Here is a 144,179-nt window from a genome sequence, read left to right on the forward strand (position 1 = left end):
TTATTGAATTAATATTTCATAAATCTCACCATTGGATTACATGCTCTCTATATTATTAACACTCACACAAAGTTTTGTGCCAATCGGATGCAATTTACTATCTAGAAACTTATCTTTTATGTATAATTTTAAATACAAAAAATTTGAAATTTAAACACTTGATACTTTTTTCTTTTTTTTTTGAAAGTGGTATAATTTTTTTTTTTAATTCTCTATTAACAAATGTTATAAGAATAACTATGACAGACCCCTTTTTTCTTTCAAGGGACGTTATGAATACAAAATTTTTCACTTTTTAGCTGTTGATAGATTGGATAGTTGAGTTACAACATCATCCTACTTTTTTAACACACCAATCACAAGATTCATATAAAAAGATGACACATTCCTAAATCCTAATAACAAAAACACTATCAATCCGACCCTAATAATTTGTCATCATTTCCAATGTTCAATGGCATGATAAGTCCACAATTGAGAGTTGAGACATCATAATCAACCTCTCCATACACCAACAGAACAAACTGGACCCTTAGATATTTCCAGTCCAAAATGCTACAATTCCCTCCCACAATTTGTACAGCTGCCGTACACACCCTCAAACTTCAATATTTAAATACAGTAATGTTCCGGACACAATTTTTTTTTTTCTTCAACAAATTTCACAATTATACAAAAATCGTTGAATGGTAGAGAAAAAATGATAAATCCACAGATATTATGAAATTCGTTATAAAAAGTTGCATATGAGCATTACGGATATGAGTGGTGAGATACAGCTCAAAACATTATTTCATAATTATAATTAAAATTATATCTTCAAAACACAATTTTAGCTGGACAGCATAATATAATATCATATCATATAATATAATTGCCCCGACATAAAAAATTGTACCTTCCTTCCTAACGCTTAGCTTTCCATTTGGTTATTATTCTAATTGCATGGCTGCCATAAAAAGTCTTTTACGTTGTTGTTGGTCGTAATTTTTGTTTCCTTGGGACGGCTTGTGTTTGCTATTTAGTATATGTTTTGCCAGCCAAAACCGTGGATAGGATTTTATAACAGTGGAAAACAGACTCATAGTTGATCACATTCACATATAGTGCGGACTGGGTCCTCCAATGTGGTCACGTGTTTTTTAATTTTTCAATATTTCATGTCATGGACCATTTTTGTACAATTTAGTATATAATATTACTTTGTTACTATTATAATATATTATACAGTTAGATAGTGGTCAATATTTTTTTAAAACAAAACAAATAAAGGTCTACCGACCTACCAATTAGTCTACAGCTGTGATTTAGCATAATTATTTTTTAATTTATTTTTTTTAGTTACCCAATTGACTTGGGTTCTATTTTTTAGTGTCAACCCCTTTATTTTGTCTAATTATTTTATTCTATGTTGCGGGTCACTGCAAATCTTGGCTGTGACTGTGAATGACTGACACGAATGGTTTGTTATCATGTTTCATATAATTGTTGTGTTTATTATTAGGATATATAGGTCTATAGTTGCTAGTGTTAAATCACTGTTTGTTATTGGCAGATACATTGTGGATTTGGTTTCTGAATTGAATCTAAGTGTGTGTGTGTCGGGTGAGATTAGCTTACTGTTGTTGGATCATTGTGATTTGCAGATTAAGGTGTGTGGATGAGTCAGCAATTTGCATTGTTATGAGCACCCAGTTGGATTTTTTTAATGCTTATGTGTAGTTAGCTTTTGGGTTCATTAAATTGTTGGCAATTATTGATTATATGATTTCTTCTTAATGGGGTTTCTTTGATTATATTATACTTTTCTCTCTCTGTCAATGGCTTATTTTTCCCACCACCTTGCTGAAAGAAATAGCTGTAGCATCAACGGATTTTTAGGACTGCACATTGGTTGTCATGAAAATGACATTTTTGCTTTTATTGAACTTTTTGGTCTGCTATTGAATTTTCAACTATATCTTTCTTATTATGTTATTCATTTGAAAATTGCAACGTAAGGAAGGACCATTGAGTATTCTTTTTTTGCAACTTGAGGTTGAAGATGTCTGTTAGATATGTCCAGATTTTTTCTGTCCTTTCTATTTGGTCCTCGCATGAGTGCTCCTTTTATTGGCATTAAATAAGCCTACCCATAGACTGTCTCATATAGTTATGTCTAGGAAAATTCTTAGTTGATTATTTATCTGCTAGAACAGTGACAATTGCATGCTTGTGCTTGTTTCAAGATTCAAGAACCTGTGGCTTGAAAGTCTAGTACATAAGTGTTTCTGGCTTTTAGTGTAAAGTTTTTGATCTTAAGAGAATGAGAACCAGGCGAGGGAAGCATTCTGAGGTATGTTTTGAAGTCATCAAGGACTTCTTTTACCAGTTTTTGTGTATTAAGATTGTATATAAATATAGATATGATTTCTTGATGATTTATTTGGCCAATTACATTTGATTGCAGGCCTTTTGGCCTTCCATTGTGATGAAGAAATGGTTAAATATACAGCCTAAGGTGTATGATTTTAGCGAAGATGAGGTTGACACTGAAACTGAGAGTGAAGATGATGGTATGGTTTTAGCATGTTTACCACTGCAAGTCATTTGTTTTGCCTTCTGTGCTTGATTATGATTTCTGAAACTTTTTTCCAGCTTGCTCTCTTAAAGATGCAAATATGCAAGCGGATGAGGAGCATGCCCATAGGACACAAAGGAACCAATCCATTTTCCCCTGTCAAACTTCAGGCAATACTTTGCTTTCTGTTTAATTGATTGGTCCTATTAGGATGAAACTGCTTTCTCAATATCTATTCATGTTTAATTAAAAGTATGCATATTTTCTGTCTTCTTTACTATTACTGGAATGTTTTACCATTTACCAGTGCTTATTTTTTCTAAGAACATCTGTGTTTAAGGCGTTAAGCTCCTTTTGGTTTAAATTCTAAAAACTGTGGAAGTCTCATCTCTGTGATCTTCCTTGTTTTGTTTCTATATAGTTTTGCTGTTATTTCTTTGTTGAACATTTCTAATTGTTTATTCTTAGCTGAAGGCTACCATGGTCAGAATTTGTTTTGCTTTTTTATGTGACCTTGGATTTGAAGCATGGTATGGATCATGCAAATTATATTAGCATTTTTCTTTAGTTCCATCTTAGTCCCTTAAATCTGAATGGAGCCAAAGAAACCTTTTGGTCAATCAGCTTAATAATATGTGAAATAGTTTCCTAATATTTTAATGATTTTGTCATCTGATAACTATCATCTTTGGTTTTGATTTCCATTCATGCAGATACACCTTCCAAGGGGTATCAGTTACGACACAGAAGAGGAAAATCAGAAACTCTGCGTGCGCAGTACATAAATACAAAGGATGTGAGGTTCGACGGTGACCTGCCTACGCTATCTATAGGTATTACTATTTTCTTTCTCACTGGATTCTTATAATGACATTTATTTACTGTAGGGTGACAATTGGTACTTGGAATGTTGCTGGAAGACTTCCATGTGAAGATCTTGAGATTGATGACTGGCTTTGTACAGAAGAGCCAGCAGATATTTACATTCTTGGGTGAGTACTTCATCATTCCTGTGACTTGTGCTTCATTAGATAACGGTCAATTTGTGTCTTGTATAAACTTCAGTGTTTGACTAAGATACATTTGATTGTCAAAGCTAATAGTGCCTATCAATGTTTTTGAACACTTTATAGTCAAAAAAGAAATATTATATTAAAAACCATCTCATTAATAAGTTCAGGTAGAATATGTTGAAAATAGTAGAATGCTGACCTTAAAAAATGACCAACTTTGTAGTCAGATGCTGGGATGTCCTATGAAAATTGAATGAATCAGTACTGTATTGCACAGAACTGGGTATTTCTTTCTTCTTTTGATAAAATTTATTGAGCTTTATTCTTTATCTTATGTGAATATGGTGATCTCTTCCTTGGGTTTTGTTCGACTTCATGATTATTTGTACACACTACTAGCTTGTATGTTGAGTCTCTTACCATGTAAAAGAGACTAGATTGATTTAGTATGCAAGGGATATCTCAACAAGCCAAAGTTATACAATTTGATTTTCTTTTAAATCCTAAATGAATATTATATTTGTGAATTTTTGGATTACTTATAAGCATGGAGAGAACAAAGTTTAGGCATATGATATTAGAGGAGACAGTACATTTAACTAAATTGAACTTGAGTTTCCAAATCTTTGAAGTATAACCTGGGATCCCAGGTCCATGGTGCACTAGATCTAATGAAGAATTATCAAAATTCTTTTCATAGCTTTAAGGTTATATGGATTAATTATCTAAAGGATGAATCATTAAATCTCCAATCAAACATTGTGGTTGCACATTCATACTCAGACATGATTCTTATTTAGGTTTTTATCACCTTTCATGACTAGATTACTAGTAAGTCAAGTATATGCTGGTTGCATTTCAAGTATAGATCAACACCTTTTCTTCTTTTAATCTTGACTTCATCAATATGCCTATTTGCTTTTAGGTTCCTAAGTTTTGTGGTCTAGTCAAAGGCTTCATTTTAGATTTAACAAGAATTTGTATGTATCTAGCCATGCAGAAGATGATTCTGTGAATCTTTTACCATGGGACATCCATGTCTAATCTACATAATTATCCTTTTATATGTTCTAGTCTAGGGATATTTTGGAGGGCTTTTGGTTGAATGAGTTTGTACTGCATAGCCAATATGGTAGATTTCCTTGCCTGACATTTGTTCTTGGCAAAGATTCTGCTACCAACTGGATTTTGGCAATTGACTCATTACTGTTCAGTGTTCACCTTGGGTCCCAGAGCCTTTTTTTTTGGGTCTGAGGGCATGTTGATTCGTAATGTATTACACTTAAAAAGCAAACCTAAATTCACATGTATACACATTAAAATCAAATAATATACATCCATCTACGCTTTCCTCCAACATTCAGACCCAGAATGTTTCAAGTTCATTGAACTGGAATAAATTCTGCTCATATTTCAGTTGCTGCAGATTTCTTAAGTACTCTGGAAACAAACATATACCTAATATTTTTCCACATTTCAAGAAGCAACATGTTGAATGGTCTCATGTTCTTGTTTGTTTAAGCTGCAATGTTTCTCCCTTTACATATATAATCTTTTTGATTCTTTTATATCTAAATCTAAAACTAAAAGTGCATGCGGCTGTCCTTCATGATTTTGGGACTGTTGACATTGCGTGTTAAAGTGTTCTCTCTCTCTTCTATACAATGGTCATTTATTAGGAAAAACTTTTGGCTGCTGATCGAGAAGGTTTAATAGTCTATCAACTGATTTTAATATAATCTATTTGCTTTTTCCAGTTTCCAAGAGGTAGTCCCTTTGAATGCAGGGAATGTACTGGGGGCTGAGGATAGTAGCACCATACCAAAATGGGAGGCGATCATACGAAAAACCCTCAACAAATCTTTGGAACCTGAAAGCAAACACAAATGCTATAGTGCCCCACCCTCCCCAGTGATGAGGACTTCTTCTGTTGCTGATGTACTTGAAGCTGAGGTTGATACATTAGAGATGATGAGCGATGAATACGTCATGACAACAAATAATTATGACATGGAACAGGAGGCATTGGATAAAGTAATTGGTTTTGGAATGAATTTACCATTGAAGAGAATATATGGTATTGATTGCAATAATGGATTAGACTGGCCTGAACGTTCATTAGATGCAACCCCTCAAGTGATCTCCTCCAATTCAAAATTGCGGAGAGTATTCAGTAGTTCTGCAAGAATTGGATTTAACACGACAGACAATTCTCTACCAGCAAGTCCTAAAAGTTTTGCATTAGAATGTAGTAGATTGAAACGTTCGCACCATAGTTCAGATGACTTAGGCTTGTTGTGGATGGAGCAGCAAGAGAAGCCTGAAGTTCTTGATTCTCTATCTAATGTATCCGGAACTTTTTCTGATGAGGAAGATGATGAATTTCTTGAACTTCCACAGGCTCAGCAAACTAATGAAGTTACCAAAAATTGTTTGAAGTCACGTCATAGGTATGTGAGGATTGTCAGCAAGCAGATGGTAGGGATATACGTATCAGTTTGGGTGCGAAAGAGCTTCAGAAGACATATCAACAATTTGAAAGTTTCTCCTGTTGGAGTTGGTCTAATGGGCTACATGGGAAATAAGGTAGTGCCTTTAATTCATTATTGAAAGGCAACAACCTTAATAGCAAATGTGTTCCCCTTCCTCACATGCACACACACTAAAAAGAATGGTGGTGGGGGTTGATCTCTTTCCTGGATGCAACCTTGTGAAATTTGAAAATTACATTGATAATGGCTGAGACTAAAATAGAACCTTCATAATTGGGTTCTTAACCTCTACAACTACTTGTTATTACATTATTGCTACAGTCTGGAGAGAAATACATCACACTGCATCATGCTATGAAGGGTTGTTGCTTCCATGCCACTAAATAGTAAGCAATATTTGGTTAGTTCACTTGAATTTTTTTACTTCTATGACAAGAAAACAGTGCCCTCCATATTATGATGCATTGCAATGTGATTGGTGGCAGGCTGGAGATTGCATCAATTGTAGAGGGGAGATGACATTTCACTATATGTGTATGATGATTACTTGTTTCGATTTGACTGGATGTCTTAACCAAATTGTGGTTGCTGATGTAGGGATCGGTTTCTGTTAGCATGTCTTTGTTTCAATCCCGGATGTGCTTTGTTTGTTCTCATCTGACTTCTGGTCAGAAGGATGGGGCTGAACAGAGGCGTAATTCTGATGTTAATGAAATTATACGGCGGACCCATTTCTCATCTATCTTCGATACAGATCAACCACAAACAATTCCTTCTCATGAGTAAGCATTATTTTCGCATTTGAAATTCCATTTATGTAGCACAAAATCTTCATGTGAGCTTTGTTTTGTAAGGAAACTTGTTGCAGCATGGAATTTCAATTTGGTCATAGGTCTACTATGTTTAGACTGGTTCAGATACTGTTGTTTTATTCAATAGTTGATCAAAATATGTTGTTATTTAATCTCTAATATTTTTTTACCTGGAATGTAAATTTATGATTGGATCCCTTTGTAAGCAGTCAGATATTTTGGTTTGGGGATTTGAATTATCGCATCAATATGTTGGATGAGGAAGTGAGGAAATTGGTAGCTTTAAGAAGGTTGGCTGAACTTCTCAACAACGATCAGGTGAGACCTGTAATGCTTTAAGTTTGCATTATTGGAAATTTGATGGATGGAAATAAATTTGCATCATTGGAAATTTGATGTTCAATGATATCCTTTTATGTGGCAGCTAAGCAAGGAACTCCATAGTGGGCACGTATTTGATGGATGGAAAGAGGGGAAGATAGAGTTTCTACCCACTTACAAGTATGAAATCAACTCTAATAGATATGTTGGTGAAAACCCAAAAGAATGTGAGAAGAAGAGATCTCCAGCTTGGTAAGCACTACTTTCTTGGGACTATCAAGATTGTGAACCTGGTGTTGAGGAAAAGGGATTGATGGGGGAAAACTCAAAAATTATCTCTTAGCTGTGTTTTTTGTTAAATTACCGATTCTCTTAAAAGAAAAAATCATTAGAAAATGATAAATTTAATCACTTAACCATAATTCTAATACTTTTTACTGAAGACATGGTTTTTTTTGAGGAAAATTATGTTGCACACATGTGCATTTACACACTGCCAAAATACAATTGAATACATGATTTTAAGTCACATTTTCTAGTCTGTTTGTCTTGGGCAGTGTGTAAATGCACACAATGTATGCAACAAACAGTGCCCTGTTGTCTCTCTCCCCCCCCCCCCCCCCCCCAAAAAAAAATGTATCATTTAAAGTTTTTACTTTCCATGGTATCATTTAGGGATGGACATAAGGTTGGGCTGGTTTGATTTTGGAGGTCTTTTCAAACCAAAAATCACGGTTTGGATAGTAGCCAAACCGACCAAACTGAACCAATCCAAATGTGATCATTTTGGATCGATTTAGGTTGTCAATTTAGACTAGTAGTATCAGGTCGATTTGGGCCTTTTGTCTTTAATGATTATTTTAGTAACTCTGAAAAGCATTTCAATTATTTGAATCATTCCAATAATTCATCTAACCATTTAAGATCTTATTATAAAAATAATTTTTTCTTGCTGCACAATTTGGCCAAAACATCTGAAGACCCATTCTAGATGTAAAAGTATGGTTAAATTTTTAACTAAGATGGATCATTGCTAACAATGCCCATCTAGGCCCCATTGCGTTGTTGTTTACATATTTTATTAAGAAATAAATAATATAAAATAGGTTCTAATAAAAAATCAGTATTGAACAAATGGCAATAATACTATACTATATATATATATATATTTTTTGGTAACATAATTGTTGTATTTGATTGGGTTCACCTGTTTGTCAAAACTTTTGAACCTGATACCAAACCTTTCTAGTTGGTTTTTCTAGTTTTGAAACCATTCTAACCCATTAGCCTGGAAAAAAGTAGTCCAAACACATTGGTATGGGTCAGGTTGGTAGAATTAACAGTTTTTCTCTGCACATCCTGAGCTCCATTGCTTTGATACTCAACAAGTGGACTCAAAACTTGAGTGGAGTGCATTGGATTAGCTATTTTTTCAGATCAAGTGATAGAGCTTGATCCCTTAGAACTTAAGACTGTATGAGTCAACTTGAGTATGTTCAATGAAATATTGATCAAGTATTGACAAAATGTAGCTTTCTTTAGACAAATGCTCAGGAATTTAGCTAACTGAGCAGTTGATATATTATGCAGGTGTGATCGTATACTTTGGTTAGGAAAAGGCATAAAACAAGTTTCCTACAAGCGGGCAGAGATAAGGCTCTCAGATCATCGACCAGTTAGTTCAGATTTCTTGGTTGAAGTTGAAGTCCTAGACCATCGGAAACTGAAAAGGGCTCTCAATGTCAACAGTGCAGCTGTACATCCTGAAATTTTCCTTGATGAAGAGAATTAGAATCTTAGCAGAGGTAACTGTCCCAATTCATTATTGAAAATTACGAAAAGATGAAAGACAAGTTTTAACAAATGCTTTTAACCAGTATCATAATTAGTCTCAAATAATCTTTCACAATGTGCTGTGTTCTAAGGTTTTAAAGTGACAGGGAGGAAATCAATAGCAAGTGCCTGTAAATGTTACATGGATTAAACTTGACATTAACTGAATCCACCTAAGAGATCTATTCACGAAAATAGTTTGTTTAAACAGCCATAATTATCTAGAGTCAAATCTTTTGCTTCATTTTTCATATATGTGAAACTCAGCAAAATAATATCATAGGCCATCATATTTGAGATTGTTAGTAGATCTAAAAGATTACTCTGGATTGATGTAAAGTTAAACTAAATACATAGCACAATAGCTATAAATTTTCAAGATTATCTGTTATGTTGTCCATAAGTCAAGTCAATTTTGTTTCTGGAAATTTATTTTTAATTTCTTCAAATATGTCCGAGTAATCACATCATCTTTCTGAAAAAGAACAGTATATGTATTAGATTCTTACCACTGCTGATTCTGAAGGATAGTTCAAACTCTGAATACATTGTTCCTTCCTTTTGCACATGTCGGTATTACTTATGTGTGGCAGACTGTGATAATTGATAACGTTAGATGTTCTATACCAAATAGTATGCAACCCACTTTTTGTTGTTGTTGATACATTGATAGTTGAGGGTGGGAGGATTTGAACCCTTGATGTTTTCATTGGAAACACTAGAAGGTGCTAATTGAGCTAAAAGGCTCTTGGCAGTATGCAACTCACTTTTAAGTGGACCTTTCTAGTTGATCCTTTTTAGTCATTTACTTAAACCTGGTCAGATAATCAGACAACCATCTTAGAGTGAATCTTTTGTGTTTTGGAAATTTATGCCTCATTGGAGTGATTCTTTGCAAGAGGCTCCTGAAAAGTATCTTAAAGATGGCTAGATGAAGTTACTTGCTTATCTATGATTTGAAGAATATAACGAGATCGATGTTCCATGCATATACTAACATAATTAAACTCTCAAACAGGGTTGCAAATCATTATGGCATGTTGCAAGGCGGTACCTTGTCTGATTAGTGGGTGTCAAGATGCCATCAACCAACACCATCAATGTCTGACTATAGCTTACAAGAAGTGATTGTCACAGTCAAGTATTTCAGCTGGGATCACAAGTCTGATTTAGGTCATACAAGCTAATAAGTTAAGAGGAATAAGGAATGAATGTATATAGCAAAAGCCAACCTATTTGCTTCTATTTCTAGAGGACCTCCAAACATTTGTGTTATCGGTGGGTTTACTGGTTTTGTAGTGTTGCGGGTCTGTATGGTTCTGTTTTCAAATTTTGTGATGGGTTTGTGGAGCTACCATAAATTTAAGATATACTAGCCTGTAACTTGAGTTAGTTGCTTTTTTATCAATTTCTTTTTTAGAAGTAATTAAAAGCCTAGTTGATTCCAATGATAAAGTGTGCAATATGTTTTTGTTTAACTGTAATTTCAATGTTCTTTTAGCAGTTTAAATTACACAGAAAAATAACAATATATATATATATATTGTTTTATTTATAAATGAGATCAATACTATTACCCAAAGAGAGATAGAACAATGAGCACAAACTAAAGTGACAAGCAGATAAATGCTGCAGAACCCAAAACTGCAGTTCCATAGATTGCCACTCAAACTCCCCTGCAGCTGCAATTAAAACACAAAAGAGAAGCACCTTAAATCTAAAAGTACAACAATGCCAATCCCAGAAAATAAGCAAACTAGAGATCTTACAGTAAATTCTCCTAATGGAGAGTACATATCTAAACTCAACATAGAGGACATCAATTTCCTGTGGTTGTCATAGCAGCTTCAATGCAACAGTAAACCCTCTTGTGCTCTCACCTCAAGCTGAATCCTTATCCTCCCCTACACAAGCATATAAAGTCTCTGACATAGGACAACCACACTATTTCAATGGAACAAATAAACAACAATAGGAGTCAGCACCTAAAGGTTGCTTAGAGTCAGCACCAAGCAAAACTGGAGTCGGCACCAGTGTAAAAAGAAACACATGTTTTTTTTATAATTCTCAAAACTGTCTTACAATAATCAGAAAAAGTGCTTAAATAGCTAACAATAAAAATGTATAAAGAAACCCTAATTATTAAATGCTCAGGCTTACTTAATCTCAAGCCCAATTACTAGCAGACTCCATTCATAAGGCCACAGGTTGGGCCGTCTTCTTTTTGCTCTTCCTCCCGTACATGCATATAATTGGGGGCTTGTACCTTGTGTCCGCACTAGTCTCCTCCCTTTTGCATTTGATAATTTCCTTCCACTTTCCAACATCCCTTTTCAACTACGCTTCTAGTTTCTCACCTCCTAGATTTGCTTTGGGTAGTTGTGAGAATTGCAACTTGAGGGGGCGAGATATTTAGCATCCCTCAATAAAGGAGTTTCATAATGGAGGCTCAACTACATATATACTTCCTCTTAAATTAAGGGATTTACAATGAAATTGCAACTTACTTTAATTTGAAATAGAGAAAACTAAGAAAAACCTCGAGAATTTATTAAATTATAAAATGGTATATCAATTCCAAAATCAATGTTACAAGGGCTTAGTCATATGTTATTGAGGGAAATGAAAATTACATGGATCAGATACTCTAGCCTATATCCCAACATATAAAATTTGGAGGTTAAGCTACAAGGTGGGAAAGTATTACATGCCCTCCTTGCCTAGTCTAAGAATCTTTGCCGAGAGTTTGAATGGCCAATACTTGGGCCAATACAAACAAGCCTTGAGGGCTTCTTCATTTCCAACAAAGCTTTGAAAATCCAAACCCAAAGTTCTAAGACAAAAAGCCCACAATACATTGATCTACTTCATGTCTCCATGTATCTAGGGCCTACCTCAAGGCCCAGTCTTGCACCCAATGAGGCCCATCAGCGAATGAGGGTATGCCACACAGCCCACAATGAGACTCAGGGTCCGTTTGGATACAACTTATTTTTGCTGAAACTGAAAACTGAAAACTGAAACACTGAAACACTGTAGCAAAATAATTTTTAAATGTGTGAATAGTGTCGTGGGACTCTTTTTTTTTTTTTTTTTTTTGAATAAAGTGGTTGTGGGTCCCATGAACAGTGCGTGAACAGTGCTACTATAGTGATAATTGTCTACCTGAAATGCGTGAAAAGAAAAAAAAAAAAAAAAAAAAAAAAAAAGGAAAACGCTGAAATCTGAAACGCAGACGCCCGCAACGTGAATCCAAACACATACTCATAATGGTCAAATTATTAACTAAAATGGGCAACAGTAGGGCTAATATGAAAATGGAATCAAACCTAAAAAGGCAAAATGAAAATTTGAAAAAAAAAATGCCAAAATGAAAATAACTCCAAATTTTAATAGCCAAAATTTTACTTTAGTCTTTTTATATTATTATAATGGTTTGTATTTTTAAATAAAAAATCCATGGTTTTTTATAATCAAAATGGAATATTCTTTGGATGAGGATGAGGGTTGTAGAGTCCCGATTTGTGGCCCAAACCCAAAGTATAGGGAATCTCGGCCCAATGAGCCCAATAGAATAAATTTGTAGAGAGTGGGTCAAAGAATTAGGCCCTAATGAATTGAACAACGGCTAATATGGAATTAAATAACAATCAGGCACAAACAAGATGTATTGACATCAATAGACTTTCGGTCCAAGGAGGTTATAATCATATATATTGATCATAGTTAAATACAGAGACAATTTTGATTACTACAATGTTCTCCTTTTCCTTTTTTCGATCCCTTATCCATGAAGAGTCTTTCACCTTATATATCCTCCTTTGGATCATCTTCACCCTCCATCTGTTGATCATCTGAACCCTTACTTGAGTACCTGTCTCATCAAACACTCTCTCTAGTTTTCTATGAGTTGTGGTAGCCAAGGTAGTACTATTTAGAGGTCTTCTCCACATAAATGCGGCCAAAAAAGTAGTTGCAGTGCATTTAATGCGATGGTGGCAGCTTTCCCTTGGATATTTTTGGGTTTCCTTCCTTCTCGTATGTTCATGAAGTATGTCTCTTTTATTGGAGCTTTCTGGAGGATTAGGCTGACAGATGGAGTACATATTGTGAACTATTTTCATCACGTCCGAGGAGGATTTCCTCCTCAGATTACCTCCCACTTGTTCCCTATCTTTGAGACTTTAATTGGGAACGTTTAATAATTACTTGCTCTTCGTCGGACTTATCAATGTCCTCGGAAATCCTCCTCGGACATGATGAAAATAGTTCACAATATGTACTCCATCTATCAGCTTAATCCTCCAGAAAAAGCTCCAATAAAAGAGACATACTTCATGAACATACGAGAAGGAAGGAAACCTAAAAATATTCAAGGGAAAGCTGCCACCATCGCATTAAATGCACTACAGCTACTTTTTTGGCCGCATTTATGTGGAGAAGACCTTTGAACAGTACTACCTTGGCTACCACAACTCACAGAAAATCAGAGAGGGTGTCTGATGGGACAGATACTCAAGTAAGGGTTCGAATAATCAACAGGTGGAGGGTGAAGATGATCCAAATGAGGATATATAAGGTGAAAGACTCTTCTTGGATAAGGGATCGAAAAAAGGAAAAGGAGAACACTGTAGTAACCAAAATTGTCTCTGTATTTAACTGTAATCAATATATATGATTATAGCCTCCTCGAACCGAAAGTCTATTGATGTCAATACATCTTGTTTGTGCCTAATTGTCATTTAATTCCATATTAGCCGTAGTTCAATTCATTAGAGTCTAATTCTTTGACCCACTCTCTACAAATTTATTGTATTGGGCTCATTGGACCGAGATCCTTTATACTTTAGGTTTGGGCCACAAATCGGGACTCTACAATTGGCACCGTCTGTTGGAAATAACTTGTGTGATAGTGAAAACAACGGTAAAAAATGGCAAATTTAGGCTCACATCAGGCAGAATTCATGGCATCTCAACGTGAAAACCCTTTCGCCAATCTTGAACGTAGGACAGATAGGGAAGACAGTGTGCACGTTACGCACACAAGCAAAAGCCACTCTCAAGTTGGGAGTCACGTCTCTCAAGAACAACACAATAAAGCCATGCAAACTAGGGCCCAAAATAGTGTATTGGGCCTTGGGCCTTGTTCGAGGACATTGATAAGTTCGAGGAGAAGCAAGTAATTGTTAAACGTTCCCAATTAAAGTCTCAAATATGGGGAACAAGTGGGAGGTAATCCGAGGAGGAAATCCTCCTTGGACATGATGAAAATAGTTCACAATATGTACTCCATCTGTCAACCTAATTCTCCAGAAAGCTCCAATAAAAGAGACATACTTCATGAACATACGAGAAGAAAGGAAAGTCAAAAATATCCAAGGGAAAGCTGCCACCACCGCATTAAATGCACTGCAGCTACTTTTCTGGCCGCATTTATGTGGAGAAAACTTCTGAACAGTACTACCTTGGCTATCACAACTCACAGAAAACCAGAAAAGGTGTCTAATGGGACAGGTACTCAAGTAAGGGTTCGGATGATCAATAGGTGGAGGGTGAAGACGATCCAAAGGAGGATATATAAGGTGAAAGATTCTTCAGGGATAAGGGATCGAAAAAAGAAAAAGGAGAACATTGTAGTAATCAAAATTGTCTATATTTAACTGTGATCAATATATATGATTATAGCCTCCTCGGACCGAAAGTCTATTGATGTCAATACATCTTGTTTATGCCTAATTGTCATTTAATTCCATATTAGCCGTTGTTCAATTCACTAGGGCCTAGTTCTTTGATCCACTCTCTACAAATTTATTGTATTGGGCTCATTGGGTCGAGATCCCCTATACTTTGGGTTTGGGCCACAAATCGGGACTCTACAAGGGTGATTCCAATCGGAATGTAATCTTCCAAATTATCAATTCAATTATTTATTTTAAAAAATAGATAATTAATTTTGATGTTTAGAAATTTCACAATTATCTTTAGTTTCTTCCATTGCATGATGATTATTTCAATTGAACCAATGAGAATCAAAATTTCATTGTCCCATATTGTTTAAGGGTTCGTTTGGTTAGAGGGGTGGAAAAGTGGGAGGATAGAAAGTATTTTAATTTCTCACCTTTTTGTTTGGTTGGGAGTGGAAAAGTGGAGAGATGGAAAAAAGTGAGTTTATATAAATTTACTCATACACCCTTGTTAAAAATTGATTGCTAATTAAAACAAAAAAGTGACAAAAAAAAAAAAAAAGCAATCACCCAATTTATTAAAAAATAAAAATCATGTCTCAAAAAAAAATCATGTCTAGTTAAAAAAAAAAAAAGGAAAAAGAAAAAAGAAGAAAAACAAATCAACTATTACACCCACAGCCCAGGATATATAATAATAATAATAATAATAATAATAATAATAATAATAATAATAATAACAATAAAGCAACGTCTAGGAAATAAAAAAGGAATTGGACGAATTGGGTGCACATGGGCATTTTTGTCCATTAAGCAGCCTTATTTTCTCTCTTCAGTTTTCTCTCTATTTTGGGGAAAAACTTTTTGGTGGGCCTGGAGAGAAAACACCTGGGCCTCACCATTTATTTTCCTTTCTCACCCACCGAACCAAACATACTCTAAAAAAGTTTTCCTTCTCATTTTCTCTCCAAAGTTTTCCATCTACCATATTTCACCTTCAAATAAACACACCCTAAGAGAATGTGTTTGTGTAAAGTATAACTTGCCACACCATCTTTTCAAAGTTAATATGGCTTTTGAGTGAAGTTTTTGGTATGCCTTTGTGTTAAAATTACGTCTTCTTTCCTATGTGTGTATGTGTGCGTCTGTTTCTATATATAAAAAAAGAAAAAAGAAAAAAAAGAAGGTAATTATCACATATTGTTTAAGGGAGAGAGTTCTGTGTAGTATAACTTGTCTCGTTTTCCCTTCAAAGTTATTTGAGTGCAGTTACTCCACTCTCCCTTAAAAGTTAATATAGTTTTTGAGTGGAGTTTGTGGTGTGTTTTTGTAATTGAACATCATCCCCTCTCCCTTGTGTGTGTTTGTCTCTCAAATTTTTATTTCATGCATTCATGCTCAATTAAAATCATTTTCAACAAATAAAGATTATTCTTTTGCATGAACTGATCAAAAACTAAAAATTTCATTTTGAAAATATCATTTTTACCGTTGAATCCATTATGACCCATTAGGATATAAATTTTTACCCTTGAATCTGTAAAATTCCCCAATCCATATCTTTGAACCAAAGCTTTTGGGCTAATACTCCAAATATCTCCAGGCCATATCTTCCTTGCATAGTTGGATTTATTTTGACTCTTAATCTTGACCCAAATCTAAAACCGGGAATGAAACTACTAAAACTATTACAAATTTTACTAGCAAAAAACATACAAATTAATGTGGCAAGAATAAAATTAATACCCAAGGTCGAAAAATATACAAACTAACGGTTGCAAAAATACGATCGCTGCCCAAAGCCGAAACTATGTTGTTAAGTGGGGGGCCTTGACCACCCCCAAATTGTTTAAAAATGGTCTAAAGCAGGTAAATTTGAAGACCTAAGTCATTTTTGTAAGAATTGGCCCCCCACCAAAAAACAATTGCCCCACGCCGCACCCCCCAACCACCACCCCCCCCCCAACTGTTCTTAGTTGTCTATGTAGTGTCTTTCACTCATTTACTAGCTATTACTTTTTTTGTCTTTATCATTCAAACTCCCCCACCACACGTCAAACCATTAGCTTGGTATTAAAGTTCAACTTTTTCAATTCCCAAGCTTCCATATGTTGCCCTAAATTTCCACCCTTTCATGTTGCTCTCCCACTAATAGCTATTCAAGCTTTCACCGGTACTATATGCTCACAGCTCACTCTCACTCAGTATTTAGGTTCTCCATTTTCCTTGAAAAAGTCTTGAGCTTATTTGAAACTTAGCAAAAATGACTTAAAATCTTGGGAGGTGTTAAATTCTTATTCCTTCTTCTTCTTAATTTTTTTTTTCTTTTTTTATGTATTTATTTACTCCATGGTTTATGATTTTATTTTCCTTTAATTTATTAAAGTAATTGGTAGGTTTTGTTCAGAATTTCATTTTGACTTCTATTCTACCCCAACAACCAGATGTGAAAGTCATCTTAGCTTTTTATATATAATTTCATATTGGCTTATAATGATTTTGTTATATTTAATTTCTATTAATATTATGTCTTCATGTAAATGTAGTCAAGTGTAATCTAGTTTGTTGATAAGTTCAACCTCGGCTCGTGTTCAAATAAAATTAAATAAATAATGCAGAACTTGTAATACTTAGATCGGCTCATCTTCAGCCATATTTAGGAGCAAATGCTACTTTTTAGGCCAAAGAGGAAATCAGATTTGTTTTCCAGAGTAAACTAAAGGACTGAACCACTAAAGGAACAATTTTTTGAATAAGCACTGGAGGAAGAATTAGGTTGAGTTGGTTGCATCAAACTTTGACAAAAGAGTAATAGGAAATTTTCAACACAGACAAGTTGGTAAGAAAACATAAAAAATAATAATAATTGCTGAAACCTGAAAGGTAGAACATCGTTGTTAGACCTCTGGCAAGTAAATATATATAGAGATGTAACTGCATCATTCCTCTCATGTTCCCATGCATCTCATTCAACCTTACAAGGCAATATACTCTTGCATGTTACACTCAAATCTGTCACTTTCATTTTCTGCGATGGACCTCATGAGACTATTGACGGTTGCACTTATTTTGATTTTGTGTGGCACTGAAACCTTGAGTGGTGATGGGACACTTGTTCTTGACTACTACAAAGAAACGTGCCCATTGGTGGAAGAGATTGTGAGACTCAATGTCGAGATTGCAGTGGCTAAAGAACCTCGAATGGCTGCCTCGCTGCTTCGCTTACATTTCCATGATTGTTTTGTCTTGGTTAGGCCTCTCTCTCTCTCTTTGTTTCCATGAATCACAATTACAACACACACTACAATTGTTTTACAACAGAGAACCCAGATAGAGCTGACAAGCTCCACCATCATTATGAGCCAATCAGAACTTTCAAGACCTTGTTGCCTCTCACTGAGATCGAAAACCATGCAGACATGCAAGTCCTCCAAAACAAGAAGCTAGCTTGTGAGAAATAGGGAAACAGTTAACCAAATAAATCGAGAGATCTAAACCGAGAAGAGAGAGTAAGAGAGGTGTCGGGTGATGATGATGGCGATGCTTGATCGCAATCTTTTCATAACCCCATTAAAATCCTTAAGATCTCATAGGTCTCCCTTACCATCAATCCACCATCTTGTCATGTCAACAATTTTGGTCAGTTAGGTTACAATAAGGATGACAATGAAACATGTTTCAAAAGAGTAACGACTAAAATGATACAGAATATTTATAGAGACCAAAATAAAATCATCATTATAAATTGACTACCAAAAGCATATTTAAACTTATATTTATTTATTAATTTTAAGGGAAGGGAAACCATACACCATAGATATGGAAACGGTTTCTATTATTGCTACAATTTTATTTAACAAATAGTCTATAGCCAAGCCATAAGTCTAATGAGTGGTAATATAAGTTTTACAATTTCTTCGTAATATTTGACGTAACAATTTGTGTTTGATATACCATAAAAGTAACATGTACAGTGATACATATAAAAGTAATGTTACACCTCAACAAATTGTAAAATTTATTTTGTCTATTCTTGTACTCTATGAATAAAGTTTGACTACAAATTTAGTTAATATTTTTGGCTTTAACCCACAATTAAAAAAAATGACATGTACATTATTGAAACATTTGTTACCTTTCGTCTATTGTGAGCTTTATTATTAGCAAAATTTGTTTTACTTGCGAGTCGGTATATGATATCTCCTGCCCCCTTTCGCTTTTACCTGAGGCTGAGGTACTTGAACAGTTGAACTGCCAACCTTTAGAATATACGTGAAAGACCTTTGAATAGAACTAAACGATCCAGTCATATTCATCATTAATTGGATTTATTGGGCTTTCACTTTTCATTCCCATGACCTATATTTAAATTCAAATGTTGAACCTACTTTTGATGCAACTCTAGGTAAACCTAACCCCCACCAATTATCTTTTTTCATATATTGAATGGTGAAATCTTTTTCTTTCCTGTCCTCAAATGTGGAAGAATTTCCTTACCAAAACGGTGATGTACATATATCATTTAGTATGGTGTTCCACTTCTCATCTCTATGACTTTATTTTTTTTATTTTACTCATTTTTTTTCTTTTCTTTTTTTGGGTTTTACTAGGGGTGCGATGCTTCAGTTCTATTGGACACTAATGGGGACATGATCAGTGAAAAGCAAGCTGTGCCTAACCTAAACTCACTTCGGGGATTTGAGGTTATTGATGAGATAAAGTACATTTTGGAAAAGGCTTGTCCTTATACAGTTTCTTGCGCTGATATTATAGCCATTGTTGCTCGTGATGCTGTAGTATCGGTACGTCTTACTTTTTCTCTTAAGTTTCCATTTTGTATAAGGTAGACTAGATTCACTAGAAGATGATAAGCATGAGAAGAAAAAAAAAAGGGAACTTTACCTGCAAATCAATTTGGAGGAAACTTTCTCCAACCTACTACTACGTAATAGTAAAAAAAAACTGTTCACATATATTTTTATTCATATAATGTAATAGTAAAAAAAATTATTCACGTATATTTTTAGTCATATAATCTTTTTAATGAATAATATAACTTACTTAAATAATATATAAAAATAATCTAATAAATTGCCATGGGTGGATTAGAGGAAATTCTTCTAAGAAAATCTTGTCCAAAAAAAAAAAAATTATTTTTAGACAAGTCAGAAAGCTTGATAGGAATCAATTCTCATTTAAAAAGGTATCTTTCGAAATGGTATATGATATGGCTCCTACATAGTACATACTACAAAAGTAGATAATGTGTGTCCGAGTTCAATCAATGATTAAGATGGCTGATGCATCCTTCAGTAAATGATGCAACTGCAAACTTTAAACAGACTGGATTTTCGTGATAATTGTTACAGGTAAATGAATGGCTTAACAAAATTTCTACTGGCCAGTGGATTTGATTTTCCCACATCCACTATTTTCACACCTCTTTTTTCGAGTACATTTGTATATGTTAAAATATAGACATTATCACATCAAAGTTATAGATATATTTGTGAAATAGAGAATGTAAATTGAGCATAAAAGAATATATATATATATATATATATATTTTTAGCCTCTTTTGTTTTGGTGGTAGAGGAACACACTGGTAGGCAGACCTTTTATTTTTATTTTTGCTCCATTATCTATTTCATTGCATTTTCATACATCAGACTCTATTACATTCATCATATATAAGACTATCCCTTAATTAGCTAATCTGAATTCTTGTTCTTTTATGCTTCCCGAATGTATACAAGAGAATTATACTTGATTTTAGATTCCTTGAGAAGGCCTAGAATTTGATGGAGGAGGTCAATTTGGAATTTTCCTCAAGGATATAGCCAGCACAACTTCGATCAATTTGAATTTTGCTTCTTCATGTTACTGTCACACACACACACACACACACATATATATATATATATATATATATATATGTTTCTTACAATTACAAATATTTTTTGTAAATTTAACAATTTTAATTTGCTTATCTAAATAGAGAGGTGGGCTAGGATGGGATGCATTGCTAGGCAGGAGAGATTCACTGAAAGCAAGCTTCAGTGGCGCCAACCAATTAATCCCTGCTCCAAATTCCTCTCTAGAGACTCTTATTTCCAATTTTAAACAACATGGCCTTGACGTGGGGGACTTGGTTGCTTTATCAGGTAATTTATGACCATCCACTTTCATAATGAAGAACAAATTGTTTGGGCAAATTAAGAGACAATGAAAATTTTACAATCAACTAGAAAATCACATTTTTCTTTCAATGGAAAGTTAAGGATTTGGAGCCATATCAGTTGGTATGATGCTCATATAAAAAACAAAAAAAAAAATTATAAGTCTAGCAATAATTGTTGATATGGTTTATCGTAATTTATAGATATTAAAAATATATCAGTAGTGAAGCCAAATAAAAGAGATGTTGTTCTAATCATAACAAATCATATCAACCAATGCAACTTTCACCAAATCTTTTATGTCATGTTACTTTCTTGGAAATCAAGCAAATCTTTCTCAAGTATTTAAATTACATTCCTTTTGTGTGAAACAACTGTAACACCTTGCAATCTACAAGGGCATTTCAACAGGTAGCCATACGGTGGGAAAGGCAAGGTGTGTAAGCTTCAGGCAAAGGGTGTATGATGTTAGTGCCGAAGAACACTATGATCCTTTCAATAGATATACAACCTTCCGAAGAATCCTACGGTCCATATGCCCGAAATCAGGAAGGGACAATGAGCTTGCACCACTTGATTTCACAACCCCAGCTAGATTTGATAACCACTACTACATTAACCTCCTCCAAGGAAATGGTTTGTTGGGTTCAGATAATGTGTTGGTCACTGAAGATCATGAGGGTTTGATAATAGAGCAGGTGTGGGCTTATGCCTCTAATCAAGAGCTTTTCTTTAAGGCATTTGCGAATTCTATGGTCAAGATGGGGAACATCAACGTACTCACTGGAAATGAAGGAGAAATTAGGAGGAAGTGTAGGTTTGTCAACACCTAACTCATGGATATGACCTTCTTAGAACTTTTTACTCCATAGATCTCACTTATAGCGCTAAAATTGCAATCGGAATACATAGTTAACATGTAATATATGCGTACGAAACTTGTCAGAAATATTATGACACAACTACGTGCGTGTTCTTAGTGTGCTGAGAAGACATATTTTTATTTTATTTTTAGAATAAATCCTTTGATTTTAGATATGCTTTTAAAGATTTTAATAACTTTTATTTACTTCGAAAACATAAAATTAAAATAAATAGTAAATAACTAAAGAAATCTAATTTTCATGGGCCAGATTTCTTGGCACTTAATAGGGTCCAACTTTATAATTACATTTTTAGTATGGGCAACAATAACTGATTTTTCGAGCTTAGAGGAGTTGGTGACTTGCTGAATAATTAGTGGAAACACAAAAGCATGACACATCCATGATCCATTAGTTACTACAAACATCTTACAAAAGCTTGCAACCCCTCCAGATCCAATAGGGAAAATAAGTCGTACTCCACATGAACCTTCAACGCTGAAAGGAGGCCATGCATAACTTGGAACCGACCGCTCTTTTTGCATTAGTACTAAAAAAAATATATATATATATATATATATGTTAATTAATTAATTAGCCAATTAAATGTCAGTTTCTCTTTATGTTCTGTGTGTCATCCATGTATCCATCCTTTTTTTTAAGGATTTAAAGTACAATAGCTTCCATGTACCACTTTACAACTTATTTTCAAACATTAAAAATAAATTTTCTTTAATACCATTTTTTTTTTGAAAGACCATTTCACTTTGTGATTATTTGGTAGTGTGCCTAATCGACTCTCTTTATCTCTTGGACTTATAGATTTGCAGCCACACATCTCTTCATTAAACCCTACTCTTCTCCTTCCCTCTACTCCACTCTCTTACCCCTCCATCCAAACAAGCTATTAAGGTTCCCGTTATTTACCTAAGCAAGCTCAAAGGAAACCAAGTTCAGGTCTACAAGATTTGCCCAAAAATTCACAACTCGTTCCTTTTAACCCAAGTTAAACTTGCTAGAAACTCTCTCAACAAAAACCTTCCACAAACTCTATCTACATCATATTTTAAATCCATGGTGAAGCAACGATAAAACACGCAAAAATTGATCCTTTGATGAACCCGAATTTCTCTTTCCTTCGGTCTATCTTCTACAAACTCTTTCCTTCCAATTTTCCTCAAAAAAGAAATTCCTTTCAATTTGTTGCATTGCATTTTACCTTTTTTCAAAACAACAATACCACAAAATTGCTTTCAGTTAAATTATTTTTTTGCTAAGAATCTATAAAAATCTATGAGTTCCAGTAGCTATTGAACCGTGCAATTATACCACATGTATATGAGATGTAAAACTTAATAGCACGATATTTAATATAGTGCTAGCTATTGCATAACTCAAATCCAAAATTTAAATCATAAAACATACACCAGTTGTAGGACCTCCATTCAAAATTCAGCATGGTCTATAAATTTAACAGACCATCCTAAATTTTGAATGGATGTCCTACCATCAATGCATGTTAATCTATAAGAAAATGAGCTTACAAATGTATACTGGACAAATGATATCAAGTAACTCAAGATTGTAGACCTTCATTTTGGTTACTAAAATACACTAGACATAATCACGTATGGGCATACTGCATCTCAAATTACTAAAAACATAATTTGTTTTATACTTAAGATCAACATCAAACCCAACATCATGACAATAGAACTTCATTTTGGTTTCTAAAATACACAACACATAATCACGTATGGGCATATTGCATCTCAAATTACTAAAAACATCATTTGTTTTAGACTTGAGATCAACATCAAACCCAACATCATGACATGGTGCGTGATTTAGAAACCTAAACCACAAAGGTACTAACTAAAAATATGGTGAATAATGAAAAACTAATTACAAACGTTTGAATAATTATGTATCAAGCAAAAAGGGGCATCAGTTCTCCAAAGTGAAATAGCATCAATTGAAACATCAGACGCAAATTACCCATTTAAAACATTGAGATTCATCACTTGCCCAAAGGGAAATAACAGTATAAAAACAATCCAATCCAAGACCAACATTAAAACGCACAAAAATTTTCACTCAAATGGACTTGCCACTAACATCAAAAGAAAAAGAAAGTGAGAAATTCAATAAAAATTTGATGCCATGTAAATTTGACACAAATTTTCACCGAATTTTTCAGTCACTCTTTTTCTTTTTCATTTATGATTCAAAAAGTTTAGGGACAAACTCTTTGGCACACACTTTGCCACAACTTGCTTGGGCGTCACACACCCAAGTAAGTTATGGCAATGTGTGTGCCAAAAATGTGTATACCTAGCAGAACTTTGTGATTTGGTAAGACCAAGTAAGATGCCATGAATTAGGATGACAGAATCGTGAGATGATTCCTAAGAAACACTCCTAATAAACAGTAACAGCAATTTCCATGAAATCAAATTCCAACCTTTCTCCCATGAACGCCTTTACCACCATGCTATGATAGTTCAAAAAGAACCAACATACGCTGATGATGATGACATCCAATGGGTTTGGGTAGGATCTGATTCAATTTCAATTACTGGAATTACACAACAACACCACCCAATCCCATAATATTTCACTTACCAAGCTACAATGTGTAACAATCAGCTATGTAAATTCTGATCATAGACATCTCAATAAACAGAACACCACAAACAAACTTTAAGCAAAATATAACAGAAATATAACAGGGCATCAGTTCTCCAAGGTGATATAGCATCAATAAAAAAAATTTCAGCCGCAAATTACCCATTTGTTACAATGAGATTCATCACATGCCCATCCAAACAAAATCATAAATTTTTACTTTAAAAACAAACAAAGAAAGAAACCCAGTTTCCAGAATTTAATAATAAGAGTGAGAGAGAGAAGAAAGCGATCAGAACCTGTCGGGATTCACGAGGTCATCACACTATGACAGTCAGTGGATTGACAGACATGAATTTCTATCATCACCTCGCCTTTCAACTCTCCCATACCTTATATAACAAATGATAATATGTAAAAACATAGTAGAGAGAAGGAATAAATGTAAAGGAAAGGAAAGCTCAGAACTTCTTAGAGGGTTGTGTTTGCCGTCAAAGACAGAGCTCCTGAGAGACCGTCTCTGGTACACAGATAGTTCTTCATCATAGCTTCTCAAAACAACAACAACAACACAAATCTGCGTTGAAAAACCAAAATAAACAGAACTAGAGAATTCTAGCGAGAGACAGAGAAAGAGAGACAGAGGCTGCTTGGTGTCTATGTGAGAATGAAAGGGGTGTCAAAGAGGCAATTTATATAGACGAAGGCTGTGTTTGCGTCACTCTGAAACCCTAATCTTATTCCATACCAAGCATACGGGCCGATCGGTTTTGGGTTTCCATTTGGGTTTTCACACTTTTGGGTTTTGGGTTTAGAATGTTCTTTCTGCAACCAGGCCCGTTTAAAATATTAGATTCTTTTTCTTTTTTTAATTTTTGGTTAGGGAGAGAGATAAATCATCTGCATTATCTATATATCTATATATATATATATAACCGAATCCTTTGAAACTTTCAATATTTTTCATATCATCATTTTAATTTTAAAAAATTTTAATTTTTAAAACTAAATAGTAAGAGAGTCCTAACAGGAGTCTCTTTTATATATATATATATATCATATTATATATAATAAAAGTTGGGTTTAGACGTCGTGATTGCGCCACGTGGCTTCACCAAATTGCAGAAATTTTAATAAATTTTTAGATTTTAAGAATAGATATATACATATTTTTTGGATAAATATGACGAATCAAGTAATGAAAGGAAGTAGTATTTGATTTGCAACTATAACAGTTGTGTCTATCTAAAATGTTATCAACAAACCCTAAAATCAATAGAATAGAATTAGCTAAGGATAGAATTTAAATAAAAAAGAGATTCTTTCATCTTGATGCTTTTTAAATATATATTATTTTTCTTCTCCTATAATTTCTAAATTGATAAAAATCATAATTTGATTACAATCCAAATTTGATCCTTTTCTTATTATAATATATAAGTTGATAAGAATCTTAATTAAAAAAATCAATGTAGTACATGTAAAAAAAGGTCCATCTAATCCTTCTTCTTTTTTTATTTAAATTATATTACTACATGTAAAATCTTCAAAAAAAAAAAAAAAAAAAAAACCTTACTACACATAAAAATTGCAGAAAAGTTTTTAAATTTTTAAAAAAATAGATATAATTTTTATTCTCCGATAATTTCTAAGTTGATAAAAATCTCAATTTCATTATAATCCAAATTCTTCATCTAATCATTTCCTAAAGTACACGTTAAAGTCCATCTAATTTCAGCTTCATACACCTCTATAAATTAGACTGACATTAGACCTTTTGTTCATATCAACTTCTTCAATGTAGAGTGTATATATATAAGATAATTCATAATAAACACCTACCATACAGTTTTTTTCCTCTATTATTCCCTTCTTCTCCCTACAACCTTACACATATGTATTTGTTTACTCTAATTTTTTTTAATGTATTTGTTTTTTTTTTTTTTCCCATCAAATTGAATAGGTTTTGTGTATTTTTTGTCTTTTTTTAAACCTAATTTCCCAAAATTTTATCCTATTTATTTGGTTATTGTTTGAGCATCAATCATTGAATAGAGTTAGACATGAATTTTTTTTATTTATTTTGTATATCATATATGAATTACACTCAACAATAGCACACTTCTATTTTTGTTTAGTACAGTTTCATTTGAAGTTCTGCATATTGGACAAACTGCTTCAACATAAACACCACGCCTAGATAAATTGTCCATTGCAAGTAAAGAATTACTCAATGATATCCAAAGAAAAAGTAAGACATTTTTCCCCTTCACTTATTTTATTCTATTTATGCCTCAATAATTTTTATTTTGTTGGTCTTTTTGCTTCTTCTTTATTTATTTTTATTTATCCATGTTGCTCACATTGTTAATTGGGAAACTACTGTTTACCATTCTCTTTGTAGTTTAAGCCTTATTTGGAAAATCTTAATTAGGTGAACTAGATAGGAAATATCATGCTAAGCAGGTTTTTTTTTTTTTTTTTTGTGTGCTACTTATTTTGGTTTGTTAATAATAGAAAGAGAGGTTGAGATCAAATAATAGAGATTATTGTTCACAACTAAAGGTCAAAATGGATGCTACTATTGAAAGGTATCACTTCTCAATTCTCATCATATCTCAATACTAATGAATTTATTTATTTTATTTATTTTTTTGGTTGGGTGAAAATCACTCAAGTTTTAGTGTCTTCTCCCATGCTTCCAAGGACAAAAATTATATTTTCATGTATGTCTCTCTACTTTATATTTTTAAATGTTTAGTTATTTAGATTATTCTTAATTACTGAATTGAGGTTTCCACTTAAATATGCTTTCAATCATTTTTTTAATAGCTTTTAATGATTAAATTCAAGGTTTTTCCATTTAGATATTACTTGAGCCCTAAATCTCAATATATTATGAAAAATCCTTTTATATTTCTTTTATGTATCTCATTTTATATTAGTTACTTAGTTATCTACCATCTTCCATTCGATTATTTTAGACATATATATATATATATATATATGCTTTTAAAACATTTTAGTATCACACAATATGCATTTATTATATAACTTAAAAGTAAAATATTCATTTATTTTTATTTTATTATTTAATTTTAAGGAAATTAATAAAAAAAATTGTTTACATTTGAATTTTAATTAAGTTGTTGGGCTTAGAAGCTGTGGTTGCGTCATGTAACTTCACCAAATTGCAAAAATTTTATTAAATTTTTAGATTTTTAAAGGAATAGTATACTACCAGGACTTTAATTCATTCTTATCATTAAATAAAATTATATTAACATTATTTTTTTATTTGTTAGGATATATTTTGTAAATTAAGGGATGATATTTAACATACAAAAAAATAATTTAGATCATATTTATCATCTAATTAACATTATTTTTTAGGATATATTTCTTAAATTAGGGGATAATATTTAACATACAAAAATTTAATTTAGATAATATTTATCATCTAAATTTTCAAAATTTTAATATTATTAAATTAATATTATTTTATCTAAATATCAAGCTACAAAACTTGATTATTAAGGGATAAGCACAATCCAAATTCTTCAAGAGGTGATTATTATAAATCTATCCCAAGAAATAGTATATATCTCTAATAATTTAATAATCTCTATCTATCGCAAAAAAAAATATATATCTCCATTAATTTTATAATTTTTGAGTTGATGACATTTTATATATATATATATATATATATATAAATTCCTTATAGCTATCAACCACGTTCTCTTTCTCTTTTTTTTTTTTAAAAAAAAAATTATTATTATTATTATTTTCATTTTGTTTATTTTCTTTAGTGTTATTATTGGTTTTTTGTCTTCATGTAATTTTAATTAATGAATTCAAAATATTCGAAAATATTGTCAAGTTTCTAAAGGCTCCTTCTTTGTACGTTTTTGTATTTTGTTTTTATCAAATTGATTAGGCTTTGTGTATTGGTTGCCTTTTGTTTAAACTAATTTTCTTAGTTTTGATATAATTTATATGCTTAGGGTTAGGGTCTTAGAATTAATGATTAAATATTATTAAAATTATTAGATTAATTTTGAAAATTTTTTTATTTGATTTTTATGTTACATCAAATTATCAATATGATCTATACATGTATTCTTGAATTATCAACTTTAATTTTAATTTATAATATTATCAAAATGATATTAATTTTAGATTTATCAATTGTTTAGTATGTTTTTTTTTAAAATAATTATCAATTTAAAATTCAATTTTGGTATTATCAATTTAATTTAGTTTTAGGAAGAAATCTTACCCCTTATTTTAGTGAGATAATTATTTACACTTGATAGTTTTTTTCTTTTATCTTTATTGAATCTATTAAAATATATAATTATTTATACATTTATTTTATAAGTTTTTTCATAAAACCGTGCAACGCACGGGCCTATAACTAGTATATATATAAAAGACAAAATCTTTGAAAAACCCTAAAGCAATCTCCTCTACCCGTCTCCATTAAGAGAGAAAACCCTAAGTTTCAATTTCTTTGGTATGCTTGCTATTGCTTTTTCTCTTTTTTGTGAATAAGTTTTTTTTGCTTTTGTTTTGTGTCTGGTGGAGGTGATCTTGCGACTGTCTGTTCTTCTAGGCCCCATGAGATTTTATGCACTATATGTTATCTTATATTTTCTCTTATGGTGTCATGCTTCTTTGTTTATTAATTAAATATTATGTTGGAAGCCTATATTATTTGCACCTTCAAAGTGTTTGACAATGTTTGAACCAAATTTTTCATCAATTAGGAAGAACTGGATAAAAAAAATTTAGAAAAGCTTTCCATCCTTACAAAAATTGTCTCGCACTAATGACTTTTTTTTTATATATAATAATTTGTAGGTTCTGAATCTTTTGATTTTTAATTTTATTGTCTTTTGAAAGTTTGAGCATCTAAATTTTTGGGTTCAATTTTTTACAATATTTGAAACAGTTTAGCAAATTTCAACTGTTATAACTATGGATTATTCTCTTGAATGCAACCTATCTTTCTCTTATATTTCTCTATTTGGTAGTCATATATATTTTGTTTTGTTTCAATAATTTCTAGGCAGTGCCAGTAAATTTTCTATTTTTTTTTTTTTTTTCCTTTTGAACATTTTAACATCAGAATTTTTTAGTTATTTTTTTTTTCAATATCTAAATTTGTTAGCTAGATTTTTTGCAACCCATTGCATGTTCAAGCAATGACTTATTCATCAAATTGTAACTCAAAAAGATAGGAGCAATTCACGCAATAGTATAGTTTATAATCAATTTAAAATTTTATAAAATTATTTTAGTCTATTAAAAATAGGTAAGTTCTCGTGCGTTGCACGGATTTCCGACTAGTTATTATCATAACCAAACTTCTTGTTTTAAAACAAGCTAGAGGAGACTTCTTCATATCATATATCACCTCTTTTACCTCCAAACTCTTCCTTCCTTTCTTTCTTCATCGAAAGCTTGAAACCCAACCAATAACTCATATAAAATCAATTTGTTTAGGAGTCTTTAATGGCCCGTTTGGATTAAAAGGGTGGAGAGGGAATAGAGTAGAGTTGGCTTAAAATTAGTCTATTTTCAACCAATTTTACTCTACTCCCCTCCACTGCACCTCTCTCTCCTCTTAATCCAAATAAATCTTAACTCTCTGGAGAGAAATAAACTTTTTTTTTTTTTTTTTTTTACATCAAGTTATATGGGAGTGCATTTGATGCACTATATTAGTATATCCTTGTTTCACATAAATAGTGAGCCCCGTATATATGGAGTCATCCATGATGAGAGAAATGTGTGATATACAAGATGTAAAAAATAGGTTCTCCTATTATGGTTGCTAAGATATGCTAACTAAAAATGACATAATAAGTGGTAAGGAATTCACTTTCATTATGTCTTGAATTATTTTTATTGCTATTAAATAAACGACAATTAATTTTTTATAGTTTATGACCTTATTTACAATTTACACCCTCCACTATTATGGTTTGTCACATTTTTGCTACTAACCCACTAAAAAGCAATGTCATTTTTTTATTATATATTTTCTATTTAAAACGATGACAATTTTTGGATGGTTAAATTTTAACATATGCTGATGAAAGAACCCCTGAACTCCCAAAAAAAAAAAAAAAAAAAAACCATACATCTAGATTCTTATATTTAAGAAAATGTACATATGCACTATAGTAGACCTTTACATTTAGAGCATATTGTAGCAGTTCTTTTTCTTTTTTCTATTTTTTTTTGTAAATTTGTTTCTCTCTCCTCATGCACACACTCTCACATGTCTCTACCTCTCTTCTATCTCACTCTCTCTTCATTGGACCACCAAATTGAAGCACCACCATCAGATCACCACCAATTTCAAACCAAGAGATTGAACCACCTTCGTTGAATCACGAGAGAGAGAGAGAGAGAGAGAGAGAGAGAGAGAGAGAGAGATAGATAAATTAATAAATAAATGAATAGTGTTGGTTGTAATATGAAAAATAAGAGATGAGATGCAAGTGAGTTGTGAAATGGTATATTAAAATAGATAAAATAGCTTTTTAGGGTGTAAAATAAGTATTTTTTTTAGAACCCTAGATGCTTATTCTTATTAGTTGATAAAACTCTTCATCCACCCAACTCAAAAGAGATTAAATGGTTGAGTCGAGAATGTTCAACATGATGCCAAGGATGATGATACTTATTATTAAGCTAAAATGCAAAACCCACCCTCTAAGTTTTACCATTTTTTTTTTCAATTATCTAATGTTGCTTTCAATCAATTTAGTCCTAAGAATTATAAAAAATTAAAAATTATTTTTTGAAGAAACAAAAATTTTAAAAATAGCAATCCTAATCTCTAATCTCTCACTCTCTTCTTCTCCTTTCTCTTTTCTTTCTATAATCTCTCATACTCTCTCTCTCTTTAGGCCTGACCCAAGCAGCTCCTTTTCAAGCTTTGTTCATGGCCAACCGCTCCTCGCTCCTCACTGTTCATTGTCGTTACTTAGCGGTGGTCGTCTTTCTCTTAGCTTGGTTCAATTGGGTAAATTTCCCCCTCTCTGCATTTTCTCGTTAAACCCTCAATGGAGTTCCAAACCATGACTAGGCTATTGTGTTTGGATTTTTTTTTGGTTGGTTTCAAAGACTGGTGATGATGAACAACCCAAATGAGCTCTCTTCAATCTGATCTAGGTCTCTTTGGATTCTCTCTCTCCAATCTAATCTAGTTTTCCTTGGATTCTCTCTCCGATCTAATTTGGACTTTTAAGTTTGGTTTTTAGCCAAATATGTTATTCTTCTGATTTTGTTAGCAAAAATCAAATGAACCCTAAAATTAAAAAGCCTGAATAAATATTGTTTGTGGGTAGCAAATTTGTAAATTGTATGTGGATGTGATAGTGAATGTTGGAACAAGATCCTCTTGTCTTTGTTCGTTGTGCTCTGATCTAAATTTGTGCCTTGGAATTTTGTATTTGGATGCTGTAGGGATGAAGGGCCTAGGTAGAAGTATTGGGCCGTGGGCTGCGCCCAAGGATGTCAAAGCGCCCGAGGATGTCAAATAGCCCAAGGACAGATAAATATTAGCAAAGGCATACAGATTGATGGACCGTGGAAGAAGTATGGTCACAATGAGCAAGAGACGTTGTCCGAGGAGAAATGCCTTCTCAGTTAAGTAGAGTAGAGGTCAAAGGTCCAACCATCCATTAAGAACAGGGCAACAGGTAATCGTGCTTGGAATTATAAGCATCAGAGAAGGATAAGACAAATGAGAATTGAGAAATATCTAAGAAAAAAGCTGCTACCATCGCATTGAATGCTCTGCATCTAACCCCCTAGCAGTATTAATGTGGAATTGATACCTGAACAGTAACTTTCAGCCTTATCTACCCCCAAAGACTTCAAGAAAGTGCTGATGGGACAAGTATCAAGAAGATTAGCAATCTAACCTATACGTGGAGGGTTAAGATGAAAGAAGGGGAGGGAATATAAAGGAGAACCCCATTACAAAGGGGATCATTAGAAAATCTAGAGAGAAATCACTACACACTCAAGAATTGTAATTTGGTATAAGTCTAACAGAAATATATAAGAACAGACCTTCTTTGAACTTGGCTGAGGAGAACTTTTCTTATTTAAAACTATTTGCTTTATTCATTCCAATAATAACTATCCTACTGTGATTATTGTCCATCTAACTCATTGAAAGTTCAGTTTCAAGCCCACTCTATAACAAATTTATTGTTTTGGACTCTTTAGGCCATTGACCATATATTTGGGCTTTGGAATTAAATCGTGCCTTCACAAATGACATTTTTGGTTTTGATCAATATAAAGAAAATTTTTGTTATTTGTGTTCTTGGTTTGTCGAATTCATGTACCACGTTTTTGGAATTTTTTAATTTTTAATTTTTTTTTAAAATAAGTATTTTGCATTTTTTAATTTAAAAAACTGGGGAAAAAAGAAAAAGAAAAAAAAGAGGCAAAATAGTAGAGCATTATCTGAAGTTAGTGGAAGCCTTGAATTGAACACTTGAAATTTAGAGTACTGTATTGACCGAAAGCAAAGTTTGAAGACTGAAATGAATTTTGGTGAGTTTTGCATCTTAGCATTATTATTCTCCATAGATGGGAATTGCCTTTATGTGGGAGGAGGATAAATATACACCAGTAGAGAATAATTTAACCAGTCGGTCAGAGTGTGAGCTAACCAGCTGAGGAACCAGTTCTGGGTTTTAAGTTCAAGCAGCTGTATGGTCTATAAGTCTGAAGACACTGGTTGTCTGGTTCTAAATTTCTACTACAGAAGCAAGCTCCACTAAATTCGTACAACATACCCTTTGAAACAGGGGATAGACCCAATAAAATGACAATGGAAGGTAACAAGAACCAAATTGGAGAACATTGGAACTAGAATTATACCAAAAAATGGTAGAAAACAAGAGAGCAGCTATGAATCCATGTGCAAAATGAAAGGAGAGGCTCACATTGACTATTCCAATCTATTTTCTTTTCCTTTTTTTTTTTTTTTTTTTTTTTTTTTGTGTTGTTGTTGCTCTTTTGCTTTTTCTTTTTTCAGCCCATTGTAAGAACAGGGCTTATGGGCGACAGAAAATAAGTAATAATTTCTTATCCTTCAAATCCTTCTTATCATTGGTGCAAGCAGGACTTGATCTAGCTATCTGGTACAGCTCAAAAGATTTTACCGGCTAAGCTAATTGACTCCTTTGGCAATTCCAATTCAGATCTATTGGAAAATGCTACTCACTGAACAATCATCATGAACACGCCAAATAGTTTCACCCAACAGGTTTGCTACTGAAAGAACAGTCAACTGGGGGAAGTAGTTCTTCTCTGCAATTGGGATTGTGTTTGTAATAATCACCTCTTGAAATAGGCCGCTTGACAACCTCTCAATTGCAGGAGGGCTGTAAAAGAAAAAGTAAAAAGTCATATGATTTGAAACATGGTTAAAATATGTACAACTAAAACTCCAGATTCTCCCACTTTTAAAAGAAAAGGTCTAACAGTGAGATGTTTCAATCACAATAATCTCCACTTAATAGTCGAGGAAAGAAACTAATGTTCAAAAACAAAACTTCTTGGCATCTCTAATGAAACAAAATTAGCAACTACAAGTATTCCATTCACAGAAATGTTCTTGACATCTATGATCTTCAAATAAAAAATACCGTCAGATGCTGGGGGGAGAGTCCTCTCTCTTTTTGTCATTATGTACCAAATTTTTTGGGTTTGGCAGCCTTTTGAATACTCAGTGCAACTTCTGTTCTCTTTTTTTCCCAACCTTAAAATAACAATTAAAAAAAAGATGGAAGTATGAAACATCACGAGGCCCAATTAGAACTGCCAGACTCAATTATTTAGTGTCTGGAATTCTTAGCAAAAAGGAGTTAATTGGCTTCTTTTTATTTATTTATTATGGAGAGCTGACTTAATAATTGTGTTCTCCAAGTTGATCAAAATATTGAAAATCATCTCATAGAGCAGTTAACAAATGCTAAGCATCTAGAGAAATTTAAATGTAAACAAAATTTATGCCAAGGCCTAAGCGTCAAGAGAAATGAGAAAATATCAATTGCTACAAATGAAGTCAAAAGACCCAATACCTAAAAACAGCATGAGTGCAGCATGCATAGACCTCCCTGGCCCCCTCTTCATGTAACAGAGCTGCACCTTTAGCAATAGTCCCTACAGCACACAGAAAATTCACTAGTTATGAATTGATTAAATTTTATAGGAAACTGATACTACCAATTATATCTCTTCATAAGCTTCAAAATAAAAATCGCTCTATGCTTTCTTTAAAGGAATAATTTTCCAGGGTACAGCCATATCTATGATAGGAAACATCAGAACCCTTGAGAAACCTAATATTGGAGAAAAACACAATCTGCAAGAATTAACTAATTGTTTGAAAATTAAATGAATTTGATCCATGACTTCAATCATAAGGACATAATTGGAGGCCAGCATCATCATTTAAACTGTGGAGGATGGAGGAAATGTAAAAGTTAATCAGTCATGCCTTTGTTAAAAGCATTTTTTTTCTTATTTTATAAGTACCTTCATAAAAGATTAAGAAAACTTTATGAAAAAACCTAGTGACAAACTTTTCAAGAGATAAAATGGGGCTAAAATTCACAGCCAACTGACCCACAGGAAAAAAGTCAAACCAAACAAGAAAATGAAGGAGAAAATCATTAGCCATTGAGATTTTTTTCAACCATCAACTGACCATTAAAGATGTATTAAGAATATAATTCATTTGTGTTTTTTTTTCTTCTTATATTTTCCACTTTTTCAATCTTCCATGAGCAAAAAGGCTTAGGATTGGAGTTTGGCATCAATACTACTTGACTCACCAGCAGTGTCAATCATGTCATCCATCATAACTGCAACTTTTCCTTTTACATCTCCAATCAGGTTCATCACCTGGAAGGTAAATGTTAAACATGGTTTTTAGGATGTGAAAAGACATAGCACATTAAAGAGAGAGTCTTCCCAGACATCTAGCTTTAGAGAATCAAGAGTTTGATCAAGGCCACCGCACATGTAATCTAAAAAGAGATAATGGCATGGAGTATTGGTAAAGAAATTACCTCAGCAACATTGTGTCCTTGACGCCTTTTGTCTACAATGGCTAAAGGTGCATCAGACAATTTTTTTGCAAAAGCACGTGCCCTTGCTACCCCACCAACATCAGGGGAAACCACTACTAAATCTTTAGAACTAACTGTCTTACTGGCAAGATAATCAAGAATCACAGGCTAGAGTGCACATGAAAACAATCGTATCAGAGACCATTAAATCAATGGATGTCAACAATCACAACTACAAACTGATTTACCTGAGCATATACATGATCCACTGGAATATCAAAGTAACCCATGGACTGCCCAGAATGAAGGTCACAAGCGAGAACACGGTGTGCACCTGCTTCTGTGATAAGGTTTGCAACTAGTTTAGCCGCAATGGATTCACGCCCTTGTGTCTGGAAAAATGAAGGGGAAAAAAGGGGCAAAATTACAGATGGAGAAGACAATTTAAAAGCATAAATAGAACACAATATGATGCAAATGCTTATATGAAATGATTGATCTTCTTAAGATGGATTGGTGGAACCAACCATGTCAGTTCATCATGTTCAATCAATTCAAATTCTAAAGCAATATAGCATAGGGACGAAACCAGATTTGAGGTTGTATCCCCCTTTTATTGAAAATTTGGTGAGTTATACATGCACCCAATAGGTCTTGACCTTACACTCCACCTTACACCTTTTATTGAAAACTTGGTGAGTAAAACATGCACCCAGTAGCATTTGAGCTAGAGATCATTTGCAAACATCCTCTGCTAGATCTCCATCGTCTGTCTGTAGTATGCAATTTCTCTATATATGCTCCAAGCACAAATTTATCTAAGATGAGTTACTCAAAGTGCACCACAATTTAAAATTTACCTTCCTGTCAGCTCTTGCATATCCAAAATATGGAATCACAGCAGTAATAGTTTTGGCTGATGCTCTACGACAAGCATCTATCATTATTAAAAGCTCCATGAGATTCTCATTTGCAGGAGGGCAGGTAGGCTGTATTAGGTATACATCAGACCCTCTGACACTCTCTTGCAACTGAACATAAATTTCACCATCAGCAAATCGCTTTATTTTTATCTTTCCAAGTTCCAGGCCCATGTACCAAGCAATTTCCTAGGGGTAAACATTAAAAAGTCAGCAACATAAGCACAAAATTCCAATAATCACAATATATATTGCTTGAAATAAATCAAAAGAGAAGAATAACAAAAAAAAAAAAAGCATACTTCAAGACAGTATATAAAAAATTTACATTCAACATCTTTTTGGGTGTATAGCATCCATTCAAAAGCAAAGTTAAAATTGTTGGAAATTTGGACTTGATGCAGAAGAATGCAAATCCAACAAAGCCCTGAAAATTTAAGGAGCCAAGATACTTATTCTGATGCACTGGAATTTCTTTGAATATCTATCACAGATAACTCCTTTACCTAATAAAAGTTTAGATCAATTCCATCATAGACATTGAGATTTTAAGAAGATCATAACCACATTACTCACAGACATCTAGGCATATGGCACTTCAAAAATCCTGACCATCCAAGCCAATTCTCATCTGTCAGGAAGTTTCAATTCTTAATTTGATAAGAATTATGTAAGATTCCTTTTTATGAAAGCCTCTTTGAATATTTCTAGCAGGGAAAAATCTGACTTCTGTTTCTAAGGAATATATTGGTTTAAAACTCCATATTTAATGGGATTTCCAGCGTTAAATCCAAAGTTGAGAGAGTTCCAAGTGCCTCTTTTGGTGATTGGGATATAAAAAATCAGGGAGTGAATTGTCAGGAAAAAAAAAAAAAAAACTTCTGATTATTTTGTGGTCTTAAAAAATCACCAATAATCTTCCATTTTTGTGCCAAAAGCCTTATAGTTCAATGAAAATTATCTAGTTTTTCCATGAAGGAGAACCTAGGTTCAAATCCCCCCTCCCCCACTTTTTGTAAGCCAAAAAAAAAAGTTCATATTTGCCAAGGCAAGTGACCTTGACTGGGGAACAACAGTAAATTCTAATGCTTTCTGTACCATTTACTAGATTTATTATTTTTAGGAAAAAAAAAAATTTACTTACATTTGCCAACTATTTTCTTAAATTTCAAATAGAACTTCAGAAATCCACATAACCGAGTGATTATAGAACTAAAGTTTCAGGTTTGCAATTCAGAGCATAACATAAACTTGAGTAGATGATGTAAACTAAAAAAAAAAAAAAAATCTATGCAAAGAAAAACTCAGCTCATAACAAAGGCTTGTGAAGAACAAACATATTAACCTCTAATAAAATAGAATATATATATATATATTAAAAATAATAATTTAAATAAATAAATAAATAAATAAAAAGGAAAGGAAATCTCCATGGTATGTCATGAGATACAAATAAGTCATCCAATGATTACCAAAAATAATTTAAAAACCTTGAGGACCATGGGCACACCCCAACACTAATCTTTAGATAATTTTCTGTCAAAGAGAATTCTGGCAACAACATACACCACTGTCCACTCTTCCACTCAAATGGCAAAATTACAATAGAGCAAAACCAAAATACTACTAATAAAAAAAATCCAGGCATTTAAATGACTCGTAAATAGACTTATTTGTTAAATGACAATTTAGAATATGATGACAAAGCCCTTACCCCCCACCCCCCCCCCCCCCCCCCCAATAACCCCTCCATTAATTAAAATTACTTTATTTCTTTTACATAAGTATTTATTAAAAATTACTTGATTAACAAAAAAAAAAAAAGGCATCTTTACCTGAGAAAGTGCAGGGTTTGCAGTGCCAGAAAACAATTTGAGCCTGGTACTATTCCGGTTAACTGTTTTCTCCATGCGTGCCGTTTCCAAGAACTTGGGAAGCGTCCGCTCGTTAAGGATGGGAACAATTGGCTTCCCATTTACATTTTTTAATGGTTCTGATAGATCACATTTCTACCACAATACACAACACAAAACACCCATATCAATAATCAATTATAATTCCATCTATATCTTTCCAAAATATCTATTTAAGAAAAAAAATTGCAGCTATAGCCTATAGCCATATCAATTAACACCCATATATTTCAACCCCCCCACCCCAAAATAAAAATAAAAATAAAAATTGCAGCTATAACAAAGTTTCACCGTGCCAAATATTTATATAATTGTTCACAAGTGAAAATTAAAAACGCTTTGCAGCTATGTAATATAGCTTCAGCTCCCATTCTCAAAATTCAAAACTTGACAATGTTATCCCAAACTCCAATACTATGAGGAAGAAAATCCTTTGATATTGCAGATATATACATATAAAAATTCATAATTTATTATCATTTCCGATTAGATATGAAATGAAATTTAATAAAGCCAAAATCAAAAAAAAAAAAAAACCAACAATTCACATTTTGAATACATTTAAAATCAAAACAAAATCAGAGTGTGAGAGAGGAGGCTTACGGCGGTGTTAAAGGCGTGAACTCTGGAGCGAGAGTCGAAGCGTCTGTGGGCGAAAGAGCAGCGAGAGAACAGGGACGAAGCCGAAGAAGAAGAAGAAGCCGAAGCAGCCGAAGAAGAAGAAGGATAAGGCAGAGTGAGTGAAGCAGCAGCCATGGCGGTTGTCTATCAACCTTTAGGGTTAGGGTTTCGCTTACCCTTAGACAATTCGCCTCTGTAATGAAAAATGAGAGAAACAAAAGAGAGAGAGAGAGAGAGAGAGAGAGAGAGAGAGAGAGCTTTGAGAGATTTCGAAGCTTTTGCTCTTTCTGTGTGTGTGCGTGTGTTTTTATATATTTTTTTATTTAATCAATGGCGGGTCTTTGTTTTCACACAAACTTTCGGATTATACCCCAACAAACGGCGCCGCTTTGGATCTCTTGGGGTTAGGTGACCTTTTTGAGTTAATTGGTATGCCCTTTTTGGCCGTATCAATAATATTTCCATATTTTCTTTAAAATTAATTCGACTATCGTATTAAATGTTACAATTTTTGTTATAATTATTTTACATAATATAAACTCATTTTCATAAATACAAATAGTTTGTACCAATTTTTGTTTTCTACTTTATATTCCACCAATCACAACTTATCATATATTTGTTTAATTTTCTTTATAAAATAATTAAAGTTTAAAATGAAAAAATATAAATAAATACATGATAAGTTGTGATTGATTGAAAATAAAGTAAAACACAAATGCTTGTATTCCATTTTCACAAGCATCTATGTTTTTTTTTTTTTTTTTTGAAAAAATATTTATATGCCATATAAACAATTATAATAAAATTTGTAATTTTTATATGGTACTAGAATTTTTTTTTTTTATTCTTTTTGATTTATGTACCTTTTATTCCTCTTTTTCCCATGTGGCACATCAAAATGCAAGTTGAGCCGCAAATGGCTTCCTCTTCCTGGCCATCAATTATTATATTATTATTTTTATTATAATATGTACTTTTTAATTACATCCACCTATTTTTTTGCCCCCCACTCCAAATAAATAGTAGTATAATTAGTACTATAAAAACCAATCCAATTCGAATATCATTTTCATTATGATAAACGAAGTTCAAACACGGAGAAAAATCACCGTGGAATTTAGATTTGTTTTTAACTTTTTATGAACCTTTCCTTTATTTTCTTTACTTTTTGGTATGCTTATGTTTGATCTTTGTCTCGATTCTCTTCTTTTTATTTGTCTTTTACTTCTCTCGGTCCAAATATGTTTCCTTTTCAACAATTTTGACTAGGTTGTTTTTTTTTTGAGAAAATAAAATTTGACTTGTTGCCTTGCCTAGTTTGGGGTCAATGTTCTTTGGACCATTTACGAAAAGAATCATCATCCAAATTCCAAAGTGTTTTTTCCCCGTAAATCACGATTCAAAGTATTTGTGTTTTTCTTTTTTAATAAATTAAAAAAAAAAAACACTTTCTTTTTAAAGTCTAGATAAGGTTGAAGCATATGTTCTACTTTCACATTCGACTAGCAATAGCTTTTTACTTTTTTTTTTTTAATGTCTAGATAATGGAGTGACAATTCTGGCTCTGCAAACAAATAAAATAATAATAAAATAAAAGACACAATCTAAGTTAGATAATGCAATTATTTATGAACAGGTCGAAATGTCTTGGCATAATAAAAAATTACCAAGATATATTGAATCAAAGTATTGGATATTGCTTGCTGAATATGATTTGTTGTATCTGAACTGCATAGAGGTTTGTATATAAGAGCACCATAATATGTTAACAAATAACAATAGTATCTGTAAAAGTGTAACTATACTTAAAAATAAATAAATATATATATATATATATATAACATTTAAGTAGTTATGATCTACCAATAAACATTCCCAAAAAGAAATTTTCTTGTATTATATTACTTTGTCATTATTGAGAAATATAGCATGCACCAACTAGTTAAGAGTATTGGAGTTTAACTGGTATTTCCTATATATTCCTAATATCTTTAATGAATTTTTTTTTTTTGATAAGTTTAATGAAAACCTTAAAAATTCAAATTCTCTCTCTCCAACTATCGAATTACTAAAAAAGTAGCATGCACCAACCACAAACATGCCACCTTTGTCTTGTGAATTGTGAAGTTGGTTGTGGCAAATATTAAGAGAAACATTTAATGCAATCAAATTTTATAGATACATCATACATTGTTATCCATAATGATTATTATTATAAAAGATTTATTAGTATTAAGTTATGAGTCATGCTAACGAATGCTCTTAGGATATTGGTTAATAATAAATTTTAGGAAAGTTCTGACGTCACTTTTATGAGAAATGAAAAAAAAAATGTCAATATATTAATTTTTTTTTCTTTTCTCATAAAAACTTTTCTTAAATGGATAATTAACCAATATCCTAAGAGCATTCGTTAGCATTTTCTTTAAGTTATTATACAAATTTTCAGGAGTACAATAATCTCACAATTCAAAAGCAATTTTTTCTTGGGTTTTAAGTCCAATGGCACTACCCAAAAAAAAAAAATGCTGCCATATTCCTATATATGCATTGTCCAGGTGTAGATAATTAGTTTGGAGATAATATTGAAATGTGAGTGTTTGATAAATAACCAAGAATTATGGTCCAATTTGGTTTTGAATTAATTTTAAAAAGTACTCAACTTGATTTTGAACTAGTTTAGTAGTATTATATATACTGAACTCTATTTCAAAATAATTTTGTTAACGGAATGTCTTAAGGAAACGTGTTATATATGCGTCAGTGTGTATGTGCATTCCCGAGAGTGCATTTATAAATTACATTTAGTTTGGACAACGAGATTGTATTTTTCTTTTACTACTTTCTTACCTTTTGGCATGCATATGTTTGATCTTTGTATCGATTCCCATCTTTTTTTTCTTTTTTTTTTCTTTTTTTTTTGTCTTTTAATTCTCTCCGTCCAAATTACTTTTCAAAAATTTGACTGCGCGTGTTGCCTTGACTAGTTTCGGGTCAATGATCTTTGGACTATTTATGAAAAAAAATCATAATCCGAAGTGTTTTTTTCCCCGTAAATCATGATCCAACGTATAATGTTTATAAATAAAAAAAATAAAAAATAAAAAATCTTTTTAAAGTCTATTCTTCTTCTCAAAAGAAAAATTTTTAAAGTCTATTCTACTTTCACATTCAACCAGCAATAGCGTTTTACTTTTCTGGCAAGTAATGGAATGACAATTTTTGGCTCTGCGAAAAAAAGAAAAAAACAACAACAACAACAAACACAAACACAATCTAAGTTAGACAAGATACATTCAATCAAAGTATTGGATATTGCTTCCTGCATATGATTAGTTGTATAATTGTATCTGTACTGCATAAATGGTAACAATATTATCTGTAACATTTAAAGAGTCATAGCTCACAAAGAAAGATTCTTAAAAGGAAGTTGTCTTGTATTATATTAGTTTGTTTATAAATTATAATTGAGAAATGTAGTATGCAACACTAATCGAAAAGTGTCCAAGGTTCAAACCCCCATTCCCAACTACCAAATCCAAAAGCAGTAGCGTGCACCAACCACAAATATGCCAAACTTGTCTTGTAAATTAATTGTGAAACTAATTGTGGCAAATATTAAGAGAAACATTTAATGCAATCAAATTTATGGATAGTTGGATACGTTGTTATCCATAATAATTATTCTTATAAAATATTTCACTCCAGAGTTTAAATGTAATTTTTCTTTGAGTTTTAAGTTCAATGGCATTATTTTTGTTTGTTTTTAGACCCCTTAAAACACAATTGAATTAACCTAGTAAATTAGCCAAGTGATTACTTAGTCCAAGTTTCAGATCTAGGTTAACACAATCATATAATCATATCATGCAAAGCAGCAGAAATATAAATAACACAATGATATGATGACCCTAGAAACCACATTGGTAAAAACCTGGGGAGGATTTAACCTAACAATCCTCAAGATAAACCTAAATCTACTATGAAAGAATCGAAATTTTACAATAGCGACTTAGATCACTAACATCCTATTGCTACCCATCAGTAGAAACTTACTGACACGACCACGTGCAAACTCTGAGACAACAGACTCCTTCTTTCTTGGATTCTCCAGCAAGTACAAGCATACCTGCTTGTGTTTTTGTAAACTCTTTAGTGCAGCAACTGAATGATCATCAAGCTCTCAATCAAATCACCTTCTTGATAATCCTAAGCATGTGTGAAAGCAACCACCTCTAGATCTTACAAGAGATTCACACACAGAGCAAAATAGAGCAACTTCAAAAATGTGGCTAGGGTTTGCCTTTTATACTTAGGGTAAAACATAAAACCTTACACATTTTAATAGGCTAGGGTTGAGTTGAAAAAATTCTGCAGAAAAAACATTATGCCCGAGATTCGATCGATCGAGTCTAAGTTTCGATCGATCGAGCCAGGCCGAAATGCATACTTAATTCTGCAACAACTCGATTCCAACTTTAAATAAAAGACACAACTTTGAGCAAGTCTAAACAAAACTAAATAACCTGTTTTGATCATGGTTTGCCAACAATATACATTAGAGTTCTAATACATTAGTTTTTAAGTACTTAGAACCTAACAATTTTTTTTAATTAGCTATATATATACAGAACAGGAAAAAAAAAAAAACACCTACAATATTCGGGTTTAGATTTTAGTTTGGGAGGTAAGATTGAAAGGTAAGTGTTTGATATATAAACAAGAATTATAGTCCAATTTGGTTTTGAAGCAATTTTGAACATTACTCAACTTTATTTTGAACTAGTTTTGGGTTATATATACTTTGCGTAGAAGAATTACGTTGTAATTGGCTTCTAAAATATCTAAATATATAAACTAGAGACAACTTGAATTAATTAGTAATTAATAAGAACAAAGATGCTAAATATACGTGCATGCATGTGTGCCGGAGGGTGCATTTATAAATTACTTTTACTTTGGTATAAGGAAGGCGTGAGTAGAGTAGAGTTAGCTGAAAGTATGTTAAATTTTCGGTTAATTCTACTCTATTCTACCTTCTTCTCCCTCAATCCAAATGGGAGTGCGTTAAACACCAATTTATTTGATTTTTTGTTAATAATTTTTTTGCTGAAAGTCAATTAACGCATAAAGACGCTTAGAAAAAAAAATATAAAATTTTAAAAATCAATATATAAACAAATAAGTTAAAAAAACTAAATTAAAAAAAAAAAAAACTAGTGCAACAAAAAAAGAAAGACTTGAGACAAATCTGGTTTGGAGAGAAACCTTTTAAACTTATTCTACATATTTTTTTTATTATATATGAATTTTGAAAAATTAACAGTTGGATTGCATGTTCTTTTTATATTCTCCATGCTTGCTAAATTTCAAGAGGATCAAAGATCAATAATTGTGTCATCAATAACATGTTTAAATTTGAAGCTTTTATAATAAAAAATTATACATAAAAAAAAAAAACTTATTGATTGATTAGTAAATAATATATAATTTGAACAAAATTTGACATGCATATTAAGAATATAAAGAATATAAATAACATAACATATTAAGAATATAAAGAATATAAATAACATGTAATCCAATAGTTTAATTTTCACAATTTACATTTAATAAAAAAATATCTAATATATGACAAGTTTAGATAGTTATTCTCCAACTTGTCCCTTCAACGTGCCATCCCAACATTTGTTGTGGGTAGCATTTTGTCATTGTTTGTTTTATATGATAAGAAGTATGCATTTGGATACCGCTTATTTTGCTGAAAACTGAAAATAATAAAAATTCATTTTTAGGTTACTGTTTACATGCCTATTTACACTGTTCATGTTCCTTGAACAGTGCAATAGGTGTAGATTAAAAAAGAAAATAAGTCAAAACAAAACAAAACACCTGAAACACGGACGTCCAAAACGCAGACGCACAAACCAAACAAACACTTCTCAAAGAGTCGAACTGTCAATTTTACAAAGGCGTGCCTGTGTAGTGTACAGTATATTATGTGTGTAAAACGCATTGGCACCTTTGAATGCAAGGGTAGAACAAACACGTATTAGGCATGATATTCATGATTACAAATTTACACAATGCTTCCATTTCCAGCAGATAAACGTGTTTCAAATGCTTGGAGAAATTACTATGGGACAAGTTTGAGGTTACATTCAAGGCCGACTGAATAGTGGAGCCAAATATGCAATCGCTTAAGGCCTTAAGCAAAAAAAAAAAGACCCCCAAATTTTAACCAATAGGGTTATTTATAATCAATAAATAAAATAAAATTTTTTACTTGATGAAAAACAAATAAAAAAAAGAGAAAAATGCAATGTTCATAATAATTTTCACAACACTTTTACAACTAATGTTAAGTAGCAAATTGTTACAGCCTATTATTGATGGCAAAAAAATAATTATAGTGATATTTTCAAATAGAAAACAAAAAGCAACTTAAAACCTAGGATTTGTTGTAAAAAATATTGTAAATGTTACACTTCTAAAAAAAAAAAAATAATAATAATAAGAGTTTAGTTAGCAAAATTTTAGTAGTTCTCATTTAAGTTTACCACTACACCACTCTTTTACTTATCACTATCAATTTACCCCATCAACAAGTATGAAAAATTTTATCAAATTTTTTCTGTCTATAAAATTTCTAAAAAATAAAAAAATTATACGTAATTCATGTTAATTAGTGGTAATTTTACATCTAAAACAAGATAATCAATTTTCGCCTTAGACCCCAAATACATCAAGCCGTCCCTGGTTACATTCATCGTAGATCAATATCACTAGATCGGGACATTTACAGAACAGACATTACAAGATGGAACATACTCTTATGTTCAAACAAATGATTTCTGGTTAGGTTCAATGTTACAGTGAGAACACATATAAATCAATGTGACCATCAAAGGTGTCGATCATCCGAGGTAGATTAGACAGTCTGCCATCACATCAGTTACTGCATTGAACTGATATTTCAGTCAGCAAACTGTGCATCAAAGTTCAGTCAACTACGGCACCTCAGAAGGTCTTGCCAATTCATGTTCCTGAAGATTAACCATTAAAGAGAGAGGAAATTGAAACAGGGAAAAGTTACAAATTCTGGGTAAATTTTTTTTTAAGCAAAAGCTGAAAAAATAAACTGTACCAAACAGGCAACAACTTTCATTTTTGGCCATCTATTGAGACAGCTTTCAATGTCGAGAAAAATTGTGCGTTGTGTGACATTTTTTTTATTGGTAAGTGACATACGCACCAAATGGGTTTTGAACCCACAACCTCAACCTCCACATAACGTGCAAGGGGGAGCAGGTGTCAGTTGAGCTAAAGCTTATTGGTGTGTGACATGATTTGTAGTTAGTACTCATTAGTCACAGAGTGAGAGAGAGAGAGAGTACCTCCTGAGAAAGATGAGCTTGAGAGAGAGAATTAAGCTGGAAGCTTTTGATATTTTCAAGTAACTGGATTACGGTTTGTAGATGAGGAACACTGCAGGAAATTATTGCTCAAATAAGCCATGAGAACCAGAAATGAAATGTTGTGAACTTAAATACCAGGAGGAAATTAAAAGATATTCCTTCTTTTCTTGCAGTGAAATATTGTGGTTTATGTCCCCATGCAGAATCCAGACATGCAACTAATTCAGTGCATTGTAGATACTTTTTCCCTCCTCAATAAGAAAGTGTTGGGGGGGGGGGGGGGGGATGGTGTAAGGGTATTTGAACCCAGATTTTAAACATGTTTCCATTTGATCCATACAACAATGGCTGGAGGGTAAAACTGAAAGACCAAGAAGAAATATGCGGCAAGGATCATCATGGATCCTCAAAATAATACTTCTTTATGAAAGACCAAGTCTGGAGGGTAAAGCTGAAAGACCAAATTATTCTTCTTTCTATGAGGATCATCATGGATCCTCAAAATACTGTTTCCATATTAAAAGTTGGTAAAAATTAACGGATGTCTTAAGAGCATTGATTTAAGAAATATTTTTAGAAACTTTTTATGGGAAAAGAAATAAGTAATTGATTTTTTGACAGCTTTTTATAATTCTTATAAAAGTAGTATCAAAACTTTTTTAAAATGACCTATTAACAAATGCCCTGAGGGAGACCACAACACATACTTACATGTTTCTAGTAAAGTGAGAGTGACTTAAGAGTTATTGATGTATTAAAGGCCAGTTAAGACTAATAATAATCTGAAATAACAAGGTCATACTACATGAACACAACCTTTGTAATCCTTTCTCCATATGTGCATCCAAGGATGAAATTACTCGAGGCATCTGCTCTAAAACCTGCAGCAAAAGAGGAGAGAAATGAAAAGATCAGAACTACAGGTATTTTTTAAAGAAATCCTACACTTGTAAAAAATGATATCCTACATTTGTGCAGCAGATCTACATACTTGCCCAGTATTCTTGATTGTAGAGGTTTTTGCCAAAAGGTTCTTTGGAAGCTTTATCAGTTGGGCCTGCAGATGTGATCATAGATAATTTGAGTAACCATGAAGATAGACCATGAAGGAATATCAATTGGTTTTTGACAATCTAAGAAGCTGCAAGAAGCATCAATCTCATTTACATGGCTCATGAAAGAAATATAGTAATTTGTGTGTCATGTATCATTATATTGAAAGGAAATATTACACCAGACTGATATGAATTTATCAACCGAAATGCGGATCCTTCTTATTTTTTTCCATGGTACTAGTAGATCATAGTTTTTCTTTTATTTAACCAATGTTGCATGAGTTTTATAAGTTTCATACCATACTTTACTATAAATAACCACCTTTCCCATCATTCCAAGAACTCTAAATCTAAATTGCAAAAAATCTTGAATTGGTTGTTCAAGTTAACATGAAAAGCAGTTTGTTTTCACACATGATAAAAATTAGACCCACCAGAACAGCTCGTGTGGCATTATTCCTTCTGTTTAAAAATATCAACTAAGAAAGGATTCTAACATAGGCTATTATGTGCAAGATAACAGAGTACAAGAGGATTCAACCATTTTAAGTCTGAATTGAGCTACAAAAGTAGCAACAAGCACTAACAGGTGATAATTCAACTTGTACCACCAATGTATAGGGATAACAATGCATACAATGAAGGTTCTTCAAAGAAAAGTTATTAACTTAAGAGTATTTATGTGTGGAAGCAAAACATAAAAAATTATCTCTCTCTCTCTCTCTCCTTATAATTTTTATTTAATGAATCAGAAAAATATTATTGAAAAACTCAGTTCAAACACCAACACGCAGCTTCAATGCTGCATATGAAGCAGAGGACAAGAAAGCATAAAAAAACAAACAACTTTGCTAAGATCCTCCACCCCAAACCCTTTGCAAACCAGACTCAAAATTAATTGTAAACAAACAAGGGAATACTGAAGACCCCAATTGCAACCAACACTAACTGCCTGGATTATACTTTCCTCTGTTTGATCTGGCCAGCATGCATTCTTTCCCAAGTCTACACAGAACTACTTGGAAGCTTTTACCATTAGGGTCCATTTGGTTGGGGAGAAAAATGGAGGGATTTGTGGGGAGAAGAGAAAATGGTGGGGATGTGCATTTGGTTGAAGGGAGTGATTTTTTTGGGGGGGGGAGGGGGACGAACTGTTTTCTCCCTGGGCCCACTTTTTGTGAAGAGAGTTTTCTCCCCAAATTGAGGAGAAAATGGGCTTAAGATAGGAAATTACCCATATGCCCTTCTCCCCTCTTCATGTTTGGTATTTATTTTTGTAAACTTTTTTTTTTCCGTATAAACTTTTTTTTTTTTTTAAATGTAATAGGGACATAAGAGTAAATTACTCAAACAATATTTTCTATCCTCTCATTTTTCTTCTTAACAAAACCAAAAAAAGGCACTCCTCCACTTTTCCACCTCCAATCAAACAAGTATGAGGGAAAACTAAAATTTTTTCTATCCCTCCAATTTTTCATCCCCATCATTTTCTATCCTCCCACTTTTCCATTCCCCAACCAACCCTTAAGATTCTGTAGGCCCCAATTAACAACACCATCTTAGCAATATTTAGGACTAGTGACCTGACAACATCACATAATCTCTTTCCAAATTCTCCTTTTAAACAAACACTGAAAAAAATGGGATTCCTGCTCTCCAAGAAGGCACTACAAAATACACAATTTATGTCTCCATTGTATCCCCATCAAAGGAGCCTATCTCTAGGGCCAACCTGTTTCTAAGTGCTAAACACCCGATAAAGGGCATGCTAAGGGATGGCTAAAGGGAACCAAACCAACCTCCACCAATTAACCACAGGAGGCTTGGATAGAAATCCTTCTGGGTTTCAGTATGACTAAAATCTAGCATAATTAAAAACAACCCAAATAGATTCTCCACAAAAAAAAGAGAGAGAAACCACCCAAATAGGCTGATCCACATCTTCTAGCTTAATTAGATATAATTTTCTTTGGATGGAGACTAAGTCATCTGGCCTTGCATGATTTCAACACCAGTCAGAACCCTTCAACACACAGCAACCTTAGCATCCATGTTGCTAGCAGAACCATATATTGCTCTGTATCCATATTTTTCACATGCCCCCCATCAGCATGCCACCAATCATGCGTAAGGAAAATAAGGATCCCATCCCCAACTGAAACTTCAGATAAGGTCTAGCAAGGCTCCTCAAGCTTAGGATCTTCCTCCAGCCCCAGGTACACTATTGAGGGACCCTAACAACTTAAAAGCTCTTCCCCTTTAGGATGTTATAGTGCACCCAGGTCACACATAAAGAACCTGCTTGTACAAACAAATTCTAATTATGCTTTAGAACGGCTGCCTTATTCCATTCCTCTATCCTTTTCAACCCCAAACCTCCTTTCATTGGCACACAATCCAAGCCCAAAACAACTGTAGCACCCCAACATACTTCTCTCAAATTTTCTACAAAAAGCTACTGAATTCTTGCTCAATAGCTTTTACAAACTTCTAGGCAGTTCAAACAACTAGCCAAATAAACTTGGATTCTATAGAATACTAATTGAAGGAGCTGAGGTCTTCCTGATGAGAGATTTTTAGCTGTCCACCATAATTTTATCAATCAGAGGTGATCATGAAAGCTCAATCTCCCTGATATTAATGGGTACCGAAAAAGCAACCTGCTTTCCTTGTACTCCTTGACACTTAGCTGCATAATCATAGTAAAAGCCTCTATTGCAATTGCAAATAGGTAAGCGCACAAAGAGTCACCATGCCTAAGCTATTTCCTCCCTTTAAAGTAGCCTACTAGACTCCAATTGAGAGCAACATAAAATTTTGGTGTGGTAATGGATTTCTTAACCATGCAGAAGGAGAACCTTTGGTGATATCACATCTTCTGATCGCTGACGATATTCTCATCTTTTGTAATGCCAATGTTGATCAAATCTAGAGCTTAAGTTGTTTTCTAATTTCCTTTGAAGTAGTTTCAGCTCTTAGAGAGAATTTGTGAGAGATGGTACCAGGAGGAGGAGTAGAAGACCATGAGATATTTGGCATAATCTTCTGGGCGCAAACTTGGACGACTTTTTTTTTTTTTGATAAGTAAGACTTCATTGAAAAAACTGAAAGAGTGCAATGAATCCAAGTACACAGGCAGTGTACAAAGGATAAAGAGAAATCAAACAAAACGATGCTTGAAAAATTCAACTATCAAGTAACTCAGACAAAGAGGCAAAAGTAAAAGCACCTAAATCATTTATCCACTCAAACAAAGTATCACGACTTCCAAAAAAATACGTAGGATTACATTTGTGAGCTCATTTTAAGGCAAAGGAGATATGGGATGGTATTCAAGAAAGAATGGAAAAATCATTAGCACGTTGAAGAAAATGTACCTATCAAAAGGAGGGCGGCCCACTCTGATTAAATATACATTTTCTAGTTTACCAACTTTTTTTTCTATCACTCTTTCATTTGCCAGTGGGAGTGGCTAATAAGATGGAAAAAATTCTAAGGGGGTTTTAATGGGGTGGTATTGATGAAGATCACAAATTATACTTGGTGAATTGGTAGATTGTGTGCACTCTTTAACAATTAGGGGGATCTAAGGATTAAAAAAGCTAATGGTTGCAGCTATACATGGAGGCATTCCTTTAACCCGGTCTTCCCTTGGAGAAGTTTGTAGAAGCCTAAAGTCCCTACTAAGGTGGCCTTTTTTCTATGGACTGCGGCTTTGGGGAAAATCTTGACTATCGATAGCTCTAGGAGGAGATGGGTAATTGTCATAGACTAGTGATGTGTGTGTAAGTAAGCTGAGGAAACTATTAACTGTCTGCTTCTTCATTGCCCTGCTGCACAAGAACTTTGGAGCGTGGTGTTCATTTTGTTAGGGGTATTGTGGGTTACGCCAAGGGGCATGCTGGATCTATTAACAAGTTGGCAAGCCAGGTTTGGTAGAGGCAATAGGGTGATTTGGAATGTGAAACCTCATTATCTTATGCGGTGTCTATGGCGTGAGAGAAATGCTAGGATCTTTGAAGGATGCAAAAAATCCATTCCAGATCATAAGCTTTCCTTCCTCAAAGCTTTATTTGAGTGGATGAATGCTTCCTCTTTATTTTCTTTTGCCACTGTGCTTAAGGTGCTTGATAGTTGTATGTTTTGTGCTTAATTTTGGTGTACTTTTGTACACATCCTGTGTACAGGGGTTGCCCCTATGTGTTTTTTTGATGAAATATTTACTTGAGGACGCAGATGATCTATGGAGGAAGGTAATAGATATCAAATATGGCATTTCCTAGGGTGGTCGGTGTTTGAATGCTGCAAGGGAGACTTATGTAGAGTGCTTATGGAAACATATTAGGCATGGTTGGGACAGCTTTGTTAAATTTGCAAGATTTGAAGTGAAAGATGGAAGCAGGATCCATTTCTGGCATGAATGGAGATTTAACTTTGAAAGAAAGTTATCCTGAGCTCTTCATGATTGCAAGAAATATAGATGCTTGGGTTGTAGACTACATGAATCCCTCAAATGGAGGAATACATTGGACTCCCTTCTTCCTTTTCAGTTCTTCTTTTACAAACTCCTAAATACAGCAGAGAAAATACATTGTATTCAAATCCATTCTTTTATGAACCGTCCATTCCATTCCATTTCATTTCATCCTTTTAAAAACTCCACAACATAGTGCACATGCAAGTGTCTCCTAATCCTAAATTCCAATTATCTTCTCTTCATTTCAATGCCTATGAGATAGCCACAGAGCCTTTTGGTCCACTCCAATTTGGAAGATCAATGGTCATTACAGCAATAAGGGACCATCCATTGCATTTACTTAAAAGATAACTTCTTATCCAGTTTCCAAAGTGGAGGAAGTAAGTTGTCAAAAAGCTGCTCATATATCATCTAAAAATATTTGGCGCCACACCGTTCAACATTTGTTGAATACATTTGTATTTTCTTTTTACATTACATAAACATTTTATCTAAAAGTGGGATGAAATTGTTTCCATAGTATCAGATTTTACATGACATATAAATAAAGATCAAAGACTGCCTTAGAGTTAGTTTCATGTCCTTTTTTTTTTTTTTTTGATAAGCAAAAATCATTTATTAAAAACAAGCTGGAAAACCAGCAAACACAGTACAGAGACCAGACACAACAAACAACAAGGCCAATCAAGGGAAAGCCAGCAGCAACAACAATAAGCTCCCAAAGCCCCAACTAATTGGAACTATAACAAACATCAGAACATAACGGCACATCAAATGACCCAATTATACAAGTAAATGTTAAGCATTACAACAACATTCCACAAGGAGACCCAACCAGCCTTAGAACTACTATTACCGAAGGGCAGAATCCGCAAATCCCCATTTGCAGTAAAGCTCTAAGTAAGTGCTGGATCTAGCAAATGGTTGGCGCCCCTCTTAACAAATCTTGACTTATTTTCAAACAAGGCTCACAATGTGGTCTTCAGAATTAATCAGCCCTTGGAAAATGATTGCATTCCTATAAGTATGACCCCAGATGTGATAAACATTAGACAGCTACACTAAATCCCAATTTGCTGCATACAGATTTCAAGGATTTACCTTTGCAATGCTTCTCTGACCACTCAACAATATTGTCCCAATCATCCCCTGTGAATTCTTGACAGCACCAGTATTTCACTCTCTTCCAAATTCTCCACCTTTTTTTTGTAGACACACTTTCATGTCCTCTTTTTTTTTTTTTTTTAATAAGTCACTTTCATCTCCTTTTTCAAGCTAACTAGCAGCTCTTTCTGCCTCATCTGCCTGCCAACCAGGTCATGCCCGTTCATGACTTCACATACATCTATTGGGAACCAATTCTAAGTGTTTTCAAACTATATCAAAGTAACACTTATTCCTCTTAATTAAAATAAATGCAAAAATACATTGCAGTCTCCTTGGTTCATATTGATTCGACAAGACAATTTCCAGAAGTTCTCCATCCTAAAAAGCTTAATTTGTTTTCGACAATGCTATTCTCTCCAATTACAAGAACTTAAAAACTCAGAAAGCATAACATCCAATCACAAAATTCTGACTTTTTTGCATATTCCAATCAATCTTTAAAACCTAAGCAAAACCCAGATGCAAAAACAGGTTTACTTATAAAAAAAACACAACAAACCCATTTCGCCACCATGTACTAAAAGCATCAAGAATGAAACAATTCAATTGCACAAAGCACATATCTATATTTAGAGGGGCAGAGAGTGTGTGCCTGAGAAACAGATGATTGCTGCATGAGGTGGAGGAGATTGGAGGTGGACTGAACGGCCTGAGAGATCTGATCGGCTACCATGGCTTTGGCCGTACCTTCTCTGCTGCTCCCACTGCTTGTTGAGCTTGCCATTATTGCTTGTTTACATTACAAAAATTTCTGCAAGAGAGTTGTGTTTTATTTAGAAAAACTAGCCGCTTTTTGAAGAGTGTTCATACCTCTTTTTTTTTGGTTTGGGCATTGAGGTGTTTGGGGGAAAAAATAGAAATTTGGAATTTATTTTTCACAACAAAGAAATAAATTTAGTATTTTTTTTTTTTTTTTTCGCTTTCAATTAGTACAGTGCTAACTTCAACGAATATCTTTATTAGTTATAATTTTATCACATGATTTTTTTTTCTTCCAATGCTAAGATTTTACGAGAAAGTTTAATGTTAATTTAAAGAAATAGATCATTAAACAGAACCGAACCCTTGAACTCAACTCTTGAAACATGTGTTGATACATATACATATACATACACACACATACCAAATTCGATGTAGTAATCCTGTAAATGTTTCCATTGAATTCAAAAGCATGGAGATATGATCCACAATGTACGCCATAGATAAATGTAAATCACTATTCTACTAACAAATGTGCCACCAAACAATTAGGAAATAAATAAATGACAAAAACAGCAACAACAACAACAACAACAACAACAACGAAAATGATAATATTAAAAAGAAACAGAAATCTAATTCTGAGGCCCATGAACTCCAAAAAATATGATACATACCGACATTGATGATCATACCTTAGCAAACCAAACATGGAGTATCTCAAAACATGGATGAATCAAATAGGAGAGAGAGAGAGAGAGAGAGAGGGAGAGAGTTATTTAACCTAATCAGCTTTGTCCGTGGCTGGAGAAAGAGACCGAGGAAAATCCAGCATAGGCGGTAGGTATAGGAGGAGTATTTGAAATACAGTCCAATAAAAGACTAGAACTTTTTTTTTTTAACGAGAGAGAGAGAGACAGAGACGATTTTTTTTTTTTTTTTTTTTTTGAGAAAGAGTCGAAAATATCTATCAATCAATAGTGGGTGACTGTTACTAATGAAGTTTATATATAAAATTAGTTGTTGAAAAAGATTATAATCATAGTCAATAAATTAAACATTATTACTTATTTTGAAAATCTAATCGTTAAATTGTATATTATTTACGTTTTTAATACACATGTCAAATTTTTTATCAATCATATATTATTTATTATATGATCTTTAAGGTTATATTTTATGCATCATTTTAAACTATAAAAACTTGTAATTTAAACAATTTATTGATGATATAACTATTTATCTCTAATTTTTTAGAATTTTTGCAAGCATGGAAGATATAAGAAGAATATGTAATTCAATAGTGGATTTGTCAAAATTCACATCTAATAAAATAATATTAAGTAAAGTTGTAGTTTAAGACTACAACTAATTTTGTAACTAAATTTTATTCTTTAAAAATTTTCTTGATTAGTTACGTGGGTTCTTGATTGATTAAAGTTGGTTCTCCCAACCATTTCCTAACTATAGTATTAAGGTTTCCTTTCTCTCCTAGGAAAAGACGATTGGTTCTCTTTGTTACCAATAAGTTTTTTACTAGTCGCTAACCTGTCTATTGAATAAGTTTCAACAATAAAACTATATGATTAGGTTTTTTATGGTTTATTTATATTATACTTCTCGTTTTCTACACTAAATTAACTCATTTGACACTAAAATTAAAAAACTTAGATTAGATAGGACACGTGGTGCAAAATTAAACTCTAATTGAAATCCAATTTTTGTACTGAACGAACTCACTTGGAACAAAAATTTAAAATTTAGATTAGATGGGACATGTAGCTCAAAATTATACTCTAATTAAATTCCAATTTGAAATTTAAGAGTCTGTTTGGGATCCGCTTATTTTGCTGAAATTGAAAACTTTTTGTTAAAAGTACTGTAAATAAAGGTAAAAGTTAGCTGAAATAATATAATGAGACTCATGAATAGTATCAAAAAGTGCAAAGAGACCTATGAATAGTAGCAAAAATAAGCTGAATAGTAAAATAAGCTGACTTTTTAATTTGAAGCCAAATGCACCCTAATTGGATTTTCTCTCAAATTTACTTATTAATATTTACTAGCATGTAAGTCATGCAAACGCATGGATGTATTTAAAATTAAACACAATTTTTATTATAAAAATATATATAATTAGTCAACTTATTAAAAAAAAAGAGCATGTAACATGTGCATATATAGGGATACATTTAAAATTAAACACAATCTCTATCATAAAAATATAAATAGTTAGTGAATTTTTTTAAATAAATGTAATTAGTCAATATATTAAAATTCTTACCCAAATTTAATACTACTGTTGAGGTTCATTTTTTTTCACTCATGCCACGTGCCCCATTCCTATTTAATTACATTTATTTACTCACCAAAAAATATCAAAATATCACCCATAAATTATTTTGGGCCTCCATGAATATTTCTCATTTCATTGGCCTACAAATATTTCATATCTCATTATTTAAATTGAGTCACGATATAAATTATCACAAAAGCCCAAGAATCATATTTTATCCAATTTCATTATCATTATTTAACTAAGGCCAAAACCGGCCCTACGAGCCCAACGCACACATCCCATCCTTTTTAAAACCCAAGGCTACTTATGCTTGACAATATTTCAAAAACCCAATTCTCATTAGAAATATCAAAAGCCCAATTTACTTTGGCACTATTAAAAGCCCAAACTAGCTAGTTGACACTATTTAGTAAAAAATCCAAGGTTATCAATACTTGGCAAAATACTGTATCATTAGTATTTCATTTAAAGTCCAATGATGAGCAATGTTTTAAGTTCTTAAACCTATTACTATAATATTGCAAGCCCATGGAATTTATCTTATAAGATCCATGGTAATTATTTATGTTATGTAACATTATTCATTTTTCCAAAACCCATGGCAAACATATATCAAGCTCATGGAGAATTATGAATTTGTGTTACTAATATAAAAGCCTATGGAAAGTTATGATTATTTATCTTGACATTTATTTATTTCATACCATATTATAAACTCATGGTAACTATTTATGTTACATAACATTATTCATTTTTCTAAAACACATGGCAAACATATATCAAGTCTATGGAGAATTATGAATTTGGAGAGCACCTTAAGAAGCAACTAAGCCCCCAAACAAAATTAGGAGTTGGCCACCTATCCCATTAGCCTCTCTACCACTGCCATTTCTGATGTGAACAGTATTCAGGGGTTGGGCTGACACCAAAAAGCCAAAATGCAATAAATGTCATTCTTCCTCCCTAAGTTTTAGTTACTGCTGGAGGAAGTCATGACCAAATCATCCAAACTTCAGCAAACTAGCTTCTGAAGTACTAAAATGTCTAAAAACTAATTCAAGAACCAAGCCCATGAATTCCTAAAGGTGAAATATAGGGAAATGTGGTTTGGAGGGCATAAAAAGATCTCTAGCGAAGCTCCCTAAAGTAGGCCAAAAGCTTGACACCTAGCTTGGGATGATATCTCCTACTCTTTGAAGCTCAAATTTTAGTTGCAGCAACCAAGTTCTAGCCCCATGTCTGCTTTGATCTTATTGGCTGAGATCAATCTCCAAATCTCAGCACTTAATGACATTACTGAAAGAAGATAAAATACCCAAAAGCAAATCATACCATTTTGGCCAAATCCTAGGTTAGATGCTCTAAATTTTAGCTCCATTTGACATTACCCAAAGGAGCTCACACTATTTTTGGCCAAATCTCATGATGGATATTCTAAAAATTCCCTTACTAATCAAACCCAACGTTTTTGGCTTTTGCTAATTCTTCCCTAAGCTTCACTATAAAAGGAAAGCATCATCTACTCATCAAAGGGGAACGAAATCCTCTAAAAGTCTCCATCAATCTTGCTATTTTCAACCCTTAATTCAGAAATAATTTCCTTTTTAGTTCATAAATGCCCATACTCATCAACTCACAAACATTCTTTCTATTTTCTAACAAAACCCAACACCATAAAGGTCTTATGATTAGCTACAATCAGTTTCTCACCACCATGGTAAAAAATAGCCAAGTTCTTTTACCATTTTATTCACACATCACCATATATTTGCTCACCCACTCATATAAGAGTAGTTTCCATCACTTATCACACACCCTTCCACATATTCCATCATGGGCATAAGAACCTTGGTTAAATATTTGCTGCACTAAGCTGGGGGTCTTTCTCTCCCTTCATTCCATCCTAATTTTCCCTCTTTTACTTTTAATTATGAAGTCTTTAATCCTTATTTATTGCTATTATAATGAAGGCTGTAAGGGCAGGTTTTGGCTCCTAAGCCCAAAAGATGAATGGGTTAAGGCCCAAAAAGCCCCACACAATGAATTTGTAGAGAGTGAGCTTAAAAGCTAGGCTTCAATGGATCAGGCAACACGCACAGTGGATTAATGATACTAAGAAAGCAAAGAAAGGCAAGTTCTAATCTACAGAAGCGTAAAAGAAGCGTTTTTCTAACGATACTAAGAAAGCAAACCTCGCTTAGTATTTTCTGATACACTCAAACAAGCAGAGATTAGAAAAACCTTGCTTTTTAATTAATCAAATTAACATGCAAAGTGTGTGGTAGCACAAACAAATCACCAATAAACTAATTATGCAGCGGAAAATAAATAACATGGTGATTTGTTTACGAATGGGGAAAACCTAACGATAAAAATCCCACCCGGTGATTTTCAGGTCATCACTCCTGAAATTCCAGTATTATCAAAATAAGCGGTTACAAGTAAAGGAATCCCAGTACCTAATACCAACCTGCAGTTGAACCCTTACCCCAATACCCAATTGGACTTGTTCTATAGTGACAATTTCCCTTTTCGATGCACAGCTCCTAAATACGTGACTAACCAATGCGCGAATCCTAATATGCGACTTCAATCACCAACTAAAGAAGGTTATTGGCTACAAAGTTCTTCAATTAATCCCAACGATGAAGATCAAGAAGATGCTTGATCACAAAACCCTACGGTGCACATACACAGCAATTTCTTCACAAGAATGATGAATTAGGGCAAAAACTTTGTCTTTAGTTACAAATTGCTTGAACAAACTTTGCTCAACACTTGTGCAACTTATGTACACTTTGACGACCCTTAAAATAATCCTTTTATATGTCTAGGGTTAGAAGAGAAGAAGGCCCAAACACATAATCACGGATTAGAGTCAAAACAGAACTGGAATTCTGTTTTTCATAAAGCTTGACAGATAGCTGTCTGTCGAGGTGCTGTCAAGCAGCTGTCGAGCCTCGAGGCTGGAACAGCTTCTTAAGCTTGATGGATAGCTAGTTGTTGAGCTAGCTATTGAGCTTTAATGAACAACACTTCTTCAGCTTAAATCTTGGATAGACTTGCATGTCTTCAACCCTTGATTTTGAAACACAGTTTCTTGAAGTATTAAACACATCCTAGATCTACTTAAATACAAGTAAAGTGCGTTTTGTCAAAGGATAAGCCAATTACATAAAATAGTGACATATGTTCCTAACAAGTAAATCACATATGTCCTAACAATCCCCCCCTTTGGCAATCCGTGACAAAACCACAACAAACAAATAAACATATGAGAGAAGTCATAAATCACTCAACTCATATTTACTTGTTGAATACAATAAAATCTATTCTGACATAAACTTTTGAAAAACTTTGCAAGAGCAAAGTTTATGGTAAGAAGACTTTGACAACCTGTATTTTTGAAACACTTTTAAACAAAACTCATCAAGGCATCTTTGTATGAAATAGAAATAATAGATTGCATACACGTAATAAGAAGCATATGCATAAAGAGAGAAAAGAAACAATACATGTAAGGGTAGGTGAAAGAAACATACATTAACATATAAAAAGAAGATAAATACAATGTATGTGAAAATGGTCACAAGACCCATGTACAAGAATAAATGTATCTAAAATAGAGAAAAGAAAAAGATACATGTAATCCTCACTACATCCCTCAGATATTAACACTCCCCCTAACAAAATGTCCTATACTAACTCTCCCCCTAAGAATGAATACTCTCATATCCAAAACTACTTCCCCTTTTTGTCACGAGTGACAAAGGGTAAGAGTGTTAAGTAGACATCGCATCAGTAAAGCTAGCATCTCCATTATCATCATCTAAAGCATCATCGTCATCATCCTCAGACTCAGAAGCCACTGGAGGAGGTGGTGGAGGAGAAGCCTCAGGAGCATAACCACCCATGGTCGCTTGTCACCGTGCAATACGACTGACATGAACGTTCACTTGATACAACTCTGTAGAGAGTGTATCAAGGTGAGCATCCATGTGCTGCAGCTACGCCATGATGTCTCCTAGAGTCACATCGCCCGAAGAAGAAGAGGGAGAGGATGTGGATGGAGCAAAATGAGACGGAGCAGAACGGGAAGGAGGAGCTGCTGAATCCGACTGTTGAGACCAAAACTGCGCCTCGCTACGTTTAACGGTAGCGTAGTCTATGACACACATGACAAGAAATGGTCGGAAGAGGGAAAAGGAACAGAAAAGTGGCATAGAATCTGCGTGATAGCCGAAGGGAAAATGAGCTTATCACGGGTAGCCGTATCCTTATACACATCTAAGATAGAAAGAATGAAATGTGAAGGAAAATCTATAATGAGGTGCTCTAATAAAGAAAGCAAAAATCGAGCACGAGGCTCTGTGATAAAGTTATAGTGAGAGAGTGGGTGCAAAACAAAAGTCATCACCATGTTCATGAATCTAAGACTTTTAGCAAAAGGTTAACATGGTGTGAATTGACGATCACCCCAATTTGTGGGACGCTCACAGAAAGCGGAAATCATCTCTTCTTTGGACACAGTCCGTAGACACTCACAACCAGGGTAGTCAGGATGCTTTACCCTTGGAACATGAAGCACATCCGCAACAAACTGTGGTGTGACTACAATGCGCGTACCTCGAACGCGAGTAGAAAAGAGAGGTACTGAAAAATCGAAACCATGCATGTTGGAGTAAAACTCCTGGATCAGCACGGTCGGACAAGTGACCGAGACATCACACAGTGACTCCCATCCCCGACTCTGAATGATAGTGGGAAGGTCAGTGTCGGCGAAGTCCACCAAAATGACTCAGCGTTCCGAATGAACACCTTGTTGAGAAAAGTTCTCCGAGAAGTCCTTTTGGGCATCCTCATCACAGAACTGAATATGAGAAGGAGTCGGATCAGAAGAAGACGATGTCCTAGAATGCAAAGGGTTCTAGAACAGAGTTGACTTATGCTTAGGTGCCATAGACACGACTAACGTAAACAGAAGGAGGGGGGGGGGGAGAGAGAGAAAGACAATCAGAAAAGCTCCAAAGCAGTTCAAATATAACAAGTATATTGAAAAGAAAGTATGTATGCATGGAGAATTCATGAACATGTGATATGCAAAAGAAATTGCATCATGTGCTCAGCTCAATCCAATCCTACCTGCACACAATCAATTGCACACATCTAAAATGCATGATAATACTGTTATTATGCTAATGTGATGCAATGCATGAGATTTTAAACTCATTAAAGCAAAACCCAGCCCAAAATTTCAACAAACACTCATTAATTTTGAAAAACCCCAAAATTTTTCAAAGCCCCAAAAACTTAGGTTTTAGAGAATGAAATGCATGAGGGATTAGAGACATACCAAGTGAAGAAAAACTTGATTAAGCTCGAGAATTCCTTGGGAAAGAGGTTAAGAGTGAGTGAGAAAGGTTTGGGAGGTGGAAAGATAGAAGTATTGAGAGAAAGATCGAAAGAAATGAGGTTCGGATCGCACGAGGAAGTATAAATATAACCTCAGTAAAGCTCGACAGATGAGGTGTCGAGAAAGGTGTCGAGGATTTTGCCGTCAACAGATACAGGTGTCGAGCAAGTGTTGAGGTACAAAAACATTAGACACAAGAGATGAGGCTCGATCGATCCACCAGGTGTCGAGAAGCTATTGAGGATCTAGGAACTTTTTCGTTCGATCCACCAGCTGTCGAGGATCTGTCGAGATTGCAATAAGAAAAGACCTTAAGAGCTTGACAGATAGCCAGGTGTTGAGGAGGTATCGAGGACGTGACGAGATTGCTTAAAAACAGTTTTTCAAGAAGGGAAAAACACAGATATGAATGCAATCAAGCATGCAACTCAACCAAAGATCCAATCAACATTTTAAGTTCTCAAAATCATCTCTCAACAAAAATTTTAAGCACAATGATCCCAAAAACACACACACACACACACAACAAGTCTAACCAATTTTATATTTCAAAAACAAGTCAAGACAATTTAGTGAGCATACATTAACACATGTAAAACCTTGTGATGGCCAAATCATATTGTACCTGCACATGTATCAAAAATAGCAAAGAATGTTGCGTGTTGTGTGTGAAAAAGATCGCAAGATTGCATAAGTGTATGCATGTTATGACGATTTGAGATATGAGAAAATAACTTTAACTCACACACTATCATAACTGTTTGATGGGGACTATCACATTCGACGTACATCCTATAACTCCACAATAATGACAGAGATGCTGCTTCTTTTGTTTAGGCTTTTGAGAGTTAGCCTTCTTAGCCCTGGGATTCTTATCTTCCTTCTTATTTTGCTTAGGGAGTGCTCCTAAGATAGATTTTCCCTTGTCTAAGTTCTCACTAGCTAAAACAGTTTTAACATTATTGTTCTCAATTTCAACATTATTGTTAGGAGGAACAAAAATAGTAATACTAGTAGAAGCAATATTAGAGGAAGAGAAACCATACCCTAAACTTGTTCGATCAGAAGTAGATTTCTGAAGATTGAGCATCTCATCAAGCTTTGCACTTGAAGTCCTCTCCAATTATGCTTTGACTTGAAACAGCTCTGCTTCAAGCATCTTGGTCTTCTTAGCTAAGAAATTATTCTCGTACCTCAGTGCTCCAATAGTCTAATTAGCCTCATCAAACTTTGTGGAAAGCTCTTCACAATCAAGTTCCACATCACTGAGCTTCTTGGTGGTCAGCCTGTAAAGTTTCTCATGTTTCTCAGAAAGCTTGTATAATTTCTCATAGGCTGTATGGATATCATCTTGATCGTCCATCTTCTCAAACTTGGATTCCACCAATTTCTCTTCTTCAACCACATCTTCAACAATCCCATCAGTAGGATTAACAATGGCAGTGAAGGCATTCAAGATTCCGTCATCCTCATTATCGGAATCATTCTTAGGCTTGGTGTCGCTCAAGGTAGCAGCAAGTGCCTTGCTCTTCCCAATGCTCTTGAGATATATAGGACACTCTTTCATGTGACTGAAGCCTTGACACCCAAAGCACTTAGGTCTTGCAGGAACAGTGTACTGACCGCCATCCCTTGCATCCTTCTTCCCTTTGTCTTGGATTTTGAACTGAGAAAAACTGGATTGCCTACGGTCCTTGTCGAAGCCCTTTCCATTGGCATTCTTCATAAACTTCTTGAACTGCTTGGTAATGTAGGACTTCATCTTAGAATCTTCATAATCTGAAGACTCATCTGTCTCACTGCTCTTGGCCTTCAATGCCATGCTCTTGCCTTTACCCGTCTTGCCAATCCTAGTCAACCTTAGCTCGTAGGTCTACAGATTTCCAACCAACTCTATTAAAGGAATCTTGTCAATGTCCTTTGATTCCTCGATTGCCGTAATCTTAGCATGGAATCTCTCAAGTAAAGATCTGAGCACCTTTCTCACAATCTTAAGTTCAGGAATGGTTTTCCCAAGATTGAAAGCCGAGTTCACTATGTCCTTGAGCTTGGCATAGAACTCATCGAACGACTCATTCTCCTCCATCTTAATCTCTTCGAAGCTTGTAGTGAGCCTCTGAAACTTTGAATCCATAGCAGCCTTTATTCCCTCATAGGTTGTCTAGAGGATGGTCCATGCTTCCTTAGCAGTTTCAGTGGAGGATATCTTCTTGAACTCCTCATTGGTGACCGCACTGAATAAGGCATTCAACGCTCTGCTGTTAAAGTTTGCCGCCTTGATCTTGGCATCATCCCAGTCGGCCGGCGCTTCCTTCGGCTTGGTTTAGCCTATCTCAACAGCTTGCCACACTTTCTCATTTAAAGACTGCAAGAAAGCTCTTATGCGTACTTTCCAGTATGCATAGTTAGTTCCATCAAATAAAGGAGGTATGATTAACGATTGTCCTCTATCCATGACAAACAGGGTCAATGGATCAACATAGCAAAGATTAAACCCTAACTAGAGTGTGCCTGCTCTGATACCACTTGATAGGTCAAAAACGAATTGACCCTTTGTGATAAATTAATTGATCAATTAGTCAAGTTTATTAATTAATCAAATTAACATGCAAAGCGCGTGGTAGCATAAACAAATCACCAATAAACTAATTAGGTAGCGGAAAATAAATAACACGATGATTTGTTTACAAATGGAGAAAACCTAACGGCAAAAACCCCATCGGGTGATTTTCAGGTCATCATTCCCGAAATTCCACTATTATCAAAACAAGTGGTTACAAGTAAAGGAATCCTAGTACCTTATACCAACCTACTGTTGAACCCTTACCCCAATATCCAATTGGACTTGTTCTGTAGTAACAATTTCCCTTTTCGATGCACGGCTCCCAAGTACATGACTAACCAATGCGCGGATCCCAGTACGCGACTTCAATCACCAACTAAAGAAGGTTATTGGTTGCAAAGTTCTTTAGTTCGTCCCAACGATGAAGATCAAGAAGATGCTTGATCACAAAACCCTACGGTGCACACACACAACAACTTCTTCACAAGAGTGATGAACTAAGGCAAAAACTTTGTCTTCGATTACAAATTGCTTAAACAAACTTTGCTCAACACTTGTGCAACTTGTGTACACTTTATGGCATTTAAAATAATCCTTTTATATGTCTAGGATTATAAGAGAAGAAGGTCCAAACACATAATCATGGATTACAGTCAAAATAGAACTGGAATTCTGTTTTTCATAAAGCTCGACAGATAGCTGTCTGTCAAGGTGCTATCGAGCAGCTGTAGAGCCTCGGGCTGGAATAGTTTCTTAAGCTCGATGGATAGTTAGTTGTCGAGTTTTAATGAACAACACTTCTTTAGCTTGAATCTTGGACAGACTTGCATGTCTTCAACACTTGATCTTGAAACACAGTTTCTTGAAGTATTAAATACATCCTAGATCTACCCAAATACAAATAAAGTACGTTTTGTCAAAGGATAAGCCAATTACATAAAATAGTGACATATGTTCCTAACAAGTGAATCACATATGTCCTAACAAAAATTAAAGGTTATCTTGTAAAAGGCAAAAGAGAGAAAGTACCGTTCCCATTGATCTGTCATCTAAGCATGAACTGTGTTTTATGATGAAGTCCGCATTTAAGGTTATGGACACATGTTTGTGGTACCTTGACAGTGGTTGCTCAAGACACTTGACTGGAGACCGATCTCTTTTCAAGGTTTTCGAGTCTAAGAAATGTGGCAATGTCACTTTTGGTGATGGTAGCAAATCACAGATTAAAGGAAAGGGAATCATCTCTTTACTTGGACTGCCGGACATTGCAAATGTTCTATATGTAGAAGGTTTGAGAGTGAACCTGTTGAACATAAGTTAGATATGTGATCAAGACTTCATGGTGCTATTTTCAAAGGGAAAATGTCTTGTCATGGATGAGTTAGGAAAGAAACTCATAAGTGGTATCCGCACTCTAGACAATTGTTATGGATTGGTTCCTGATGCTGATATTTGTGCAATAGCATTCATTTACTAAATGAAGATCTATGGCACCAACGGATAGGACATGCTAGTTACAAACATTTCTCTATTGTATCTAAGCATGAATCAGTCTTAGGGATACCAAAGCTTAGTAGAATGAGCAATGTGGTGTGTGGACCATGTCAGCTTGGGAAACAGATGAAAGCTAAGCATTTGGGCACTTAGACATCTACTACATCTAGACCATTGGAGCTTCTACATCTGGATCTTATAGGTCCAACTAGAACCGAGTCTCTTGGTGGTAAGAGATACATCATGGTTGTGGTAGACGACTTCACTAGGTACACTTGGGTTATCCTCCTACGATCCAAGTCAGATGCTCCTGAGCACATTGAAGCCTTGTGTACAAGATTGCAGAATGAAAAGAGCCTGAAGATTGATCAAATTCGAAGTGATCATGGTAAAGAATTCGAGAACTCATATATAGAGTCCTTCTGCACAAGATCAGGTTGAACCCACTAAAGTTGAGGAAGTTCTTTAGGATGAAAGCTGGGTTGAAGCAATGCATGATGAACTGCTTCAGTTTCAAAGGAATGATGTCTGGACTCTAGTACTTAGACCAGAGGGTGAGCACATCATCGGTACAAAGTGGATATTTCGCAATAAGACTGATGAGGAGGGCAATGTGATTTGCAACAAGGCTCATCTTATAGCTTAAGGATACTCATAAATGGAAGGATTCGACTATGATGAAACATTTTCCCCAGTTGCCCGTATGGAATCCATTAGAATTCTCCTAGCCTTAGCCTGTCACCTAAAATTCAAGCTTTACTAGATGAAAGTAAAGACTGCTTTCTTGAATAGGCTACTTAAAGAAGATGTCTATGCGGCTCAACCAAAAGGATTCATTGATCCATACTTCCTTGATCATGTGTTGTACATCAAGAAGACATTTTATGGGTTGAAACAAGCCCCTAGAGCTTGGTATGATAGGCTCACACAATACTTGGTGTCACATGGGTTCACAAGAGGAAAAACTGATCAAACTCTCTTCTTTAAAAGGGAAGATGGCGAGTTGATCGTGGCTTAAGTCTATGTTGATGATATCATCTTTGGGTCTACAAAGGATGAACTTGCTCATAGCTTCTCAAAACTCATGCAAGCCGAGTTCGAGATGAGCATGATTGGAGAGCTAACTCACTTCCTTGGATTGCAAATTCGTCAATAAGATTCAGGTATATTCCTATCTCAGTCTAAATATGCTAAGAACCTTGTGAAAAGGTTTGGTTTGAAATCTGCTAGTTCTGTTAGAACCCCTATGAGCCTAAATATTAAACTCACTGTTGACTTGTTAGGAAAAAGTGTTGATCCATCTCTCTATAGAAGCATGATAGATAGTATTCTTTACCTTACTGCTAGTAGACCTGACATTAGTTACAGTGTGGGTGTGTGCGCTAGATATCAGGCTAATCCCAAAGAATCTAATATAACTGCTTTAAAAAGAATAATAAAGCATGTCAAAACCACTGCCGACTTTGGTGTGTGGTACAACAAGGACACAAATGATGTCTTAGTTGGGTATTCTGACTCTGATTGGGCTAGGAATGCTGATGATAGAAAGAGTACATCGGGATGTTGTTTTTATGTGGGTAATAATTTTGTCTACTGGATGAGCAAAAAGCAGAATTCCATCTTTTTATCCACTGTAGAAGCTGAGTACATCGTTGCCGGTAACTGTTGCACCCAACTTCTATGGATGCAAAAACTCCTCCATGATTATGGTATTTGTCAAGATCATCTTACCATCTACTGTGACAATACCAGTACCATCAACATCTCTAAGAATCTGGTTCAACATTCTCAAACTAAACACATAGAGATTCGACACCACTTCATTAGGGAGCTTGTCGAAGATGGTACTCTTACTCTTGAGTTTATTCACACTGATGATCAGAAGGCTGATTTGTTTGCCAAACCTCTTAACAACAAACGATTTGAATTCCTTCACCAAAACATTAGTGTCATCTCCAAGGATTGATCTCCTTCTCTCCTCTTTTCTCCTCATGCATTTGCATCTAGTTTTTATACTTTGCTTTGTTTAACATGTTTTTGTTTGTTTTCAGTTTTGTTTATTTTGTTTTTCATAAAAAAAAATTGAAAAATCAGAAAAATAGAAAAATAATGTGTGTTTTGTGTACATTGGTACTATTGTACTTTGGATGGCTAATGAAACAACGTTTTCTAAACTTTGTATTTTTTGTAACTTAGATGAGCATCTCTATGCATAACTAAGCAAGTAAGTTTTGTAGCTCTTGTTTATGATGAGTAAGATTAAGTAATCTCTTGTATTTAACACTCGTATCACTTTTTTTGACGAGAAGAACTATAAAATTCTAAGAGAAAGACATAAATAATCATCTCACCACTGTTGCTCGCCAATCATGAAATGACATTTGTATGCTTCAACATAGTAAAAGTGGAATGTCAAAATGTTTAACATCATTAGGTATTTCTTTTCTATCTCTTATATGCCCATGCATGATATGCTTATTAAAAGAAAAATATGCAAAGAAAAATAAAAAGTAAAAAGATCAAAATGCTTTATATATGATTGCAAGTGTGTATTTTATGAGATGTGAGAGTTATAGAATGTACCTTGAAGGTGATAGTCCCCATTAAATAGTTATGATTGTGTGTGAGTTAGGCTGCGTTTGTTTTGGCTTTAAACCATTTCCGGAAATGCTTTTCCGTAAACATGTGTGTTTGGTAGCTCCAGAAAATTGGGTCAAACGGAATTTATTTTTTGCGTTGACCGTAAAATACCCTGCCTCACCTAGAATTCATTTTCAGGTTTTATTTTACCTTTAAATGATTTCCACCCTAGGAAAATAGAAGAGAGAGAGAGAGAAACAGCAAGGAGATCACACCAGAAGCGTGTCTCGTCGCACCCAGCATCGGCCCCAACCCTAGATCACACCGTTAGAGAGAGAGAGGCCGATCACCTGAACTTGATCTTGACGGCACCGCCATCTGGGCCGTGCCTCCCTTATCACTGATCGCCAGCCATCATCGATCCACCCCTCCCTCATCACCGATCCACAAACACCCAAGACCCACCCTCCAATCTTGAAGGCAACGTTTTGCTTGCTTGGGTTTGTTGCCGTGGGTCATGGCTTTCGCTCGCTGGAGTTCACTTGTCGTGGGTCGTGGCTTTTGCTTGCTTGCCATCAGTTGTGGCTTTTGATTGCCGGAGTTTGCTGCCGTTGGTTGAATTGGAGTTTCGGTGGTGTGTGGTGTTGTTTCGATGGTGGGTATAAATTTCGATGGTTGTGGGTTGCTGTTGGTGGTTGCAAGTGATGGGTATTTGGCTGTGATTTGTTCTGTGGATTGGGATTTGGCTAGGTTTGGATTTGGGATTTGGCTGTCACTCTGTCTCCCTCCGATCTCACTCTTTCTTCCTCTTGATCAATTTTTTTATTTTGATTTTTGGTTGTGTTAAGTGAATATTTTGAAATTTTCTGTAATAAAATTTGTTTGGATGCTGAGAAAATGTGAGAAATTTGTAGGAAAATAGCATTTTCAGAATGTTACTAAACACATAAAAATGTTTTCTAGAACAATTTTCATAATGCAACCAAACACTTGAAAATATTTTCCTTTCCCAAAAATAACATTTTCGGAAAACATTTATTTTTCGGAAAATATTTTACATTGAACCAAACACAGCCTTAAAGTGATTTTCTTATATCTCAAATCGTCATAACATGTATACACTTATGCAATCTTGCGATGTTTTTCATACACAACACGCAATATACTCTTGATACATGTACAGGTACAATGTGATTTGGCCATCACAAGGTTTACATGTGTTAATGTATGCTCACTAAACTGTCTTGACTTGTTTTTGAAATATAAAATTGGTTAGACTTGTTTAGTGTGTGTGTATGTGTTTTTGGGATCTATGTGCTAAATTTTTTTTGGTTGAGAGATGATTATGAGTGTTCAAAATGCTGTTTGGATCATTGGTTGAGTTGCATGCTTGATTGCATTCATATCTGTGTTTTTCTCTTCTTGAAAAACTGTTTTTAAGCAATCTCGACACCTCCTCGACATTTCTCGATACTTGGCTTATCTATCGAGCTCTTCAGTTGTTTTTTTTATCACAATCTCGACACCTCTCGATAGCTAGGTGGATCGATCGAGAATGTTCCTGTCTCCTTGATATCTCTTCGATCCATCGAGCTCGTTTTGCTGTGGACACCTGCTCAATAGCTGAATCTGTTGAAGCTTTTTAAAGCTTGACACCTCTCGACACCTGCTATTTGTCGAGAATTACTGAACACCTATATATATAGGGTCAACACGATTCGGCCTTCATTCTCCTCGATCTCTCTCGATATGTCCGTGTCTGTTCATCTCCCAAACCTCTCTCACTCACTCCTAACCTCTCCCCAAGGTGTTTTCGGCCTAAATCAAGTTATTCTTCACTTGGTATGTGTCTAAATCACTCATTTTCATGCATTTCATGATTTCTAACCTAAGTTTTTGGGATTTTTGAAAATTTTGGGGTTTTTCAAAATCAAAGAGGTGTTTACAAAATTTTTGGGATGGGTTTTGAAGATTTGATCTTAAAAACTTCATACATTGCATCTCATGTGCATTATAACTATATTTTCATGCATTTAAATGTGTGTTTTATATGTTATTTGATTGTGTGTTGGTAGGATTGGATTTTGCTGAGCCTATGATGCAATTATCTTTGTACGTCACATGCTCATGCATTTTCATGCATACGTCCTTTACATTCAATATATTTTTATATATTTGAACTATTTTTGGGACTTTTCTGAGTGTTTCTTTCTTCCCCCTCACTCTTTAGTTTACGTTAGTGTTGTCATGGCATCGAAATGTAAGTCTGCTCTATCCCGGAACCCTTTTCGTTCCAGGGCATTTTCTTCTTCTGATCCCACCCCCTCTTTTGTTCAGTTCTGTGATGAGTAAGCTCGAAAGGACTTCTCGGAGAAATTTTCTAGACGAGGCGTTCATTCGGAATGCCAAGTCATTTTGTTGGACTTCTCCGACATTAACCTACCCACTGTCATTCACAGTTAGGGTTGGGAGTCACTGTGTGATGTCCCGGTCACCTGTCCATCCATGTTGATCCAGGAGTTTTACTCCAACATGCATGGATTTGATTATTCAGTACCTCATTTCATTACTCGTATTCAAGGTACGCGTATTGTTGTCACACCGGAGATTGTCTTTGATGTGCTCTGTGTCTCGAGGGTGGAGTTTCCTGACTATCCCGGTCATGAGTGTCTGAGGACTGTGTCCAAAGATGAGATGATATCTGCTTTTTGTGAGCATTTTGCTGATTGGGGCGATCGTCAGTTTACTCCATGTTCGACCTTTGCTAAAGGTCCTAGATTCATGAACATGGTTATGACTTTTGTTCTACATCCTTTTTCTCATTATAACTCTATTACCGAGCCCCGTGCTCGATTTTTGCTTTCTTTGTTAGAGCATCTCACTATAGATTTTCCCTCACATTTCATTCTTTCCATCATAGATGTTTATAGGGATACAACGTCCCATGATAAGCTCATCTTTCCTTTTGCTATCACGAGGATCATACGCCATTTTTTTGTACCCTTTCCTGCTTCCGACCATTTTCATGAGATGTGTGCCATTGACGCCGCTACCATTAAACAGAGCGAGGCGCAGTTTCGTTCGAGGCGGTCTGGTCCGACAGCTCCTCCCACTCCTTCTACTCCATCCATATTCGATCTCTTCTCTTCTACAGGCCGTGTGACACTCGAGGACATCATGGCGCAGCTTCATCGCGTGGATGCTCGCCTCAACACTCTCAGTGATGAGTTGTGTCAGGTGAACACTCGTGTTGGATGTATTACTTAACGCCAGGCTGAGATGGGCAGTTACACCATGCCTTCCACTCCTGTGGCCTCTGCGGATGAGAGTGATGGCTTCGGCAATGCTGAAGATGATGATGCTATTGCTTCCGATGATGAGGATGATGGAGATGCTAGCTCACCTAGCGATGACGAGATGTCTTCTTGACACTCTTACCCTTTGTCACTCGTGACAAAAAGGGAGAGTAGTTTTGGTTATGAGAGTAGTCATAGTTAGGGGGAGAGTTAGTATAGGAGATTTTTGATATGGGGAGAGTGCACATTAAAGGATGTAGTGAGGCTTTGATGTATTTTTTTTCTTTTCTTTCTATTTCAGATACATCATATCTTGTATATTGTTGGTCTTGTGACCATTTTGACATACACGTGTATTATTTCTTTTCTTTCTTTATACACATGATTCTTATAACTTGTATGCAATCTATTATTTTTGTTTCACACAAAGATGCCTTGATGAGTTTTGTTTAAAGTATTTCAAAAATACAGGTTGTCAAAGTCTTCTTGCCATAAACTCTCTTCTTGCAAAGTTTTTCAAGAATTTGTGTTAAGATAGATTTTATTGTATTCAACAAGTGAATATGAGTTGAGTGATTTATAACTTCTCTCATATCTCATTTGTTTGTTGTGATTTTGTCACGGATTGCCAAAGGGGGAGATTGTTAAGACATATGTGATTCACTTGTTAGGAACATATGTCACTATTTTATGAAATTTGCTAATCCTTTGACAAAATGCACTTTACTTGTAATTGGGTAGATCTAGGATGTGTTTAATGCTTCAAGAAACCTTGTTTCAAGTTCAAGTGTTAAAATCATGCAAGTATATCTAAGATTCAAGTCTGAAAAGTGCTTGTCATTAAAGTTCAATAGCTAGCTCGACAACTAGCCATCTATCGAGCCTTGAAGAGCTGTTCCAGCCCGTGGCTTGACAACATCTCAATAGCAGCTCGATAGATAGGCATCTGTCGAGATTTATGAAAAACAGAGTTTCAGTTCTGTTTTGACTCAAATTCGTGATTGTATGTTTAGGCTTTCTTTTCTCACAATCCTAGACATATAAAAGGATTATTTTAAGGGTCGTCAAAGGTGACACAAGTTGCACAAGTATTGAGCAAAGTTTGTTCAAGCAAATTGTGACCGGAGACAGAATTTGCCCTAGTTCATATTTCTTGTGAAGAAGTTACTGTGTTTATGCACTGTAGGGTTTTGTAACCAAGGAGCTTCTCGATCTTCATCATGTGATGAATTGAAGAACTTTGCAGCCAACAACCTTCTCTAGTTGGTGATTGAAGTCGCATATTGGAATCTGCACAATTGGTTAGTCACGTTTTGGGAGCCATGCATTGAAAGGAGAGATTATTATTATAGAACAAGTCTAATTGGGTATTGGGGTAAGGGTTCAACTGTAAGTCGGTATAAGGTACTAGGATTTCTTTACTTGTAACCGCTTGTTGTGATAATAGTGAATTTTCGGGAGTGGTGACCTTAAAATCACCCGGTGGGGGTTTTTACCATGTAGGTTTTCCCCATTTGTAAACAAATTACCATATCAATTTATTTTCTATTGCATACTTAAGTTTATTGGTGATTTGTTTGTGCTATCACGCGTTTGCATGTTAATTTGATTAATTAATAAACTTGGCTAATTAATCAATTAATTCATCACAAGAGGTCAATAAATTTTTGGCCTATTAGCCCCCTAGCCCAAAGGAAAAAAAAAAGATTTTTTTTTAATGGTTATATTTTTGTATTGAGTATATGTGATTAGTTTTTTTTTAGTTCATTAATATTAGATTCTTAGTATTTTGCACTCATTAATTCACTTAACACAAAGATTAAAAAACTTAAGTAGATAATATGGTAAGGTCCCTACATAAATTTAGACACATAACCCGAAATTGGATTCTAATTTTTAATTCTAATTGAACTTTCTTTGACCTATTAATATATTGATAGATATATAGACTAACTTGTAATCCTATGCATATACATGGATATACTTAAAGATATACAATAAGATGCATAGTATAATTCTTATATATATATATATATATATAATTTAAATACTATTGATAACCATTCTTATATTTTGTTAACTCTTTAAAAAGTCTTGTAAGAATATTTTTAGGTATAAAATGTAAACTGTCAATGTTTAGGATATATGGCACAAAATTGAACTCTAATTTGAAATTCTAATTGGACTTTTTCGAAATTCTCTCTCTCTCTCTCTCTCTCTCTCTATATATATATATATATGGTTGAAATTTAAAACCAAATTTATGACTCTTCCTTGTCTCTAGTAAAAGCAGAGACGGACCTTAAAGGGGGCCAAGGGGGCCCTGTCCCCCTGGCCCAAAGAAAAAAAAAGGAAAAAAAATAATTGGGCCCCCCTAGCCCAAAGAAAAAAAAAATTAATGGTTATATATATATATATATATATATATATTTATATATATTATTTCTATACTCCTTTTCCAAAAACTTAGACCCCATTGGCCCCTCCCTTTTAATTAGCCTAGCCCAACTAGCAACTAGCCAACTCAAAAACTTAACAAAAACAATTTTTTTAAATAAATAAAAATAAAAAATCCCAGTCAACTCAATATTAGAGTACTAGCATTAGATGTTTTAAATGTTAAATATTTAGTATTTAGAACATCAAATGCCAAAAACACTACTGCACAAGACATTTCAAATACTATATTAAAGTAGCAAAAGTAAGTTTGGTTTGCGAATATATATATATATATATATATATATTTGCAACAGTTGATACTTTTAAGAAACAATATTATTTATATTTTTTTGTTTTTATTGGTAGATGATTGCATCTTAATGTATTAAGAAACAATGATTTTGTGTATTGATCTTAGTTGATAATTTGTTAGTATTATATGGATATCTATTTTGACTTTTTCTTCTTCTTCTTATACTTCGGCTTCCCTATCTTGAAATCCTAGCTAAAATTATGGTGGGAAACTTTTTAGTATTTTTATCCAATGGACTCTTGTCATTCTTCGCTATCAAAATTTGTTTTAGTCACCATTTTTAGAAGAGTGGCTTAATGTGGCCGACAAGCATGAAGTCTATTTTTAGATGACATGAGAGTCTTTAGTCAACGTCAAAATGAGTTCATGCTTGTCTGCCATTTTTGGCTCTCCTGTGTTTACGTTAAGTCACCATCAAAATGAGTGGCTTAAAATGATGAATTCTCCTTGCAATTTACCTATATCTAATGATGTTCTTCCCCATTGATGCATACATATCACTTGCACAGAATCAAGCTAGTTTTATTTTCTACCAATGGAATCCTCTTCTTCCAAAATGAACCCTGCTCCAAACAGTATTGAGAAAGAAGAGTATATGTCTGATCTAGAAATCGATAATAGATTCAAACAGATCTTGTCAACCATCCCCAAAAAAAAGGGTTCTGGGAAGGCAGATTTCTACCAGTATGAAGGTTTTTGGTACCCTTTCTTCCATATACCTGGAATATTGTTGGCTCAAGAACATTTCAAGCCACAACCCAACCAAGTGATTTTGAGCTGTTTTCCAAAATGTGGCACAACTTGGCTTAAGGCTCTGGCTTTTGCTATTATGACACGATCTTGTGAAAGCGACCCTACAAACCCTTTACTTACAAGAATGTCACATGATTGTGTACCCTTTATTGAGTTTCAAGTTAGCTCAAGCCAACCAAAATTGAGTCTAGATGTTCCACTTGTGTCTACACACATTCCCTACACTTCCCTACCAAAATCCATTATAAATTCTGGTAGTAAAATTGTTTATATATGCAGGGATCCGAAGGATGTGTTTGCGTCTTTATGGACCTTTCAAAGCAAGATGACTACTCGGGCAGGACTCCCAATCAATGAAAATATTGAGGATACACTTGAGTTCTTTTGTGAAGGAATAACTACCGCTGGACCATTTTGGGATCATGTATTAGGCTACTGGAGAGCAAGTTTGGAATCACCAGAGAAAGTATTGTTTATAAAGTTTGAAGATTTGAAGAATGAAACCGAATATTGGATAAAGAAATTGGCTCAATTTATAGGTTACCCTTTCTCCTTGGAGGAAGAGGATAAAGGTATGGTGCAAAAGATTAAAAATTTATGTGATTTTGAAAACATGTCCAGTTTAGAGGTGAATAAAAATGGAGTGATGACATTGGCGTTTGGAATCAAGAAAGATGAAGTCAACACACTTGAGTTCAAAAATAGTACATTTTTTAGGAAAGGTGAGGTTGGAGATTGGAAAAATCATCTTACACAAGCAATGGCAACGCGACTTAATCAAATAACTGAGCAAAAGCTAAGTAGTTATGGCTTGACATGGAATGTCTGACCTAATGGATGAACGAGGAGTCCAAACCACATTCATGGCTCGGGAGTATGACAACTAAATAGCAACATCAAGACTTCTTGTAGTATGTCAAATGGAAAAAAAAGGATATTTTCATTTGTCTCAAAATAAAGAGGATCCATTTCATAGTTTCTATTTAGTTTTTATTAATTTAAGGGTATGCATGATATTGTATTATTTTAAATTATTTTTCTTGTTTAAGTTAATAAGCTGAGGAAACATTAAGTATTAATGTATCTCCCTAAAAAAAAAGTATTAATGTATCTTTGGTGTTTTGTAATTGTTAAAATTTGAAATATTAATGTTTAATTATTATGGAACCTCAATATCATTATTTATTTTTTTTTTTTTAGAGAAATGTTATATTTACAACATTTTCATAACAAATTTTATGTGGTAGGTTGTTATTGGCAGCTATTGGTAGGCAAAATAGTAATTTCAATGGTGGATTTAAATTTTAAAAAAAGCAACAACTTTAACACCTAGAATTTGTTGTGAAAGTATTGTGAAAATGTTATAGGCATAACATTTCTCTTTTTTTATTTAACACTATTTGAAGATTATGAATTGGTTGACATAAAGACTAATCAACGTTGCAATATGATCCTATCCAAAAAAAAAAAAAACTTTGCAATAGAAATAGAATATACATATTTTAATGTCTATCAATTACCTAATTTATTATTATTATTTTTTCTTCAAATTTTCACTTTAGTAATACAAGATAAACCACTACAACAAACTTTAGTTATTTCAACCCTCTTTTATCGAGGGTTTACTAAAATCTGTCGATACAACCTATAAATACAAATGCGGTAGGATATATTACTTAACTTTATTTCAAAAGTTATTTAAACCCTCAAAATAAATTAAAACACCCTTGAAATAGATGTGAAAAAAAAAAAAAAAGCGCCAGTTTTTTCAACCCACAACCCTTGATAAAAAATTACAAAATTTTCAGCCCTTGAAAAAAGCCCACAACAAAATTTTCATCCCTTGAAAAAGCCCAACAAAATTTAAAAATATAGCCCAAATGTAACCAACAAACGCAGAGCTCTTATCACTCTTTCGTTGAAAGCCTGAAACTGAGAAATCTCACAGAGCGCATGGAGATCTCATAGAGCTCGACGATCATGGAGATCTCATAGAGCTCGACGATCATCGATTAGGTACGTAATCGCATAGCTCCGATTAGGTGCGATCTCGGTTTTGTGACTCTTCCTTTCTCTTGGCGTTGTGTTTCTCAGCTCTGGTTAGGTACGAATCACAAACCCTAATTTTGTCTTTGATTTTTTTTTTTTTGGTTTACCCACACTTTTTCATTGATTTCCCCATGATTTTCGTTTCACATTTCTCAGAAAACTGAGCTCATCATCGATTTCCCTATTTCGATTTCTAATTGTTCGACCTTTGCAATTTCATTATTCGATTTCAAATCATAATCTCTGTTTCCTTTACAGTTTTCATACAAATATTGATTGAGTTTTTTTAGACACTCTCTAAGACTTGATTTATTGTGTTTGTGTATTCAAATTTAGTTTTCTTTCTCTCCGTGTGTGTGTGTGTGTTTATTTCAATCTGCATCGTCCAACTTGTTGGTTTTGGTGGTGAGTGTTGACTTTGAACTGTACGGATCTACTGGGTATCATTGTTAGCTATTGGGAATTTGTGTTTAGTAGTAGAGGAATATTAGTAGTGCTTAAAGCTTACTTGGGTTTATAGTGAAATAGTAGTATTTTAACAATTCCAGAGTGGAGTTACCCTAAAACTTTGGAGACTCAGAGGACCTTAATTCGTAATTTACTATTTTAAACATTGTGTTTGGGATGATGGGTTTATTGAAATGCTATCGGTTTTTCTTTTGATGGTAATTTGGAATGGACACAGGTTTTTGTTTAGATAACAGAATGGTTGAGGCAAATTTAGGTTTTTTTTTTTTTTTTTTTTTTTTTTTTTTTCCTGTGCTTTGGTTCATATTTTATGGTTGAAAAGGATGGGCTCCAATAGAATTATAAATATTTCTGTTTGACAGGCTATTCGGACGTTGATCTCAAAGGGTGCTAGATCTGGTTCCAATCCAGGTAGTTAATTGAATGAGTTTTGTCTTGCTAATCCTCATTTCTTTTTTACTTAGCAAAAATAAAAGATCTATATTTTTTCTTGTCATTTATTAGGCCCCAATAAGTTGTTTATTTTGGTTAAGGCTCCCTGTTCTTTCAACCTGCCTCTGCATTTTCTTCCCAAATGTGATTTTAAATATAGCAAAAAGGTAACAATTCTCCTTTATTTATTTATTTATTTTGGGTTAAGTAAAAAGTGCAACAGCAAAGCTATATAAATAGCATGCCTTTTTATCAATTTTATTTATTTATTTATTTTTTCTGTTGTATGGTGAGTCTGCTTGCTTTTATGTGCATAAGATAGTTGTATACCTGACATGATAGTGGATAGTCTTGATAAACTATTGTTCTCACTTTTCATTAATTGTAAATTTACTAGAGAGATTGCTATGTGCTATTGCTATGGTTGCTTCTAGCCAAATTCACTTGTAGATTGCAGTAGAGTGTCCTATTTGAAGTAGGAAATAGGACACTATTATTGTCTCATATAAAATACTGTTTCTTTTACCTTCCTGGAATTATGATTGTGCTGTGGAATGGACTGAATAAGTCTACAGAGTGGGATTGACAGCAGATCGTCTTTCCACTTAATATTATGGATGCTTATCACTCTTTTAATAATAGTTGAGTGAATTCATTCTGTGTTACCTTTACTTACTGAAAGCATCAGACTGTTACCTTTTTGTTCACTCTTTTGGCAGTTGACTAGATTCTATTATTTCTTCTTTTGCAGCTTACTAGGACTTGCTACAACTTCTATCAGCGCATTGTTTAGGCAGGTGAGTTATCCCAACAATTTAAAATGATCAATTTGACAATCTGAGTTCTTGCTGACATAAGGTTTTAATCATTGGAAAAATATTAGTTGATAAAGTTCTTGGTGATGATAGAGTAGAGACTGAATATTAGCTTGTGTTTGTTTATAAGATGTGTTGATGCAACATAACTTTTCTTCTATTGGGAATGTGTTTCCAGTGCAAAATGAATGAAGTCAAAATCTAAATTTGGAAATCGTTTTAGGTGTATTGAGATTGATAAATAAAAGCTGCAGAGTGCTGAGAAATTATATTAAATAATGATTTATGCAACTAAGTTGGTGCATCAGATATTTGTCTAGTTTTTGTCTAGTTTTCAAATTTCTTAGAATTTTGGCCCTGTTTCTGAATCAATGCAAACATATATGTTGGATTAGTTTGTTGTATGAGCTTATTTGTCTGGTTGGATAGGATACATGCCAAGTTCCCAAGCCTCTGTTTCTTTTTTTTTGTTTCTCATTTTGTTCATAAGTCTTAAATCACAACTTCATCCACAGTTGCCTAAATTGTAGTATATGTCTATATGCCCTTATTACTATTATGAATCCATATGCTAAAGCAGCACTATGAATTTAAAAGGTTGTAACTTATTTTTTTTAATGAAATCCTAAATTAAGGTTTGCAAGTAGCCGTTGCTTTTAGAGTCCAACAACCCCCTTTAGAAATTGGACAGTTTATATGGACATAAATTGAAGAGGAAGATATAATTAAATTTTATGCAAACGTCTCAATGACATTATAATTAATTTTTTTTTTTTTGGTTGTTGAGGAAAACGTTATAATTTGATTTATAATAATTAAAAAAATATCTTTCAAAATATGAAAATATAATAAAATTCAAGTTTCAACACTAAATATTCACCATTTTAAATTTAAAAATTTTTATAAGGGAGAAAATTTAAATATTTGAAACCATTTTAAATTTTATTATGTGACAACTTCATTTGAATAGCATACTTCTAGTAGTGGAAAAATATACTATTTTCATGGTGGACCACATATCTATAATTCCACTAAAAGACTCCACCTGAAATTGCTGAGTCAATTTAACTATTTATTTATTTATTATTATCATAAGTGTGAAATATATTGCAACAGTACCAAAAAGTATGTCACATTGAAAGCATGGAAGATATTGCAATAGTACCAAAAAGTATCAATTTAGTAAAGATCATTATAATGGTGTCAAGATTGTTAATAATTGTACTTTTTTTAGTTTTTTTCCCCATATAACTAGAGCGGGTGAGAAGATTCAAACCCAGGTGTTAAGATAGTATGTACTTAAGAAAAATTACATGATAATTTACATCTAATAAGTCAGAAAAAATTGGGAAAAAAGTGTTAATAGGAAACCTTGACCTCAAAACAATAAAAACTTGATGAATGAAGTTAACAAACTACAACTTTCATTACATCTTTCTGCACAATCTTAACATTTTACCATTTGATCCATACAACAAACAGCAACAGCCAAGTGGTTTGTGGGTAAAGCTGAATGACCAAGAAGGAAATATGCAGCCAGTTCCAACCAAATTATTCATCTTTCTGCAGGGATCATGGATCCTCAAAATAGTATTGTGTTTTTATGTTCAAAGTTAAAGGATCTATATCAATGAAACTTAAAATACTACCCATTCTCCACCAAGGAACAAGACCAAAAGCAATTCAAAATGTGTCCATAAGCTATAATATAGATCACAACACCTATTTACACTAGTAAATTGAGAGTGACTTTATGTATTAAATGATGTAGGGACATCAAGTGAGGAGGAAGGATTCTGCAGTAACACTGCTACAGATTTGGCACTTAATAAGAATCAAGAGAGTGATGGTGATTCACGGCAGACTTCAAGGCGAGACATTAGAGGCCAGCATATTTCGAGGATTACCTTCTGTGATTGAAGATAATTTTATGTTTCCTTAGTAGTTATCATATTTGAATTCGAATTTGCGTTAGTATCTCTAGAATTAGTTTGTTTACCACTGCGCATCCTTGGTGTGATGGTCACTCCACAAGTATAAGTACTTGTGGGGTGGAGGGTAAGGGTCGGGGTTCAAGTCTCCAAGAAGGAGCTTCACTCACATATACGTTTAGATTAAGGCCAAAGTAGAATTCTATCTCAGAGCAAAAAAAGAAAAAGAAAAAAGAAATAGTTTGTTTCCTTGTTTATCCAATTATCATTAATATCATTCAAGTTTGCAATAGGTAGGCTTATGCTAAAAAGGGAGTTCAAATCTTCTGTCCCACACTTCCTATTTCACAAATAAAAATATGTCACATGTCCATCTAATTTATTAAATGCTAAATTTATGCCTACTATTATTTCAATTACCTAATTTATTTATTTATTTTAGGAAATTGAAATAATAGAAAGTATAAATTTAGCATTTAATAAATTAGATGGACATGTGACATGTTTTTATTTGTGGAGTATATAGTAGAGCAGAAAGTATGGGAAAAATTAGGTAATTGAAATAATTTTAGGCATAAATTTAGCATTTAATAAATTAGATGGACATGTGGCATGTTTTTATTTGTGGAGTATATAATGGAGCAGAAAGTATGGGATAGAAGATTTGGACTCCTAAAAAGGGTGTAAGGGGTATCTGAGAAAGATCATCTTTTGTCATATTATTAATATCAATAAAACCTTTTGGTTTTCAGAGTCACCATCCACGAGGAGATTCATTAGAGAAATGGAGGAGAATGCAATGAGATTTGTTCTAGCAGTGATGGAAGCAGGTGAGGACTACTCTATTCCACATGAACTTGAGCCTTTAATAAGGGAATTTTGTGATGTCATCCCCAATGAACTTGCGGCTACATTACCGCCAATGAGGGATATTCAACATCACATATACCTTGCCCTAGGATCTAGTTTATCAAATAGATCGCATAATTGCATGACTCCAAAAGAATATAAGGAGTTGAATAGACAAGTGGTGGAGCTAGCTGACAAGGGGTTAATTCGTTAAAGCATAATCCCATGTGCAATTTCCGCTCTTCTTACTCCAAAGAAGGATGGGTCATGATGGATGTGTATAGATAGCAGCATGATTAACAAGTTTACGGTCCAATATGGCTTTCCAATTCCTCATTTGAATGAAATGTTGGATCATTTTTCGAGTTCAAAGATCTTTATTAGAAACTAAAGCTGGTTTGAAGCACATAATGCAATTGTTCAGTTACTGCTGCTTAAGCTACTTACCATGTAAATAAATGGTTTTGTATTAGGTGTACAGAATGGCATGTCGTTTGTACATAAGAGTAGGTTTATTAGTTACATTAGTAATGACACTTGTCATGATTAGATTGGATAGGTTAGTTTTTCTGTTATGTAGCTTGTAGCTTACCACTCCTCTGCTCCTATATATAAGAAACAGAGCAGATATTTAGATTATGTTTGGATAGGGCTGAAAAACCCAGCGTCTGTGTCTGGCGTTTTTTTTTTTTGCACGCATTTGTGAGACTTACGGCTACTATTCATGCACTGTTCATGAATAGTAGCCGCAAAGTTTGAATTTTCTCACTCTTTTTCAGCCAATTAGTGCACATCGTGCACTGTTCACGGACCCACAAATTTCATTTTTCAACAACTTTTTCATTAAAAATGGGTCCCACGGTACTAATCACATATTTAAAAATTATTTTACTACAGTGTTTTTTAGTTTTTAGTTTCAGTTTTCAGCTGTATCCAAACGGATCTTTAATATATACGGAATTATTCTCTCAAGCTTTGTAATGTTCATTTTCTCTTTGTATTTCTTCAATTCCTCCATTGCTGAACCTTCCAGCTTGGGTTTGATTTCAACAATCTTCTCCAAAATTGATCTCCGAAGTGAGTACCACCAAATACGAATCTGCCCTGGGATGAAAGGAAGATTGCGTTTAAAACACGTGATGGGTTGTATAAATGGTTAGTCATGCCATTTGGGTTGACAAATGCACCAAGCACATTTATGCGATTGACAAATCAGGTGTTTCGTCCATTTATTGGAAAGTCTGTGGTGGTATACTTTGACGACATTCTCATCTATAGTAAGAATCCAAAGGAACACTATGAGCACTTGAGACAAGTGTTTGAGACACTAAAGGAGCAGAAGTTGCTAATTTGAAGAAGTGCGAGTTCATGATTGATAGCTTGGTGTTCTTGGGTTATGTTATTTCTACAGAAGCTATCAAGGTTGACACCAAAAAGGTACAGTCTATTGTAGATTGGCCAAGACCACAATCCATCCATGATGTGAGGAGCTTCCATGGATTAGCATCATTTTATTAGAGGTTTATTCGCAACTTCAGTACAATTGTTGCTCCTATCACAAATTGTTTGAAGTGTGTGGTATTTACATGGTCTAATGCATCTGAATCAAGTTTCCAACAGCTTATGAAAGCCATGATAGAAGCCCTAGTTCTAGCACTACTAGATTTTGGTAAAGCATTTGAGGTAGATCGTGATGCTTCTCGTGTTGGTGTTGGTGTTGGTGTTGTGTTGAGTCAAGAAAGAAGGCATATTGCCTTTTTTAGTGAAAAACTCAATGACATTGTAAAGTTGTGATTTACAAATATGTATTTTGTTGGTTTTTATTTCGTGCCAAATTTGATTGTAAATTTTATTCAATCTTTTGTACCCTGTATTTGTTGTGGGAATTTATTGTAAGGGTTGTGTGATAGTGAGAGAGAGTGTGAAGATTCAAGCTATTGAAGACTGAAGAGTTTTTGCGGGTATATTGCGACTAAGCATCCCGCGAAAGGAAGCATGTGCCTTGCACATGACTGGAATGCGAAGAATCAGGCTAGATGGAGACAGCTGTGTCTCGCAAGTATCTCGCGGGTAAGGCCTTCCCGAGAGACACCCGCGAGACATTCTGTTTGTCAGCCTGTCCAGTTTGATACACACTTTCTGTGCCTATACTATTTATACACACATTACCCACAAATGTAAGTGAGAGCTTCAGAGAGAAAACCCTAGCTAAAACACTTGAGAGTTAAAAATTGTTCATCCAACAATTCTCTACACATTTGTTTGTGGAATTTCCTCATCTCCTACCTCTCCATTTCCATACCATTGAGAGGTCAATAGCCCAAACACTTACCACATCTTTTGAGAGTGTCCAGTGAGGTTTTAGTGCTGCTGGGAAACATTGGAAGAAGCCAAGGATGGCAGATGCAACATGGAACTTGTTGCGGGATCTAGAGAGCTAGACAAGACACGGTTCCGAGAAGCCTTGTTGGAGTAGGAGCTTGGAGGGCCTAGGTACAGAGGGTAGATTAGGCTTGGAGGGTCTCTTGCTTACCCATGTATCCTAACTGATTTTCTAGTGGATCGATTTCCGCTTAGAGGGCGGCGAAGAGGTTTTTCGCCGAGTTCTTCGGTTTCCTCTTTGATAACACGTCTCGGTGTTATCTGTGTTTGCATCTCTCTTCCCTACTCTTGTTCATTTCATTTTACTGCTGTATTGCTTTAAATATGGATTAGAGTAGCTCTCATGTTTGTATGCTTGTGTTTACATTATTCTGCACTTAGTATTAAGTTAGTGTAAAATCAACCAAGCCGTAATTTGAATTGGGGGTCTAAACAAGCTCTTATGTTTTCACATATTTTGAGCTTTCAATTGGTATCAGAGCGGATACATTCGCTATGGTTTAAATACCTGAGTGTGTTCCTTGACCTCGTATTGAGATGGACCGGTCTCAATCTTTGAATGTTCCACCATTCTTTGATGGTAGTAATTACGCTTTTTGGAAAGTCCGAATGAGGGCATTTCTGTGTTCAATAGATGATACTGTTTGGGATGTCGTAGAAGTAGGTTGGACTAGGCCCGAGGCTGATAAATCCACTTGGGATAAAGCAGCACTTGCGGCAGCTAATGCTAATAGTAAAGCATTGAATGCTATATTTTATGGTGTTTCTCCAGATGAGTTCCATAGGATTTCTCACATAACAGTAGCCAAGGAAGCTTGGGAGATATTGGAGACCACCTATGAAGGAACAAAGAAAGTTAAGGACACAAAGCTTTAGATGTTAACCACCAAATTCGAAGAGCTTAAGATGGGAGATGATGAGTCTTTTGATTCATTCTATGGAAAGCTCAACGAAATTGTGATCGCGAAGCTCAATCTTGGTGAGAAGATTGAGGATGCTAAGGTGGTGAGAAAAATTTTGAGGTCCCTACCGGAAAGCTTCCGAGCGAAAGTCACAGCTATAGAGGAGAGTAAAGATTTGGATGAAATTAAGATCCAAGAGCTCATTGGGTCTCTTCAAACGTATGAGCTTGGAATGCCTTCCCATAAGACAAGTAAATCTCTTGCTCTTAAAACCATCACCGAAAGAATGAATGATTCCTCCGAAAAAGATGGAGTGGAAAAGGATGTAGTATTTCTGGCAAAGAACTTCCAAAAATTTCTGAAGATGAAGAACAGTGGGAAACCGTTTAGCGGAGGGAAGTTCTCATCCTCCAAAGGTGATAGGAAGGAGTTTAAGAAGAAAGAAGGAAAGGATTCCTAGTCCCCTCAAGGCATTGTGTGTTATGAATGCAATGGCCATGGACATCTCAAGAAGGAGTGTCCCAACTATCTAAGAGGAAAGGGCAAGGCGTATGCCACAACACTTAGTGATTCGGATTCTTCAAATTTTGATTCTGAAAAGAGTTGTGATAGAGAAGGGAACTACTCCGCGTTTATGACTATTACCCATAACGAGTTTTCGGAGGAGTTGAACTTGCTGGTACAAGAGCTTGGGGATCATAGTGATAAAGAATCAATGGGAGTTGTCGAAGAATCTGATGCTGAAGAAGATGAAAATGCAGCCAGCCTTCAAGAGAACTACAACTCACTCTTTGAGAAGACAGGAGAGTATACAAGGATAGCCAAGGCAGCCGTAAAGAAGATGAAAAAGGCAGATGAGGACTATAAAAGCCTTCTAGCGTCGTATAAGGACGCCAAGTGTGAGATAGAAATGATGAATGGTGAGCTGACTGAAGCTTATTCAAAAATCAAATTTCTTGAGCTAGAGGTAGTGCAAGCAAATGCCAAGATAGAGAGGGTATCCACAAAGAAGCTAGATAATGTTATTTCATCTCAAAAACATTTCTCAGACAAGTCCGGGTTGGGATATACCGGAGGGAGTAGCTCATCGGCCAATGTCACCAAAGAAGTGAAGTTTGTGAAGGCCAGAGAGCCAGTTGTAGTTGCCTCTACTCCTGAGAAAGTAAAGGATGAAACGAAGAAGAATGTGGCTGACCAATGGATGCTGAACAAGTCTCGTAACCAATCAGTGGCTAGAACTGAAGCCAAAGGAAGATTACCTCCAAAATCACAAAGAAGTTCGAGAACGAAGCATGTATGCCATTATTGTGGACTTCAAGGGCACACCAGACCTAATTGTCATAAGTTAAGAGCATTGAACAATCCTAGGGATCAAAGGTCAAGAGGACCAAGAGATGACAGGAGGAATTGGACTGTTGGGCAACCACGAAGTCAAAATGAAGATTCTGGTGTGATGGATGTAATGAAGATGATTGAGGCATTCACCACATGTTTGGCGAGCTTCAATAGCAGGTTTGAAGGTCACAATTCACGAACCCAATCCTATAGGGATATCACCTCGAATGCACGTGACGTGTGGGTGAAGAGGGGTACTCATGTATGATTATCTCCCATGTCCATGCAACAATACTTCCAATGCTTAGGATCATAGGTTCATGCATCATATCATGCATTGTTTTCTGTTTATAGCATGTCTTCTTTTACAAGTTTTTTTGTGTTCTTTCAATTCTTGCTCTGTTTTTAAGTGTGTTTAAAATTCAAAAACCCATAAAAATTGAAAAATCTTAAAAAATTTGATTGCTTGTCTTTGTGCATATCACATGTGAGTTTGGCCTAGTATCTTCGTACTAATGGCGTAGTGCATTTTCGAGCTTAGCTTGTTTCTATATGCATATCTATCTGTGTGGAAGAAATCTTGAAAACTATGCGTGATTGTTGTAAATAGATCTTCAAGCTTGTCATGAATGATTGGTCAATTGTCTTGATGGTCTTGATACTTGCATAGACTTGTGCCTATATCTCTTCCCAAATTATTTTTTATGTTTTTGCAATTGAGCTCTCCAAATGTAAATCTCAAAGTGAAAAAGAGATATTGAGCTGCAAAAGCCTGTCGCACATACTAGTATTTGACTAGGAAAAAGGAAAAGTGACTTTCGTATTGAAATGTATGGTGCTCAAAAAGCCAAAGGCTAATTCTCAATGTTGAAATATCAAAAATTTCAAGCACCGATCTCAAAAAGAGATGTATTTATCCAAAAGGATCAAATGTCATGATTTATGCAGAAACCAAATGAAAAGCTTCTAAGTTGTGTAATCAATTTGTGGGAGGTCATATATGTGCATTTCTATAATTGAGATTGATCACTTGACTTAGTATTAGTTGTGTATGACTTGATTGAATTGATTATTGAAACTTCACTCTGGTCTAAGGACTATTTCACACTTGATACTGACCCACAACACACAAGACTTTGATTCAATAAATGCTTATCTTATTTGTGTGATTGTATATGTTCAAATGTGATGTGTATGCTCAAGTACCTGATGATCAAACCCAAAAAGATTTTTGAGTGTTTTATTTGTTTTTGAAAGTGATTTTATACTTTCGTGCTTTTAGTTTTTGTTCAAAATGCATTTTTGTGTTTTTCATCAAAAACTAGTTCAGAGGCTGTCTCGCGAGAAGCTCGCGACTTAGAGCTTCCTGCGAAAGGTGCTTGAGGGAAATCAAAAGTTATATTTTTCATACAGAAACTCTCGCTACTGCCTCGCGAGTATTTCATGATTAACCTCTTCTCGCGAAATGGTTTTTAGGCAAAAACTGAATTTTTCTCAAAATCACACAGAAACTTTCGCGACTGAATCGCGCCTAATTCGCGACTAACAGCTTCTCGCGAAAGCATTTGTGCTTCAGTGGCTCTTCTCGCGACTTCCTCGCGACTGTCTAACTCACGAAAAACGCGTGTTTTCAGTTTTTATGTAGCAGATGTGACAATTTTTCAAATTTTTTTCACTTCCCTCGCACAAGTCTCTCAAACCCCTTTCAACCCAAATCACTATTTCAATCAAACCCCATCATTTTCAAGCAAAATCTCTGCAAAATCTTTTCAAGGTATGTGTTTCTAACACTATTTTCATCTTTTATTTTCGAATTATGCAGAATCTGTGCTTAGGGTTTTTGAAAATTTGGAATTTTTGAAAATTGGGTTGGGTTTCCTATTTTTGTGAAATTTTTTTTCATGTTCTTGATTGGGCTTAGTCCCATTTGGGTTTGTGCATCTGTGTTGGAACCTTGTGGCAATTTGAACTTGTATTGAGGCATGTTTCATCATGTTCATGCATTTTTCATAGTGTTTAGAAACTGTTGCATGTTAGGTGTTTGACAGAATGTCCAATTGACATTCTTTGGTTGTATTGGAATCAAATGAGTTCCTTTACTTGAGTTTACTTTGATTGAACTTGTTTCACATGTTTTGGATGTGTTTAACTCGCTTTGTTCTCAAATGCCATGCCTTACACATACTGTGCACACTTTAGGCACATCTCATGGATCAGCACATGCACACACATACATCAGCACATGCACACATCTGCACACACTGTTATACTCACTTCACTCATGCAATGTGAGTCTGTTTACATGGCTTATCATCTTTAACTTGTTGTTTTTATCTGTGTGCTCTGTTTTATGTATGTTTTGTTATGTTTTGAGTTGTTGTCAAGTTTGTTTTGAACTAACTTGAATCTAATCAAGCTTTTATGCTCTTTTTTTGTGTTGTTGCACTTGTTTCGTTTCTGTTCTGTGTTCATTTGTGTAGATGTCTCCATTTAAAAGCTCAGTTGTGAAAGGAGGCAGCAACAAAGGAAACGAGCATGTGATTGATATTGATAATCTCTCTCCAAAGCCAAAGAGACTCGATCATCAATAGGAATTTTTGATCAGAACTATTTTAGATCTTATGCTGCATCTCAAAACTTTGAGAAGTACTTTATGGAAGCTCCATTGTTGGTTGAAAGAGCTGTTGACCAGCTATCTATACGTGACACCAATATTCCCATATAGTTTGCCACAAAGGATTGGAACTTTCTTCTATCAACTCTTGAGGATGCTTACGAGAACATGGTGAGAGAATTTTATGCCAATGCCACTGTTGACGGCGAGGAGATCAAATGTTGGGTTAGAGGAAAAAGTTCCTCAGTGTCACCAATTTACTTGGCGGAAATCCTACACATCAACCTGCCAATACTCCCCATATCCCCAGTATATGATGAGCTGAATCCAGATGAAGAGATTCTTAGAGAAGCCTTAGGAAATAATCTGGAATTTTCCTCCAATGGGAAGTCAATAAGTGTGGCATCTCTTTCTCCTGAACTAAGACTACTTACAACAATCATGTGTAGCAACCTCTACCCTCTGTCAAGCACTGGGTTCATGAATCTCGGTCGAGCACTATTCTTGCATGATTTAATCTCTGATGTGTGTTCTCATATCTTCCACATTCTGGCAAAAACAATTGACTGAACTGCCTCAAGGAATTGCATTCCTTTCTGTCACCTTATCTCACGGATTTTGAAGCTCAAAGGTGTTTATCCCTCAGAAAATGAGCACCCCTATCCAAGGCCAAGTCCAATTTCTATTCGCACTCTCCATGCAAGCATGAGTCACACTAAAAAGAATCCCAAGCAAGAAATTCCTGCCACTCAGGGAAGCTCAAGTTCTACATCACATGTTTATGATGAATGGCTAGACAACATCTTGGATACTCTCCAAGAGATTACTACCAAGATATCCGGACTAGCTACCATCATGTACTCCCAACAAAATCGTTTTGACACCAAGTTCACATCTCTTCAGACTCAACTGGACCAAATTCAGAGGAAGCTAGAGGAACATGAAGACTAGCTATCCCGTGACAAAAGGGGGGAGAAGGTGTCGTTGTTAGGGGGAGTGTAGTGATAGAAGGAGAAGAAGACAGTAACTAATGATTGGTTTACTTGTGCTTATATTTAGCTCCTACAACTACTGGTTTATGTTTATGCTTTTACTGCTTTTGTTTAAAACCTCAGCACATGTTGTTTTAGTTAATTTCAATGTTAATTCAGTATATTGTGTTTGTGACTATCTCAATGCTTTTGTAGTATTTTTTCTTGTACTTATAGACATGGCTAAAATGTCTTGAGTTCTTCACACTTGTGCCCTTAGTAGGATTGTTCCTAAATGCATATTCTTCGTGTATGTTGCATTGGTTGTGTGATTGGACATGCAAGTAATCATAAGTGATTGCTTCGTTGTACATGTCCGGATGAACATTTACTTGTTATATGTTCATTGGAGTCATTCTTTAATGATTGCCCTTATTTGATCAAGTGTTTGTTTGCATGATATCTATTGTTTACATACTTGATCGCTCTATGCTTGCTCTTATTCATACCTTGTGTTCAACTTGTCTTAAGCTTAATGAAAGTTTTGTTTATGTGCGAGTGTTTCAGGTTACAGGTATAAATTGCAAGTGCTTCAAAGTTTCTAGATTAGGTGTGAGTGAGTTTTGCTAGTGTTCCCAAACTCACGTTTAAGTCTAGAGTCTGTTGTTAGGGGTTTTGTCACGGAATAGCCAAAGGGGGAGATTGTAAAGTTGTGATTTACAAATATGTATTTTGTTGGCTTTTATTCTATGCCAAATTTGATTGTAAATTTTATTTAATCTTTTGTACCCTGTATTTGTTGTGGGAATTTATTGTAAGGGTTGTGTGATAGTGAAAGAGAGTGTGAAGACTCAAGCTATTGAAAACTGAAGAGTTTTTGCAGGTATATCGCGACCAAGCATCTCGCAAAAGGAAGCATGTGCCTTGCACATGATTGGAATGCGAAGAGTCAGACCAGATGGAGATAGCTATGTCTAGCGAGTATCTCGCGGGGAAGGCCTTCCCGCGAGACACCCACGAGACATTCTGTTCTGCCAGCCTGTCCAGTCTGATACACACTTTCTGTGCCTACACTATTTAGACACACATTACCCACAATTGTAAGTGAGAGCTTCAGAGAGAAAACCCTAGCTAAAAGACTTGAAAGTTAGAAATTGTTCATCCAACAATTCTCTACACATTTGTTTGTGGAATTTCCTCATCTCCTACCTCTCCATTTCCATACCATTGAGAGGTCAATAGCCCAAACACTTACCACACCTTTTGAGAGTGTCCAGTGACGTTTTGGTGCTACTGGGAAACATTGGAAGAAGCCAAGGATGGCAGATGCAACATGGAGCTTATTGTGGGATCCGGAGAGCTAGACAAGACACAGTTTCGAGAAGCCTTATTGGAGTAGGAGCTTGGAGGGCTTAGGTATAGAGGGTAGATTGGGCTTGGAGGGTTTCTTGCTTACCCATGTATCCCAACTGATTGTCTAGTGGATCGATTTCCGCTTGGAGGGTGGCGGAGAGGTTTTTCGCCGAGTTCTTCGGTTTCCTCTTCGATAACACGTCTCGGTGTTATCTGTGTTTGCATCTCTCTTTCCTACTCTTGTTCATTTTATTTTACTGTTGTGTTGCTTTAAATATGGATTAGAGTAGCTCTCGTGTTTGTATGCTTGTGTTTACACTATTCCGCACTTCGTATTAAGTTAGTGTAAAATCAACCAAGCCGTAATTTGAATTGGGAGTCCAAACAAGCTCTTGTGTTTTCACACATTTCGAGCTTTCAGACATAAAACGGAGGTACTCTACATATGATGTCAAATTCTATGCTATCATTCGAGCTTTATGAGAGTGGGATCAATACCTGAAGTATAAGGAGTTTGTTCTTTACTCGGATCATGAAGCATTGAAGCACATCAATGGCCAAAAAAAGTTGAACTCAAGACATGCTATTTAGGTGGAAGAGCTACAATAGTTCAACTTTATCATACGAAATAAGGCAGGTACTTAAAATAGGGTGGCAGATGTTTTGAGTAGGAGAACCCTTTTGTTGTCTTCTATGGATGTCACATATATTGGGTTTGAGCTCTTAAAGGATTTGAATGAAAATGATGATGAGTTCTGTGACATATGGGTCAAGCATAAACAAATGTCAAAGAGGCAACTTTCTACTACAAGATGGGTATTTGTTCAAAGGTACTAGACTCTGTGCACCCAAATGTTTACTGCGGCAAACTATCATTGAGGAGAGGCATGAAGGAGGTTTGGGTGGACACTTTGGTTTGACAAGAATTTTGCCTTAGTAGTAGAAATGTTTTATTGGCCTAAGTTGTACAGGGATGTGGTGCGATACGTTCAGTGGTGCAGAAAGTTTCATACCGCGAAAAGTCATTCTCAAAACACAGGTCGATACACACCGTTTCCTAAGCCAACTGCTCCATGGGAGGAAGTTAGCATGGACTTTGTGTTGGGCCTTCCTAAAACTAGGTATGGGCATGACTCAATACTTGTAGTGGTTGCTTTTCAAAAAATGGCTCATTTTATATCCTACAGTAAGACTTTAGATGCTATTTATGTGGAGAATTTATATTTTCAGGAGATTGTCATGTTGCATGGCATTTCCAAAACTACTACTTTTGACCGAGGCCCAAAGTTTGTTGGGCATTTTTGGCTGACCTTGTGGTGGGTGATAGGAACTAAGCTACAATTCAGTAGCTTTCACTACCCACAGACTGATGGGAAAACGGAAGTAACCAATCGTTCTTTGGGAAATCTCTTGAGGTTTTTGGTAGGGAAGAATAAAGCTAATTGGTGTGAAATTCTGCCACAAGTTGAGTTTGCTTATAATCGATCAAAGCCTAGGGCCATTGGTATGAGTCCTTTTGAAGCTGTTTATGGTCTGAATCCAAATAGTCCATTGGATTTGGTTCCTCTACCCACTTTGGATCGATTAAGCGAAGACGCACATGACATGGCAGAACACTAAGAAGATACATAAGCAAGTCCGTTAGAAGCTAGAACAAAGTGATAAGCAGTACAAGGAAATGGCTGACAAGCATCAAAGGCATGTGGAGTTTAAGGAAGGAGATCTTTTGTGGATCAATATGCGGAAGGAGCGGTTCCCCAGAGGAAAGCATGTCAAATTACATGATCGAGCAAATGGACCATTCCCTGTCTTGGAACGTATTGGAGAGAATGCCTACATTATCGAGTTGCCTGGGGACATGAATGGTTCAACTATCTTCAATGTTTTAGATTGAAGAAGACAAACGCTCGAACTCAAGGACAAGTCCTTTTCAACTCGGGGTGTTTGATGTAGGGACATCAAGTGAGGAGGAAGGATCTACAGTAACACTTCTACAGATTTGTCACTTAACGAGAATCAAGGGATTGATGGCGGTTCATGGTAGACTTCAAGGCGAGACATTAGGAGGCCACCATAGCTCAAGGATTACCTTCCGTGAGATATTACGTAGCTAGTTTTATCTTCATCATCCTCTATTTTATCAAAATGATGCTAAGCAAATAATTTTTTTCCCCACTACTACTACTATTACTATTATAGCAACTCTTTAGTCACTTTTGCCTTGACATTAGGTGGATGTGGAGATATCTCAATTGTACTTATTGGAGTGATAGTAGCTTAGGTGGTAGTAGTTTGGGTATTCATTTTCCCCTATTTTTTTAAAAAAATTATTTTAAAATTAAGGCGTGTGTAGATATTTATTAAGATTTTAAAGTTTTGGTAAAAATGTATATAGCCCCCAAAAAAATTGAAAGGTTGCCCAAAACCTCGAGAGATAAAATGATCATTTGATCCGTTCTTCTGGCCCTATCCAAAACAAAAACCCTATTGTATGTAACAAATCCCTAACCCCAACTAGTACTAACTTGTCTAGATTTTTTTTTTTTTTTTGGGTCCTCAAATTCAAATGACTATCTGTTTTGATGTATTTTTAATCCAAATCGTTCAATTTAAAAAAAAATATATGTATTTTAGAAAAGGTAACGTTGGAGATTGGAAAAATCATCTCACACTTGCAATGGCAACGCAAATTGATCAAATAATTGAGCAAAAGCTAACTAGTTATAGCTTGACATGGAATGTCACCTAATGGATTGAACAGAGGTCCTAGCCACATTCATGACTTCCATCGTAATGGTTGAGTATGACAAATAAATGGTTGAATATGACGAATAAATGAAAAGTAGTACCAAGACATCTTGTAGTATGTCAAATGGAAAAATGGTTATTTTCATTTGTCTCAAAAAAAAGAGAGTCCATTCCATAGTTTCTATTAATTTAAGGGTATGCATGATATCGTGTTATTTTAAATTATTTTTCACGTGTAACCCTAAATCTTTTATTTAATTATTAAGAATTTTACCAGTTAAGTTAACTAGAACCCAGTATTGAGGCATCTTTTAGTATTTTGTAATTGTTAAAATTTGAAATATTAATGTCGTAATTATTATGGAACCTCAATATCATTACTTTTCTTTTCTTTTCTTGAACACTATTTAAAGATTGATAGGAAGTGGTTGACATAAAAACTAATTAACGTTGCAATATGATATACATATTTTAAAGTCTATCAATTACCTAATTATTATTTTCTTCAAATTTTCACTCTCGTAATACTCTTTTTATGCAAACGTCCCAAAGATTAAAAAAAAAAAAATCCTTTCAAGATATGAAAATGTAATAAGATTCAACAATAAATATTCACCATTTAAAATTTCAAAATGTTTATAAATGCGACAACTTCATTTGTGATAGGCCAAAAACATATTGACCCCTTGTGATAAATTAACTAATTAATTTAGCCAAGTGAAATTAATTAGATTAAATTACATACAATGAGCATGGTAGCACAAACAAATCACCAAATAACTAAATGCAACAAAAATTAAATTTGACACGGGTGATTTGTTTACAAATGGGGAAAACCACCGAGGTAAAACCCTACCGGGTGAATTTAAGGTCACCACTCCCAAGAATCCACTATTATCAAAACAAGTGGTTTTCCCTATTCGTAAACAAATCACCTTGGGCTCAACCATGACTAACCAATTGATGTGCGGATTCCAGTACGCGGCTTACTCCTTTGCACAAATCTCAGTACGTGACTAACTCCACAGCAACCCTTTGATTGTTGTAGTTGATTTGCAGCAGTTTCATATAGAAACACCAATAAGATCTTCAATGTTGGTGCAAGAGACTTTGCTTGGTTACAGAACCCAAAGGCATACAAGAAACGTAGCAAGAACTCTTTCTTCTGTAGGAGGAGGCTAAGGTTTCAAAAAGAAAACCTTATGAAGCTCTCTAGGGTTAGGTTTTTCTTTTTCCACCTCCTTTAAATAGGAGCTTAATGGGCTCTCTTATTCCAAATAGGTTTACACAAACCTTGGGATTTCCTAGTCCAATAAGGATTATACAAACCCACAAACCCACAAACCTTGGGTTTTCCTAGTCTTATAAGGATTATACAAACCCTTAAACAAATAGCCTTTTAGAATAAAAACATTGCTGGCTATAGTCAAAATTTTGTAAGCTCGATAGATCGAGACATCTGCCAAGCTTTAATGAATCTCGACAGATCGAGCTTCTATCGAGGAGGTATTGAGACCTATAGATTGCACTTTTCTTGAGCAATTCTTGAGTAATCTTCACATCTTTAATTTAACCACTTGTAATGATCATCTTGAACCTACTTAGATTTACCCAAATACAAGTAAAGTGCGTTTTGTCAAAATATATGCCAATTATATAAAAATATGTCCCTAACAATTTGAACAGCATACCTCTAGTATTGGGGTTATTCAACAGTAACCCCAATAGTTTTTTTCCCCTTATAACTAGTACTAGTGAGAAGATTCAATCCCAGGTTTTAGATAGTTTGTACTTAAGAAACACAACATAATAATTTCCATCTAACAAGTAAAAAAAAAAAAAATAGGTAAAAAGTGTTAATAAGAAACCTTGACCTCAAAACAATAAAAAGTTGATGAATGCAGTTAGGAAATTACAACTTTTATTGCATCATTCTGTCAGGATCAATTATGATTTTTGCACAATCTTAATATGTTTCCTTTTGATCCATACAACAAATAGCAATAGCCATGTGGCATATTGTAGAAGGTTTTGCCATTGGGTTATTTGGATGCTTTATCAGATTGGCTTGCAGATGCGATAAGATAATAGATAATTTGAGTAACTATGTAGATAGACCATGAAGGAATATTGGTTGGTTTTTGACTATTTAAGAAGCTGCAGGAACTCCTATGCTAGGCTGTCTTTTGTACTTTTCTTATATTTAATATACTTCTAACTATTCAGTAAAAAAAAAAAAAAAAGTAATTTGTTGTGTAATGTATCATTTTATTGCAAGCAAGGAAATTTTACACCTGAGACTAATATGCATTTGTCAACAGAAATGTCTAAGAGGATTCTTTTTATTTTCTTTCCCTAGTAGATCATAGTTTTTATATTAGTTCACAAATGTTGCATAAGTTTTATTTTTTTATACCATACTTTACTATAACTAGTATGTAACCCGTGTGTAAGCACAAGAATGATGAATTGTAGTGATACTACTGATATTAGTTTGGGTTGTTAAACATATATGATATAGTTCGACCAGGATATTTGGAGGAATTAAAATAGTTTTTTTTGCAATTTTCATGATATTGGTTACGCCAAGTTTTTCATTATATTGTTATTACGTATATAATTTTGAAAATTATTATTAGGTACTACATATATAATATCAATTCACAATTATTGTTTGTGAAATTCTACTAAATATAACACAAAATAAAATGATAAAATAGTATCTCCTAAATTGAATGAGGATAGGTGCATGAAATCGTTCAGCTCAATTAGAGTTTGTTACATTCAATATCTTCGCATACAAAATATCTTAATAGAAACAATATAAAAAATATGTTCATTAGTTCATAAAAAAAAAAAAAAAAAAAAAACAACAAAAATCTTTTTTTTTTTTGTTTTAGAAATTAAACAATTTAATTTGTATGGAAAGAACAAAAGCAATTGGTAGATTGTGTAAGATAGTTGGAATTGATGAAGAACAAGATCAAGATCACAATGAGCATATTGTGTGTTAGATCACAATGAGCTAACACACTACAAAGGGGTTTTATGGGGTGGAATTGATGAAGATCAAGATCACAAGTTCTACTTGGTAACAATTAGGGGATCTAAGGATTAAATAAGCTAATGGTTGTAGTCTTATGACTCTTATAGATATATGCAGAGGCCTTCCTTTAACCCAGACTACCCAGTACTCTTACTTCCATTGGAGAATGCTGACTATTGATAGCCTTAAAAGGCAATGGGCAATTGTCATATACTAGTGATATATGTGTAAGTTAGTTAAGTAATCTATTAACCATCTGCTTATTCATTGCTCTATTGCTCTAGAACTTTAGAGCATGGTGTTCGTTTTGTTTGTGGTATTGTGGGTTACGCCAAGGGCGTGCTGGATCTAATAGAAAGTTGGCAAGCTAAGTTTGGTAGAGGCAATAGCGTGATTTGTAATGTGATCTCTCGTTATCTTAGGTGGTGTCTATGGTGTGAGAGAAATGCTATGATCTTTGAAGGATGCAAAAAATCTATTCTAGATTTTTTTCCTTCCCCAAATCTTTATTTGAGTCAATTGAGAGGATGGACGCATCCTCATTTTTTTTCTCTTGTTAAGTTCTAAGTAATTAGGAACTAATGTATTAGGACTTCATTTTGTATGTTGGCAAACCATGATCAAAATAGGTTTAGTCTTATTTTAGACTAGCTCAAAGTTTAGGCCTTTTATGTAAAGTTGGAATCGAGTTACTGCAGAATTGAGTGTGCAATTCTGTCTGGCTCGATCGATCGAGAATTAGACTCGATTGATCAAAAGTCGTGCAGATTATTTTTTTCTACAGAATTTCCAACTCAGCCTTAAGCCCATATGACGTGTAGGGTTTTATGTTTTGCCCTAGGTATAAAAGGGAAACCCTAGTCACGTTTTTGAGGTTGCTTCTTATGCTGTGTGTGTGAATCTTTTGTGAGATCTAGAGGTGTTTGCCTTCACACCTACTAAGGGTTTCCAAGATTCAAGATTATGTCAAGAACTTGGTGTTCATTCAATTGCTCCATTCAAGAAGCTTAAAGATACACAAGCTGGTGTGCTTGTACTTGTTGGTAATCCAAGAAAGAAGTAGTCCGTGGACTCGGAGCTGTCACATGGTCGTGATAGTAAGTTTCCTACTCGAGGTAGAAATAGGATGTTAGTGGTCTAAGTCGCTATTGTGTAAACTTCAATTCTTTCATAGTGGATTCAGGTTTACCTTGAGGATAGCTAGGTTAAATCCTCCCTAGGTTTTTACTAGTTTGGTTTCCTAGGTCATCATATATTTGTGTTCTTTATTTTCCACACTTTACATTGATATGATATATTTGTGTTAACCTAGATATGATAATTTGACTAAGTAATCACTTGGCTAAATAACTAGGTTAATCTGGTTGTGTTTTAAGGGGTCTAAAAACAAACAAGTAGTATTAGAGCAGGTTGCTCTTTTGTTGTAGATCCTTTGATCTCTGAGCTGATCCTTGACCTCGGTTGTCATGGAATACAGACACTCTCTTGTTATTCCACCTCACTTTGATATGAATAACTATGCTTATTGGAAAGTAAGGATGAAAGCAATCCTAAAGTCTATTGATGAGAGAGGATGGAACTTCGTTGAATACGGATGGGAGAAGCCCACTACTCCTATTAGTGAGTGGCAAATTTCTCAAAAAGAAACAGTCGTGTTCAATAGCAAAGTTATGAATGTTATCTTTAATGTTGTTTCTATGGAGGAATTTAAGAGAATCTCTAATGTTGAGGTTGCTCATACTGCTTGGAATATCCTCCAGACTGTGCATGAAGACACAAAGGCAGTTAATATTAATAAGTTGTAGCAATTAACAACTAGATTTGAAAGCATTAGGATGTTTGATGATGAATCTTTTGATGAATTCTATGCTAAGTTTAATGATATTGTTAATTCTGCATATAATCTGGGTGAAATCTATGATCAACCTAAAATTGTGAGGAAGATTCTTAGATTTTTAACTAAGGATTTTAGACCCAAAGTGACTGCTATCACTGAAAGTAAGGATGTGGACTCCATCCTTGTTGATGAACTTGTAGGATCTCTTCAGTCCTATGAGTTGGACCTACCTAAGACTAGCAAATCTAAATTAAAGGCTCTTAAGTTTGTTGATGATGTTGATGTGAGTGGATTTGATGATGAGCTCTCTGCTACAGAGATTGCTTACCTTGCCAAGAACTTTAGAAACTTTCTTAGGAACAATAACAGAAGGGTAAGAGGTAAGAACATTGCTGAACCTAGAAATTTTAGAAGGAATGATCCCACTAAGGTTAATAACACTGAAAAACCTAAAGAAAAAGTAGGTCAACCTTCTAATAATACTATGGGTCAACAATGTTTTGAGTGTCAAAGGTATGGTCATGTGAAATCTGAATGTCCTACATTCTTGAGGTCTAAGGGTAAGGCTATGGCTGTAACCCTTAGTGATGATGAAGTTTTTGACAATGAGTTTGGTAGTGATGATGATGGAAACTTCATTGTTTTCACTGCTACTGCTGTAGTTGATGAAAGTGTTGCTGTTGAGGAGAACCCTTCTGATGGGGAACTCTCTGAGAATGCAGATTTACAAGAAGTCTACAATAAACTTTGCAAAGTCGCTGCAAAAGATGCTATGAGTGTTGATTTAGGCTTAAAGAAAATTGCATCTCTTGAACTTGAAAAGAAAAATTTGCTTATGAAACTGTTTGATGTTAATAAATTGTTGAATAATGTAAAGACTGAGAACATGCTTTTGCTTGATAAATTTAAGAATTTGGAACTTGAATTATCAGTTGCTAGAGAACAAACTGATAGGTCTGCAAGCTCCAAACTTGATCACATCCTGAGTGTTCAAAAGTCTCCCTTTGACAAAATTGGCTTAGATTTTGTAGAAAGCATCTCTGTGCCTGCATCCCATTCCACAAACTTTATTCCTTCTTTTTCTTTCGAACCCCCTGTGAGTGAGGTTGTCAAACCCTTTGTGAGTGAGGCTAAATCTGTAGAAGTTACACATCTTAGGAAGATTAGGGTTGATCTTCAAAAGTCTAAACCTAAGGCTCCTAACCCTCCTAAGGGCAAGTTGCATGATAAACATACATGGGTTTGTCATTTTTGTTGAAAGTCTGGGCACATTCGTCCAAACTGTTACAAGCTGCTAAGCAAGAAAGAAAAAACTAAAAGTACCTGTGCCTCAAGCACAAGATCTTATGGTACTTATTGGTGAATTGGTAAAGGCTCTAAACCTTTATTCCAATCTTGGAGTTGGTAATCATTCTCATTTGAATAAGAACTCCAATGCTCGAGGTGCATCTAAAAAGTTTTGGATGCAAAAGGCTCAATTAAATTGAGTCTTTCTGACATGGTTCTTGTGCTTCATTGCTCTACTATTTGTGACTATTTTTCTTTGGTTTTTGTTTTCTTTGTTTCTAGAATTTGCATTGCATAACATTCATGCATTTCATTCTAGGTTGTTTTTGTTTTCATTTTATAAAAAAAAAATTTAAAAAAAAGGGAAAAAGGAAGCAAATTATGTTTTTTGTATTATCTTCTTGGTTTTTGAAAACAAGGTTTGTCAATTTATTTTCATATAACATGTCTTTGTACCTTGTTTAGCTTGGATGAGTTTATTTATTGCACTTTACTAGTTGAAACTTTGAAGTGCATGTTGTGTGGGAAGATGTTTATATTCTTTGATCACTTTATCTTGATCTTGAAGTCACATGTCTTTGACTGTCGGACTTGAACCTTTTGAGAAAGGCATAAATAACCATCTCACCACTATTCACTAGCAAATCATGAACACCTTAGTGCATATTGTAAGATTTTGTACTCGAGAAAGTGTAGCACATGCACAAAAAGAACATAAGGTGTAGCCTTGGTTTAAATACTTAAAATTAGTGTGTACATTATTGGACTTAAAGTTAAATCAATCAAATAAAATTGGTGTGTACATTATCCTGGCTATTTTAATAAATTTCTGCTCAATTAAAATTGGTGTGTACAATATGAGGCAAATCAAGAAACTTACATGATTGCAAGCTTATGATTTAGGAGATGTGAAAGTTATATGATGTAACTTTTTAGGTAATAATCTCTTTCAAATTCTATGTGATGAATTTTGTAGACTTTGTGTTTAATTTCTATTCACATATCACCTCACATATATCTTAAACTTTTACTAGTTGCACACACTACACAAGTTACTTTTTGCTAAACTTTGTACATGTTATTGTGTGTGTCTTTGGTTTGACCAACCAAGTTTGAAAATTCCTTGAGTTTTATGTAAAACATATTTGATGCTTGAGAATTTAAGGAGAATGGATTGAAAATCTTAATTTTGGGAAAACTGGATTCAAAACTTGTGTTTTTGAAAAATATTTCACCTCATACTCATGCATTTTATTCATAAAATTCAATGCTTTGAGGAGTTTCTGCACAAAATTGCTTTGTTTTTCAAAAATTTGTTTTTTCTAGAATTTCGATCGATCGAACTTGTTTTTCAATCAATCAAAATTGCGATTAAAATCTTTGGTCAGCCTTTGTTTGTTTCGATTGATCGAAAAAGCATTTTCGATCAATCGAAAATCGTATAGAGAATTTTTTAAAAACATGATTCTCACGTGTTCAACTTACTTTTCAAAAAGTTTTCAAACACTCTCTCTCTCTATTCGATCGGTTAAGGCTCAAATCAAATTTTTTGTCATTTTCCTCCAATTCTTTTGCAAGGTTTTTCTCCTCTAAGGCCGGTAAGACTTTTTTACCCTTCCTTTTGCATTTATTTTCAAGTTTCATGCATTTTTTGGGGAAATTTCAAACCTATAAATTTTTGGGGTTTTTTTGATGATTCAAGATTGTTTTCTTCAAATTGATCAATGGGCTTTTGTTCTAAGATGCTATATAACTGTTCTTGATGGTTTAATTTGATCTATTTGGTGATTTGTGAGAAATTGAAAATTCTAGGGCTTGAATATACCCGAATTGGGGATTTTGTTCAAATTGAGCTTAATTGATGAAATTGGCTTGTTGGGTTGATCATTCTAAACTGCTTTCTAACTTGTGTAATGATCAATTGGTCAATTTATTACAAATTGAACATGTGGTTTTTTCAAAATTTTGGGGTTTTTGTTATAAACTCTATGCTCAAGCCAATTTTGTGATTCTAAACTCAAATTGAACTTATTCTCACTGCATTAGAGCATGCATCATGACATTATACTGTTCATGCATCATATAGATTATAATTTCTATATTTTTTTTGTGCTAACTTGCAGTCTGCCTTTGGCTTTTCTTTTTGTTTCTTTTTGATTCTTTTTCTTGAGTCGTTGTCCTTACCCTAGCACCATGACTAGGAAGACTAGAGCCAATAGGAAAGCCTCCACTTCGTCTGAGCCTTCTTTTGAGAGTGATAAGTTTCTCAGTGTGAAAAACCAAGAGTTGTATGAGACGTTGAACATTAAGAGAAAAATTTGGGCTGAGAGAAAGTTTTTGTTAGATGAGCTTGATCCAGCCATTAGGGGTAATTTTGAGCGTAGGGGTTGGTTGCCACTGTTGAATATTGATCATCCACCCCCAGCTCCCCTGATTAGAGAGTTCTACTTGAACCTCTTTATCCACGTCTATGATTCCAATACTCAAGTTAAGTGTTGGATACAAGGTGAAGAGTACACCATTACTCCTAGGGTAGTGGCTGATACTCTTGGGATACTGTTGGTCCAGCACCCTGTCTATCCCTATTTAGAGTCTCCACCCCTTGACGACATTATGTTGTACATCATTGGGTCTTCTATCCAGTGGGGTTCTGATCCTCGAATCACTACTGCTAAGTTCATTGAGATTCACTATCTTTTCTTTAGGATAGCTTGTCATTCTTTGTGGCCTATCTCTCATCTGCACACCATTCCTTTGGAGCGCTGTGCATTTTTGTATGCTCTTGTTACTGATGCTCCTATCAGTTTTCCTCATCTGTTTTTTCGTTCTGTGAATGAGGTTTATAGGAATTCTTCTACCGCTCATGCTCTTTTCCATCCGGTTTTCATTCATCGGATTTTGTTGTTTTTAGGTTTAGATGACTTTCCCGCTTTTGAGCCCGTACACATAGTAGCTCCCATAGGTGCCACCTTTCTTAGGCAGATGGCTACTTATATGAGAGTTGGCTCTAAATATCCTAGGGATGAGCCTTCTAGTGTCGTACCCCTCCTCTGCCATCTCCTTTTGATGATGGATTCTGATTGCCCTTTGGCATTTTGTTACAAAAAGGGGGAGTACATTTGGACATTTGTAGAGGGTTTTTGTAATTAGGGGGAGATTTTTGTATGTTAGAGCTATAGATTGTATCTAGGTGCTTCATTGTGTGTTTTCCTTTTTTGGCTCTTGATGTTTTTTTGTTTGGGTTATTCATGATAGGGGGAGATACATTATTTTGTATATGTTTCTTGTTTCACATTGCTTATTGATTTATATTTATGAGTTATTCATGATATATGTCTTTATTTTGTGTTATGTGAAATCAAGAATTTATTTTTTGTTTACTTGTATTTTCCACACATGCGTTTATGCGTTTGTTGAGTGTTTCAGGAAATATACAGGTTGATTCAGTCGTACTGCTGTCTACACTTGCAACTAATGGATAATAGTTAGGTTGGATTTTTTGTAATGGGCTTTATTGTTTGTAAAGGGCTATTTTCCTTGTAACTTTGAGCATTGTGTTTGTGTTTTATCACGGATTGCCAAAGGAGGAGTTTGTTAAGTTCTAAGTAATTAGAAACTAATGTATTAGAACTTCATTTTGTATGTTGGCAAACCATGATCAAAACAAGTTTAGTCTTGTTTTAGACTAGCTCAAAGTATAAGCCTTTTATGTAAAGTTGGAATCGAATTACTGCAGAATTGAGTGTGCAATTCTATCTGGCTCGATCGATCAAGAATTAGACTCGATTAATCGAAAATTGTGTAGATTGTTTTTTTCTGTAGAATTTCCAACTCAGCCCTAAGCCCATATGACGTGTAGGGTTTTATGTTTTGCCTTAGGTATAAAAGGGAAACCCTAACCACGTTTTTGAGGTTGCTCCTTATGCTGTGTGTGTGAATCTTTTGTGAGATCTAGAGGTATTTGCCTTCACACATACTTAGGGTTTCCAAGATTCAAGATTATGTTAAGAACTTGGTGATCATTCAGTTGCTGCATTCAAGAAGCTTAAAGATACACAAGCTAGTGTGCTTGTACTTGCTGGGAATCCAAGAAAGAAGTAGTCCGTGGACTCGGAACTGTCACGTGGTCATGGTAGTAAGTTTCTTACTCGAGGTAGCAATAGGATGTTAGTGGTCTAAGTCACTATTGTGTAAACTTCAATTCTTTCATAGTGGATTCAGGTTTATCTTGAGGATAGCTAGGTTAAATCCTCCTCAGGTTTTTACCGGTTTGGTTTCCTGGGTCTTCATATCTTAGTGTTTTTTATTTTCCGCACTTTACATTGATATGATATATTTGTGTTAACCTAGATCTGATAATTTGACTAAGTAATCACTTGGCTAAATAACTAGGTTAATCTAGTTATGTTATAAGGGGTCTAAAAACAAAAATCTCTTGCTAATATGCTTGATAGTTGTTTGTTTTGTGCTTAATGTTGGTGTACTTTTGTACAAATCCTGTGTACATGGGTTGCGCCTTGGCATTTTTTTAGTGAAAGTATTTACTTGAGGAGGCAGATGCTCTATGGAGGAAGGTACTAGACATCAAATACGGCATTGCCTAGGGTGTTCGGAGTTTGAATGCTGCAAGGGACACTTACGTAGAGTGCTCATAGAAACATATTAGGCATGGTTGGGATAGCTTTGTTAAATTTGCAAGATTTGAAGTGAGAGATGGAACCAGTATCCGTTTCTAGCATGATGGTTGAAATGGAGATTAATTTTTAAGGAAAGTTATAGCGAGCTCTGATTGCAAGAAATATAGATGCTTGGGTTGTAGACTATATGAATCCTTCAAATGGAGGAATACATTGGACTCCCTTATTCCTTTTATTTTCTTCGTTTATAAACTCCTAACATAGTAGTGAAAATACATTGTATTCAAATCCGTTCTTTTATGACCAGTCCATTCCATTTCATACTTTTAAAAACTTCAAAACATAGTTTACATGCAAACGTCTCGTAAATTCCAATTATCTTCTCTTCCTTTCAACGCATATGAGATAGCCATAGGGCCTTTAATTTGGTCCACTCCATTTTGGAATATCAGCGACCATCACGGCAATAAGGGACAATCCATTGCATTTACTTAAAAGATAACTTCTTATCCAGTTTCCATTGTGGAGGAAGCGAGAATTGTCAAAAAAAGCTGCTCATATATCACATGTATTGTTCCCAAATTATCTAAAAATATTTGGCGCCGCACAATTCAACATTTCTTTTATTTTGAATTCCATTATTGTTTTTTTTGAATTGTCTTTTTACATTACATAAACAGTTTATCTAAACCTTTCACACAAAAGGTGTGATGAAATTGTTTCCATGGTATTAGATTTTACATTACATAAAAATAAATATCAAAGATTGCCTTAGTATTACTTTTATGTCCTCTTTTTTTTTTTTTTTTGATAAGCAAAAGTCATTTATTAAAACAAGCTGGAAAACCAGCAAACACAGTACAGAGACCAGACACAACATACACATACATCAAGGCCCCTCAAGGGAGAGCTAGCAGCAACAACAATAAGCTCCCAAAGCCCCAACTAATTGGAACTACAATAAACATCAGACTATAACAGCACATCAAATGACCCAATTATTCAAGTATATGTTAAGCATTACAACCACAATGAGACCCAACCAGCCTCTGAACTACTATGACCTAAGGGCAGAACCTGCAAATCCCCATCTGCAGCAAAGCTCTAAGTTAGTGTTGGATCTAGCAAATGGTTGGCCCCCCTCTAAACAAATCTTGACTTGTTTTCTATTGAGGCTCACAATGTGTTCTTCAAAATTAATCAGCCCTTGGAAAATGATTGCATTCCTATGAGTATGACCCCAGATGTGATAAACATTAAATAGCTGCATTAAATCCCAATTTGCTGCCCACACACTTCAAGGATTTACCTTTCCAATGCTTCTCTGCCCATTCAATAATTTTGTCCCAATCATCCCCTGTGAATTCTTGACAACACCAATATTTCATTCTCTTCCATTTTTTTTTTTTTTTGGTGGACATACTTTCATGTTCTTTTTCACTCTAACTAGCCGCTCTTTCTAACTCATTTGCTAGCCAAAATGGTCAAATTACCACCCTTTTGCAAAATGTTTTGCAATATATCACTGTTTGTGAAATATTTAGCAAGCTACCACATTTTTGAAACTTGAGTTTGCCATGTAACTCAAGTTTTTTGAAAAAATAGCCTTCAAATATGCTGGAAAATTTTTTCATGGAACTCAAGTACTATGAAAAACTCGAGTTCCCCAAACTCGAGTACCCAAAAAGTGGTAAATCCCTACATTTTTATGAAACAGTGGTAGATTAATATATATTCTGGTAAACAATGCTATTGTGCCATTTTGGCCCTCATCTACTTGTCAACCAAGTAATGTTCATTCACGATTTCATGTACATCTATTGGGAACCAATTCTAAGTGCTTTTAAACTATATCAAAGTAACATTTGTTCCTCTTAATTAAAATAAATGCAAAAAAAAAAAAAACATTGCAATCTGCTGTGTTCATATTGATTTGACAAGACAATTTCAAGGAATTCTCCATCCTAGAAAGCTTAATTTGTTTTCCACAATGCAATTCTCTCCAATTACAAGAATTTAAAAACTCAAGAGTGCATAACATACAGTCACAAAATTCTATATTTTTTGCATATGCAATTAGTCTTTCAAACTTAAGCAAAACCATCCTAATTTTCCCTCTTTTACTTGTAATTATGAAGCCTTTAATCATTGTTTATTGCTATTATAACGAAGGCCATAATGTATTGGATACTATGGAAATTTTCCCTCATGTTGACTTAATATTAATGAGGAAAATACATGATTTTTATCGTGTAAATACATTTATTAACTTATCAAACGTTACCGATCTATGTCATATTCACTACTGGATCATTTTCCTCTTGTATATTTGTTATAATGGGCCCACTTTTATATTAACCGACTATGGAAGAAATGCATAATTTTTACTATGCAAATACATTTATTAATTTTCTAGACATCTACCACTGGACACTTCTCTTGTTTATCGCTGGATTATTATTTAAGCACTTATTGTGGCGAGCCATCCTTTGTGCTAGTTCATCTTTGCAGGAGTTATTTTTAGGGCCTTATTATAATCTTTGTTGGATGTAACCCAAACCTTGAGCAAAAATGGGTTTCTCACACTCCACCGATAACCTTTGGGCAATATTCTAAGCCTAAAGTCGAGTCTTGGTCTTGGCTTCCCAAATATCATATGGGCAATAAAAAATAAAAATAAAAAGCCTCCAACAACTACTTATGATCATTTTTTTTCCTAATTTTTAATAAGATAGAATGTGTGGTAATCTTTGTTGTGTGATGATTTGTATTGAGTATATGTGATTAGTTTTTTTTTTAGTTCATTAATATTTAATTCTTAGTATTTTCCACTCACTAACTCACTTGACACAAAGATTAAAAAACTTAAGTGGATAATTATGATACGATCTCTACATAAATTTAGACACAACGCAAAATTGGATTCTAATTTAACTTTCTCTGGTCTATTAATATATTAATAGATATATAGACTAGTTTGTAATTATATGCATATATATATATATATATATATGGATATACTTAAAGATATACAATAAGATGCATAGTATAATTCCTATATATATAATTTAAATACTATTGATAACCATTCTTATATTTTGTTAACTCTTTAAAAAGTCTTGTAAGAATATTTTTAGGCATAAAATGTAAATTGTCAATGTGATATATGGCGCAAAATTGAACTCTAATTTGAAATTCTAATTGGACTTTTTCTAAACTCTCTCTCTCTCTCTCTCTCTCTCTCTCTCTCTCTCTCTCTCTCTCTCTCTCTCTCTCTCTCTATATATATATATATATATATATATAAGTGGTTGAAATTAAAAACAAATTTTATGACTCTTCCTTGTCTCTAGTAAAATCAGGGACGAACCTTAAGGAGGGCCAAGGGGGCCCTGTTCCCCCGGCCCAAAGAAAAAAAAATGAAAAAAATAATTGGGTCCCCTAGCACAAAGAAAAAAATAAATTATTGGTTATATATTTTTTATTTCTAGCCTCACTTTTCCAAAAGCTTAGACCCCATCGGCCCCTCCCTTTTAATTAGCCTAGCCTAACTAGCAAATAACCAACTCAAAAACTTAAAATTTTTTTTTTAAATAAAAAATAAAAAACCCAGTCAACCCAATATTAGAGTACTAGCATTAGGTGTTTTAAATGCTAAATATTTAGTATTTAGAATATCAAATACCAAAAACACTACTGTACGAGGCATTTCAAATACTATATTAAAGTAGCAAAAGTAAGTTTTGGTTTGTGAAAAAAAAAAAATATATATATATATATATATTTGCAACGGTTGATGCTCTTAAGAAACAATATTATTTAGTAAATTTTTTTTTTTTTTTTTTATTGGTAGATGATTGCATCTTAATGTATTATAAGAAACAATGATTTTGTGTATTGATCTTAGTTGATAAATTGTTAGTATTATATAGATATCTATTTGGTTTTTTTTTTCTTCTTCTTATACTTCAGCTCCCCTATCTTGAAATTCTAGCTAAAAAAATTATGGTGGGAAACTTTTTAGTATTTTTATCCAATGGTTTCTTGTCATTCTTCGCTATCAAAATTTTCTTTAGTCACCATTTTTAGAAGAGTGGCTTAACGTGGCAGACAAGCATGAAGTCTATATTTTAGATGACATGAGAGCCTTTAGTCAACGTCAAAATGAGTTCATGCATGTCTGCCATTTTTGGCTTTCCTGTGTTTACGTTTAGTCACCATCAAAATGAGTGGCTTAAAATGACGAACTCTCCTTGCAATTTAAATATATATAATGATGTTCTTCCCCATTAATGCATACATATCACTTGCACATGATCAAGCTGTTTTATTTTCTACCAATTGAATCCTCTTCTTCCAAAATGAACCCTGCTCCAAACAGTATTGAGAAAGAAGAGAATATGTCTAATCTAGAAACTGATAATAAATTCAAACAAATCTTATCAACCATCCCCAAAAAAAAAGGGTTCTAGGAAGGCAGATTTCTACCAGTATGAAGGTTTTTGGTACCCTTTCTTCCATATACCAGGAGTATTGTTGGCTCAAGAACATTTCAAGCCACAACCCAACCAGGTGATCTTGAGTAGCTTTCCAAAATGTGGGACAACTTGGATAAAGGCTCTGGCTTTCGCCATTATGACACGATCTTGTGAAAGCGAGCCTACAAACCCTTTACTCACAAGAGCGTCACATGAATGTGTACCCTTCATTGAGTTGGATCTTAGATCACCCCAACAAAAATTGAGTCTAGATGTTCCACTTGCGGCTACACACATTCCCTACACTTCCCTACCAAAATCCATTATAAATTCTGGTTGTAAAATTGTTTATATATGCAGGGATCCAAAGGATGTATTTGCATCTTTATGGACCTTTCAAAGCAAGATGACTACTCGGGCGGGACTCCCAATCAATGAAAATATTGAGGATACACTTGAGTTCTTCTGTGAAGGAATAACTACTGCTGGACCATTTTGGGATCATGTATTAGACTACTAGAGAGCAAGTTTGGAATCACCAGAGAAAATATTGTTTATAAAGTTTGAAGATTTGAAGAATGAAACCGAATATTGTATAAAGAAATTGGCTCAGTTTATAGGTTACCCTTTCTCCTTGGAGGAAGAAGATAAAGGTATGGTGCAAAAGATAAAAATTTATGTAATTTTGAAAACATGTCCAATTTAGAGGTGAATAAAAATGGAGTGATGACATTGGCATTTGGAATCAAGAAAGATGAAGTCAACACGCATGTGGTCAAAAATAGTACATTTTTTAGGAAAGGTGAGGTTGGAGATTGGAAAAATCATCTTACACAAGCAATGGCAACACGACTTAATCAAATAACTGAGGAAAAGCTAAGTAGTTATGGCTTGACATGGAATGTTTGACCTAATGGATAAACGAGGAGTCCAAACCACATTCATGGCTTGGTAGTATGACAACTAAATAGCAGCATCAAGACTTCTTGCAGTATGTCAAATGGAAAAAGGATTTTTTATTTGTCTCAAAACAAAGAGGATCCATTTCATAGTTTCTATTTAGTTTTTATTAATTTAAGGGTATGTATGATGTTGTATTATTTTAAATTATTATTCTTGTTTAAGTTAATAAGCTGAGGAAACATTAAGTATTAATGTATCTTTGGTGTTTTGTAATTGTTAAAATTTGAAATATTAATGTTTAATTATTATGGAACCTCAATATCATTATTTTATTTTATTTTTTTTAGAGAAATGTTATGTTTACAACATTGTCATAACAAATCTTACGTGGTAGATTGTTATTAGCAGTTATTAATAGGCAAAATTGTAATTTCAATGGTGGATTTAACACCTAGAATTTGTTATGAAAGTTCTGTGAAAATGTTATAGACATAACATTTCTCTTTTTTTATTTAACACTATTTGAAGATTGATATGAATTGGTTGACATAAAGACTAATCAACGTTGCAATATGATACTACCCAAAAAAAAAAACTTTGCAATAGAAATAGAATATACGTATTTTAACGTCTATCAATTACCTAATTTATTACTATTATTTTTTCTTCAAATTTTCACTTTAGTAATACAGTATAAATTAAACTCTTTTTATGCAAACGTCTCAAAGACCTTATAATTCTTTTTTTTTTTTTTTTTTTTTTGAGGAAAACGTTATAATTTGATTTATAATGATTAAAAAAATATTTTTCAAGATATGAAAATATAATAAAATTCAAGTTTCAACACTAAATATTCACTATTTTAAATTTTAAAATTTTTATAAGGGGGAAAATTTTAAATATTTGAAACCATTTTAAATTTTATTATGTGATAATTGCATTTGAATAGCATACTTTTAGTAGTGGAAATATATACCGTTTTCATGGTGGACCATACGTCACTTATCCATCATTCCACTAAAAGACTCTGCCTAAAATTGCTGAGTCAATTTAACTTTTTTTTTTATTTTTATTATTATCATAAGCGTGAAATATATCGCAGCAGTACCAAAAAGTATGTCATAATGAAAGCATGGAAGATACTGCAATACTATCAAAAAGTATCAATTCAGTTAAGATCATTATAATGGCGTCAAAATTGTTAATAATTGTACTTTTTTTTAGTTTTTTTCCCTTATAACTAGAGCAAGTGAGAAGATTCAAACCCAGGTGTTAAGATAGTACGTACTTAAGAAAAATCACTTGATAATTTACATCTAATAAGTCAGAAAAAATTGGGAAAAAAGTGTTAATAGGAAACCTTGACCTCAAAACAATAAAAACTTGATGAATGCAATCAAAAAATTAACTACAACTTTCATTACATCTTTCTGCACAATCTTAACATGTTACCATTTGATCCATACAATAAACAACAACAACAAAGTGGTTTGTGGGTAAAGCTGAATGACCAAGAAGGAAATATGCAGCCAGTTCCAACCAAATTATTCATCTTTCTACAGGGATCATCATGGATCCTCAAAATAGTATTGTGTTTTCAAGTTCAAAGTTAAAGGATCTATATCAATGAAACTTAAAAATACTACCCGTTCTCCACTAAGGAACAAGACCAAAGGCAATTCAAAATGTGTCCATAAGCTGTAATTTAGATCACAATACCTATTTACACTAGTAAAGTGAGAGTGACTTTAGAGAGTTACTGATGTATTAAATGATGTAGGGACATCAAGTGAGGAGGAAGGATTTTGCAGTAACACTCCTACAGATTTGACAATTAATAAGAATCAAGAGAGTGAGGGTGATTTACGGCAGACTTCAAGTTGAGACATTAGGAGGCCAACATATTTCAAGGATTACCTTCCGTGATTGAAGATAATTTTATGTTTCCTTAGTAGTTATCATATTTGAATTTGAATTTGCATTAGTATCTCTAGAATTAGTTTGTTTACCACCGCGCACTCTTAGTATGATGGTTACTCCATAAGTATAAGTACTTGCGAGGTGTGGGAGGCAAGGGCTAGGGTTCAAGTCTCCAAGAGGGAGCTTCACACATATATACACTTAGATTAAGGCTATAGTAGAATTCTATCTCAAAGCAAAAAAAAGAATTAGTTTGTTTTCTTATTTATCCAATTATCATTAATATCATTCAAGTCTGCAGTAGGTAGGCTTGTGCTAAAAAGGGTGTAAGGGGTATTTGAGAAAGATCATCTTTTGCCATATTATTAATATCAATAAAACCTTTTGGTTTTTAAAGTCACTATCCATGAGGAGATTCATTACAGAATTGGAGGAGAATGCAATGAGATTTTTTCTAGCAGTGATGGAAGCAGGTGAGGACTACTCTATTCCACGTGAACTTGAGCCTTAATTTAATAAGGGAATTTTGTGATGTCATCCCCAATGAACTTGCTGCTGCATTACTACCAACGAGGGATATTCAACATCACATATACCTTGCCCCAGAATCTAGTTTATCAAATAGACTGCATTATTTCATGACTCCAAAAAAATATAAGGAGTTGAATAGATAAGTGGTGAAGCTAGCTGACAAGGGGTTGATTTGCTAAAGCATAACCCCATGTGCGGTTTCCGCTCTTCTTACTCCAAAGAAGGATGGGTCATGACAGATGTGTATAGATAGCCGCAAGATTACGGTCCAATATAGCTTTTCACACTATAAAAAAAAGGGTCTATAGCTGCGTTTAAAAAACGCGGCTATAGACCCCAAAAACGCGGCTATAGGGTAGAGTTGCGTTTCCTATAGCCGCGTTTACAAACACGGCCTAAGCAATGCAGCAATAGGCCTATAGCCGTGTTTTTGTAACCGCGGCTAAAGGTCTGCCCTATAGCCGCGCTTCTTAACCGCAGCTATAGGATTCAGGCCTATAGCTACGTTTTAGAAACGCGGCTATAGGCTGAGACCTATAGCCGCGTTTTTAAAAAAATGCGGCTACAGACCAGCTTTAAGTCGCGTCTAAAAAACGCGGCTATAGGTTTTTCAAAAAACAAAAAAAAAAATTCTGGTTTTTTTTTTCTCCCCAGAAAATTCAAAATTCAAATATAAAAAATTCAAAATTAAACACAAATCCAAAAAATTCAAAAATCAAACACAAATCCAGAAAATTCAAAATCAAATACGACATACTCACAATACAAACACACCCAGAAAATTCTAAATCAAGCACAACATACTCACAATACAAATACATGCACACAGAAAATTAAATATCAAACATAAACCCAAAAAATTCAAAATCAAACACAAACCTAGGAAATTAAAAATCAAACACAACATACTCACAATACAAACACACCCAAAAAATTCAAAATCAAACACAACGTGCTCCAAATATAACAACACAAACCCATGAATCTCCTCTCATTCAACAAAACCAACCCAAATCTAACACTAATTCCATTCAGGAAAACAAAAGCACAAGCTCAAAAACACAAAAGAACACAAACCTGTGAAGAAGGAAAAAAAAATAAAATAAAATAAAAAAAAGAAGAAGAAGAAGATACCCAAATGTGAAGGAAGAAAGAAAAAGGAAAAAAAAAAAAAAAAAAGGAAGAGAAAAGAGAAAAGAGAAAAGAGTTACCTGGATGTGAAGAAGGAAGAAAAAAAAAAAAAAAAAAAAGAAGAAAGAGTTACCCAGATGTGAAGAAGGAAGAAAGAAAAAGAAGAAAAAAAAAAAAAAAAAAAGAACGAAGAACCTGAAGAATGAAGAAAGAAAGGGAAAAGAAAGAAAAGATGAGTATGTGGGGGTAGGTGGGAAAGTGGGGGTGTAGGTGGGAAAGGAAGTGTACGTGGGAAGCTTCAGGATTTTTTTTTTTTTTTTTTTTTTTTTAAGTGCTACCTATAGCCGTGTTTTTAAATCGTAGAAACATAGCTACAGGTTACCTATAGCCGCGTTTTTAAAAAACACGGCTATAGGTCAGTCTTTAAAAAATCTATACCGCAGGACCTATAGCCGCGTTTTACAAAAACGTGGCTATAGGTAACCTGTAGCTGCATTTTTCAAGCTTTAAAACGCAGCTAAAGGTGACCTATAGCCGCATTTTTAAATCACAAAAACACAGCTACAAGTTACCTATAGCCGCGTTTTTAAAAAATGTAGCTATAGGTCACCTTTAAAATAATATATACAGCTGGACGATCCAGGTGGAAGACATTGTCAAGTGGGGAGTTTGGCTGGGGCGGCACATCTGTTAAAAGATAACACAGGTGTCCTAAGATGAGCTCAACGAGAACAGAAATCTCGTGTGGAACAAAAGGGTAAAAGCTCTTTTGATTCTAATTTCCAGTACGAATACGAACCGTGAAAGCATGGCCTATTGATCCTTTAGACCTTCAGAATTTGAAGCTAGAGGTGTCAGAAAAGTTACCACAGGGATAACTAGCTTATGGCAGCCAAGCGTTCATAGCGACGTTGCTTTTTGATCCTTCGATGTCGGCTCTTCCTATCATTGTGAAGCAGAATTCACCAAGTGTTGGATTGTTCACCCACCAATAGGGAACACGGCTATAGGTAACCTGTAGCTGCATTTTTCAGGCTTTAAAATGCAGCTAAAGGTGACCTATAGCCGCGTTTTTAAATCACAAAAACACAGCTACAAGTTACCTATAGCCGTGTTTTTCAAAAACCTAGCTATAGGTCACCTTTAAAATAATATATACAGCTGGACTTATAGTCGCGTTTTTGAAAAACGCGGCTATAGGTAACCTTTAGCCGTTTTTTAAAACACAAAAAACGCAGCTACTGGTTACCTATAATCACGTTTGTGAAAATCGCGGCTATAAGTCCACCTTAAAAAATTATTCGATTGGACCTATAGCTGCGTTTTTTAAAACGCGGCTATAGCTTATCTTTAGCTGCGTTTTAAGTTAGCTATAGTGGCATTTTTTCAAAACGCGGCTATAGGTCAGCCTCAAATTCAAAATTATTCGACTGGACCTATAGCCGCGTTTTAAAAACGCAGCTATAGATTAGTTACAGCTGCATTTTTAGAAAATGCGGCTATAGATCCCCTATAGTCGCATTTTTTGTAAACACGACTATAGCCCACATTTTTTGTAGTGCCAATTCCTTGTTTGAATGATATGTTGGATCATCTTTCGGGTTCGAAGATCTTCTCCAAAATTGATCTCCGAAGCGAGTACCACCAAACAGAAACGGAGCTATTCTTGGACCTGGGGGCAATGCCCCCCCCCCCTAAGATTTAAAAAAAAAATTAGTATATATATAATGTATTATTTTTAGTAATTTGTTTCAATAAAATTACACTTTTCTCCCTTAACAATATTATTGATATTTTTAAATGCTATAAAAAAAATATTAGCCCAATAACAAAAATTAAGCCCAAACAACACCCCAAAACAAACACAAGCAAAAAAAAAAATCAAAGCCAGTTCTAATTAGACATCTACCTAGCCTAGAAGTAGGAAACACCCAACTTACCTCACACATATAAAAGAAGGGGATTTCTAAGCCATTCCAAAAAATAAAAATAAAAACCTAACTTACGTCTGAAACAGAGGAGAGGAATTCGGTAGCCACAGCTACAGAGCAACTAAGAGCATCAGCAGTGGGGCTTGTATATGCCAAATGTTAGGAACATTTGGCATTTAAGTCCCAAAACTGCTTAACAATGGGAAGGCCATATCGCATATGCCAAAAAAATTTTGAGATTTAGCTACAGTACCATCTCAAATGTAAGATGGTACTGTAGCTGAATGGTATAAAAAAAATAATTTTTTAATACTCTTATTTCTCTCTTCTCTCTCATTTTAACCCAGTAATTTCTCTCTCCTCTCTCATTTTTTCTCTTTCTTTTCTCTCTCTTCCTTCTCTCTCTTTCTTCTTGCTCTCTCTTCTTCAACGAAATGGAGGCAACGACATGGAGGCTCGATCAGAAAAGCTGTGGTGGAGGCGTGGAGGTCGTGGGTTTCCGGCGTTTGGGTCGAATTTGGGTGGCGTTTGGGTGGTGTTTGGGTTGGCATTTGGGTGGTGTTTGGCGTTTGGGTCGAAGATGATGATGATGATGACGGGTTTAGGATGAATTCAGACGGCAATGGGCGACCCTCTCTCTCTTGCCATCGCTGCCGGTGAGAACAGATGGGTTTGATTTTGGATTTTGAATTTTGATTTTGATTTTGATTTTGATTTGGCTGGATTTGGCTGTGCTGTGTTGCCGTTGGATTGTGTTTTTTTTTTTTTTTTTTTTGGTTTAGCTACTAGGGTTTGTGGTTGTGGTTGGTGGTTGGTGGTTGGTGGGGAGACGGTGGAGGTGGTGGAAGTAGTTGTGGCTGGTGGGCCGACGGTGGGGTGGGTGTTTGTGGCTCCGTCGGAGTGGGTTTTGGGTCAGTGGGTGGCGGCGTGGGTTTGCTGCCTGGGTTTTATTTTATTTTTTTATTTTTTTGGTGTTGACGGTAGATTATGGGTTGCTGGTGGTGGTGGCGTGGTGGTGTCAGGTGTGTGTAGTGCAGCGGTGGTGGTGATTGTGGTTGTTGAACAGAAATAAAGAGAGAGAAAGAATAAATAATGTGTTTTATTGTAAATGATGGTGATTGTGGGATATATTATTTTATTGTGTAGAAATATTATTTTAATGAGTAGAATAGAAAAATAAAAGTTGAGATGTTGGGTGTATTGTAAAATGGTATGGTATAATTGATAAAGTAGGTTTTTGGGATGGTAAAATAAGATGAGATATGAGATCTGGATGTGGATGCTCTAAGCAACTAGCTAAGCACAAGGAGTCAGCCACAACCAGTCAGGGATGCTATCAGCCTGTCATGCTGGGGCCTGGGAGTGGGACGGAGAGACCTGAGAGGCTGAGACTCAAAGACTAGAGAAAGAGTTAAAAAACTGGTAAAAATATCATCCAAGACCCATCTTTTTCTTTACTCTTTAGCCCATACTTTATATCCTTTTATCAATGAAAAAGTTGCATCTGATAAAGATAAACACAAAACCATTGAACCACAAGCAACAGTCAACACTTGCCATTGATGTTTTGTAATTTTCTTTTTTGTAGTTTTGTCTTTAGCAATAGTGAATAGCTTGTGATGTTTTATGATTTTTTTTTTTTTTTTTTTTTGTAGTTTTGTCTTTAGTGTTTTTGTCTATTAGTTAGTGTCTTTTAAAACATTAAAGTTGGATAAATAATTAAAGAGATTATTTGTAACTTTAAAATCTATTAGTTAGTTGTTGAATGTTTGTGTGCACAGTGTTTGTCTATTGTGTGTAATGATTGTAGATTATTAACCATATAATAACATAATAATTTTAAATTATATTTTATTTGTAGATTATGAAAAGGTCAACTACCATATTTGATTTTTTCAAAAGAGAAGTTTCAAATGATTTAGAAGCTAATACTAGTGGTGCAACATTGCCAACCACTAATGTTGAAGAAAATCCTGATGTTCCAATTGAGGAAAATCTTGACGTCCCAGTTGAGGAAAATCCTGATGAACCTGTTAAGGAAAATCTTGATGTCCCTATTGAGGAAAATTAAACAAAATTTCAAAAAGTTGATATGAGTTCGTTGCAATTAGAACTTGATCTTGGATTGCATAGACAAATATATACTTATCATGTTGATCAATGAGATGAGATCCAGCGACGTTACATTAAGTTGGGTCCATACCAATCTCGTTTTAATTTTTTTTTTAAATCTGAGAAGGGTCAAAGCTTTCAAGGGGCTAGGAGTGGGACGAAGAGACCTGAGAGGCTGAGACTCAAAGACCAGAAAAAGACTTAAAAAAGAGGTAAAAATATCATCCAAGACCCATCTTTTTCTTTACTCTTTAGCCCATACTTTATGTTCTTTTATAAATGAAAAAGTTGCATCTGATAAAGACAAACACAAAACCACTAAACCACATGCAACAGTCAACATTTGCCATTGATGTTTTGTAATTTTCTTTTTTGTAGTTTTGTCTTTAGCAATAGTGAATAGCTTGTGATGTTTTATGAATTTTTTTTTTTTTTTGTAGTTTTGTGTTTAGTGTTTTTGTCTATTAGTTAGAGTCTTTTAAAACATTAAAGTTGGATAAATAATTAAAGAGATTATTTGTAACTTTAAAATTTATTAGTTAGTTGTTGAATGTTTGTGTGCATAGTGTTTGTCTATTGTGTGTAATGATTGTAGATTATTAACCATATAATAACATAATAATTTTAAATTACATTTTATTTGTAGATTATGAAAAAGTCAACTACTATATTTGATTTTTTCAAAAGAAAAGTTTCAAATGATTTAGAAGCTAATACTAGTGGTGCAACATTGCCAACCACTAATATTAAGGAAAATCCTGATGTCCCAATTGAGGAAAATCTCGACATCCCAATTGAGGAAAATCCTGATGAACCTGTTGAGGAAAATCTTGATGTCCCTATTGAGGAAAATTCTCAAACAAAATTTCAAAAAGTTGATATGAATTCGTTGCAATTAGAACTTGATCTTGGATTGCGTAGACAAATATATACTTATCAAGTTGATCAACAAGATGAGATCTGGCGACATTACATTAAGTTGGGTCCACACCAACCTCGTTTTAAAAAATTTTAAAAATCTGAGAAGGGTTGAAGCTTTCAAGGGGCTAGGAGTGGGACGGAGAGACCTGAGAGGCTGAGACTCAAAGACTAGAAAAAGAGTTAAAAAAGAGGTAAAAATATCATCCAAGACTCATCTTTTTCTTTACTCTTTAGCCCATACTTTATGTTCTTTTATAAATGAAAAAGTTGCATCTGATAAAGACAAACACAAAACCACTGAACCACACGCAACAGTCAACACTTGCCATTGATGTTTTGTAATTTTCTTTTTTGTAGTTTTGTCTTTAGCAATAGTGAATAGCTTGTGATGTTTTATGAATTTTTTTTTTTTTTTTTTTTTTTTTGTAGTTTTGTGTTTAGTGTTTTTGTCTATTAGTTAGAGTCTTTTAAAACATTAAAGTTGGATAAATAATTAAAGAGATTATTTGTAACTTTAAAATTTATTAGTTAGTTGTTGAATGTTTGTGTGCATAGTGTTTGTCTATTGTGTGTATTGATTGTAGATTATTGACCATATAATAACATAATAATTTTAAATTATATTTTATTTGTAGATTATGAAAAAGTCAACTACTATATTTGATTTTTTCAAAAGAAAAGTTTCAGATGATTTAGAAGCTAATACTAGTGGTGCAACATTGCCAACCACTAATGTTAAGGAAAATCCTAATGTCCCAATTGAGGAAAATCTCTACGTCCCAATTGAAGAAAGTCCTGATGAACCTATTGAGGAAAATCTTGATGTCCCTTTTGAGGAAAATTCTCAAACAAAATTTCAAAAAGTTGATATGAGTTCGTTGCAATTAGAACTTGATCCTGGATTGCGTAGACAAATATATACTTATCATGTTGATCAACGAGATGAGATCCGGTGACGTTACATTAAGTTGGGTCCACACCAGCCTCGTTTTAAAAAAAATTTTAAAATCTGAGAAGGGTTGAAGTTTTCAAGGTTCTTGGTATGAAGATGATCGTTTTAAGTCATGGCTTGAATGTTCTCCTAAAAAAGATGTCGGTTTTTGTCTATCATGCTTTTCTTTCATAACCCAACTGGGCATGAAGGACAAAATGCATTCACAGTTAACGGATTTAAGAGTTGGAAGAAAGCTAGAAATGGTGAAATTTGTTCTTTTAGTCTTCATATGGGGAAAGATCTTAACTCCACTCATAGAATTGCCCATAAAGCGTGTCTAGATTTGATGAACCAGTCTCAACACATAGACAGGGTAGTGAGCAATTTCACTTCAGAACAAATTGCAAATAATCGAGTATGATTGAAGGTTTCGATTGATGTTGTTCGACATCTTGCCTTGCAAGCTATTGCTTTTAAAGGTCGAGATGAAAGCTCTACTTCAACCAATCAGGGAAACTTTCTTACAACATTGGATTTGATGGTGGGCTATAATAATAATATTGTTGAAATAATGGCAAAAGCTCCAAAAAATGCCACCTACACATCACCTCAGATTCAAAAAGAAATTCTACATGTTATTTCAACCAAAGTGAAGAAGGAAATTAGGGAAGAAATTGGAGATGCAAAGTTTTGCATATTGGTTGATGAAGCTTGTGATGAGTCCATGAAAGAGCAAATTGCTGTGGTTTTAAGATATGTTGATACAAATGGCTTTGTGCAAGAACGATTTTATGGAATTATTCATGTTGTTGACACTGCAGCAGTAACCCTTAAAAATGAGATATATTATTTGTCTCTAATTATTGCTTAGATATCCAAAACATTTGGGGGCAAGGATATGATGGTGCAAGCAACATGCGGGGTGAGTGGAATGGATTACAAGTTTTGATTTTGAATGATTGTCCATATGCTTACTACATTTATTGTTTTGCACATCGCTTACAATTGGCATTAGTAGGAGTATCAAAAGCAGTTGTCCCTCTTAATAGATTTTTCAATAAATTGATTTTGGTTATCAATAATATTCGTGCTTCATGCAAACGTATTGAGCAATTAAAAATTGCTAGAGCTTCTGACATTGCATATTCGATTGATATTGAAGAGCTTGAGACTAAGAAAGGACTTAATCAGATGGTCACTTTACAGCGACCTGGAGATACTCGTTAGGGTTCGCATTATAAATCAGTTTCTAACTTGATAAAGTTGTTTAGTCCAACATGTGAAGTTCTACTAAAAATTATGAATGAAGGAAATTCTTCACAAAAAGTAGAAGCAGAGTCCACTTATGAGGTACTAATTTCATTTGAATTTGTCTTCATCTTACATTTTGTTAATGAAACTATGGGGATCATGGATAAACTCTATCAAGCTTTGCAAAACCAATCGCAAGACATTTTAAATGCTATGCATTTAGCTTCATCCACTAAAAAACTTATTCAACAATTCAAAGATGAGAAATGGGATGACTTAGTAGCTACTGTGATATCATTTTGTAAGGAACGTGGTTTAGATGTCCCTGATATGAGTGCTCGTTATGTTGCAAGATTTGGACGATCTCGTCATCAACAAGAGGACTTTAGAAATGAGCATTATTATAAAGTAGATATTTTTAACGCAGGAATAAATTCTCAATTACAGGAACTAAATCATCGGTTTAGTGAGCATGCCATGGAGTTACTTACGCTTAGCTTAGCTCTAGACCCTTGAGAGGCATATGAATCTTTTCGAGTCAGTGATATTTGTTCATTGGTAGATCATTTTTATCCAATAGACTTCACAGATGATGAAAAGAATGATTTGAAAAAGGAACTTGATCTTTATAAGTATGATGTAGTTCAACATTTAGGGTTCAAGAATTTGAAAAATATTTCTGAATTGTGCCAATGGATGGTGAGAACTAGAAAATCATAATACTATATGCTTATTTATAAGGTGGTCAAGTTTGTGCTTACTCTTCCCGTTTCTACTGCAACTACAGAGCAAGCACATTCAGCAAAACTGACATTCGCAACAAAATGGAAGATGAGTTTTTGTCAGACGCTATGATGTTATTCATTGAAAGGGACATTGCTGCAACAATTAATACGGATTCAATCATAGATGATTTCGAAAATTTAAAAAGACGGCGAGTTTCATTTTCATAAATAACTGCATTGTAATATCTTAAAAAATAATAATTTTGTGTATTTTTCATTGTTGATGGTTTATTAAATGAATGTTTATTTGGAGTTTCAATTTTTTTTTTTTTTTTGGTTTATACTTCTGTCCCCCTAACTCCAAGTCCTGACTCCGTCCTTGCTTGAAGGGGACTCCCAAACTGTCGTGACAACCATTGCTAACCATGATCCGGGCCCAATCCAAGTACATCAACTAATTGCTGGTATAAAATCATGGGAGCCCAAGTTCAAAGCATGGAAGTCTTCTTTCACTTGCGGGGAAGGGAACAAGGTAGCTCACCAAATGACTAAATATGCCAAACACATATCTGACTGTATTATTTGGGTGGAAGACACTCCCCCTATCATTGCTTCTCAAATCCTAGATGATGTAATTGTTTTGGGTCTTAATCCCGTTTAATGAAAGCTTTCTAGCATTCTTTTCAAAAAAAAAAACAAAAAAACAAAACAAAAACAAGAAAAACAAGAAAAACAAAAAAAAACAAAAAAGTTGATATTAGGGCTGTTTGGTAGATATGTTTAAACACATGTTTTCAGTTTTTAAACAATATTACACATATTTTTACACATTTTTTCACCCACACGTATTTTCACACATGTTTTCAAACACATATACCAAACACTTGCTTATTACCCGTTTTTGAGGAATATTCAAATAGCATGCGTAAATACTACCGAGGATTTGTAGTCAAAGCGCTCGGTGAGAACACATGTTATACCTTTCAACATCAGCTAATAGATTGTATCAGAAAAAAAAAAACATCAGCCAATAGAACTAGTTAGCCCAAGTACATCTATAAGACCAGACAATGACATGCTCCTACCGAAAACCAACAAATTCTTCATTCCCAAATCCCCTAACAATGTCTTCAAATTCTTCCTCTTCTCCTTCCAAACTCCAATCTTCTTCCAGTGATGACTCTCCCCCAACAGACCTCCCTTTAAAGGCAATCCCAGGCAACTATGGCAAACCCTTTTTTGGTCCCATCAAAGATCGCCTTGACTACTTTTACCACCAAGGAAAAGACACCTTCTTCCAAACCCGAATTCAAGAACACCAATCCACTGTCATCCGAACCAACATGCCTCCAGGACCATTCATATCCTCCAACTCTAATGTCATTGCTCTCCTTGATGCTATCAGCTTTCCCATCCTCTTTGACACTTCCAAAGTCCAAAAACTAAACGTTTTTGTCGGCACTTACATGCCTTCCACAGCTCTCACCGGTGGTTACCGTGTTTGTGCTTATCTTGACCCTTCTGAACCCAAACATGCCCTTCTCAAGCGCTTGATTTTCTCTATTCTCACTTCTCTTCACGATAAATTCATCCCACTTTTCAGAAACTGCTTGTTTGAACTTTTCGTCAACCTTGAAGACCAATTCTCTGACAAAGGCAAAGTATACTTCAACACCATTAGTGACAAAATGTCTTTCAACTTTGTGTTTAGGCTTTTTTGTGATCAAAACCCTTTAGATACACGCCTTGGATCAAAGGGTTCGACAATGTCCGATAAATGGTTGTTTTTTCAACTTGCACCATTGATAACACTAGGGTTACCGAAGTTGTTGAACTTTTTCGAAGATGTACTACTCCATACATTCCCATTACCAGCTTTTCTTGTTAAATCCGACTATAATAAGCTTTATAATGCTTTTTATGGGTCCATGGCTTCGATTTTGGACGAAGCTGAGCAAAGTGGAATTAAAAGAGATGAAGCTTGTCATAATTTAGTGTTCATGGCTGGTTTCAACACCTATGGTGGATTGAAAACTTTGCTTCCTGCTTTGATCAAGTGGGTTGGCTTAGCAGGAGAGAAGTTACACCGTGAGTTGTGTGATGAGATCAGGACCATTGTTAGAGCTGAAGGTGGGGTCACTTTCTCTGCGTTGGAGAAGATGACTTTAACTACGTCAGTGGTTTATGAAGCACTTAGGATTGAGCCTCCAGTTGCGTTCCAGTACGCTAAGGCAAAGGAGGATTTGGTGGTCCACAGCCATGATGCGGCTTTTGAGATCAAGAAGGGGGAAATGATCTTTGGTTATCAACCGTTCGCTACTAAAGATCCAAAGGTTTTTGAGGATCCTGAGGAGTTTGTGGGCCATAGGTTTGTGGGTGAGGGAGAGAAGCTTTTGAAATATGTTTATTGGTCTAATGGAAGGGAGATTGATGATCCTACGGTGGAGAATAAGCAGTGTCCGGCGAAGGATTTGGTGGTGTTGTTGTCTAGGGTAATGTTGGTGGAGCTTTTCCTCCGTTATGACACGTTTACGATTGAGGCCGGGACGTCGTTGTTGGGTTCATCAGCCACGTTCACTTCATTGACCAAAGCCACGAGCATTTGATTTTGATCAAATGAGAGGAGCTAAGCGATGGTCTTAAGTGGAGAATAAACAGTGTCCAACAAAGGATCCAGTGATGCGGTTGTCTAGGGTATCATTGGTGGAGCTTTCCTTATGTGTTTGGATTTTTTTTGTTTTGTTTTGTTTTTTACAGACTTATTTGTTGAAATTGGAAAAAATATTTAGAAAAAAATTGTGTTAAAAAAATTGTATATGGGGATAAAGTGAGGTTTTAAAACCATTCATTATATATGTAATTGGTTACTGTTTAAGGGACATGAGCGTGGAAATTTAATTTATTTATATATATATATATATAAAATAAAAAAAGTGTGGAAATTTTAAAATTGATTTCCTATTGCAAAATAGTATGATAGTTGAGCACCATTTGTTCAGAATGATAGTTGTGCTTGTCAAAGACTCAAAAATAGTATGATCTTATCTCAATTCTCAAGTTTGAAAATTTATTCTTGAGTATTGCTGTGAGTTTCTAACAGATCCTTTCAAAGGTCGTTGGGTTGGTATTTTTTTGAGAGCATCTCGTAGATTGGTACTTGTTTTTTGTTTGGGAAAAGCAACAATAATCCCAAATTGGCTCATATGATGGTGCAAAACAAAAAAAAAGGGTGGAAAAATTTTGGCTCACTAGGCTTCGATTTCCAGAAATGTCTTGCTATAAGATTAATTTTGATGGAGCTGTATTTGAAAAGGAAAACAGTGCAGGAGTGAGGTGGTAATAAGGAATGAAGCAGGTTTGGTCATGGCTTCCTTGTCCCAATAGATTCCTCCTCCTTACACAATCATTGAGGTGGAGGCTTTGACAGCAAGACAAGCTCTTGAATTTGCTATGGAGATAGGTATTGATCAGGATATTTTGGAAGGAGATTCTAAGATCCTCAAAAGCTTTTGGAGAGTGATAGCAGTTAAGTTTGGCCATATTGCCAAAGATGTTAGTACCTTGCATATGTTTTTACGGATATTAAATTTTCTCATGTATTGTAATATTGTTGCTCATTTACTTGTTAGGCGAGCAATTTTGACTCCATATTTGTTAGTTTAGATGGAAGATGTGTCATCAAGCGTTGAATCATCTATATTTCAGACTGATTTGAACAGCCATACTTAATAAAATGCACTAAACTTCTTCTTAAATAAAAAATAAACAAAAGAAAACTTCAATTCCTAGCAAGAAGATGTCATGTATGTCACTTAATTGAACTAACCAAATAAGTTGTCTGAATTGCACATAATAAGAATATATGTTATGTTCTTATTGGAGGTTAAAATCTAAAGTTTTAAACATGCATATTTGGAGTAAAATTTTGTCAGAAAATGCTTAAGTGCTGCATCATGGTCTTTTTTATATAAATGGTGGGTGTATAGGTGACTTGTCAATGTAACCCATGAGAAGCAAACTAAGCTCTGACGTTAAAATTCTCTTTAATCAATTGTGAAGAATTTTGTATTCTCTCTCAAAATTTTGGTGACTGACAGCCTATCACACCATCGTATTAAATATTAAAAATAAACTAGCTGTGAACCCGCGTGTTACGAGTAATAATTATTTTTATGGTGGTTTTATTAAATTTTATTTTACAATTTAAACTAATCTAATAATGAGTAATGTATTTCGTAATTATATTTTTATTTATTATAAGAACAATCATAAATGTAATATAGGAACAGTCCAAAACACCAAAAAAACGTAAACTAAAAAAATTAATAAAACTTAACAATGATTAATTGAACCAATATTAGGATAAAATTTTGTTTTTGATAATCTATTAAGGTTATTTTCTTTGTAGAAATTATAATTTCGGCTGCCCAAAACATATTATCAAATAAACAATTATTAGCAAAATCTAAGAATTAAATTTATATACATGCATTGTTATAAAATAATAATAATAAAAATAAAATTATAAAAGTTAAAATTTGTCACTTATGCGATTATTTTCGTTTAGCTAACCTTTGTTTTTCTTTAAATAAATGGCATTATAGAGTACTTCTAATACAAAATAGAGTTTTAAAGAATATAAAAAATTATCAACCTAAAGTAGAGATGCAAGAAAAATAAAAAAATCCACCCAAAAATTTAGAGAGAGAGAGAGAGAGAGAGAGAGAGAGAGAGAGAGAGAGAGGGAGGGAGAGAGATAGAGGGAACCTTTTTTTTTTTTGTGAGAGAAAACTATGCATAGAATAGAAGAGATAGTGACAAACTTATAGTAAGAGGGTGTGAATAAAAAAAGACAAAAATAAAGGAAGATGAAGGGAAAGAGGAAGCATGATATTAATGTAGAGGGTAGTGGGGAGATGAAAAGGTAAGAGAGGGAGAGAGATTGAAGAAGTAGTGGGGAGATGAAATGGTAAGGGAGAGAGAAAGGTTAGGGAAGTGTAAATATTAAAAAAATAAATGTTAAAAACAATTATAAGAAAATTGAAAAAAAAAAAAAAACCCTAAAGCTTGAAAGGCTTTAACGTTTTGTTTATTGTTTTTTTTTTTTTTTTTTCCTTCTTTTAAGCTGAAAAGACTCACACAAAACCCTAAAACTGAACTAAAAAGGCTTTGGGTTGGGCTTGATAGTGAAACTAAATAAATAAGAGGTGGGTTAGATTAATTATACAAATTTATTATAGGGTGATAGTGGAAGTAAATAAATAAATAGTGGGTTGGATTTATTATAGGGTGATAGTGGAAGTAAATAAATAAGTAGTGGGTTGCATTTATAAGGTTGAAAATTGTAAAAACCATTTTAAAATTGTAGGACAAATTATATTTTAAAAAAGAAAAAAAAATGACGTGACAGCTGATGTGGCGCAACGTGAGAGCAGCAGCATTAAACACTATGCTTTAGCTTTTAGTAATATATAGATTTTTAGTCTCCCGAAATCTGTTCATTTTAGTTTTTAATTACCACTTTAATCGAATTCAAAGATTTCGGAGATCTAAATAGAATTATTATAGTATCACATTTTACACCAAAGTCTTTATAAAATGTTTCTTGTGCCCTTATAAACAAGATAAGGTTGTTATTCAAGGAAAAAAAAAATAGTAAAAGACAAAAATAGGGCTGCCGCTCTTCACTCTTTTTTTCATTTTATTATTTGAATTTATCTTTTGTCATTTTCTAAACAAGTAACCATGCAAGCATCATTAGAGCATTCACAATTAGTATGGTATATGCCAAATGTAAGGAAAATTTAGCATGTGAGATCCAAAGTAGCTCATTAGCCAAAATGCTAAACATGTAAATATATGATGGTACAAACGTTTTTATAATGTTTATACAAATTATTAAGGTAGCAAATTTTTATTGATTCGTATACTTGCATCACTTTTTACTTATCAATAACTACTCACCATATTAGCAATTTGTAATTTTTTTTGTAGTTTTAGCATTTGTCACCTTGTAAAGGACATAAAAAATTAATAGATTAAATCTAAAACAAAATATATAAGCCCAAAAATATTAGCCCAACAACAAAAATTACCAATAATAAAAATAAAAAAATTAAGCCCAATCAATCTATTTTACCCCGAACAAACAATTTGGCCATTAAAAAAATTTTAAACAAAAATCCTTAGTAGTAAAGCAGTAGACTCAAAGATTGGAGCCGCCACACACAGTTAGCAACAGAGTCGCCCCCCTAACTCCAAGTCTTGGCTCCGTCCCTGCCACCAAATACGAATCTATCTTGGGATGAATGGAAGACTACGTTTAAAACACGCGACGAGTGGTATAAATGGTTAGTCATGCCATTTGGGTTGACGGACACTCCAAGCACATTTATGCGATTAACGAATGAGGTGTTTCGTCCATTTATTGAACAGGTGTTTCGTCCATTTATTGGAAAGTTTGTGGTGATATACTTCGACGACATTCTCATCTATAGTAAGAATCAAAGGAACACTATGAGCACTTGAGACAAGTTTTTAAGACACTAAGGGAGCAGAAGTTGCTAATTTGAAGAAGTGCGAGTTCATGACTGACAGCTTGGTGTTCTTGGGTTATGTTATTTATGCAGAAGTTATCAAGGTTGACACTGAAAAGGTACAGGCTATTGTAGATTGGCCAAGACCACAATCCATCCATGACGTGAGGAGCTTCCATGGATTAGCATCATTTTATCAGAGGTTTATTCGTAACTTTAGTACAATTGTTGCTCCTATCACAGATTGTTTGAAGTTTGTGGGATTTACAAGGTCTAATGCGGCAGAATCAAGTTTCCAACAGTTGAAGAAAGCCATGACAGAAGCCCTAGCTCTAGCACTACCTCATTTTGGTAAAGCATTTGAGGTAGATCGTGATGCTTCTCGTGTTGGTGTAGGTGTTGTGTTGAGTCAAGAAAGAAGGCATATTGCCTTTTTTTGAAAAACTCTATGACATAAAACGGAGGTACTCTGCATATGATGTCAAATTCTATAAAGTCATTCGAGCTTTATGAGAGTGGATCAATACTTGAAGTATAAGGAGTTTGTTCTCTACTCGGATCATAAAGCATTGAAGCACATCAATGGCCGAAAAAAGTTGAACTCAAGACATGCTGCTTAGGTGGAAGAACTACAAGAGTTCAACTTTATCATACGACATAAGGCAAGTACTTAAAATAGGGTGGCAAATGTTTTGAGTAGGAGAACCCTTTTGTTGTCTTCTATGTATGTCACATTTATTGGGTTTAAGCTCTTAAAGGATTTGTTTGAGAAGGATGATAAGTTCTGTGACATATGGTTTGAGCGTAAACAAATTCAAAAGGTGGCTTTCTGCTACAAGATGAGTATTTGTTCAAAGGTACCAGACTCTGTGTACCCAAATGTTCACTATGACAAACTATCATTGAGGAGAGGCATGAAGGAGGTTTGGGTGGACACTTTGGTTTGACAAGACTTTTGCCTTAGTAGAAGAAGTGTTCTATTGACCTAAGTTGTACAGGGATGTGGTGCGATACGTTTAGTGGTGCAGAAAGTTTCATACCGTGAAAAGTCATTCTCAAAACACAAATCTTTACACACCGTTTCCTAAGCCAACTGCTCCATGGGAGGAAGTTAGCATGGACTTTGTGTTGGGCCTTCCTAAAACCAGGTATGGGCATGACTCAATACTTGTAGTGGTTGCTTTTCAAAAATGGCTCATTTTATATCCTACAGTAAGACTTTAGATGCTAGTCATGTGAAGAACTAATATTTTCAGGAGATTGTCATGTTGCCTGGCATTTCCAAAACTACTACTTCTGACCGAGACCCAAAGTTTGTTGGGCATTTTTGGCTGACCGTGTGGTGGGTGATAGGAACTAAGCTATAATTTAGCAGCTTTCACTACCCATAGACTGATGGGAAAACGGAAGTAACCAATCGTTGTTTGGGAAATCTCTTGAGGTTTTTGGTAGGGAAGAATAAAGCTAATTGGTGTGAAATTCTGCCACAAGCTGAGTTCGCTTATAATCGATCAAAGCTTAAGGCCATTGGTATGAGTCCTTTTGAAGCTGTTTATAGTCTGAATCCAAATAGTCCATTGGATTTGGTTCCTATACCCACTTTGGATCAATTTAGTGGAGACGCACATGCACATGGCAGAACACATTAAGAAGATACATAAGCAAGTCCGTAAGAAGCTAGAACAAAGTGATAAACAATACAAGAAAGTGGTTGACAAGCATCGAAAGCATGTGGAGTTTAAGCAGGGAGATCTTCTGTGGATCAATATGCAGAAGGAGCAGTTCCCCAGAGGAAAGCACGTCAAATTACATGATCGAGCTGATGGACCATTCCCTGTCTTGGAACATATTGGAGAGAATGCCTACATTATCAAGTTGCCTGGGACATGAATGTTTCAACTATCTTCAATGTTTTAGATTTGCAGGCCTATCATGGTGAAAAAGACAAACGCTCGAACTCAAGGACAAGTCCTTTTCAACCCGGGGTGTTTGATGTAGGGACATCAAGTGAGGAGGAAGGATCTGCAGTAACACTCCTACAGATTTGTCACTTTAACGAGGATCAAGGGAGTGATGGTGGTTCATGGTAGACTTCAAGGATTACCTTTCGTTTTTTTTTTTTTTTTTTTTTTTTTTTTTTTTTTTTTTTGACACAAGGATTACCTTTCGGGAGATATTACCTAGCTAGTTTTATAATTTTTTTCCCCTTTTATACTACTAGTCACTTTTGTTTTGACATTAGGTGGATGTGGAGATATCTCAATTGTAATTATTGGAGTGATTAGTAGCTTGGGTGGCAGTAGTTTGGGTATTCATGGATGGACCAAGGCCCCCTATTTTTTTTTTTTTTTTAAATTATTTTAAAATTAAGGTGTGTAGATATTTATTAAGATTTTAAAGTTTTGGTAAAAATGTATGTACCCCCCAAAAAATTGAAAGGTTGCCCAAAACCTCGAGAAATAAAATGGTCATTTGATCCATTCTTCTGGCCCTATCCAAAACAAAAACCCTATTGTATGTAACAAATCCCTAACCGCAACTAGTACCAACTTGTCTAGATTTTTTTTCTTTTCTTTTTCTTTGTCCTCAAATTCAAACGACTATCTATTTTGATGTATTTTTAATCCAAATGACTATGTGTGACGCTTCTACTATGTGTTGTTTGGGATTTAGAGCTAATTGTTTGGAACTTTGGTACTGCCATGTTACTATTTGGCTCCACCTTAACAATTTATTTGAATTTTTTCTTATTAGATAATATGTTAGAAGAATATTGAACTTGTTATATAGCATGATGTTGAGCGACTGAGGTTAAGTAATTAAGAACTTTTGTTTACGCAATTAGGTGGTTTTTTTTTTTTAATTATTTTTTAAATTTATAATTGGCAACACTGTTTTTTTTTTGGTTAGAAGAATATATGAAATAGTAGAATAATAAATATAAAATTTATTTGATTTTTAGATTATGGCAAAACCAGAGTAATTAATAACTTTTGTTTACGCAATTAGGTATTTTTTTATTTTTTATTATATTTTAAATTTATAATTGGCAACACTATTTTTTTTTTTGTTAGAGGAATATTTGAAATAGTGGAATAATAAATATAAAATTTATTTGATTTTTCGATTATGGCAAAACCAGTTAGCTATGATTTTCTAACCGGATATATAATTTTTTTTTATCAAAAATGAAATTTTTGTGAAATTTATTGAAGGATCAATCATAAATGATATTCAAGATTTAGATTTAGTAGAAATATATTTTTTGTGTTTTCTTTTATTCATATTTTATTTAATACAAAAAATAAGCTAATTTGGATTTTTATATATGTATTAATTTAGCTTTGAATCTAAAATGGTAAAAGTTAAAAAAAAGAAAAAGAAAAGAGTTCATTAGTCCCAAAGATGAAATTCTAATTTAATTCCTACGAGTACCAATCTGCGCCTGCAAGGAAAACTAATTTAGTTTATTTAACAACAATGATTTATTTGCTTATAACATTTTAAGATTAAACCACCCAATTGGAATGAGAACAATATTCCGTTAATTAACACTGGGTGGGAGCATTACGTGGAAGCTGGTTATAGGGTTATTGGTTGAAAAACAATGGAGTATATGTTAAAAAATTAATTAATAGACATTAGAATAACAACTATTTCTTGATAATTTTTTTTTAAACCACAACCCACAGACAAAACTCAAAACTCTCGCATAGAGTTTTGTAGCTCAACTATGGAATTATAAAAAAACTAAAAAAATAAATTAATTAACCCTCACAACTCTCATTCTTTTCTCTTTTCTCTTTTCTCTTTTCTTTTTTCTTCTTCTTCTTCTTCTTCTTCTTCTTCTTCTTTTTTTTTTTTTTTTTTTTTTTTTTTAATTTTATCAACAACCTGAAGCACTTCCTAAACAAAATTTCAAATACAAAATCAAAATCATTGGTGCAGGACCTTATTGTCTAGGAAATTTGATTGTAAACAAAGTACTAAAGTGTTGGATAAACAATCGCCAAAACTCTAGACTAGAATCTCAAACAATTCTAGGATGGATGATAAAGCTGATTTTTTTTTGGGGGGGGGGGGGGGGAGATGAAGGAAAGACGGTAAGTGCCATAGAGAGAAAGAGGGAGAAGAAAAAAGAGTAAAAGATTTAGGTAATCCCGAAGTATAGTGAAATGATACGTGCCCCCTCCTCTCACAACCTATTTCTTTCTTTCTTTATTTCTTCTTCTTATTTATTTAATTATTGTTGATGGTCATTTTTCGCACTTTCTTTCTTTTATTTATTAATTATTGTTGATGATCATTTTCGCAACAAACTTCTGTAATCCCAATTCAACCAAGCCGAACTTCCTTAATGGGCCCCATTCATTTATTTTCTTATTTTTTATTTCTTTATTCATGACCCAACCCATGCGACCCATGGGCAATTAAGATAACGTGGCTTAGAGGGCATGAGTGAACTCTTTTTAGACCTTTTACATGAGCCCAAATCATCTATGTTGCCAACCGGATTGAGGACGCTTGCAACATCAAGGGCCCATGAAAAGGGTCTAGTATCCAAAAATTGAGCAATTTTCCAAGGAGTTGAGGGGGCTGGTTGACAGCCACATGTCATTATTAACAAAATTGAGAAAGCGAAGAAGGAAGAGACACCCATTAGGCCCATTACTCCGTTAGTATTTAGTGCCTTGAGAGTTGTCAGCCAACACCTCAATTGTACCAAGATAAATCAACCAATCTTTCCTGATAACATGTCTATTAGTGAAGAGTGCAAACTATGCATTGACATCAACGTGGCTTCATTGACTAAAATGAGAAAAGGAAAATGGAAGAGACACCCATTAGACCTTGGTCCATTACTCAAGGATGTTAATTTCGTACCGTACCGGCCGGTATGGCCGGTATATACCGTACCGACCAGTGCACCGGTACAAGTACACCCATTGTTTCATACCGGAAAAAATACCGGTCATACCGGCCTTGTACCGGGCTTACCAGCGAAATCCGGCTGTTTCGGCCGGTAAAAATGTTTCGGACCGGTACAAACAAGAAGAAAAAAGAAAAAGAAAAGGAAGAAGAAGATGAGAAAAAGTGAGAAAGGGAGAGAAAGAGGTAGAGCCAGTGAAGGCCAAAGCTGTGAGAGAGAAATAATTTGTTGCTTTACTCTGTGTTTGAAAAACTGGGGAAGACATCCAGCCGCTTCTTCTTCTTATTTTTCTTCTTCTTCTTCAGTTTTGACCGAGACTAAACTCTCTTCTTGTGCTTTCTGTTTCAGCTGTGTGTGTGTGGCTCTTGTTTAATTGTTTTGTGTGAGTTTTAGTTTTGTGTGTGTGGCTCTTGTTTAGTTGTTTTGTGTGAGGTCTGACACACCCACGTGAACTCTAATGAGTTCAAATTTCCAACATGCTTTGACTTTTAGGCTGGCTGCCACTCACATTTGGTAAGCAATTTTATGTTTTTTTTTTTTTTTAATAATTAATATCATCTTTTTATCTTTCATTATTATTACAATCTAGTATGTCAATTTACATTATTGGGTTGATATTTGAGCAAAAATTAATCATATTAAAAATAAGCAATTAATTTAGAGAAATATGCTATTATAAATTTAAGGATTCTTATATAGATTTATAAATAATTCTAAATAAATAATCAAGTATGTATAATAATAATAATAATAATAATAATAATAATAGCGATAAACCCGAAACGGTACACCGGTATTGACCGGTATCCGAAATATATCGTACCACTGGCCAAACCGGTATAGCCTCCGGTACGGTATTGACTTCCTTGCCATTACTCCATTACTATTTAGTGCCTTGTGAGTTGTCAGCCAACACCTTAAATGTACCAAAATAAATCAACCAATCTTTTCTGATAAAATGTCTATTAGTGAAGAGTGCAAACTCAGATGACTTTCTTGACTAGATAAAAATAGAAAATACAACGATGGGTGTCTTCACTTTTTCTTATACAACCATGTGTTGCATAGGTTGTTGCTAAAATATAGACTCTAATTGAATTCTAATTTGAAATTTAATTGAATTTTCTCTCAGTTTTATCTACTAATATGAAGAACTCTCTTTGCAATTTACCTATATATAATGGTGTTCTTCCCTATTCATGCATACATGATACATATCACTTACACAAAAACAAGCTAGTTTTATTTTCTACCAATGGAATCCTCTTCTTCCAAAACGAAACCTGCTTCAAACAGTATTGAGAAAGAAGAGTATATGTCTGATCTAGAAACCTATAATAAATTCAAACAGATCTTGTCAACCATCCCAAAAAAAAAGGGTGCTGGGAAGATAGATTTATACTAGTATGAAGGTTTTTGGTACCCTTTCTTCCATATACCAGGAGTATTGTTGGCTCAAGAACATTTCAAGCCTCAACCCAACCAGGTGATTTTGAGTTGTTTTCCAAAATGTGGCACAACTTGGCTTAAGGCTTTGGCTTTTGCCATTACGACACGATCCAGTGAAAGCGAGCCTACAAACCCCTTACTTACAAGAATGTCACATGATTGTGTACCCTTTATTGAGTTTAATATGCACTCAAGCCAACCAGAATTGAGTTTAGATGTTCCACTTGCATCTACACACATTCCCTACACTTCCCTACCAAAATCCATTATAAATTCTAGTTGTAAAATTGTTTATATATGTAGGGATCCAAAGGATGTATTTGTGTCTTTATGGCACTTTCAAAACAAGTTGACTTCTCAGGAGGGACTCCCAACCAATAAAAATATTGAGGACCCACTTGAGATTTTTTGTGAAGGAATAATTTCCGCTGGACCAATTTGGGATCATGTATTAGGATACTGGAAAGCAAGTTTGGAATCCCCAGAGAGAATATTGTTTATAAAGTTTGAAGATTTGAAGAATGAAACTGTACATTGGGTAAAGAAATTGGCTCAATTTATTGGTTATCCTTTCTCTTTGGAAGAAGAAGAGAAAGGTATGGTGCAAAAGATTATAGATTTATGTAGTTTTGAAAACATGTCCAATTTAGAGGTGAATAAAAATGGAAAGCTGACATTGGGGTTTGGAATCAAGAAAGATGAAGTCAAATCATTTTATTTAAAAAACAATATGTATTTCAGAAAAGGTAACGTTGGAGATTGGAAAAGCCATCTCACACCTGCAATGGCAACGCGAATTGATCAAATAACTAAGCAAAAACTAACTAGTTATGGCTTGACATGGAATGTCACCTAATGGATTGAACAGGGGTCCTAGCCACATTCATGACTACTATCATAATGGTTGAGTATGACGAATAAATGAAAAGTGGTACCAAGACATCTCGTAGTATGTCAAATGGAAAAAATGGTCATTTTCATTTGTCTCAAAATAAAGGTTTTCCATTCCTTAGTCTCTATTAATTTAAGGGTATATATATGATATTGTGTTATTTTAAATTATTTTTCACATGTAACCCCAAATCTCTTATTAAATCATCATAGACTTTACCAGTTGAGCTAATTGGAACCCACTATTGATGCATCTTTTAGTATTTTGTAATTGTTAAAATTTGAAATATTAATGTCATAATTATTATGGAACCTCAATATCATTACTTTTTTTTTCTTGAAAGCTATTTGAAGATTGATAGGAAGTGGTTGATAGAAAAACTAATTAACGTTGCAATAGGATATACGTATTTTAAAGTCTATCAATTACCTAATTATTATTATTTTTTCTTCAAATTTTCAGTCTCGTAATACTCTTTTTATGCAAATGTCCCAAAGATTATTAAAAAAAACCCTTTCAAGATATGAAATTGTAATAAGATTCAACAATAAATATTCACCATTTAAAATTTTAAAATGTTTATAAATGTGACAACTTCATTTGAACAGCATACCTCTAGTATTAGGGTTATTCAACGATAACCCCATTCCCAATGGTTTTTTTTCCCCCTTATAACTAGTACTGGTGAGAAGATTTTTTAGATAGTTTGTACTAAAGAAACACAACATGATAATTTCCATCTAATAAGTCAAAAAAATTTGGGTAAAAAGTGTTAAGAAGAAACCTTGACCACAAAACAATAAAAAGTTGATGAATGCAGTCAGGAAATTACAACTTTCATTGCATCATTCTGTCAGGAACAATTATGATATTTGCACAATCTTAATATGTTTCCTTTTGATCCATACAACAAATAGCAATAGCCAAGTGGCTTGTGGGTTGTGGGTAAAGCTGAATGACCAAGAAGGAAATATGCAGCCAATTCCAACCAAATTATTCTTCTTTCTGCAAGGATCATCATGGATAGTGCTATGTTTTCATGTTTAAAGTTAAAGGATCTATAATATCAATGAAACTTAAATAATTACCCATTCTCCGCCATGGAACAAGACCAAAAGCAATTCAAAATTTGTTCATAACCTATAATATAAACTCCAACACCTATTTACATGTTTCTAGTAAAGTGAGAGTTACTAATGTATTAAAGACCAGTTAGGACTGATAATAATTGAAAATAATAAGGTCAATAATAATTGAAAATAATAAGGTCATACTATAAACACAACTTTTGTAATCCGATCTCCATATTTGCATTTGAGGATGAAATTATTTGAGGCATCTACTCTAACACCTGCACCAAAAGAGGAGAGAGATGAAAAATATCAAAACTGCAGCTATTTTTAAAAGATACCTACACTTGTTAAAAATGATATCCCATACTAATATTTGTGCAACAAATCTACATACTTGGCCCAGTATTCTTGATTGTAGAAGTTTTTGCCAAAAGGTTCTTTGGAAGCTTTATCAGATGGGCTTGCAGATGCGATCAGATAATAGATAATTTGAGTAACTATGTAGATAGACCATGAAGGAATATTGGTTGGTTTATGACTATTTAAGAAGCTGCAGGAAGAATCAATCTCATTTACATGGCTCATGAAAAAAAGAAAGTGACTTGTTGTGTAATGTATCATTTTATTGCAGGCAAGGAAATTTTACACCTGAGACTAATATGCATTTGTCAACATAAATGACTAAGAGGATTGTTTTTTTATTTTCTTTCCCTAGTAGATCATCGTTTTTATATTAGTTCACAAATGTTGCATAAGTTTTATTTTTTTTCATAACATGCTTTACTATAATTATTACAATTACCACCTTTCCCATCACTCCAAGAACTCTAAATCTGAATTGCAAAAATTTGATTTGGTCATTCAACTTAACATGAAAAGCCGTTTGTTTTCGCACATGATAAATATTCGACCCACCAAAATAGCTAGTGTAACATTATTCCTTCTATATAAAAATTTCAACTAAGAAAGAATTCTAACATAGGCTATAAAAAAGATTTTATGCCTATATATGTTATGGTTCCCTGTAGAATAGGCCTTCAATAGGTAAGTCAATAATGGCCCAAGCCCATTATCAGCCAAGACTTTTTCTAATTTATTATATGGTTGAAATAAAAAACTAAATTTATGACTCTTCCTTGTCTCTAGTACAATGATGGTGAGAAATTATTAGTATCATTGTCCAATTGTCTCTGGTCATTTTTGGCTATCAAAATTTGCTTCATTCACCATTCCTAACAATCATGTGCTTACGTATATACTTGTGGTAGACAAGCATGAAGCCTATCTTTGCTCTAATGTTATGTTTATTTGGGGTGAAAGGATGAAGATGAAAAAGGAAAAAAGAAAATAGAGGTTTTCCATTAGTCAAAATGAGTGGCTTAAAATGATAAACTCTCCTTGCAATTTTCCTATATATAATGGTGTTCTTCCATATTCATACATACATGTCACTTACACAGAATCAAGCTAATTTTATTTTCTACCAGTGGAATCCTTTTCTTCCAAAATGAACTCTGCTCCAAAAAGTATTGAGAAAGAAGAGAATATGTCTGATCTTGAAATCGATAATAAATTCAAACAAATATTGTCAACCTTCCCAACAAAAAAGGATGCTTGGTCAATGGATTACTACCAATATGAAAGGTTTTTGGTACCCTTTCTTCCATATACCAGGAATATTGTTGGCTTAAGAACATTTCAAGCCTCAACCCAACCAATTGATTTTGAGCAGTTTTCCAAAATGTGGCACAACTTGGCTTAAGGCTCTAGCTTTTTTCATTACAACACGATCCTGTGAAAGCGAGACTACAAACCTTTTACTTACAAGACTGTCACATGATTGTGTACCCTTTATTGAGTTTCAAATTAGCTCAAGCCAACCAAAATTGAGTTTAGATGTTCCACTTGTGTCTACACACATTCCCTACACTTCCCTACCAAAATCCATTACCAATTTTGGTTGTAAAATTGTTTATATATGCAGGGATCCAAAGGATACATTTGTGTCTCTATATCACTTTTATTTCAAGGTGAATTCTAAGGAGGAACTCCCAACCAATGAAATTATTGAGGAGGATGTATTTGAGTGCTTTTGTCAAGGATTAACTCCTTGTGGTCCATTTTGGGATAATTTATTAGGGTATTGAAGAGCAAGTTTAGAATCACCAAAGAGGATATTGTTTATAAAGTATAAAGATTTGAAGAATGAAACTGTATGTTAGGTAAAGAAATTGGTTCAATTTATTGGTTATCCTTTCTCTTTGGAAGAAGAAGATAAATGTATGGTACAAAAGATCATAGATTTATGTAGTTTTGAAAATATGTCCAATTTAGGGGTGAATAAAAATGGAGCGATGACATTGGAGGTTGGAATTAAGAAAGATGAAGTCAACACATTCGAGCTAAAAAACAATATATATTTTAGGAAAGGTAACATTGGAGATTGGAAAATCATCTTACACCTGCAATGGTAACATGAATTGATCAAATAACTGAGCAAAAGCTAGCTAGTTATGGCTTGACATGGAATGTCTGAACTAATGGATTGAAAACAAGAGTCCTAGCCACATTCATGGCTTCCATCGTATGACGACTAAATAAAAAGTGGTACCAAGACATCATGTAGTATGTCAAATGGAAAAAGGACCATTTTCATTTGTCTCAAAATAAAGAGGGTCTATTCCATAGTTTCTATTAATTTAAGGGTATAAATGATGTTGTGTTATTTTAAATTATTTTTCACGTGTAAGTTACTTCATAAGGTTTTTGTTAAGGACAAAGTTTGGCACTAAACATGTTTGGAACCAAATCTTTTCCATTTGTTAGTAAGCTACTTTAAGTATTAATGTATCTTTTAGTGTTTTGTAATTGTTAAAATTTGAAATATAAATGTTATAATTATTATGGAACCTCAATATCATTACTTCTTTCTTTCTTTTTTTCTTTACCACTATTTGAAGATTGATAGAAATTAGTTGACACAAAAACTAATCAGTGTTGCAATAGGATGTACATATTTTAAAGTCTATCAATTACTTTCTTTTTTTTTCCTTCATATTTTTACTCCCATAATACTCTTTTTATGCAAACCATTTCAAAGATAAAATTAAATATATATATGAAAGTATAATAAGACTCAACCCCAAATAATCACCATTTAAAATTTCAAAATTTTTATAAATGTGACAACTTCATTTGAATAGCATACCTCTAGTATTGGGGTTGAGTCAGACAATAAGCTCCCAAAGCTCCCAACTAATTGGAATTACAATAAACATCAGACTATAACAACACATCAAATGACCCAATTATTCAAGTATTTGTTAAGCATTACAACCACAATGAGACCGAACCAGCCTTTGAACTACTATGACTTAAGGGCAGAATCTGCAAATCACCATCTGCAGCAAAGCTCTAAGTTAGTGATGGATCTAGCAAATGGTTACCCCCCCCCCCCCCCCCCCTTAAACAAATCTTGACTTGTTTTCTAATGAAACTCACAATGTGTTCTTCAGAATTAATCAACCCTTGGAAAATGATTGCATTCCAATGAGTATGACCCTAGATGTGATAAACATTAAATAGCTTCACTAAATCCCAATTTGCTGCATACACACTTCAAGGATTTACCTTTCCAATGCTTCTTTGCCCACTCGATAATTTTGTCCTAATCATCCCCTGTGAATTCTTGACAACACCAGTATGCATTCTCTTCCAATTTTTTTTTTTTTTTTTTTTTTTGGTGGACACACTTTCATGTTCTTTTTCACTGTAACTAGCCGTTCTTTCTGACTCATTAGTTGGCCAAAATGGCCAAATACCACCTTTTTGCAAAATATTTTGCAATATATCACTATTTATGAAAAATATAGCAAGCTACCATCTTTTTGAAACTCGAGTTTGTGAAACTCAAGTTTGCTATGTAACTTGAGTTCTTTGAAAAAATAGCCTTCAAATTTGCCAGAAAATTTTTATGGAACTCAAGTACCATAAAAAAATTTCAAAATTTTTCCATGGAACTTGAGTACTATGAAAAACTCAAGTACCAAAAAAGTGGTAAATCCTTACATATTTCCGAAACAGTGGTAGATTAATATATATTTTGGTAAACAGTGCTATTGTGCCATTGTGGCCCTCATTTGCTTGTCCACCAAGTAATGTTCGTTCACGATTTCATATACATCTATTGGGAACCAATTCTAAGTGCTTTTAAACTATATCAAAGTAACATTTGTTCCTCTTAATTAAAATAAGTTCAAAAAAACATTGTAGTCTACTTGGTTCATATTGATTCGACAAGACAATTTCCAGGAATTCTCCATCCTAGAAAGCTTAATTTGTTTTCCACAATGCAATTCTCTCCGATTACAAGAATTTAAAAACTCAAGAGTGAATATCATACAATCACAAAATTCTATATTTTTTGCATATGCAATCAATCTTTCAAACTTAAGCAAAACCACCCAGATGCAAAACCGGGTTTGCTTATTAATTCTATACAGTCACAAAGTTATTAAAAACAAAACAAAGTACACAACTCATTTCGCCACTATGTACTAAAAGCATCGATAATTTCTTCTCCTCTCTCTCTCTCTCCACGTTCCCCTGCCTCCAGTCTTCTCTATCTTCATTTGAAGCTTTCATTTGTCCTTTGTGAAGACAAGCCAAACCCCATCACCTAAGTGTTTGACAAAATGCCTGATTGAAATCGAAATCAGTAGAGATTAAAAGCTTGGTAAAATTTTTATGTATGCTATCCTCTATTTTTGTTTGGGGATAGTATTAGTAATATGGAATGATAAGGGAGAGGTCATGGTAGAAAAATATAGAGTGGTGTTCGAACTTCAAAGGTGACTCGGCTGTTATCATCAAAGTTCTATCCAAACCATAGCCTAACCAAATTAGCTATGGAAATGTTATCCAAGAAACAACAGTTTTTGCAACAACAATAGGTTGGCATCGCTTTAGTCATGTTAAACGTCAAGGCGATGTTATGGCCCATGAACTGGTTCTTGATTTAGTTGTATGGATGGAGGACCTTCCATCAGATTTTTACCATATAAACATGTTTGATTTGATTATTGAATAAAATTGACTTAGTGTGAGTTTTGATAGCGGCAAACCCAGTGTTTTAAGCGTCTGCGTTTTTTTGGCCGGGTCCCATGATCTATTCATGAGACCCGCAAGTATGGATTTCAGCAAATGTTTAGTTAAAACTAGATCCCACGACACTATTCACACATTTAAAAATTATTTTGCTACAATATTTTCAGCAATAAGTTTTCAATTTTTAGTTTTCAGCAATAAGCTGTATCCAAACAAACCCTTACCTTCTAAAAATAATTTAGGTCTATCCTATATTATACCCAAACAATGGGCCATTCATTGTTCTCAAAAGTCCAAACTAGGTGAAGCATAATCTTCTACTGCTCTAACTTTTACTAATTTGCAGTTGTGAATCATGCCCTTTTTTTTTTCAATTGCTGAACATTAAGAACTTTTCCATGCAATTTGGATTTTTTTTATAAGAAAATTTCAATTTAGGACCATTAAGTATTTAGGTTTCGCAATATGAGCCAACAACTGTAGCTTCTAAACCATGGCAATGGTAGCCACCTGTTTCTCCTCATCTCAATGTAGATATGGCACTAACCTTTTTCAAAGTCACCAATTATGCAGTTTTGATCATTATTGTTAGAGATAGTCATGATTCTCCTATTATAGTCCATACTGAATTAATTCCTTGCCAAGTAGACCCATTGTGGATGGTTGTGGCTATCACACTATGTAGAGAGTCTTACACTTCCATCATGAACTAGGGATTAGGGATTTGACTGAGTAGTTTGCCAACTCACAGTTGCTAGCATTAATTCACTTGCAGAAACCATGCTTGAAAGAGATTTTGGATATGTTAGGACAGAGGCAGGACATATATTCTATAGGACAGTTTCTAAAAAGTGTAATAAATTAACCTATGCTTTGGCTAATCATGCCAAGGAGTTAAGGGAACCCTCAACTTGGAAGGAGGGATATCTATCTTTTCTCCTCTCTATTGTGTGTGGAAGCAAAAAATAAAAATCTATCCCCTAGCACAAAGTGTTTGGGGTCTTTGGGTCCGTATGGTTGAAGAGATAGAAAAGTGAGAGAATAAAAAAAAAAATAGTTTCAATTATTTGTGTTTGGTTGGGGATGGAAAAGTAGGGGATGCAAAACTTTTTTGATTGGTTGAGAAGAAAAATGAGGGAATAAAAAATATAGTTTATATAGATTTACTCATATACCTCTATTAGATTTTTGAAAAAAAAAATTATTTTTTAATTTAAAAATTGTGTACGGATGGCACTTCATTTATTTAAAAGGTATAAGAAACCAAAACAAATGAGGGAAAGTAAAAGGATGATTAAAAAAAAATAAAAAATAAAACCCTAAATAGATATTTTTTAAAAAAAAGGGAAAAAAGACGGTTTCACAAGGGACAATTTTGTCTAAAATGAAAGAGACAAAAGCCATATAAGGTTAGGTTGCACTAGGGACAATTTTGAAGAAATAGAAGAAAGAAAAAAATAATACCAATGTGTAGGGACAATTTTATCCAAAAAGGAAGTCCCACATTTTCTTCCCATTTTGGAGAGATTATATTTTGATGAGCACAGAGAGAAAACACTCGAGCCTCACTAGTTTTCTCTCTCACTTTCTCTCCTAAATTATCATTTTCTCTTAACGTTCTATTTGTTTTGTTGGAAAACCTTCTGTAAATATAGTTTTTTACATTTTCTAGTGTTTGGTAACATTAAAAAAAAAATGGTCAATGGAAAAATATTTTTAGTCAACAGAAAACAATAAATAAAAAAAAATAAGGCTTATTTTCTATAAGTTGTTTTCCAAAAAAAAAAAGTGGAAAACAATCTCTCTCTATTATAAATAATTAAATATTATATTCTTCTGGTCTTGGAAACTATATTTTCTTTCATGTCTTTAGTCTTTCTCACAGTAAGCCCTCTCACTTCTTCTCTTTCCTTTTTTTTTTTTCTCTCTTCTCACACCCTCAATGCTACCCCCTCTGATCTCTTCTCTACCCACAGATTTCTCTCTCTATCCATCTCTCTTCTCTTTTTTCTCCCTGCTTCTCTTTCCCTCTATAACACTGTTCTCTGATAAGGTTTTTATTTTTATTTTTTTCCCCTCACAGATCAGTCAACAGTTCTATAACAATTTGGCATTTTGGTATTTATCAAACTATTTGTACTGGATTATTTTCCCAGTTAAACTACTTGGCCTATGTGGCATTTTGAACTATTCAAAATAGAGCTTATGGCTATTTTGAATTATGAGAAGTATTGTTGATTATATATATTATTTATGTTACTGTTCATATATATAAGCAAGATGGGGTGTTTGAGATCATGAAATTGGACAACTAATTTTAATTGTATCTATTGTCAAAATTTTAATTTGAAACCAAATTCATTCTTGGTTTTTTTTTAATATTAATTACATTAGGTGGGTTTACATAATACACATGTTATACATGTTTTAAATTATACAAGAAATGTTATAAAAAAATTGTGCATACCAAACACTAGAAAATGTTCTCAAACTCATTTTCAATATTGTTACCAAATACTGAAAAATTAGATAGCTTTTTTTTAAAAATGCTCTCTAAAAAATGAACCATTTTTCAAAAAATATTAATACTAAAACAATCAAAGAGTAATATATAAACTTAAATTATCATTTTCTCTTTAGTAATAGACTAATAGCATTTCTAACAATTATATAAACTCCAATTTCCATAACTAAAAATAAGAGGTATATTTCACTATTGTTAATTTTTAAATTTTTGTTTTAATATAAAAAATCTTAAAAATTAAAATAAGTACA

At 34.2% G+C, this 144,179-nt stretch overlaps 6 protein-coding genes, 1 long non-coding RNA gene and 4 other non-coding genes across 11 annotated transcripts; 4 read left to right on the top strand and 7 right to left on the bottom strand.

Moving 5' to 3' along the window:
* The first annotated feature begins 1,971 nt into the window (after nt 1-1,971).
* On the top strand, nt 1,972-10,435 carry LOC126708614 (type I inositol polyphosphate 5-phosphatase 2). Its single transcript, XM_050408425.1, has 11 exons — nt 1,972-2,335; nt 2,450-2,555; nt 2,638-2,730; nt 3,274-3,361; nt 3,448-3,552; nt 5,331-6,159; nt 6,663-6,847; nt 7,087-7,195; nt 7,302-7,450; nt 8,789-9,003; nt 10,050-10,435. Exons 1-10 carry the CDS (start codon nt 2,306-2,308, stop codon nt 8,988-8,990), a joined length of 1,896 nt encoding a protein of 631 aa, XP_050264382.1. The 5' UTR covers nt 1,972-2,305; the 3' UTR covers nt 8,991-9,003; nt 10,050-10,435.
* A 7,218-nt stretch (nt 10,436-17,653) lies between these two features.
* LOC126709634 (peroxidase 20) lies at nt 17,654-21,928 on the top strand. The gene is made up of 4 exons (XM_050409941.1): nt 17,654-17,964; nt 19,326-19,517; nt 20,714-20,879; nt 21,306-21,928. The coding sequence occupies exons 1-4, from the start codon at nt 17,674-17,676 to the stop codon at nt 21,725-21,727; spliced, it is 1,071 nt and encodes a 356-aa protein (XP_050265898.1). The 5' UTR covers nt 17,654-17,673; the 3' UTR covers nt 21,728-21,928.
* Nucleotides 21,929-23,696: 1,768 nt separating this feature from the next.
* Nucleotides 23,697-23,790, bottom strand: LOC126710655 (small nucleolar RNA Z101). The gene has a single exon (XR_007649715.1). It is a non-coding gene; the product is annotated as a small nucleolar RNA Z101 (small nucleolar RNA).
* A 695-nt stretch (nt 23,791-24,485) lies between these two features.
* Nucleotides 24,486-24,582, bottom strand: LOC126710656 (small nucleolar RNA Z101). Its single transcript, XR_007649716.1, has one exon. It is a non-coding gene; the product is annotated as a small nucleolar RNA Z101 (small nucleolar RNA).
* A 91-nt stretch (nt 24,583-24,673) lies between these two features.
* On the bottom strand, nt 24,674-24,759 carry LOC126710666 (small nucleolar RNA snoR14). Its single transcript, XR_007649722.1, has one exon. It is a non-coding gene; the product is annotated as a small nucleolar RNA snoR14 (small nucleolar RNA).
* Nucleotides 24,760-24,842: 83 nt separating this feature from the next.
* On the bottom strand, nt 24,843-24,936 carry LOC126710664 (small nucleolar RNA U61). Its single transcript, XR_007649720.1, has one exon. It is a non-coding gene; the product is annotated as a small nucleolar RNA U61 (small nucleolar RNA).
* An 8,326-nt stretch (nt 24,937-33,262) lies between these two features.
* LOC126709298 (ribose-phosphate pyrophosphokinase 1-like) lies at nt 33,263-39,232 on the bottom strand. Its single transcript, XM_050409485.1, has 8 exons — nt 38,939-39,232; nt 38,258-38,431; nt 36,363-36,611; nt 35,751-35,894; nt 35,503-35,670; nt 35,266-35,335; nt 34,510-34,591; nt 33,263-33,810 (listed from the first exon to the last, which is right to left on the bottom strand). The coding sequence occupies exons 1-8, from the start codon at nt 39,089-39,091 to the stop codon at nt 33,630-33,632; spliced, it is 1,221 nt and encodes a 406-aa protein (XP_050265442.1). The 5' UTR covers nt 39,092-39,232; the 3' UTR covers nt 33,263-33,629.
* Nucleotides 39,233-45,700: 6,468 nt separating this feature from the next.
* Nucleotides 45,701-54,726, bottom strand: LOC126709459 (tobamovirus multiplication protein 2B). The gene is made up of 6 exons (XM_050409709.1): nt 54,560-54,726; nt 53,669-53,827; nt 47,369-47,434; nt 47,194-47,258; nt 46,357-46,447; nt 45,701-46,005 (listed from the first exon to the last, which is right to left on the bottom strand). The coding sequence occupies exons 2-6, from the start codon at nt 53,798-53,800 to the stop codon at nt 45,970-45,972; spliced, it is 390 nt and encodes a 129-aa protein (XP_050265666.1). The 5' UTR covers nt 53,801-53,827; nt 54,560-54,726; the 3' UTR covers nt 45,701-45,969.
* Nucleotides 48,567-53,662, bottom strand: LOC126709460 (uncharacterized). The gene is made up of 2 exons (XR_007649403.1): nt 53,011-53,662; nt 48,567-52,927 (listed from the first exon to the last, which is right to left on the bottom strand). It is a non-coding gene; the product is annotated as an uncharacterized LOC126709460 (long non-coding RNA).
* Nucleotides 54,727-74,707: 19,981 nt separating the features above from the next.
* LOC126708469 (flavonol sulfotransferase-like) lies at nt 74,708-80,609 on the top strand. Its single transcript, XM_050408264.1, has 2 exons — nt 74,708-75,497; nt 80,461-80,609. Exons 1-2 carry the CDS (start codon nt 74,708-74,710, stop codon nt 80,607-80,609), a joined length of 939 nt encoding a protein of 312 aa, XP_050264221.1.
* A 41,933-nt stretch (nt 80,610-122,542) lies between these two features.
* LOC126710078 (allene oxide synthase 3-like) lies at nt 122,543-124,151 on the top strand. The gene has a single exon (XM_050410459.1). The coding sequence runs from the start codon at nt 122,543-122,545 to the stop codon at nt 124,022-124,024; it is 1,482 nt and encodes a 493-aa protein (XP_050266416.1). The 3' UTR covers nt 124,025-124,151.
* The last annotated feature ends 20,028 nt before the right edge of the window (nt 124,152-144,179 follow it).

Source organism: Quercus robur, chromosome 12, assembly GCF_932294415.1.
Source record: "Quercus robur chromosome 12, dhQueRobu3.1, whole genome shotgun sequence".
Classification (NCBI taxonomy): Eukaryota; Viridiplantae; Streptophyta; class Magnoliopsida; order Fagales; family Fagaceae; genus Quercus; species Quercus robur.

Coding starts and splice junctions, on each gene's coding strand:
- LOC126708614 (XM_050408425.1), top strand. CDS start 2,306: ATGAGAACCAGGCGAGGGAAGCATTCTGAG. Junction 2,731..3,273: donor TTTCCCCTGTCAAACTTCAG/GCAATACTTTGC, acceptor CCATTCATGCAG/ATACACCTTCCAAGGGGTAT. Junction 7,196..7,301: donor AACTTCTCAACAACGATCAG/GTGAGACCTGTA, acceptor TTTATGTGGCAG/CTAAGCAAGGAACTCCATAG.
- LOC126709634 (XM_050409941.1), top strand. CDS start 17,674: ATGCATCTCATTCAACCTTACAAGGCAATATACTCTTGCATGTTACAC. Junction 17,965..19,325: donor TCCATGATTGTTTTGTCTTG/GTTAGGCCTCTC, acceptor GGGTTTTACTAG/GGGTGCGATGCTTCAGTTCT. Junction 19,518..20,713: donor CTCGTGATGCTGTAGTATCG/GTACGTCTTACT, acceptor TTATCTAAATAG/AGAGGTGGGCTAGGATGGGA.
- LOC126709298 (XM_050409485.1), bottom strand. CDS start 39,091: ATGGCTGCTGCTTCACTCACTCTGCCTTATCCTTCTTCTTCTTCGGCT. Junction 38,432..38,938: donor TTCACGCCTTTAACACCGCC/GTAAGCCTCCTC, acceptor GTATTGTGGTAG/AAATGTGATCTATCAGAACC. Junction 34,592..35,265: donor TGACATGATTGACACTGCTG/GTGAGTCAAGTA, acceptor TGTGTGCTGTAG/GGACTATTGCTAAAGGTGCA.
- LOC126709459 (XM_050409709.1), bottom strand. CDS start 53,800: ATGGCAAGCTCAACAAGCAGTGGGAGCAGCAGAGAAGGTACGGCCAAA. Junction 47,435..53,668: donor AGCAATCATCTGTTTCTCAG/GCACACACTCTC, acceptor TCACATCTGCAG/GCCCAACTGATAAAGCTTCC. Junction 46,448..47,193: donor ATGGAGAAAGGATTACAAAG/GTTGTGTTCATG, acceptor AATTTCCTGCAG/TGTTCCTCATCTACAAACCG.
- LOC126708469 (XM_050408264.1), top strand. CDS start 74,708: ATGGAATCCTCTTCTTCCAAAATGAACCCTGCTCCAAACAGTATTGAG. Junction 75,498..80,460: donor CTTGGAGGAAGAGGATAAAG/GTATGGTGCAAA, acceptor TAAATGATGTAG/GGACATCAAGTGAGGAGGAA.
- LOC126710078 (XM_050410459.1), top strand. CDS start 122,543: ATGTCTTCAAATTCTTCCTCTTCTCCTTCCAAACTCCAATCTTCTTCC.